We start from the raw sequence: 122,223 nt of genomic DNA on the forward strand, positions 1-122,223 counted from the left end.
TGTCTATAGTTCTTCCTAACAAATCTGCTACTTTGAGAACAAGTTCTTTTTTGTAGGTTTAAAGTATTTAATGTCTGTTTTTTTAAAAATGTTTTTCCCAGACTTTATAAATTCATCTAACCTTTTAGAAAAAAATTCAGTTAAAGACTGCATATTGCTAGCCAGACTTTGTTTTCCCCCTTGGGCAGGGGTGTCCAAACTTGGGAACTTTAAGACTTGTGGACTTCAACTCCCAGAATTCCCCAGCCAGCCATGCTCTTAAAGTTCCCAAGTTTGGACACCCCTGCCCTTGGGTGTTCTATACTCCAATATGTTGTTACTCAAAGCAGGGAGGAAGGAAAGAAGACAGAGAAGATATTTTCTGACTATTTTGATCCAAAAAGATATGCAGGTTAATTAAATACAAATATAAAGTCATGGAAAGAATTTTTTTTGATAAAATCAATAAATTAAATAAATTAAATAAAGAAAACAAAAAAAGAAAACAAAAAAAATCCAGCCGGGGTTGATATAAAATCAGCATTCAGCCAACAAATTTACCTTAAAGATAATAACAAAAACAAAAGTTCAAAAAGTGAACTTAAAAATTATAGGGATGCTTATGGTAACATTCTACTGGTAGGAAGAGATGGAACTGCCCATTGATTTTGCAGCTGCTCCCACAAGGAGCTGCAATCTTCAAGATTCCCCACCCTGGGTGGGTCCACAGCCATCCAAAAGCCATCTTGGGTCATTCCTAAATGCTCCCTTTCAAATCCAGGGAACAAGACTGCCAAAGAACCAGCTCTGGCAGCAATCACAGCAGATCATGAGTAAGAAAGGCCCTTACTCCTCAGCAGCCATCTTGTTTTGCAGTCTCATACAACAATTTACTTTGGTGATAAATGGACCAATTCCCTACATTAAAAAATATGTCCCGTAGGAAAACAATATTGTAGGAACTAAGATAGGAAGGTACCTTCACATTCTGGCTGTGATGCATCCCAGTTTCCAGAAGCATCACATTGGAGTTCACTGGATCCATTCAGTTTAAATCCTTCTTCACAAGCAAACTTGCAGGTTGAATTCCAGGCAGAGTTTCCATAAGGACCAGAGCAGCTCATGGAGCCATTGGCTGGAGACTGTAGTTCATTGCAATGCACGGCTGTAAATGACAGAATTTAAATTTAATTTAATCACTTGGACTGAAAAAATATGGTGTGTTATATTTTCATATGGTATACATATTTTCATATAAAATAACTTTTTATTGTGATTTTTAATTATATTGCAATTATATATAGTATAATGGGCTTGGAGGTTAATATTATTTAAATGGGAAAGGAAGTTAATTAACTTTGATGTAATTATGCCTCAAAGTATTAGAAATTACAAATATAATATTTCCACCTCCTAAAGATGCTCATTTTTTACAATTCTAGTAAAATCCCTGTCACTACAATAAGTATGAAAAATGAATCCTGGCATGCATGTAGCACCTAGTAACCAAAATATATTACTGGATATTCTGATCTCTGTCTCTTACCTTCACAAACAGGAATTGGCTGGCTCCAGTGTCCATCTGATAAGCACTGAATCTGGGGTGATCCTCTTAAAGTGTAACCCTTTGCACAAGCAAAATCACAGGTTGACTTATACTTCAGTTCTGTACCTTGATGGGAACAATTCAGAAGGCTTCCTTCTGATTGACGAACTGCTTGACATTTCACCGCTGAAATAGAGGAAGATCATGTCGTAAGTCATCTCATATACGGTCAAAGAGCAGAACACAGAAAAACAGCAACAGTAAGGTAATAAGATAAGACCTTCACCTTCACATGTAGGCTCCTGTCCATCCCATTCCCCTGATGCACCACACTGGAGCATATCGGGGCCTTTCAAAACGAAACCTTCTTTGCAAGAAAAATTGCAAGATGAATTCCAGGCATAATTTCCAAAAGGGTTGGAGCAGTTGAACAAACCATGTGCAGGCTTCTGTAGTGCATGGCATTCCACAACTAAAGAGAGAATTGTACTCTGTTAGAATAGGCATCTTTCTTAGTCCATCAGATGCCTATTGGCTGAAGACAAACTAAAGCAATGAATTCTTCATCAGAATACTTACAAATTTGTGTTCCGCAATAACTATACAGTCCTCGACTTAAAATCATTTATTCATTGATTGTTCAAAGTTACAGCACTGAAAAAAGTGACTTATGACTGCTTTTCACACTTACAACCTTTGCAGCATCCCCATGGGTATATGATCAAAATTTGGATGCTTGGCAGATGGCATGCATTTATGATGGTTGCAATGTCTTGGGGTCATGTGTCACCTTTTTCCATCTTCTGATAAGCAAAGCCAATAGGTAAGGCAGGTTCACTTAACAGCTGTGTTATTAACTTAATAACTGTAGTTATTCATTTAACAACTGTGGCAACAAATGTTGTAAAATGGGACAAAACGCACTCAACATCTGTCTTTCTCGACAACAGAAATTTTAGGGTCAATTGTAATCACAAGTCTGGGACTGTAATAAGTGACATAATAGGATATAGAGTAGAATGTAATTTATATGACTCGATTCCTGTGACAATTTAATGTGATAATCTTTCCAATCTGACTAAAAGAAATAATTAACTGAAATAACTAACTAAAAAACAAAGTTTCAGTGTAGAATGCTTTTGTATGCATAAAACCTCAGTGTATTGGCAAAATAAAATCCACATTTGGTGACTTAGAGAATTGTTCAGAGTGTCTTGAGACACACTCATGATTTCAACAGAAGGTAGTAAAAAATATTTTGACAACTGAATAAAATGTTTCTAATTCAATAACAACAGACTTAGACAATTTCTCTTTGGTTTTCATTTGGTTTCAGCAAACAAATGTATATACCTTTACAGGATGGAGATGGTGCAGACCATTTTCCAGAATCCGTACATGTTATTGATTCCATCTCAGTCGGTTTGTAACCTTTCTTGCATTGAACATCACAAGAAGAATTAAAGCCAAAATCCTGTATTGGATGTTTGCATGTAAAGATACCATGTTCTGGGTCTTCCAGTTGATTGCAAGTAATTACTACAAGAGAACAGAAGAGTTTGGATAAGGCATTTGTTCCAAAGTGGAACAAATGGACAGAATAGAAAATCCACAATGAGTTTGAACTAACCAAATGACTAATTAATCATACCATGTTCACAGTCACGTCCATAGAACCCTTTATTGCACTGGCAGGTGTAATTGTTAATTGTCTCTATACATTCTCCACAACCACTGCAGGAATTTGGGGTACAAGAGGCTGCAAGACAATTAACCAGATTATATTGTGAAACAGTAATGATATTATGGCTATTATAACACAATAGTAGAATAAGGCATTTCCCTTTAAGAAGGAAAGAGGGGAAATTATTTTTCTATCTTGAAGATTCATTTTCCCCTTTTTGGCTTTTTGGCTTTCTGGTGCTCATTCTTTTTTCTTTTTAAAAGCTGTCTATCATATTGTACAAATTTCTGTGGAAACATTTTCCAAAATTAAAAAAAAATAGGACAGAAACAGCCATTTACATACAGTAAATTACAGAGATTTTTCCAATTTTTTGCTTTCATGCAAAACTGTTTACAGTTTCTTTCATATGACTTCCCCATAGTAACCCCATATCTTTGCAGTTCACAAGATACAACCAATGTTAATTTGATTGGACTTCCATTTATAGCCACCAACAATTATTATATCTGACATTTTAAAAAGAATTAATATAGCTCTTTGGAATATTAGAAATTGAATCTATACAATGAAATTATTCCAAATATATTCTTACAGAACTCACATTGAGACTTATCATTAATTTACAATTTTATATCAAGAATGAATCTAACCCCTTATTTTTCAATATTTACAACAGTCCTAAAAATAGATATGTAGTTTTCCTACTATAAAGCATAAATAGTAATTAGAATGATATCAATCCATACCAGTATAACACAAAGCTCTTTTAGTTTTATAACATGGTTCATCATTCCACTTTCCTGCATCTTTTGTTCGTTTTATATAGATCTCGACACAGTCCTCATTCTTTTTTCCATTGTTTGGTTCACCTTCAGCCCAATTTTGAGCTTCTTCGGTCAGTTGTTTGTTTGTTCCAACCCATCTCCATTCATTCTCAATTTTTCGGATACCAATCCAGTAATAATTTGAATTTCTAGGAAATGTTGCATTTAAGTAGTGAATTTCTTCTTTATTCTGAATAGCAACCAGATTTGTAAAATGGGTTTTACACCATTTCTCTGCTGTGAGGTAATTCATATTTTTCTCTGAGGCATGGTATGTCCAGCCGCTGCTAATCTTAAATAATAAAAGTCCTAAAACGAGAGATAACATCAAATTGTTGTATTAGAATTTAGCTATTTGAGCTAACATAAGCCCTAGAGACCAGAAATGTAGTTCATGCTAAAATAAGACAGAAATAAAAGTAGAGAGGATAGCTATGGGAAGAGGAATGGTTTTGGTTTTAAAAACAGGTGAGAGTAACTATGCTTTCCTATGAATTGGATGGAAAAGGAAACTACCAGCCATATGCCTTGAATGGGCTTCTAATATGGAAAGGAACCTAAAGCATTTTTTTAGTGGAAACAAAGGACTTGGTTATGAAAACAGAATAAAAAGAAAGTGAGTGGAGTATAACAAGTGATCTAGAAAAGATAGAAAGAGGAAACAGATGAGAATGATAATCTGAGTTTTGAGATTATTAAAAAAGTAATAAAAAACAACTCTGGTGATAACTTTCTCCTTCGGACAGTTTGGAAACATTAAACAGATCCTGGTAGATTTTTGCTACCGTTCACCCTCACACAAACATAAAATACACGAAGCATCCTGTACTTCCAACATTAGTTTGCTATCTGTTTTTAGCCAAAATATTTTTTTCTAGTTTGTATTATTAGTGTAATTTTCAAAAAGTATAAAATAAGGTTCCTGCTTCAGTGAAAAGAAACCCACCATCAGAAATATTACTTTACTCAGTCACGAAGGCTCCTAAGATTTGAAATACTCACTTACCATAGCAAAGAGTGGAGAGAAAGTGAAAGGTATTCATCACAGCAGAAACAATCTTAAAAACCGTCTAGTTTTGTTCCTGTTGACAGTGCTGCAGTATCTGGATTTTTTTTAAAAAAAAATTAAAATAGTAGATTGTTGTAAATTGATAACAGAAGTAATGAGTTTTCTCAAGTGTGTGTGTGTGTGTGTGTGTGTGTGTGTGTGCATATATATATATATATATATATATATATATATATATATATATATATATATATATATATATATATATATATATATGAAATCATACAATTCATATGCAGTTATATATTAAACTTGAAATCCAAACAAAAATAGCAGTTAAATCTCATCAGCCTTCTGACATACAAAGTTCTTTTTCCCTCTCATTTTCCTCTCCCAGTTATCAGCAACAGATTGCTCAATGATATTATAGGATTACAGGATCGTTTTCAAGAGAGCTAGACTCAATCTGTTTAAAACATTTGAATGCTGAAAATATAAACTGGAGCTAGAAAGATCTGGAGGAAACATTCTGCATGCATACTTTTTAAAATATAAAGTTAAAATAGTTTATCCTTTCCCCTCCCTTAATCTACCTTCCAAATGCATTGAAATGACAATTCTCAATGACTGGCATTTGGTTATATTGAATGGCAATTAGCCATGCTGACTGGGTATTCTGAGAATTGCAATTCAATCATTTGGAAAAAAATTACTTTCTGGACATGCCTAAGAATATAAAGTATGAACTTCACAAAGTGAGACTTACGAACTGTACATTAGACTTAAATATTTTTAAGAACATTCAGATTGGCATTGGTTCTCTGTTGAATTTATAGTTTAATTTTAAAGAGCAGATTAATGTGAAAAGTAATATATATTTAATAATATAAATAATACTTTTATTCTTTGATTCTGCATTATAAATGTATTTTCTAAAAGAAATTTAGCAAATTGTAGTTTTAAACTGGAATGAATGTTGCAATTACTCGCGTTCTTTTTCTATTCAACTTTCCATTTGTCATTTTTTTAAAAATTTTTTTAAAGTTCTCAAAGTTTTTTTTTTAACTTACCAGTAGCAACTGTGGAATGTGAAATCTTAGTTCTAGTTAGATGAACAGAAAAGCTGTCTTCTGCAAACTCAAGCTTTAAACTGAAAATCTTCAGCTTTCACTTGTTGATTGTCGGCCCATTGCTCACTGCCTTATATAGAAGACTCCAGCCGCTTTGGAAATCCCATGACACATCCAACAGGATATTACCAGGAGAAAGTGAGAATTTCCCTAGGCAGGAAAAAAAATCCTTGGAATATTCACGATGTTAAAGCACTAAGACCACCTCCCTGCCTTTTCCTTATGAATGTCTGATTGCAATTCCTGGATACAAATGTTTGTTTTAATTAATCCTCATTTTAAAAAATGAGGTGCTCAAATTATTTTGTTGATGCAGCTATTCTTGGAATTGGATTCATTTCAAGGATTTATTTTTCTACATTTTTTCCTGTTTAATTATGGAGGTGGAAAAATTCATTTTTATTCAGTCCATCCATCCATCCATCCATCCATCCATCTATCCTTTTATCTAGCAACTCATGGCAGTAAAAATAGCCTTCTTCCCTTTAATTTTAACTTCATAAAACCCTGTAAGATAGGTTAGGTTTGAGAAATAGGGCCTGACCCATAATTGTTCCTTAACTAATACTGTAGCAGTAGCTGTATATAATACTTTATTTACAGTCACAGACCAAACATAAACAGTACAAAAGAGACACAGCAGTCAGTCACCAAAAGCCCAGCTAAAGGAGGTTACAGCTCTCTCCTCTAATGGTCACAGCTCTCAAGAAAAACCTGGAAACCTGAGAGGTGATGTACGAGGAGACATCCCCAAGGCAATGCACAAACAAATCACAGCCATCAGGACCAGGAGGGACGATTTCAGGAAGAGACAGTAACCTAGATATGTCCACGCTATACATAGGGCAAAATAGAAGGACATGCTCCGCTGTCTCGACCTTGGCTCTGTCACAAGGGCACAGCCGCTTATTAATCAGGAGCCTCTTGTAACGACCATCCAGAAGTGTTGAGGGCAAGACATTGAAGGAAGCTAGGGAAAAAGCTCTTCTATACTTGGGAATGGTTAGGGTATAAAAATAGGAGTAGCTGTATATATACCTGAACTTGTTTGTCACTAATCCTAGTTTTTTACCTTGGCTCCTGCTCTCATCAGGATTGTCTTGTGACTCTAGGCCCAGTTGGGATCTATTGCCTCCACATGTGCAGAATCAAGGACTTCCTGTTCTAAGGCTAGCTATGGCTCAACAAAAGAATATTTTAATGATTTGAATGAAAGATTCCATTCTACTTGTCTCCCCATAAATGCATTAAGCTTAATAACTATTGCAAATAATATTGCAACACCTATAGTTGATCACATTTGAAATGAAGTTTGTAAGGATTTTTAGGTTGTTCACAGGAGAATTTTACTGTCATGTCTGCCATCTTCATCTTGGCACTTCACTGGCATCCTGCCATCAAAGGCTAGGAGAGAGGGGGCATGGAGGGAACAAATGGGCAATAAACATGTTTTGGTATGTGATGGGAATTAGGATGGGGGGAATGACAATTTGACAAAGAGCAACTTGGAACCAGTTTGTGCCAGCAGTCAAGGCCGTGCCCCCTAAGAAAAGAATGTGGATTACCCCAAACATCTCAGCATTCTCAAAACATCTACGCGGATCTACATTGGCTGAAGATGGAGTGCTCATGGAGGGGGGAGGGCTGGGATAAGGAGAAATGTTTTGTATTTTTTCGTGCGGGAAGCTTAGTTCTAGTCTGACTTTGCTGCAACCAGTGTCCTTTAGTAAAAAGAACCTATCACTTTATCCAAATGGAGTTGAGGGTCTTCCTTTCCTAAGTGATCAGATTGGATCTGACATTTACAATAATTTGAGGACATGTGTTGTGTGTGTTATTAATAGGCTTTTGGCCTTTTTCTTGGTATGATATGTAACAAAACAGAATCTCCCTAAATCTTCCTCCCTTGCTTCTAGGTTTCACTACTTTTAAGATATACTTTTTTCTTCAAAGGTTGTATTTCAGACTTAACCGTGCCTGGTTTTTTCCAATTTTCTTCTAAAATTTCCCCTTCAGTTAACAAACGTAAATTCTTTATGGAAGACATTCTCATTTGGTACTCAGAAACAGAGGTGGGAAACTGTTAGCCTCTGTTCGCTAATAGTCATGTAACTCACCACTATTTGAAGTCCCACCCCAGACACAGAGAAAACTAGTTTTTGTAATACATTTTGTTGCAATATGTTATTACTTCAAAACTTTTTAAAAATGTCATCTTCATTTCATATGCGGGAAAATATTTCTGCCTTGCTATCCTTTTCAAGTGTAAAGATCTTATAGTACAATAAATATTACTTAATGATTTAATACTGCAAAAACTACCATCTCTGGATAGTTTTGAACGAGTTCTAATTTCTGCTTAAACCATTTGGGGCTATTCCTACAACCATTTTATTGCAGAAGCGGATTGTGTCATTTATATAAATTTATTGCTATTCTGAGGATGTCCTCTTTTAACAAAAATGGATGATCTGAATCATTAAACTGCAGCCCTCACAGATTCAGTTTAAATACTTCAATTGAATTGTCATTAAGATAAGTGGTCCTAAATTTCATAAAAGATAATAGCAATCCATACAGAACAGTAGGAAGAGCTTTTTAGCAAGAGATGCTTCTAGGAATGAGCCAATCAATACAGAAGTTCTGTTCGGACATTGTCACAGAGCCAGTTTGGTCTCGAGCACAAGTGTCAAACTCACGGCGTCACACCATCACATGGCATATTGCAACGTTTTTTCCCTTTGCAGAGCTGGGCATGGCCTGCACATGACACATCCAGCCCATGGGCCAGGAGTTTGATACCCCTGGTCTAGAGGTTAAGGAACCAGTTTGGTCTCAGGTTAGAAACCAGGAGATTGTGTGTTCTAGTCTCACTTTTGGTATGAAAGCCGCTTGGGTGACTTCGGGCCAGTCACTTTCTGTCTAACTCAACCCCCAAGGTTCTTATAAGGAAAATAGAAGAAAAAAAGGAATACTGTGTATGTTCACTGCCTTCAGTTATTTATAAAAATAGCAGAGGCAGAATATATTGTAAATATATAAAAAATAAAATTCACCACACAAACCATGCTAAGAAGCTCCTCCCTTCTGAGCACGGTAGCTAGTGGATGTCCTCTAAGGTCCCTGTCAATTGTATGATTCCATGGTTTATTGTCCCCAAAGAGCCCAAATAAATTTGGTCTGTCTCTTTGTACAAGCATCGATATAGGAATATGGACGTGAGGCCACATGTACCATCTTGTTCAACTTGATTTCCTCTACAGGCACTGCTGCTGCAAGTGATGCACACTTTGAACAGAACAATCGACACAGCTGCAAACTCAGTATGATTTTCTATTATTGTATTCCTCTACTGTACATACCAGACTTTGTCTTGCGTGTGTGTGTGGGGGGGGGGGGTGTTGCTTGAGAAATCTACCCCAATACCCTGGTTTTAGGAAAAAAGAAAATGACTTTTCAGTGGATGAAAAGCACATCAAGGGCATGAATGTCTTTTCAGTTTTTGCCATTTTTCTTCTGGAATTCATTGTAAACTCAATTTTTTAAAAACTGATTTTAGGAGCTTATTTATTATTTACTAGATTTAAACTCCTCTGGGTGTTTAAGGTGGCATACACATAGCATTGCCTCCTCCAATTTTTCCTAACAATGGCAACCCTATGAAGCAGGCTAAAGAGAAAAAGTTGAACTGGCTCAAAATCAGCCCAAGAACTTCTATGGCTTAAGTTTGCCCTGCTCTAACCAAAAACTTTAATCAAACCTCAATATAGGTTTCCAAATGACATTTATGTTGTCTCTAAAGAAAGATGATATATAAATACTAAGCAAGCATTGCCAAGTGTTCTTTAAGTCTTTTAGTACAGATTCACAAGCATAATGTTCATAATTTTTACTAGGATTTTTTTTCTAATTAAGTGCTACATTAAACATCAGAAACCTCACTTGTGCCTTTTATACATTTTAATGGATGTATTAATTTTACTTTAGTGACTTTACATGTTGGGCACTGCTTAGTTTACAACTTTGTTTTGTTAACTGGAATTCTCAGAGTGACTTGCAGTAATTTCACTGGAAGAATTCATCAGTGGAGTTCCAAGAAGGAAGGAAACTCCACCAGACAGTTTGTTGTGGGCTCAGAAATATCTTTCCTGTGCAATGGCCAAGCAAGACTTTGCCTGTTGATAAGCCAGAAAAAATATTACTGTAGTATTTTAAAAACTTCCATTTACTTTTCCTTGCAATCTTATCAAAACTACAGAAATATTTCTTAATGTTAAAAACTATACAAAGGCAAATATGCACATAAATATTTATATCATTTCCAGACTCCTCCTTGTAATTGCCTTTTTCTTCTCTGTACTATATTTATAGCTAGATTTCATTTACATTAAACTCCGTAAATCAGCTTGACTCCAGGTGATGTCATGGATATATCCATGAATTTATCTTGGCAAAATGTAGTGGTTTGCCATTGCCTTCTAGGATTTTTTTTTAACTTCAGTCTAGTCTGCAGCCTTAAGATTTCCTTGTGGTCTTTCATACAAGTAACAACCATGTGCAACCTTGGTTAGCTTTTTGAGATCAGCCAAGATTGGCTAGAACACATTTACAGCAGCAGGAAAACATGAATGCATTCTTTTGATAATATGGTCTAAAAACGTTACTAGAATATCGAATATTTATTTAATCTTGCCAAATTCTAATTCAGTTTTACTTCTTAAAACTTGTCCATTTGGACAAATGGATGTATAGTGACAACTTGAGTAAGCTGCTACCATTTATCTTACTATCTGGATTCCTTTCGGATCTTTCCCAACTAAATTTTAAAGATCTGAGAAGCAAACCAGTATTAGCATCCTATGACTCTTCATAGGTTGTCAAGAGCAGCATTTGTAGAAAAAATACAGATAAGACCTGGCCTATATCTTATTGAGATTGTTTTTGAGTCACACAAGCAGAACTCTCTCCAGGATGAATTAATCCGAGCATGTTTTCCTACCTTGACAGAAGAGATGGAAGTCAAGATCTTTGGGGCCTTAATATAGGAATAAGTTTCTTTACTTTGATGCTACAAAGCGTGAAGTACAATGTAGCTAATTTGCTTCCCAACAGCTTCACAATAATGACTCCAGTACATCCAGGAGAGCAGCTATCACAAGGACTTCATAGATACCCCCACCAGGAGCAACCCATCATTCTCTCAACCAGCATTTATCTTCTTTCTCTTGCCCACCCTGGAGGAAGATCCTTCCATTGTTATTGTTCTTGAGCATTTTGTTGTTAGTTGCGAAGTCGTGTTCGACCCATCACAACCCCATGGACAACGTTCCTCCAGGCCTTCCTGTCCTTTACCATCCCTCAGAGTCCATTTAAGCTCACACCTATTGCTTCAGTGACTTCATCCAGCCACCTCATTCTTTGTCGTCCCCTTCTTCTTTTGCCCCCAATCTTTCCCAGCATTAGGCTCTTCTCCAGTGAGTCCTTCTTTCTCATTAGGTGGCCAAAGTACTTGAGTTTCATCTTCAGGATCTGGCCTTCTAAAGAGCAGTCATGGTTGATCTTCTCTAGGTCTGACTGGCTTGATCGCCTTGTAGTCCAAGGGACTCGCAGGAGTCTTCTCCAGCACCAGAGTTCAAAGGCCTCAATTCTTTGTCGCTCAGCCTTTCTTGTGGTCCAACTTTCACAGCCATACATTGCAACTTGGAAAACCATAGCCTTGACTATACGTACTTTTGTTGGGAGGGTGATATTTCTGCTTTTTAGTATGATGTCTAGATTTGCCATAGCTTTCCTCCCCAGGAATAGGCGTCTTTTAATTTCTTGGCTGCAGTCCCCATTTGCGGTGATCTTTGAGCCCAGGAATTGAGTATTAGGAGAGCTAATTCCCAAATTTTCAAACTTGATAGAAATAGTTACAGGTAATTCTGATGTCAGGGTAGGGACCAATGATGAAGCTCTTTTCCAGCACTACAATCTACTTCCACATTACCAGCTGGGATGAACTCATGGAAAGCCAGAGTCTCATTGGTATTAATGGAGGAGGTTGGAGACTGTTCTTACTCTCATTGAAACTTAGATACTTAATGGCTTTGTCAGATGACTCTGAAGATGAACTGGGGCTGAAGAGGAGCATTTACTCTCAATTACTAGATGATAATAGCTAATACATTGTGATTTTGCGTCTTGTTGCAGATATTTAATGTGACTTTTGGTCTAGAGCAGGGCTGTCAAACTCCCGGCCCATAGTTTAGTAGGCCACGCCCCGCCCAGTTTAGCAAAGGGAAAAAAAACCAATATGTCATGTGACACTGCCGTGATGCCATGTGTTTGACACCCCTGGTCTAGAATGAAAACCTCTATCACTAGAGGGTATTTCAGTTCTTGATACAATAAAGCAAAATTGACATCCCACAAGTTTATATTCCCCCTGCTACTGACAGACCTTAGACCAGTGGTTCTCAACCTTCCCAATGCCATCACCCTTTAATACAGTTCCTCATGTTGTGGTGACCCCCAAACCATAAAATTGGTGTCTTGGTTCTTAAGACCACCGAAAATATGTGTTTTCTGATGGTCTTAGGCGACCCCTGTGAAAGGGCCCTTCTACCCACAAAGGGGCCCTGACCCACAGGTTGAGAACCACTGCCTTAGACTTTTATGGTCTTATAAGTTGTCTACATCTCAATTCAATTCAATTTTTTGATGATTTTTGAGACAGTCTACTCTATAACTGCAACCAATGATGCTCTTGAGACACTATTCATTTTTCAGCAAATCAGCAGCTTTTCCCAAGACCATTTATAATCCAGATGATCTTCTTCTTTATATCTGTCTAACAAACACTTCAAATCTTGATTTAATAGGGAGTACATTTCAGTCACTACACAGGTCATCAAAGCTTACAAGAATGCTGACATAAATAATAACTCCCTTTCGTATGAAATCTTTATTCTGTTTAAAAGGGTATTAAAGGAGAAGAAACAAAGCCATGCACTACAGAACAGGATCAGGTCATACTAGGTTGTTATATTTGAAGGCAGTGTTCTGACACCAATATATTGATTTCTAGCAGAATTCAACTCTATAAATAACTATAACTTAATTCTCTATGGGACAATAAAACTCCAAATAAAAATCTAATCTTATCAGAATTTCTAAAAATAAATCCCACATAATCTTATTTTTCCTAATCCCTTTCAGTATCCCCCAAAATTGGCTTAATTCTATCACCTCCCAATGTACAAAAAAGGTGAGAAGTCTGATCCCACTAATTATTGAGACATACTCTCTCATTTGTAATTAGAAAATTATACACCAGATTCCTATATTATAAACAATTGGATTGGATGCAACCAGAGAAAATTCTGGCCCCTGAAGAGCTGGATTCAGGTCTGAACATTGAACAATTGACTAACGTATCATGATTTGGCTGAGAAATACTCTATCCTAGGGGTCACCAACCCCTGCTCCATGGACCGGCACCAGTCCGCAGCATGCCAGAAACCGGGCCATGCAAACAAGCGAAGCTGCATCCATGGGATGCAGACAGCACACAAAACTACACACCCCTCCAGTCCTTGGAAAAATGTCTCTCCACGGAACTGGTCCCTGGTGCACAAAAGATTGGTAACTGCTGCTCTGTGCCACCAAAAGGTACCTCTGTGTTCCTGTCTATGACTTAAGGCCAGTCTTTGATTCAAAACCACACAGTGGACTTGGGGGGAAATAACTGCCACATTGATTGGTCAATGACCCCTTAAATTGATAATAGCAATGCATCATGGCATCACCGCTCAAAGGGCAATTGCAATAGCAATTTAACCAAACCTGGCCCTATTCAAAAGTGCATTCTTCTCTTACCATTGATTAATTTACAAATTAGCAATGTTGTTGATGTCTTTGCTAATCCAGAACATCATCCTCCATGTCTTGCTCACTGCCTTGTCACTGATTACATATATGCTGATAATGTAACCATTGTATCTGTAATTCACATGGGTATTTATTAAAAAGACAAATTATGATTTTGCATCCTGCAGCTTTTCAGGAATATCCACTCTTGGCCTTTATAAAACTTTGGCCAAAATAAGGCAGAGAATTCCTTGAGATCAAGCTTTCCAGTTCGATACAGCCAGTGTTTCCAATACCTTCCTACCTTCATTATAATGCCATCTTCATCCCCTTTGGATTATCCGTAAATATTTTTTAAACATTTACAAGCCCCATTAAAGAGATTTTTCTCTGTAGCCTGAATTAATGCATTGCATTCTGATGACAATAGGCAGCTATAGCAGCTTCTCTTGTAAAAATTGCAGGTGTGTATGCTGAGATACAGAGGATGAAACTTTATTATTAAAGTGCCCACTTTATACACAATGGGGACAATATCCTTTGCTTTTTATTATTAGAAAACTTGTTTCTTTTGTGACCATACATTTTAATGACTGGTCTAGAAGTGTAAATAAATTTCAAATGAACAATTATCTAAATAGAATCGTAGGAGTTGGAAGGTACCTTATACAGTATATAATTTAGCTTATCCATTGCACAGAACCAAATCAGTATCATGATTAAGGCATCAGGCTAGAAACCAGGAGACTGAGTCTCACCTTAGGCACGAAATCAGCTAAGTGACCTTGGGCCAGTCGCTCTCGCTACACTAGAAAGGAGGCAATGGCAACCTTTGCAAGGAAAACCACAAGGTCTTGTCCAGGCAGTTTCCAAGAATGGAACATAATTGAACAGAAGAAAGAAAAATTCCTTGCTAACTACTAGATCTACTTGAACAACTTTGACAAATGAAATCGCTTAGTCTTTAGTGATCTCTAGTAGCATAACTTTCATTTGGAAAAGTACTGTACTTGAATTAACATCAGTTTGTTTTCTAGAAAAAAAGAGGTACTTCCTTTTTGAAATTAGGAATGACTTTGTAATTTCCTTGGAGACCCAGAAAATTGCTTTTCTTCCTCTGAACAGAATTTAGATATATGGAAAAGTAAACTTCTTTTTATTATTTCCAGAAAGCACAGGATAACAAAAGAAAAGCAAAGAGAAATAGCAATGCTTCCTGTTTTGTGTTTCTTAAACTGTTTTTGGTGTCATATTAAATTACTCTTTGGTGTATAATAAAAAGGAATGTTAATGCACACAGTTATTTGTTTTTCTCAAAATAATTGATTGATGCAAAGATGAGGAGGAAATACTTGCTTTCCTTTTTCTGAGCTTGGGAGACGTTCTTGCCTTGTGTGATATTTAACAGAAAGAAATAATTCAGTGATTCCCATCAGTAAATCCTCTGAGAGTTTTAGTATAGCTGGTGTTGTGTAAAACAGTCTCCACTCTGTCTGGCTCTGCATCATCATAAACTGGAATTCTCTGCTTTAGTCATTCTGTCTGTCTTCAATTCAGGAGGAAGAGTTGGCGACAATGGTTTACAGAAGGCTAAAAGTAATTTGTACCCTTGGTGGGGAATTCCCTTTTTTTCCTGGCCTGTGATCAGTGGGGAAAGTGGCCTAATTCTCGTCCACCTTTCAAATTTTATTCAATTTATTGATTTGATTTCCATATTCCACATATTTCAATTAATTATGGGTATAATTTGTTAACCAGCTATATTATGCTCATATAGATACTGGTAAATAAAATTACAACCTTTAGGCAAAGTTCCTTCATGCAAGTTCACCTACATGAACTGGTTTATGTCTCCCAACATCAGCTATGTTACAATCACCAAATCCTCTTACAGTTTAATTACCTCAGATGGCAATGCACCAATCTCAAAAGTCTCATGCAGAATTTGACATTCTCTTTTCCAAACAGTTGTCACGAGAAACTCGGATAAATGGACAAGCGATAAAGATTACATTGTTTTACTAAATTCTATGTACATTTGAATCACTTTGTCTTTGTGGAAGCTTGTGGTTGTGGCTATTTCTTTGGCCTGAGTTATGTGTGACTTCTTGTTATTAGTAACCTAATAAGTAAACAGAAGATGCAAGCTGACTGGGAGAAAAGTATTGTTCTTAGTATTCTATAAGTGTGAGTAGGTGTATTACCACTGCAATTGCTGCTCAAATCAAGTCTCCCTTTGACCGCATTAGATGGCAGGCTCAGCTCTGCTGGAATAATATTTGTAATGCCATTGAGAAGCAGGTTAGCTAGATCTTGCTTTAAGCTTTATAATCTATGAAGAACAAAATCTTGTTCGTTCTTGAAAATTAAGGCAAAGGAGTTCCTGGCTTCCATTCCTTTGGTCAGAGCAGGAGAGGAAGAGGGGATTAATTAATCCTGGCATAGATTATGTTTTTGTCTTCCTGAGGTCAGCTTCTCTGAAATAGGGGTCAGAGTCTTATCTGTATCTTTTCCACCAGTTCTGCTCTTGGCAATAAGCCCAGAAACAGAAAGTTTAGCATAGGCTTAGTTGTCATGTCTCTTTCTTAAGAGATCTGAAAAGCAATCAGATAGTTTCTTATTATGATTAACCTATAAAGAATTTTAGAAGCATCAAATGCTAGTATAATTCAGCTAGCATCCTTGAAGCTTGGAAGCCACTCTGCTAAATCCACTTGAAAAACTGGGGTACAAGGAAATAACTGCTTTTTCAGAGTCCCATTTATAGATGTTCACTGGCTATTTTGGATAGCAAGCATAAATTGAGCTCATTATTCATAACAGAGATGGATTTATCTCAGGGAAATAAATTGGGCTGATTTCGCTGCCTACTACAACGTCTCTTGGGGAAGGTCTTAAAAGATGTAGGGGACAGTCCAATTTTTTCACTAGTGGAATTTAGATTCAAATTTAGATGGGAGATTCTCTCAGCAATAACGGGACATTGATTTGCGATGAGATTAACCCGAGAAGAACTCAGTGCATTTGGCATTCTGTTAGCAGAGTACCAAATGAACTGTTATAATGTGGGGAGAGGGGGAGAGCTGTTCATCTATTGATTCAGCAGATTTTCTTCCAGAAGGGAGAGGGTCTCATCCACTCATATTTTTTGCTTCTACTTCTATCTTTGCTGACAAACAACCCCATGTATTAATAATTATCAACAAGTTCAGTTGTTTAAAGAGAATGGATCTCCCACACTTAATGGCCTGCAGTCCAGTTCTGGAATCAAGTTATCTACTGTTAATTGTTTCAGGAGTTTTTCCTTGGGGTTATTTGTTCAAATCATCTTCTTTTTGCATATTAGATTTCTGGATATTTAAGATAAAATAAACCAATCAAGCCTAGTAAGAAATCAATCAGCAAGTTTAGTTTATTAAATTTATATGCCATCCATCTCACCAATAAAAGTTCTCTGAGTGACTTATAAAAGTAAAAATGTAAATATAAAAACAATTAAAATTAAAAGATGGTCTATAAAAAACTAGAACCATGGAGCTGGATGGCATGGAGGTAAGTTCTTCTTATTCTTTTCAAAACAAAACAAAATGAAGAACAAAATGAAATAAAAGCGAAATACAAGTTTTAAAACAACATTGAGAGGGAAGGAAATAAAATGGCCCATTATGGTGTCTTGCCAGCATGGGCAAAAAAAGGCACTAAGGTGATGTTAGGTTTCATGTGTTTAGGTGACTTTGTTTAGTGGCATTTTTTGATACATACTATGTCGGGGTTGTTAGTTAAGGTAAGTAGTAAGCTAAAATATTGTATCAGTAACAGAGTGAAGTTACTAATTCATTCTACTGCTAATAATTTTTTTAACCTGAAAAATTACTTGGAAAAGCCACCCATCCCATAATATAAAAGTAAGACTTCAAGGAAGCTAAACTCTAATTTGACAGTAGTCAGTCTTTGGAAGATTCTTTGAACTCAGTGGTAGTCATAGAATCATAGGATTGGAAGGGACCTTGGAGGCCTTCTAGTCCAACCTCTTGCTAAGGCCATCCTGGACAAATGGTTGACCAGTCTACTCTTGAAAATCTTCACTTATGGAGCACCTACAACTCATATCCCTGTTTGATTGTTCTTAATGTCAGGCAATTTCTCCTTTATTCTAGGTTGGATCTCTCTTTAATGATCTTTCACCTGTTGCTTCTTGTCTTGCCCTCCCCAGGTGCTATGGAGAATAAAGCAATCTCATCTCTGTGACAACCCTCAAACACTGGAAGACAGCTATCATGTCTCCCCTAATCCTTCTCTTTGTTAAGTTAGACATACCTAGTTCCCTTAACCATTCCTCATATGATTTACCCTGCAGACTCATTACCATCTTAGAAGCTCTTCTCTGAGCACTTTCTAGGATCTTACCATCATTTTTGTATTGTGGTGACCAGAACTGGATTCAGTATTCTAAGTGTGGCTGACTAGTGTAGTATAAAGCGGTTCTATCACTTTTTGTGATCTTGAGACATCCCTCTGTTGATGTAGCCAAGGACTGCACTGGCTTTGCTGGCAGTGTATGGAATGGATTAAACACTAGAGTAACATTTTGGGATGAAATGCTTATTGAGAATATGATGATGTTAGTGTAGTGGGAGAAGAAAAGGGAATAAGAGGAGGAGGTTTTGGTGGGAATAGGAGAAGAGGAGTGCAAGAGGAGAAAGGAGGGTTTTTTTCTGGGGGGAAAAACAGAGGTTAAGGATAGGAAGGGATGCCTGGGGAAAAGAAGGCCTGAGAGGATAGGAAAAGAGGCTTAAGGGAGAAATGGAGAAAGAGGCTGGGGATAGGGATAGGGAGTGAAGGCAGTAAGGAGGACAGGGGGCAAGCAGAAGAATCTACGAAGGAGCAGAGGCAGTGGAAGGAGAGCCCAGCAGGCAATTCAAGAGAGGGAGAGGAAGAAGAGCCGACCAGCTACATGAATACCATCTCATCACATGACCCACCTGCTGAGATGAAACTGACCACCATGACACTACATGACCCAGGCTAGTAGAGGTGCCTGAATGAGGGACCAGTGTAGACTGGAGGCCCTACCAAGAGGGCCAGGAGAACCCAGACTGCAGCGGACCTTTTGGGGGTAGCACTATATTAGCAATGCCTTCCTACAGCTTGAACTGTTGTCTCATTATCTGAACAGCTGTCTGACATAAAACATGATTTAAGACTTACTGAAAAAAAGATACTAAGCCTTTTGTACAAAGCATGAAGTCAGACATGTCTCTCCTATTAAGGCTTATACACTTCATTCCCAGAATGCATTATAAAAAGGGCAAGTTGTTAAAGGACCAATTGACAATAATGTGCAATGTTAAATCATTATATTAATAAATCTGATAAGTTAAAGAGTGGCAGCCGTACTTACAGTAATGCTCCTCTGGATCCCTAAGAAGTTTCCTACAAGCTAAATTGTTCCCTTCAAACTCAGCAGTCTGCTCTCTCTCTATCTTCCTGAACAGTCTTAATATTGGACACTGGGATTGTAGGATAACACCTGTAACCTTCCTAGAGCAACTTCTTTACCATCAATACAGATAGATTTATGTACCGCTGAATGGCTTCCAACTGTTCAAAACCAAAAACCAAAAATATAGGTTTTGCTATCTTTTAAGCAGTCTATTATTCCACTAATGCTATTTAAGATGAGACCATACCTAGCATCAATTCAAATCATCCCCATTAGAGATTTTTCACAATAATAAATGTAATTCCTTAGTCAGCTTTGCCTCAGTTAAATCTTGTACCCATTCCAAAACTTCAATAGATCTTTTTTTTAAAAAATAATAATTTTATTGAATGTTTTAATCTTTAAAAACAGTACACAAGAAAAAACAAAACAAAACACAGAACATACATAACAATATACATTAATTTTACAGCTTTCTATCGGCTTTCCTGCTTAGCTTTTATAATTCTCCCTTCTGCATTGCCTTCCTATTGCTTTAACCTTGTCCTATAATGTAGCAAACATAGTATTAACACTTATAATAATATTCATTATTTGTATCACCATATATTTATAGTCTCTATTTTCTGTTTTGGCTTCTGATTTCTAGCCACTTATACATTTTATTCCATACTTTATAGAAGTCCGATTCTTCTCTTTCCTTTAGTTCTATTGTCATTTTATCCACTTCTGCGCATTCAAGTATTTTCCTGATTATAGTTTCATCTGAGAGTGTATTGATTTTTTTCCAGCTTTGTGTGAAAGCAATCCTGGCTGCAGTGATATGTGTATGATTATGTATTGAGATTGTTTGTCCATTTTTTGTCTAGTAGCCCTAATAAGAATGCTTCTGATTTGAGTTCTGTTTTTCGCTCAGTAATTTCTTCCAACCATTTCTGAATTTTGCACCAGTACTTCCTTATGATGGGGCACGTCCACCACATATGATAGAATGTTCCAGGCTTGTGGCTGCATCTCCAACATTTGGAGGATAAATTTGGGATAAATTTTTGACCAATCTTGCTGGAGGCAAATGCCACCTATAAAACATTTTATAGAGATTTTCTATGTAAGCTACTGCCGTCATAAATTTATAATTTCTTTCCTATAGTTTATCCCATTTTTCTAACTCTATATTATGGCCAAAATTTCTTCCCCAGCTAATCATTGTCTCCTTTACCGTCTCTTCCTCCATTTTATATTTTAAAAGAAAATTATATTGTTCTGTACTGAGAACTGTGGGTGGTTGCCGAATAACTGAGGCGGAGGCAGGAATAAAGGCTAACAAGTTTATTCCTGAATGTTAACAAGCTAACAGAGAGCAACCGGCTCCGTAACAGGCTCAGCCGGGCTTTCCATCTGACAGCTCCCTTTTATACTAGGAGCTGTCAGACGGCAGCCAATCAGCTGTCGACGTTCTCCCGCTCATACACGAACATGGTGAGCATGCTCAGAACGTAACATATATAATCTAGTGATCATTTTTCCTCCCGTTCCTAATAATATCTTATCTAATTCCATTTGTTTCTCGTGTATTCGTATTGTTCCCATTCTTTTTTAAATCTTATTTTAATTTGTAGATAGGGCCACCATTCCATATTTTTTCCTTGTGTTTTCAGATCTTATACTGATTTTAGTTCTCTAGAGCTCTGCATATCTTACCATTTTACTGAGATCTATAGTATTTGAATATGTCATTAGCTCCATCGTTGATAATCAGATTGGGATTTTCAGGTAGTGTTTTTTTCTTTTCTTTCCCAGACCCTAAATAGGGCATCCCTTGCTATATGTCTCTGGAAGTAGGAATGAGATTTATTCTTTCCCTCCCAGAGAAAGCTGTGCCAGCCTAGTTGGAGATCGTGGCCTTCTAGCATAAGTTTATGCTCTATTTTTTAGTCAAATCCAGTCTTTTAGCCATGTTAGGGCTGCCGCCTGATAATAAAGCTCCCAATCTGGGAGGCCAAAGCCCCCTTTGTTTCTACTATCTTGTAGAAGTTTGTATTTAATACATGTTTTTTTCCCTGACCAGATAAATTTGGATAGCATTTTATTTAGTTCTTCAAAAAAAAATTCTCTAATTTAATCGGTATTGTTTGAAAAAGATAAAGTAGTTTGGGTAGTACATTCATTTTAATTGTTGAGATTCTGCCAATTAGTGATATCTGTAGTTTAATCCAATTATCTAAATCTTTTTGTATTTGTCATAGCAATTTGTTGTAGTTATCTTATTTTATTGTAATACATTTTGCCGTTAGCCATATTCCCAAATATTTAATTTTCTTGGCCCCTGAAATTCCCAATTTCTCCTCCAGTTCTTCATTTTGTCTTTCGGTTAAATTCTTAGTTAATATTTTAGTTTTATCTTTATTTATTTTAAGCCCTGCCACTTTACCGAATTGGTTTACATCTTATAATAGTTTTAGTCCAGTTTCTAGGGGTTCCTCTATGATAAATGCTCAATAGATCAATAAGGTTTCCTCTCCTCCATTTATGGCCTTGAAAGAAAAGGCATCAAGGGTCAGCCCCTTTTACAAAATGAAGATGTGTCAAATCCAGCTGAAGCTCACCTTATCAGTACCTTTGTTGCCCAGGACTAAACAAGATAATATAATACAAAAGCTGGATAATCTTAAATAACCGGTCATTATCGCTGCAGCAGAACCATTTATTTATCTTGCGTCTTCAAATATTGACACCAATGATCACTCTTCAGTGGATAATGGAATGATTGGAAATCGTCCACCCAAAACTATTTGTTCCTGTTCTTATAAGATGAATGGGGAATCTGCTGGAGACTGCCAGGCCTTGTTAACTAGTGATGAGGAAGTACACCCCATACCAGGACAGTTACTAAACAACACACTTTGGATCTTAGACCGGTGCTACATGATGGCCTGGTACCACTTCCCTTGGAGCCTCTTGGATTTGGATATTGCTAATGGAACCTATAAAATCACCCAACTGGAAGCTACTCCTCAAATCCAGGGGATATCACAACAGGCACTTACTAGGTGAAACCTTATCTCTGGTCTCATTCTAGATGTCAGAGTACGATATGTCGAATGCCCTCATACCAACAAAATACTCTGCATATTTAGTTACTCCTATTATACTTATGTTCATATAGACTTATATATAGAAGTATATAATGGGTCTATTATTCAATATCTGGCCTCAGGGTTGTAATACATAAATTTGAATTTGTAAAGGCTGGTCAAAGACTGTAATAAAGATATCTGAAATTTTAACTTTACCCCCTGTAAGGTTAAACTCATATCTCTTCCCTCATCCCATATCCCTTCCCTCATCTATAAACAAATCTATAAAACATTGCAAAAAAAGGGTCTTATTTTAACCTCGAACAAGCACCTTCAACTACAGTATATCAGATTATCTGTGATTGCTGATAAAAGTTTAGTCGTAGATATATGGGAATGTGTTTTAACAGAGCTACAGTGAAATGGCAACCTTTATGATTCTCACAAATAACATTCTCCCATCAAATAATAAGACCAGAATAAGCCTAACCCTTCCCTTTTTACTTCAAAATGCCAGCTATCACTCTCTTACTTGTTAAGGCCTATTTTCAGGTTTCCATTATTCAACCCTTTCTCTAAAATGAGATTTTATAATCTTGACAGGTAATTAAGAGTAAATTTTCACCATTTTTTGTCATAAAATTATCCTATTGCTTTCTATCTCTTGAAATAAAATATAATTATTTCAAAAAGCCCAACAATACTTTGTTTCACCACAATTTTGAAGTGAGATGACTGCATGCATGCATACCCATTGAATCATCACTGGGGAAATTGCAGCTGCAGCAACTTTATCTCCAAGGAGCCCTCAGTGAATAAGCAATCAAGTGAATGGTCTTCCAGCTTATGATCCATTAGTATTTCCTTTCCTTTGAATGAAAGTTCCTTTAGATATCCTGTTGGAACAAAGAACAGATCTCTTGGGTCTAATCAACAAATATAGCAATTCAGAACAGTACATTTAAAAAGACTTATCTATACATGGATGGTTTGCCCAGTCCTTTCTAATACCAGGAATATCAAAAGCCTATTCTCATAAACTTGGGAGTATTAGTGCAATAAAACAGAGACATAAAAGGATTGTCCAAGCTTTTTATACAAACAGGAATTCTGAACTGGTACAAATCCAGCTCCTTGTCCAAAAGCTTCTAGTGGCCACTATTACAATATTATGTGACTAGCTTTTAATACAGAATGTCCAGAAGTAGCTTAATAAAAGGAGCAGTAGTAGTTTGGGCTACTTCAAATCTTATATACTTGGCGCTTGGAGACTTAATTTTTGTTCAAAGTTTCATTTCTGTATATTTTCAAATATCACCTGTCATTGCAAATGTATTGTAATGGTACCTTGGGAAATGGAGAAAAGAGATGAAGCTTAGTGAATGGTCAGATAATAGACAACATCAGTTTTAAGAGCTATCCAAGAGCTACCTCAAATCCTGAGGTTTAGCAAAGTTACAGGAAGCGATATATAAAGTCTGTCTTAGAATAGTGTACACCAGTGCTTCCCAAACGTTTCCTTTCATTATCAAAAACCCCTTATCAGAAAGTCTTTTATACTAATCAGGTATAAAATTAGAAAGTCGTTATTTAAATTTCCCTGTTGTGATTGGGGAATTACTTTGTGTTGGGCTGTTGGGCTGAGCTCTGAGCTTGGCAATTTGGTTGCAAAGGTTTCATCACCATTCAAGGAGACATTTTCAGTGTGCTTTGAATTTTGCTCGTCTGTCAGAGCACTGGCCTTTAAATACCTTTTTATGTGATACAAATTAGTATGGATGTTGTTCGTTCGGCTACTTCTTCTATTTTAAACAATTTTTATTTGTTTTTGAACAAGGACAAACAAACATAAAAATAAAAGTAAAAAAACCCATCTTCCATTACAAATTGTACAAAGTGTGTCAGTTGGTTACAGTATTTCCATGCATCTCTTCCATAGTCACCAACTGCTTTTCATATCAAATCACATATTTTAAATTCACCTATATTCATGTATATCACAATTATTATATCTCAACCTTAATTTGACTATGTTTTTACGTCCTTTTATATATAATATTCAAAATCTAGACTAGGATTATATAACATTCCATTAAATCATCCTAAAATCATCCAATCACAATACATCTTTATAACATATTCTAGATAAAGCTTTTAAACCTCCTCTCATAATCTCCATATATTGTTTATATAAAATTTCATATTATCAAACAAATATATCTATATGTATTGTTATCATTATTAATCATTATTTAACTAGAGCTATTGTCGCTTCATTTTTTACATACTATTAGTAAACTAAATTTAGCTTAATTTTTATTATACATTTTCATTGCATCAACCTCCAGCAATAGTACGGTATTATATCTCTTGTTATTTGTAGCATTGATGTTCTAGTTACTTTCTTAATAAATCTTATATAAACCTCCCTTGGCAACATGCTGTTCCTTTCGTATGTCACAAAAGCTTGAAACCCAACATCTGCTCTTTCCATCAGCTTATCTTTGGTTATCACTAGTGTTTCTATCAAGATTTCTCTCATTATCTCTGTCAATTTTTCTCTCTTTTCTTCTTTTGTGCTTTGAAGTCTGGGGTAGAATTCCAATCCATCTATCTCCCCTTTCCATATTCCGCTCTTGCCATTACCAACCACGCTCACTTTGTTGTCAACTTGATTTAAATCATACTTTTTAAAGGATAACCATCATCTCTGTCCTGCAGCGGCTCCTCTGACCCACTGTTGATTCACCGACCGTCCCATTCACTTTAATGGGATGGCTGGTGATGCAGCAGTGTGTTCTGACCTAGGCTTCCTGAGGCAGTAAAAATCACATGCTTAGTCCCCAAAACCCTTTTTATTTCAACAGCTATGAATTATGTCCATTCATAGCCCATAATGAATCAGTTTGTGAAGAGTCTGACAGAAGTATCTTTCAGGATAAGGCTGATAAGCACCCACTTTTATCTTCCTTGAAACGCTGCCAAGACATTGCCAATTAGTTTTGCAAGGCCAAACGGAGCAGAGTCAAAACAGAGCTTCAGAGTTTAAACCAACCAGAATGAACAAAGTTGCTTCCTGCAAAAGCTCACTCCTTGTTTGCTCCTCTTTTATGACTTATGGGAGGGGCCAGTCATCTCCAAGCTTTACTCCCGAGTCGCCCCTTTTGTCTTAACTGTTCTTGCCTTCTGGCAGCTCTGCGCATGCATGCACTGGGAACAGGCTTCCCCTGTTCCTCTGCCTTGCTGATGCCAGACTCTGGAGGCTCCAGAGGCAGCACATAAGTCTCAGATGGCCCTGGCTCCCTCTCTCCCTCCAACGCAGAGCCCTTGTCTGAGCCTTCCCTAGCCTTCAGTGAAGAAGTGTGGGGAAAGACGAGGCTTGACACACTGAGGAACGTCCAACTCTATTTTATTAGGTTTAACAACAGCAAACAATACAGGAGAGAATCGCCCGTTCCTTAGCCTGACAGCTATTTATACGAAGAGCTGTCAGGCCGAGGAACCAATCAGGAGAGCAGATCAGCCCGCCTTCAGCCATGCCGCGCCTGATTGGCTAAGGCACAGCATGGCTGTTGCTGGCTGACAACAGGGGGAATCCCCGGTCGTAAGTCGGGGAGGAAAGGAATATAACACTCCTTCCCCCCTAGCGAGGACGCATGCGTGACAGAGGAGCATGCGTAGTCGCTAAGATAGGCTGGGCGGCGTCGGACACGCCCAGAACGCCTCAGAACTGGGCAGATTGTCGGAGGAGGAGGTGGTGTCCGTGGGAGCTCCTCCCTGAAGGGAGTGGAGCTCCGGGCGCCATCTTGAAGGCCTATCTCAGTCGGAGGTGGAGGCGGAGACTCAGGAGCAGGTAGACAGGGCCGGGGTGGCGCGGCCGCTGGCGGGCTTGAGTCAGGGAATTTTGAACTGCTACTAGGGAAAGGCTGGCCTGATTGAGGGAAGGCCAATATCGGGTGCAATGGAGGAACTGGTAGCCCAACGGGGGCTGGGACGCTGAAAGGCTGTGGAAGGCGGAAGGCGCCTGGAGCAGTCTCTGTTGGCACTTCTTGCGGCCTGGGCAACGGCCACGGCGGGGGAATCGGTTGCGGCGCCAACCCCAGGGCTTGTGGTGGAATGGCAGAGGCTGACCCTGCAGGGTTGTTGTGTGGATCCGAAGGTTGGCGACGCCTTAGCTGATCCACGTGGCGGCGCCAGTCTGCACCGTCGGCGGTCCGGACCCTGTAAGAGCAGGGGCCGGTTACAGAAGTGACGGTGGCAGGCACCCACTTAAGATCCCCGGAGAAAGCCCTGGCCCAAACTGGATCGCCCTCACGGAAGGAGCGGGGAGGCGGCCCCAGGTTGCTCGGCTGTGCCTCAGAATAGGTTGGGTGCAACCTATCTAAGGTGGTCCGCAGGCGCCGGCCCATCAGCAGCTCAGCGGGGGTTTTCCCTGACAGTGGACACGGGGTGGAATGCTGAACCAGGAGGTAAGCAGCCACCCTCGTGGGCCAGTCGCCCTTGTCCATTCGTCCAAGGGCGTCCTTGGCCGAGCAGACAGCGCGTTCTGCCCGGCCATTGCTGGCCGGATGATAGGGAGCGACTGGGGCGTGCCGGATGCCCTGGGTGGCCAGGAATTCCTGGAACACGGTGGACGCAAACTGAGGCCCATTGTCCGACACAACGACGTCTGGCAAGCCGTGGGTGGCAAACAGGCTCGTTAATGCTCGGACAGTGGCCTCGGCTGTGGTGGAGGTCATGAGGATGAGCTCCACCCAGCGCGAGTAAGCGTCCACCACAACCAGGAAAACCTGGCCTCGGAAGGGCCCAGCGAAATCCAGGTGGAGGCGTGACCATGGGCCGCGAGGAATCTCCCACTCCCGCGGCGGGGCCGCCGGAGGCGCTGGACGGGAGACCTGGCAGGTCGAGCACCTGGCAACCCAGGTAGCTATCTCGTCGTCCAGATGGGGCCACCAAACATAGCTGCGCGCCAGCGCCTTCATGCGCACTATGCCAGGGTGGCCCTCATGGAGGCGAGACAGCACCTGTTCGCGCAGTGTGGGTGGAATGATCACCCTGTCCCCCCACAGGAGGCACCCACTGTGAAGGGACAGCTCTAGCTGCCTGGCCTTGTAGGGGCGGTGGTCGTCGGACACCGGCCCCCCAGGCCACCCCCGGAGAACCCAGGTCATCACCTGGGAGAGGGTGGGGTCGGCCAGAGACGCTGCCGCCACATCGCCCGCAGAGAGCGGCAAGGTGAGGTCTGCAATGGCCAAAACAGACAGGCAAGGCACTGTCTGAGGGTCGGAGATGGGCAAGGGGCAGCGGCTGAGGGCATCAGCGTGCCCAAGCTGCTTGCCAGGGCGGTAGACCAGGGCATACGAGTATGCCGCTAGGAACTCCACCCAGCGTGTCATCCGGGGTGACAGAATGGGGGGAGTCGGACGGTCACCGGCCAGAAGCCCAAGGAGCGGCTTGTGGTCAGTGAAGAGCGTGAAATGCCGTCCGTAGAGGTACTCGTGGAACTTTTTAACCCCGGACACGGCAGCCAGAGCCTCCTTGTCGATCTGGCTGTAATTTCTCTCCGCTGGAGAGAGTGTCCGGGAATAAAAAGCTATGGGGGCTTCCGAGCCGTTGGGGAGGACGTGGCTCAGGACAGCCCCCAAACCCACGGGGGAGGCGTCACACGCTAGAGTCAGGGGCATCCTGTCACTATATTGGACTAGGACTGCCTCTGACGTCAGCATGTCTTTGACAGCCGCGAACGCATGCGCTTCGCGGCTGCCCCAGCGCCAGGCCGCCGATCGGTCGAGCAACCGATGCAGCAGCTCGGCTAGTGACGCCTTGTGCGGCAAAAATGGCGCGTAGAAATTTAAAAGCCCTAAGAACGACTGCAGCTCCGCCTTAGAGGCGGGGGTGGGGGCGTTCTTAATGGCTGCGACTTTCGCAGGGGTGGGGTGGATTCCGTGGGCGTCTATGGAGAAGCCGAGGAAGTCCACTTTAGGCACAGCAAATGAGCATTTGCTGCGCTTCAATTTGAGACCCGCGCCCCTAAAACGGCCGAGGACCTTCCCCAGTACTTCGAGGAGTCCTGAGCGGCTGGATGCAGCGATCAGGACATCGTCGAAATAGGGTACAACGCCAGGGAGCCCATGGAGCAATCGCTCCATGAGGCTCTGGAAGATCCCCGGGGCCACGGAAATGCCGAATTGGAGGCGGCGGCAACGGAAAGCCCCTCGGTGGGTGACGATAGTCTGCGCAGCCGCCGCTTCATCATCCACCGGGAGCTGCTGGTAGGCCTGCGCCATATCGCGAAAATACAGCCCTGCCCCAGGGAGTGGAGCAGGTGCTGTACGACAGGGACTGGATAGGGGTTTGCCTGAAGGGCCAAATTGATGGTGGATTTAAAATCGGCGCAGAGGCGTATGGAGCCGTCGGCCTTCACAGGGACCACTATTGGGGTCTCCCAACGTGAGTAGTCAACAGGCTCCAATACGCCCTGCGCCAGCAAGCGGTCAATCTCCTCATCAACTTTGGCCCTTAAGGCAAAAGGCACCCTGCGGGCCTTCAGCCTAATGGGAGCAACCTGGGGATCTAAGTTAAGAGAGATGGGGGTGCCCTTGTATAGTCCCAGCTGGCCGTCAAAGACGTCCGCGTAGGCGGAGATGACAGCAGCTACGTCAGGGGGCGTGTCTGAGATGGAGTGCACCCCCTGCACTGAGAGCCCAAGGGCGGGGAACCAATCCAGCCCCAGTAATGCGGGGAGGGGCTTCTCAACTACTAGGACTGGCAGGCAACCCGAAAACCCCCCGTATTCAACCCTGACCGTATAGCAGCCTAGGGTTGGGATAAGTGACCCTTGATAGTCCCTTAGGGCCACGGGGCTGGCAGTCAATTGGCGTTTAAGGACGCCGGGGCAAAGTTTGTTAAAGTCAGCCCAGGCAATTATGGAGCGGGACGAGCCGGAGTCCACCTCCATTTCGCAAGGCGCGCCCTCAATGAGGACTGACGCCTTGATTCTGTCCGCACCTGCGGAGGCCTGGTAGATCGCCTCAGCAGGGGCGGCTGCTGGGCCTGGCTCCACGGCGTAGCAGCTGGCTCTCGTGCGCGGCTGGCGGCGGGGTTGCTGCGGTCCTGCTGTCATCTGCTGGCCCGTGGCTCCTTGGGATGGTGGTGGAGGCAGCACAGCCCGGCAAACTTGGGCCAAGTGCCCCTTTTTTGAACACCGGCGGCAGACGGACGCCCGGAATGGGCAGGTTGACCGGTCGTGGCTGCCCCCGCAGCCAAGGCAGGCTGTCGAAGTCTGGCGCGGAGGTCGCGGATTGCGGCGTCTCTGCAGCTCTGCCAGGCGAGCCACGAGCTCTTCCTCTTCTTCAGCCGGGCTCGGCATGGGCACCAGCTGATCAATGAGGCAGGTGCGCGCTGGGAGAGATGAAAACTGGTGGCGGTCCATCTCAGCGGTGGATTGTTCGGACAACTCCATCGCCCGTGCCTCAGCGACCGCCTCGGCCAAGGTGATTTCTGGTCGAGCCAGGAGACGCCTCTTCAGCCGGAGGTCCTTGACTCCGCTGACAAATTGTTCCACCAGGTTGTCCTCCAAGTCCAGGAACTCGCAGGGTATAGCTGTGGTGCGCAAGGACTGGAGGAACTGGCTTACGTCTTCGTGTGGCTTCTGGACGCACTGACGGAATGCGTACCGCTGGGCAATTTTCGATGGGGTCGGGGCGTAATGTCCCTTCAGCTTGGCCATCAGCGTATCCCAGTCGAGATCGTGGACTGGTAAAGGGGCTGCCAACGCCCGGGCGGCGTTGAACATCGGGGTTCCGCAGCTACTGAGGAAGAAGCTGCACTTCTCCTCCATCGGGATACCCCTTTTCCCGTTGGCTCGCAGGAAACACTCGAAGCGCTCCAAAAATCCCGTCCATCCTTCTCCGTCGGTTCCGAAAGGAGCGAACGGGGGAAGCGAAGACATAGCGGCTTGAAGTTGTGCGGCTCGGGGAGCGGAACTCAAGCGGCTGTGTGTAGAGGTCGGGTTCCGTCAGGGTCGTCGCCTCAGGAGGATCCCATCCTCGTCGCCAGTGAAGAAGTGTGGGGAAAGACGAGGCTTGACACACTGAGGAACGTCCAACTCTATTTTATTAGGTTTAACAACAGCAAACAATACAGGAGAGAATCGCCCGTTCCTTAGCCTGACAGCTATTTATACGAAGAGCTGTCAGGCCGAGGAACCAATCAGGAGAGCAGATCAGCCCGCCTTCAGCCATGCCGCGCCTGATTGGCTAAGGCGCAGCATGGCTGTTGCTGGCTGACAACAGGGGGAATCCCCGGTCGTAAGTCGGGGAGGAAAGGAATATAACATTCAGGACTGGCCCATGTTCCTCCCCAATCTCCTCACTGTCCGACTCTACTGCCAGCTCCACAGGCCGCCAGTGGACCACAACACAGTGACACAATAAGGTGAGGGACATGGCAGGCAGTAGGTGAGTGGATGCCCGCTAACAGGTGCTGCCATGATGTATCTGAAATGACAAGTTATCTTTAAATATAAGGACTCATTCTTGCTGGTAGTTAGAATCTTTAATATAATTATTTGCAAACAAAATGAAGGTTTCCTATTTAGAGTGCATGTTATCTCAGCTTGCAGAGTTTGGATTGATTGAATGAGTTTATAAAAAATGTAAATATTGCAGAATAAACAGCCTCATGCTACATAACTAAGCTCCATTTCATGCTGAATAAACTAAATTATTAATGTATCTTAAATAGAAAACTATCTTTAGATAGATTTTACTCCAAAAGTATTTTATGAAAATAAATTTGATTTAAAAAATCTGATTTAAATAAGACAAATCGATTTAAAATTTAAAAATCCGATATTTTTATTTTTTAAAATAATATCCACCCTGGTTAATCCAAAACAATTTAGATTTGGGCTGCAAATTGGATTAATTAATGTTGAGCAAACATGCCATCTTGTTCTGCTCCTTAAGATCAGCCAGAAATCTTGGTCCGAACTCCACGAAGCCGAGCAGAGTTTAAAATAGATGTAGTTCGTATCCATATTAAGCATCTTCTGTACCACTGGTCGAGATGGAAGAATATCCGCTCTCTGCCCTGAAACCGTCGTCTTCGTAGGAGTGGGGCGGGGGGACAGGGGAGGGATGTGCTTGTGCCTGGGTGATTCCAGCAAAGAGGCTCGCCGCAGCTTTCTCCCACTTTTGGAAGAGTCCCGTTCCATTCGCGCATTCCTGCGGCCAATTCGCAGTACGAGCCAATGAGCGCTCGCGGCTGGCGATCCAGGCCCCTTTTTGCATTGGAGAGGCTCGACGCGACGCCGAAAAGTCAATGCTTTCTCTTTCTGCGCTTTGGCGCGCGCTTTGCTCCAGTCCGCGAGGCAGGATAATGGCGGCTGGAGGGCAGCTGAGCTCGGTTTCCGAAGTGGAGATGGACCCCGATGGCACTTTCAAATATATCCTGGTGCGAGTGCAGCGGGGGGCTGATGAGCACCGCGACATCGTGAGGGGCACTGCGGACGCCGAGTTCCACAGTGAGTGGAGCTGGCAGCTGGACCGGACCCAGGCTTAACAATGAAAAAAAAAAAGTGAAGTCAGCACCCTTCAGCGTGAAATTAAGAAGCCGGGATAGCACTAGAGAAAAAAAAATTGAAAACACATGTATAACTAATGAATGATCTCATTAGGGAATAGTAGTTCAGTGGATTTAACCTGGGTTAGATCCGCTGTCAGATTTCGCTGCGACATCCAAGCCTGCTTCCACCATAATGTTCTGTTTGCTTTCCTTTTAAATATGGTTTGTGGGCTCTCCACCCACCCCCATTATGATTTTGTAACAGGTAACAATTGAATAAGCCATTATTGAAACTTGAGTTTGCATACTGTGTGAATCCAGCATGTTGAAATAACTTGTGTCAGCTATGCCATTAAATTTTTGCATTTGAAATCTGGATGAGAAAAGCACATTGTTCTATCTCTTATTTGGATTACAGTATAATAAATTGAAATGATTATGATGCTTTAGACTCACTGTCATGCTTTCCTTTTCCACAAAACTTTTAAATAGAAAGGTTGCTATTTTCATTTTACAAAGAAGCCACTTAGATTCTTAACTATTCTATCATTCTATTTTGTTTGTGGACATAGAAAGCCAAACAAAATAAACTTGTCAGATTGTTTTTTGGTGTTCAGTTTTGGCATTTCTTCATTTGGCATCTAAAAGATGATGAGAATCTATATTTGTTTAATGAATCTTTTCCAGACATAAATATGTTCAAAATGGGTTGAATGATATGAATACTATAGTTCAGACAAGGTTGAGTTTTTATAGTTCCTACAATGTTTACTATTTTAAAGGTCCTTGTGTTTTGTCTTTGTAGTATAAATATTCTGCTTAGCTTGTATTTTTTTTATTACAGATCACATATTTGAAAAAGTAAACCCTGAAATGGAAAAGCTAGGTTTTGTATGCAAGTGTCTTGGAGGAGGAAAAATTGATCATAACAGCAAAGACAAGAAAATCCGTGTATTTGGCCTTTCTACAGTAAGTGCTGCTTACATATGCTGCCCAAATATTGGTGATTTAATTTGCATATTAAGATTAAGGTAGTGTTAATAAATGTATTAATTCATGAGAAGGAACAGTAATAGATTTTGGGGATGAGGTTTCTGTAATTCTCAGCTATCCCTAATATCTATCATATTTCATGTTAAACTATTGCTGTGGAACTTTTATTGTGTTCACGCATTTCTAATTATGCTGATTGCAAGACTTGTTATTTTATCATAATTTGTCTACTTAGAGCAGGTACTGTAGGAAGTCTTTTTGAAATAATCATGCTCAATAGCTGTAGCAGAATGGACTAAAATATTATGAGTGTCTTTTCTCATCCTTTTATTCTATGATTCTATGACACTAGAAATATTTTCTTCTTACAGGGATACGGCAAAGCTGATCATTCTGTGACTGTTGAAATACTGAAGAGGGTTTATAAAGATTATGAAATTAGCTGGTCAGATGACAAGAAATAAATTGTATAATCTAATATAAATATTTTTTTCAAGATAGTATACAGTTAATTCTAAACTCCCATGAGGAAATACAATCAGTGCATTTGGCCTATACTGAATAAAAAATAGGATAATAAATGGCTTGGTTCATGCTTTAAATAACTTGGAGTTTTATCACTTCTTCACATCTTGTTGACAGTATTTGTATTTTTTAAATCCATACTTCCAGTTTACATCGCCATAAAGATAATTTTGGACCCTGCATTAATGCAAGGCCTCTTTAAACATTTTTAAGAAATAAAATTTCATTCAAGTCAAGTTTTATTTTGAGGACTTCCTGAACATTGGTAAATATTTTCATTTTTGTTGATAAACTGCCAAGTCAAAGCCAGAATGAGCACATGATCTTTGATAATTCATCCAGTTTCAATATTAAAACTCATGAAAAATATCTGGAATAATATCATGCCCACTACTTGTATTTCCAGGCTCCAAATTAGGGTTCTGTACATCTTTTCAGGTACTCCTTTCTAAAATAATGCAACTTGAGAGCCTTATTTGGGAAAACCAAAAACATATATGAGAGTTTATTAATATTTTAATTTAGAAGGGGGACTGTGAGCTATTTAGGTGCCATTGACCCACTGGTAACTGCAGATGCTGGATAAAAATTCTCCTGCAGGCAATTACATGACATAATTCTCTTTGTCATCCAATCCCAGAACAATTTAAAAATATTTAAATAGTTAAAAATATTAAGATATAGGTTGTGCTTTGATGACATGTTTAATTACAATTTACTCAATGTAGTTTTGTGGGTTTGTACTTATACCATAAAGATAACCACATGGATTGGATTCAAAATGCATGCTAGACTGAAAAGTCATTAATTTGAGGTTCAGTGCATATCTGTAATCACAGTATAAACTCTGTACAACTAAGGTTTCATAAAACATCACATTTTAATCCCTACGCATGACATGACACATCAACCATTGAAGGATTAGATCTACTTCACAATTTCAATCAGGACCTTGAATTAAATTGTGCTGAAGTACAATTTTTACTGTGATTCTTCATTTGGTATCTGAACCCAAAAAATGGGAATGTATGGTAATATCCAACTTCTACTATGCATAAACCCGCTTGGTTTTACTGCTGTGAATTGTTAGAAAAGTGAAATATAAGCTACTGCTTATGAATTTGGACTAAGAAAAGCAAGAGACAACAATTGAAGATCAGAAGAAAGTATCAGAGAGGAGCTTCAAAAAAATTAAAAGTGGCTAGGGAAAACATCTGGAAAGAAAATATAATGGAAATATGGTTGCAGGTTTCTAGCGGTAAGGGAAAATTTATAAGCAAGAGATCTTATAATTTTATAATTAAAAATAGGGTCACTTGAATTCTAATTCTGAGTTTGGTGTACTGTAGTAGGCAAATGGGTGACTTTGAGCCAGTCAGTCTCTGCTCTTCCTGGGATGAAGCAACAGCAAAGCATGGACATGGACTTATCCAGTTTCCAAAAATCAATCAACAAAAATAATACCAAGGGAGGTCAAGAAAACTGTCCAAGGAAAAAGAGGATAGCATGTAGAGGGAGGCTGCTTATCCCATGGTCCTATAAAGAAAATAAAGTTAAATGTCTCTCAATTTACCCATGGTTAATGAAGCTATGATTTATTGAAGCCAATTTTCTCAGTAATTAAATACAAGGGCTGAAATGACTGGTTTGTAATTCTGATATCTACCAAATTAATTGGAAAATAAACATATTTCACCATAAATATGTTCATCTTGGAGATGGCATGAATGAGTTTAGAATTTTTAAAGTATAAACATTGCTGTTCCTATTTTGCTTTTGAAGCAGCTGCCTTAGTTTCTTAGACTAGATGGATCTTTATGCCGTAAAAATTGAGATAATTTTGATAAGTGATTGATGTATTAGAGGGAAAGATATTGTACATGTAGTATTACTCTTAGATAAATTAGATGAGGAAATAACAATTGAGAAATCAAACTAGGTCCATGAAATAATGCAGTCTTAGACATTCATGAGGAATGACTGCTAGACAAAATCAGGCTAAAATTAAGCTTACGTGGTACATACCCTGCACAAATAATTATAAATAATTCAGACAAGGAGAAAACATAGTAAATGAAAAAGTTTTTATGTAAGTAGTCAAATGTAGTAGTAATTTATTACACCTCTGATAACAGAAAATATGTATTTAATATGTTAGCATTTTAACCGGAATTCTTAAATGTCAGTTCAATAATGAAACGACTGAGCCCCTTCTCAATAACTTTAACCACTTGAGATTTAAATACATTCTTCTTTTCTATGAAACTTGTAAAAAGGTGGACCCCTCCTCCACACCCAAAATAATGTGCTTTGCTAGCTAAAAATATGGTGCCCTTTCTTGCCAATAAACTTGAAAGTACATCATGGAAACCTTCATAGTAATTAGGATTATAAATAGTTTCTGATGTAAGTATGAGATCGTATTTTACTAAAGGTTTGGTGTCATTTAAAATAAATGTACTAAATTCTGACCATTCCCCAGAAAAAAACTTGCATTTAGACAGAAAATCTTGGGTGAAGTCTTTTTTCCTAGATTGATTTAGGTGAAGCTGGGTATCTTCCTCACCATCATCATCTTGAGAATAATTAGCCAGTATGTTCGGTATGGTGATTCCTTCAATTACTGAACTATTATAATCTTGAAAATGAACTTCTTTGGCATTTCCTTTTAGTGCAATAATTCCTAGCAGTCCAGCTCCACACCCAAGGTCCAAAACAGACTTCTGTGCAAACTGAATATCAGTTTCAGATAAATAATCCAGGAGATCAAAAGTGCATTCCCAAATCTTTAAACCTCCTTCATAGACACCTGTAATTAGGTCAGATTGAGAAGACATAATGCTTTCTTTGACAGAGTTTCCTGGGAGTGCAGTCTCCACTACATAAATATTTGCATAGTGAATGCCCGGTAAAGTTCCAATAGTTTTGTTTTCAAGGACTTTACTGACATCTTTAGGAATATCATGCACCTTGGCAGATTTGGGACAGGACTGTTTCCTCAACAAACTTGTATCAGGGCTTGCATTCAAAGTGCTGTGGTTTGATATATTAGCAATGGTTCCAGATAAATAGTAATTTAATTTATTTTCTTCTGAGGTAATATTATTGCTGTTGTCTTGATTATTCAACAGGTCCATTTCCTGCTGTAGCTTTTCATTCTCAGGAGTATCTGTTCTGTTTTCTGCTATTTTGTCCACAGAGAAGTTGAATTGAAATTCCATTGTCTTGAAAAATAAACAGAAAAATAAGTTTATGTATTAATATGCAAACACGTACTGATTTTGTTTGTACTTAAAAAGAAATGTACAAAGCCTACTTTTAAAGTTACATTAACTTCTAGAGAGTTATAGTTTCCACTATTTTTAATACCCTTACAAATGTATACATACATACATATCAACAATACTCATAAATGCTACACCATCCTGTGGTTATTTGATTATACCTTCGAGTGTTGAAAGGAATCCCAGAGAGACAGCAATCTTTGTTTTCCAGGAAAAAAGATATGCCAGTTTTGAGGCAAGATTAATTTGTCCCCAAATCTAATTCAGTTTCAATAATCTTTTTCACAGCGTTTCCAAGAGAAAAAGGAACACAGCATGACTAAATCTGACATACGAAGTACTTCCCTGCCAAGTACTACCTTCATTATGCAATCCTCCCCCACACACACACACACTTTTTTTCCTTCCAGGAGCAGTTCCTTCCCACACAATACAGGATCCTTTCCCCCACAACCTCGTGAATGATGGCGTTAGCAGACTCGGAAGGCTAAACCTCGCACGGGACGAAGCCTGTAGCCCACGGGAGGGAAGCCCATCGATTGAGCGGAGAGGCAGGCCAGCGCCTGAACAAGCGAAAGCCCACGTGGCCAAGGTGGGAATCTCGTTTTCCAAAGGCTTTCCAGAGCGGCTCCGTCGCCGGACTATCCCGCCCTCGAGCTGGCTCTATGATCCCCGCGGTGTTTGATGGGAATCGCGCTGACCGGAGGAGGAGGGCCTTCGCTTCTGGCGGCAGATACAGAATGAGCGACATGTCTCAGGGCGAGCCTGAGGAGATGTCGTTGTTGTCGGAGGTGGAGGGCTGGGATCCAGAGGAGTGCCGTCGCCAGCTCTCCGCCGCCCTGCCGCGCCTTTTCATATCCTTCTCAACTGCAGTAGCCGAGTCGCGGGGGCAATTGGGAATGGGAAAAGGAGAGGTGCCCCCTCCCCTTCCTTTAATTTGTCTGCCGGTGTTTGTGATGGCCAGTTGTTTCCTCGGCCCCTTCCGTATGTTTTCTTGCAAGCCAGTCAGTTGCACGCAACGGGCTAAGGAGATAGCTAGAAAGGAAGCGCTCTAAGAGTGGGAAATGAAAACGGACCATAGGAAACGTAGGTAAAGCCTTGCGCTCAGCAGCTTCTCAAAGGCAGCATCCTGAGCATTAAATATTGATATTTCTTGAGTTTATTTGTTTTTCGTTCCCTTTCCAAAGACAGAGGCTTATAATTACCAACGTAAAATTAAAACATTGGCTAGCAGTAGCATAACCATAATAACAAATCAATGGAAACTCCCTTTCGAGGATCTGATTTTTCTGAGCCCCCCTTTGCTTGAAGAGCCTCCATGGATGGAGGAGGTGCTTGTCATAGCTTGCTTCTACCTGGAGGGAATTAAAAAAGATTGAAACATGCACCGAACACCTCATTGAACAGGAATGAAAGAATGAAGCAGTGCAGTAACTGAAGTGCTACTATACTGTATACATGGAGGAAAACAAGAGGAGCAGGAGACTGGTGTCTGTTTCTCCCCATCTCTCTTGTACTGTTGGCACTAGTTTCTTATCTCCTGCTTCATTCTGATTGGCTTGTTTATTTGCACCTCCTGTTCCTTTGCCCACTTTCAACAATGCATTCTATTAATATATTTTTAGGGAATGCAAGATGTCTCCCTAGTTTATACATACAATGATATAGAAAATATGTTTTTATTTTAGGTACATGCAGTGCAGTAGAAAAACATACAGTTTTATTTACAACATCACTTGAATTTCTTTTTGATTTTACAGTGATCTTGTTTATATTTATTAAATTTATTAATTTATATTTAACTATATTTTACAATCACTATATTAATATAGAAACAAAAGAAATGCAACAATATTATGTTTCATGACGAGTAAATACCATTTATTGTGATCAATTTGTTTAGCCACAGAATAGAATTTAAAAACAATATTTTATTAAGCATAGTTCTTATTTCAGTCCATTAATGTTGGAGTTACTGCTGAAGTCTATTTGTCTGTTTTGGCCATGACATTTTTGTTTGGTTGTTACGATCATTGTTAAATGCAAAGATGTAAAATGTTGCACTTGGGAATGGTTCAGAAACAGCAGCTTACGTAGAAAATATAGCCCCATGCTTATCAATTGAGATCAAATCTCATCCATTTTATATAGTTGTAATCATGCTGATCTCTCACCCGCTTTCAAATGTAATTCACAATGCTGATTTTGATTTGTAAAACCTTAAAACAACTTGGAAAAAGTATTCTAAATATCACCTTCTGATTCAAGGATCTGTGTGGATATCGGGATTAGTTGTTCTCTAAAACGTACAGTGTTCTTATACTTCCTAAGCCCCTTGATAGGAAGTAAAAAAGCTAATGATATATTGCCCTTAAAATAATTATCCAGGGAAGCTTGCCCATCATCATCGTTATCACCCAACATTAAAACGAAAATATAAAACAAGTCAACACAAACAATTGAAAATCAAAAAGAAATCCTACACATTATTTTAAGATGAACTGCCAAAATTCAAATATTCTAGAATATTTTTACAGATAAGAAAATAATCAGAAAAACATTGATAATAGTTATTAAGATAATAAAATTAAGTATTGCCAAATGTATTTAATTATCCATAACTGTAGAGTTAATAGTTTTGTGTTAATTTGGAAGAACCAAATACTTTTACCACTGTTTAAACGACCAACAAAACACCTGGTTTCATTTTTCAGTTGGTTGCAATGACAAATTCTGCCTGATTTTAAATCAAAACCGATTCCTCCTCTCTAGGCCTGGAGGATCCTGGAGTTTCAATTCTTTGTGTTGAGACACATCCTATGCTCTCCAAGCAACAGACATTTTTATTTGGAAGTAGTAATCTCAATTGGTGTAGCCAGTGTAGCTTAAACTATACTGTTGTTTAGTTGAAAGCAGAACCATTAGCATATATTGTGATTTTAAAAGTTCAACTTTATTTTAAGATATGAATATGCTATTTTTCTTAATATTTATACTCTTTATATCAGGCAACTGACAGTGCGATTCAGCATATACGTAAGTTGTTTCTGTACAGAATTTTAAAGTATGTTTAATTCCTTTATTGTTTGTATTTATTAAATTCTGTGAATATGCACAAAACAGATTTATTTTGAATCCGAATCAAATCATTGTGTTCTGGAGATTCTGCAAAGTTGTCTCAGGTCAATTACAATTCATGATAACATTTTGATAGTTCCAAGCTATAGATGACACAAAATCTGGGAAAGGCAAGCAGACCAAAGCTGTTGCTTTTCTATCTTTGTATCTCGCAGGAGGTATATCTCACCTGCCATCTGTGTACATTGTTATTTTTATGTTAGCCAGACCTTTTCTGGAATCACCCTGCTTATAGAAATTCAGAATTTCTCAAATGAACATCTAAATATGAGCACTTAGAGCCACCAACCAAACCAAATTATTCTGTCAACAGTCTCTTGCTTCCTTCAGTCAGTGATAGGGAAGAAACTGTAAATATATTTATCCTAGCTTGTTAGATCTTCATAGTTAAATGTTTCAGAGAAAATGGAGGATTTTTCAGTAAACATGCCATTTGGGAATTCAAAATGAAGGCAGCAAAGTATTCAATTTAGGAGTATTTCTGTAGCTCAGGGTTGAAATGAGTGGTCCTTGGTGTTATCTGAGCTTGATTGTTTTCTTGCAGATGTTTCATTACCCAAACTACGTAACATCATCAGTACTAGTCATGGTTAATGCTGCTTTGTTTGAGTAATGTAGCGTCTGCAGGAAAACAAGCTCAGAGCACCAAGTATTCTCTGCCAATACATTAGTTATATTTCCCCATACAGGAAGGGACAAATTCTAAATATAACTTCAAATTCTAAGCATAAAATGGTTGTCTAGAACTCTGCTTAATACATGAAGAATGTTACTTCTTAGACAATTGCAGCTCCATGTTACAGTTTCTAGTTTCTGAAAAGATATTGCTTTTTTGCAGGATTGGGATGCTTAGAATTGCAGTCTTTTATCATTCTCATTATTCTGGCTTCTTCACCTATAAATTATTTTCTTTTTCTAGAAAATTACCTTAGGCAGCAATAAACTTCACAAAGTTTCTCTCAGAGAGTTGAATTTTCAAATGGAGGAGCTTTTACATCTATACCATGATGTCATACTTTCTGCTGAGCCTGTTGATTTTTCTTCTGGGGGGAATCTATGGAATCACAACTACAGCTTCCATCACTTGGACTAAGAAGGGAACCTCTCTTGCAACATTCATACAAATTCTGATCTGATATAAAGAAGGCTACTGAGCATATTCTGGGTTAGTGTAGGGCAGTGCTTCTCAATTATTTTCTGTCATGCCCCCCCTAGGAAGAAGAAAACATTTCGCGCCCCCCGCGCAACTGTAAATAGTATCATTTGTCTATAAAATTGTTATAAGTACACCTCTGCATAACACTGTATCCTTATTAACGTATAAGAGAATAAAAAAAGAAAGAAATGTGGATCAATTTACAACAAAGAATAGCTTTATTAACTGTAGCAGAAAAGATTTAAAGGAGCACAGGATTTAAAGGAACACAATATTAAAAAAAACTTTAACCTGCAAAACAAAAATATATAAAATAATTTGAGCTGAGCCCCCCTTTACGGAGCCTCGCGCCCCCCCTGGGGGCCCCGCCCCACTATTTGAGAAGCACTGGTGTAGGGGAAGGGCTGGCATGAGAAAACAGGGGAAGAAAATACACCACTATGTAACAGAGATGTAGACAGGCAACAATAGATTTTTGCCCCAAGTATGAAACATACTCCTCCTTTTTGTTAAAGAAAAACACTTTTATTAGGAAAAAAAGAGACCAAGCAGAAACATACTTATAATCAAATATATACAAAACTATACATAAAAAGTGCTTAAAAATGAAAAGAATGCAACAGAAAAAAGAAAGGGTATATCGCTGTAGTGATTAATAATAAAACATAACTTAAAAGATAACAGCAACAATAAAGCAGATCTGTCCTAAAATGCAATAGTTTTTACAGTATTTACAGTAAATAATGATACTGATTTATTAGGAAATATGTAGGTTATTTTCTCTTCCAGCCTGTCGTGCCATCCAACTAAACACAAACTAAAATGGGAAATATTGGTAATAATATCGGTTAAAAATCTGTTTAGTATTTCCGTATTGTGGTTAAAAGCTGTACAATGTCACATTGAAATTGTTCACTGGGATCTAAGCCTTGGATTTATGATATAAAATTTACTTATTTACAGATATCTTAAGAATGCTGACAGAGAGATTTCTACCTCACATAAAACTTTCAGAATTGGAAAAAGTTTTTTTCTCCAAAATATTCCCAAAGGTATGATATTGTATATTATGAGCTGAAAAGTGTGAATTAGTAACTACTGTGTGTATGTGTGTGCAAGCGCACACCTTTCAATCCATCTTGCCTTCCTGGACAAGTTATTGAAGTTTACTTGGCAAGGTTTTTCAGAAGTGGTTTGCCATTGCCTCCTTCCTAGGGCTGAGAGAAAGTGACTAGCTCAAGGTCACCCATCTGGCTTTGTGCTTACTAGCCTTGTGCATTAACTACTACAAACTGGCTCTAATAAGTACTGGCTATGTTGATAGCCACTATCCACTTACAATCTTTCATTTAGATCAAAGTCCTCCCTACTTTTTTTTCTGTTTTCTTTATTGAAGAAATCTAGGTTTCTGTTGTACCGGTAGGGAGGGGGTTAAGCAAGGGAATGGTTATGGAAAGCTCTTGCCTTGTATGCAGGTAGCTGGCTTCTTCAAAACCTAGCAAGATCCAGGAAAGGTTTGCAGTCTTCCCATGGCCAGCTAATCAGGGCAGAGGCCCAGCCCACAAGTGTGGCTTCATCGCCACAGCATGGAAGCTTGTTTAGAAGCCTCTTGGGCATTGGAGTACAGTGCTAGGCATTAATGTAGCTGGGTTCCTTCCCCTGCTGGACTGTTTTTGGCTTTGCAAATTTTTTGTTGCTTGTCTTCCTCCTTTAGGGACCCAGCTGGGTATAGTCCTCCCAGGACTGCCTCCACTCATGAGGTTATCCATGTGTGATTAAAGACCCATGTATTCATTTAACTTCAACATTGGAGAGAGCAAGAGGTGAGGGACGTTAAGTGGGGCTGTCACCACTTGCGACAATAATCAGCAGGCTCCATTAGGGTCATAGATGGATGACTACCAGTATGCTTCTTTAATAAAGAAGACTGTAAATATCTATATACCTAACACAATATAAAAAGTTATTGTGGAATGAACAAAATTTAATTTAGTTAAGTATTGACTGGAATCTAAAAAGACTACAATAATTCATATGCAATTGGAGTTTTGTTTTGTTTTTGTTAGTCCCCTTATGGCCTCTTGACGTCCTTCTCTGCCCAGTTGTGTGTGAAATGTGGAGCTTCTGTTATAGTGCTGTACTATTGCATTGCAAGAAAAGAAAGGATGGGACTCCTGTCCCTTAATAGTCATGCTCTTTAGATCTTAGTTTCTTTCTAGAGACCTCTGGAAGAACTTAAATAGGATATCTTAATTCAGTGCCTGCTAATATGAAGGGGTGTTTTTGTTTTGTTTTGTTTGAGTGTCCTGGCTGATAACCACTGCATACCTTGAATTTCTCTTGTATTTATTAAAGGCTATCAAGGATAGTAAATGTCATCCCATTTTATAACAAATCATAGTGTTTTGTTTGCATTTAATGTATTGCTTTCAGTTAATAGTGTTTCAATTGTGTTTGTTTTTGTTCAACAGACCATAGAATTATTTGACCTTTTATTATATGAAATATCTGCTGAAGCCAAAAGTTTAACAAACAAGAATGTACAGTTAAACATGACATTGAGAAACCATCTTCAGGTAAATCTAGCTCAAAGAATTGTCCATGTCTTGTTTTTCTATACTTTTAAGATTTGGGGAGCTAATTCATACCTAAAAAAAGTAAATCCACTGAAAATACGTGAACAGTTGCTGTTTTTCTCCTGTTCCGTATAATGTGTGTGTGGTTGTTTAAAAGGCATCTGTATTCCAAAGAGTCAATTGAGAATTGTTTTGATTTTTAGCAAAATAAAAACTGAAATGTGCTGAACATTTTCTGCAGATTTTTATTTATATTTATATACTTCTGCCTATTCTCATCCAGGCTGAAAATATAAGGAGAACCTTTAATGCTGTATATTTTGAAATAAAACATAGAATCATAAGGTTGGAAGGAACCTTGTGGGTCTTGTGGTCCAATCCCCTCCCTATGGCAGGAGATCCTATGCCAGTGATGGCGAACTTTTTTTGCCTCGCATGCCAAAAGTGGGGGGAACGCAGGGGGGTCGTCTGCAGGTGTGTCGCACCCATAATGCAATGTGCAACCCCCCAGTGCGCATGCACGCACTACAGGTGCACCCCCCCATTTTTACATGCTTTTTTCACCCTCCCCAGGCTCCAGAGGCTTTATAGGAGCCTGAGGAGGACGAAAACAGCCTCCCCCTCCCCCCCAAACGCCCTCCAGAGGCTTCGGGCACCATCCGGAGGCTTCCCTGACGCCTTCAGAGCACTCAAAACGACCCTCCGAACAAATCGGAAGTCACTTCCGGTTTGCTCGGAGGGTTGTTTTAAGCGTTCCGAAGGCTTCAGGGAAGCCTCTGGACGGTCCCTGAAGCCTTCGGAGCGCTCAAAATGACCCTCCAAACAAACCGGAAGTCCATTCCCAAACTTCCAGTTTACCCGTAGGGCCGGTTTTTTACGCTCCAGAGCCTTACGGAAGCTCATTAAGTCTCCGGAGGGCCTCCGGGGGGGGAGGCTCTTTTCGACCTCCCCAGGCTCCTATAAAGCCTCTGGAGCCTGGGGAGGGCGAAAAATGGTTTTAAAAAAGGGTGAACTCAGCTGGCCAGCGCCTGGCGTGCCCTGACAAATGGCTCCGCGTGCCATAGGTTCGCCATCACTCCTATGCTATTCCTTACAAATGGACACAATTCAGTTCCTAGTGTGATCCCGAACTTCCACAGTCTAGATTTTACTCTCATGTCTGTACAAAGAATAAAGGAAACCCTGGGGGCTCCTGTGTTTAATATCAGAGTAGAAGACTGGTGAGATCCCATCCTTACTGACTGTGGCCTATCTGTCAGAAAATCCTTTATCCACAAACAAATCCTCTGATTTATACCCAAATTGGACATTTTAAGAAACAACCTATTGGGTAGATTGGTGTTAAAGGCAGAGCTATAATCCACAAATAGCAACCTTATATATTTTCCCTGTTGTTCCAAATGATTTGATACAATTTTGCAACATTTATTGATTTTTTTATTAATAGTATTTTTTTTCTTACAGGCCCTGATACATATGTTACAAGTATTAACAGATTGTGTGCAACACATTTGTAGTAGGCAGGAAATGGTACCCTTAGAACATGTCTATAGCCTTCCCTCTTCTGTTCTTCATGTAATCAAGAACACATTTCTACACTGCAAGGTTAGTGAGGCTATGTTTTGAAAATGAACTGACAGATACAAAACTGGAGAAGCAAATTAATATTAAAGTCATCTTTAGTTCTTAGGAACTGAAGTTGCAAAGTTAATAGGAACTTTAATAGTTAATATGATAGAATCAATTTTATTATTGTAATCATACATGGTAAAAAATAAAATAATCCTATCTAAAGCACAAAAGTGAAATTAAGATTACTGCAGACCAGCAACTTCATTTTATTCATTGCATTTTAAGTGTAAATTATCACAAAACTTCAATGCAATATAAATTAAGATATGATACAAGAACATTAGTGTATAGAAGGTACGAACCATTTTAAATTTAAGTGTAAACCATTTTTAATTTGAAACTTTTTCTGGCCTTGCCGAATATATTCTAATCTTAAATTTTTCAATTCAAAGTGTTTTTATATTGCTAAGAAAGTATTTGATTTTACTATAAAATAACATATAATCCACAATATTTGCTTGTGTGCTTTGTAATCAGTACAGCTTTGAGAAATTTGGTTTTAAATTAAATCCATATTGTGCACATTGATACTTAAAAAATTCTCCTAAACACTAATGTTTTAACAGCTATAGATAATATGAAAGATGAAATTATCTGGAATATTAATTATTGAATAGATACTTCCAAGTTTCTTGGACCATATCAACTGCTGATCTAGTAGTCTAATAATTTTATCTTTGAATTTCTGTTTTGCTACAGAGCAGTGAATCTTTATATGCAGAGTGTCTCCACGTGGTTTCTGATTTACTACAGTCTTTGTTTAAGGGGACCTATAGTTTGCAAAAACAGCTTATGATGTTACTGGATATTTTGACTATAAATTCCTGTGCTACTGAAGACAGCATAAGAATTATGGCATCAGGTGTGTATTTTTAAATAGATCTCACTTTATTGATATATGGCACTAAATGTCCAAGTGCTCTTCTCTTTGATGAACATTGATGTTAAAGAAATGTAATTTAATGAAAGTAATATAAAGTCTTCATTGTCTATATATTCAACATATCCATTTATTGTATTCAATACTGATTTTTTGCTTGCATTTAATTTTTATATTTGTTTCCTCTATAGTGATTCACACTATGCTGGAGATCTGTTCTGCTATTTCCAGGATAGATCATGCACTTCACGCGAACACATGGAAGTTTATAATCAGGTAATTTTAAGTTATCAATTTTATTAATTATGCAATCAAAAGTTTAGAAGGGAATTGGATAGGGTTTCCATCCTGCATTCTGTATCTTGCAGTAGCACACCGGGAATGTTGGGCGTATTCAACAGCAGAAGATGCAAACCTATCTTCTCTCTTCATTGTTTCACTGCAACTGGTGTACAGAGGCTTGATTTTCCCAAGCAGGAGGGCTACTAAGTCTTCAAGACTTTGATAGACCTCCATGAATTTATCTAATACCCCTTTAAAACCATCTAAGTTCATGGGTATCTCCATATTCTGGGGTAATTAATTCCACAGATAACTTATGAGTTTACGGGTAGAAATACATTCTTTTGTTTGTTCTAAATCTCTTCCCTACCTAGCAAACTAATTTGACTTCCAGGACCAGCTGACTAATTATAAGGTTCTTCAGTGTTCTTATGATTGATGTAGAACATAGAATAACATGGTTGCAAGGGACCTTGGAGGTCTTCTAATCCAATACTTTGTTTGAGCAGGAGACCTTATACCATATTTGACAAGGAGCAGTACCCATTTTGTAGTAAATATTATGTACAGACACATCGTCTTCCACTTCTGACTTCTGATAAGATCATAGCTTGTTTTTTTAGGGTAATTATTCAGCATTCTCTGAATATCTGATATCTGATTATCTCATTTGATTAATCTTCAGAGCCTATAGGGATGCTTTTTGAAAACAGCAAAATTGTGACAATAAATTCTTGACCTTTAGTCAGCATTTGTTCAGATTTAAAATCCCAAAAGAAAACAATGTGCTACATTCGTTTTGTCAAGCTTGCCCGAAGCAGGTTGTGGTAACTCCATGACTCCAAACATCTCTGAGAGCAGCTGCAATCAACTTTAGGTACAAATCTCACTATGAGCCCTCCCAATTTGTAGAATGTGAGTCCCATTCTGGATGCCATAGTTTCATCTACTCAGGACCATTGTTGCTTCAACATCTGGTAAATCACTCAATATGAATTGATGAACCTGGGTCATTTTGTCACAAATGTAAACCAGAAGTACAGGAAGAAGAAATAGACATCTAAGATCTTTTTTCAACTTCTCTAATATTGTCCGCATCAATAGAGACAGATGCTGATCTTCCCCATAGATACTAGTTGCCATACCCACACTTGTTCATTGTTAGAAAGAATGATGCCAAATCTGATGATCATTTAAGAACTGTTGAATATTTGTCTTTGCCAGGCAGATTCTCAAGCACAAATCCTTAATAAAGGACAGTTTGAAACATTCAGATATCTTTAGTGGACTTTGTGAGGACATCTTGTTTTCCTTCGAATCTTGCTTGCAGCTGGCTGAACACATGAAACTGTCTGGAATGCAGGTGACTAGATTATAACACAACTTCCTTAAACTGATGCTCCCAGATATCTTGGGACAAAAAGTATCAGATTCTAACTAGAGTGGCTCCAAGCCTTAATCTGGTGCTGTAAATCAGTGGTTTAGCAGGAACTTCATGGAAAAAATGATGTAGTTTTCTTAAATCAAGCATGTTATATCCTGGCATACAAATTATAATTTTTTCAGACTAGCCATAAAATGCTTGACATACAATGGAAGCAAAGATCTTGTTAAAAATCAGCCTGTTTTCAAAATTCTTAAGCACTTGTATCAGATTATTAAATTTACACAACTAAAAGGGGCACATTAGCAGCTGAACCACAAATTTTATAATATAACCAAGTGTTTCCCTCCTCACTTGTTCTGATCATGTTAAAATTGTTAATATCATGCACATCAGTGATTAGAAGACCCCTGTTCTATATTGCCGCAGTGCCTATCCAGAATTGACTTGTCCAGAGGAGTGGGAATGAGATAACTTGAATTTAGATAATTTTTCTAGCACGTTGTTACTGCTGTACATTTCAGGTATTCTATTTTTTTTTAATAGGAGATTATTGATTACAAGATATTCCAGAGAACGATAAAACTGTGTAGATTCTTTACCAATTCTCTAATGCACTATATCAAGGTAAGAGTTGTAATTGAATTCAATTTTATTAAATTAATTTAGCATTCTTACTAATGGTGGTGCCATGCACTTTTTACCCAAAGCTACAAATGGACATGGCCAAACTTCATTCTATTCTTTTTCTGTAAATCTTCCATTTGAATACTAATGGTAGTATTCTGTGTAGTACTTCTAAATCAACAAACACTTCTTGATGGAAATATTCTGAACTACATTACAAATTAAGTAACATTAAATTATATTGGCAAATGTATTACCGTATTTTTTCGAGTATAAGATGTACATTTTTCCCTCAGAAAAGAGGCTGAAAATCTGGGTGCGTCTTATACACTGAATACAGCATTTTTTGCCTCCTGAAACCCCGCCCCTTCACCGAAATGGCCGTGCATAGCTTGTAGGAGGCTTTCAGAGTGCTCCTGGGGGCTGGGGAGGGCAGAAATGAATTCCCCCCACCCAGCCACCAGGAGCACTCTATAAGCTTCCTAATGTCCTTTTTTGACAAAAAATGGTCCCGTTTTCGTGAAAAACGGCTGGTTTTTTTGCTCGTCCCCCCCCCCCCCCAGGAATACTCTACAAGCCTCCTAAGGGCTATTCATGCCCCCCCTTTTTTTTAAGAAAAAAAACCAGGCCCGTTTTCGTGAAAAGACAGACCGTTTTTGGGAGGTTTGCAGAGTGCCAAAAAAAGTTTTTTTTTTAATTTGCCTCTAAAAATCTTGGTGCATCTTATATTCTGAAAAATACGGTATTAACCTTATTTCTAAACTTTAAAATGCTTCCAGGAGATCTTGCATATCATTTGGCCCCAACAGTGAATGCAATCCTGTCATTTATCAGTGATGATATCAAACTACAGTGACAGTGACGCACCAACACGCTGCTCAATTACAGAAAAGAAAACTTCATTTGATTTCTGAATCTTTAATTTAATGTGCAAGTCTCTTTGTTGCCTTGCCTGAACTGTGTGTAACCCTCAAGATTGGGCAGGATAACAAAATTTGAAATTCATAGTTTTAAATCAATGTATGTTTATAATTATTCATGTGACTTATATCCTGTCTTCTTCAACAAAAGGAGCTAACTAATTATTAAAATTAAAAATTAAACTAAAAGTACAAAAAATAAAAATTCTTATTAATTCATCAATTAATTAAATAAAGTCCTGGCAAAAGAGAATGGGGGGGGGGGGCAAAATAACTTCTATGGTAATGTAGCCCACAACCTCTGCCCCAGAGAAATGGACTCTGAGAGAAAGAATGGATAGTTCAGTATCCAGTTAGATACATGAGAGAAATGATTCCCTATAAGCCAGTCAGGTTTTTAAAAGTTAACACTAATATTCTAAGCAATACTTGGAAAGCAATGAGTCATCTGGGCAGATATTTAAGTATAGGCACCTTTGACTCTTCTATCTTGTGCTAGTTTATATCTACCTGTACCATGTTTTTAGCCAGCTGAACTTTGCAGTACTTTTCAAGGCTGGCTCTTAGTAGCATACATTACAACAGCTGAGATGGAGTGTGATTGGATTGTGGATAAAATTTGCTTAATTTGAAGTAGCATATTAGTTATAATTGCACCAATAGGTTTCTCATCACAAGTGCCAGCATAGCTAAGGGTTAAAGAGCATTTCCAGTCCATAGATTCTAGAGAGCACAACTCTATCTGGATTCTTGGCCTCTGGTTCTAGTTTACTGTTGCTCAGTATCTCCTCTGATTGGTTTTGGAGTTTTTGGCATTTATATTTAACACTGTTTAATGCTGTTTACTTTACAGGAGTTCACTTCATTCCTAGTAGATTCTTGCTATCAGCTTCACCAGACATATCTTCAAATATACAGGTAAATGAAACATAGCTAATATCTATTTGATTTTACTTGCTATCAGCTTCACCAGACATATCTTCAAATATACAGGTAAATGAAACATAGCTAATATCTATTTGATTTTACTTGCTATCAGCTTCACCAGACATATCTTCAAATATACAGGTAAATGAAACATAGCTAATATCTATTTGATTTTACCGTAGAATGCTCCCTCTATCCCTGTTTTCTGAGCTTAAATATAGAACTAATTTGAAAGCCATTTTCCAGATATGATTTTCAAATTTGGAATTACAAAACTGGAATTTTTGGTATTCAAGAAATGAGCCACAAAAACTAAAGCCTAGTGCTGAGTATGCTGAATGGGTCTGTGATGCTATTGCTATATTATGGATTATAAGCAAAAGCATAATTTCCTGCCTTCCCAAATCATATGCATTACATGTAACAAGATTCCATAGCCACGGAACTTAAAAATATTAAATTGTTTTCCTGTAAGCAAGATACTGTTTCAAGGGATCTCTGGTTCAGATAGCAGCAATAACATCTCCAAACAAAAACCATTATTCAATGGTTAAATGAATGGGGGTATTAACAACCAGGAAAAAAATATTTGAATTTGGAGTCTTTGGGAAGCATAGTATCCTATTAGATAACAGGTAGTTGAAAAACATACAGCAAACACGTTGATCACTTGAAGAGAGAATGCTAGCTATCATGGGCGGGAAAGGGCTGAAATTTTGTATTATTCAGAACTGGAGCAGAAATTAAAGTAGACTGAAGATAGAGAAGCACAAATTTTATTTATTTATTAAATTCATATGCCCAATATTTATTAAATGCATAAACCCAATGTTTATGTAGTGCATGATAATGTCCTCTTGCATATTACTATTTCATATACACAGATACTTTTTATCATATTTTTGTCTACCATCAGTTCTTGCTCAGCCAAGTTTAAGTCAATTTAGGATCTTTGCCCTCTATAGGCAAATACACTGACTGTATTTTACCCCATTGCAAGAAAAATAGGTGGTCAAACATGATGTCCCAGTATTGAAATGAAAGCTGCTGTGAGAAAATCCCAACATGCAACACAAAATAAATCCTTAGTAAGACCACACCTGGAATACTGGATCCAGTTTTGGTCAACAAATTACAAAAAAGATGTTGAGACTTGGGAATTAGTGCAGAAAATAGCAACTAAAAGGATGAGATTAAAACATACAGGTGAAACTCGAAAAATTAGAATATTGTGCAAAAGTTCATTTATTTCAGTAATGCAACTTAAAAGGTGAAACTAATATATGAGATAAGACTCATTACATGCAAAGCAAAATAGTTCAAGCCGTGATTTGTCATAGTTGTGATGATTATGGCGTACAGCTCATGAGAACCCCAAATCCACCATCTCAGAAAATTAGAATATTTCATGCAATCAATAAAACAAGGATTGTACATAAAACAATATCGGACCTCTGAAAAGTATAAGCATGCATATGTACTCAGTACTTGGTTTGGGCCTCTTTTGCAGCAATTACTGCCTCAATGCGGCGTGGCATGGAAGCTATCAGCCTGTGGCACTGCTGAAGTGTTATGGAAGACCAGGATGCTTCAACAGCGGCCTTCAGCTCTTCTGCATTGTTCGGTCTCATGTCTCTCATCTTTCTCTTGGCAATGCCCCATAGATTCTCTATGGGGTTCAGGTCAGGTGAGTTTGCTTGCCAATCAAGCACAGTAATCCCATGGTCATTGAACCAGGTTTTGGTGCTTTTGGCAGTGTGGGCAGCTGGAAAATGAAGTCAGCATCCCCGTAAAGCTCGTCTGTGGAAGGAAGCATGAAGTGCTCCAAAATCTCCTGGTAGACGGCTGCATTGACCCTGGTCTTAATGAAGCACAGTGATCCAAAGTCCTATTGCTCAGTGGTCCAAAGTCCTCTTTTCTGATGAGAGCAACTTTTGCATCTCATTTGGAAACCAAGGACCCAGAGTATGGAGGAAGAATGGAGAGGCCAATCAAGCACAGTAATCCCATGGTCATTGAACCAGTTTTTGGTGCTTCTGGCAAAACTTCCTCTCATCAGAAGAGGACTTTGGACCACTGTGCTAAATTAAGACCAGGGTCAACGCAGCCGTCTATCAGGAGATTTTGGAGCACTTCATGCCTCCTTCCGCAGACAAGCTTTATGGGGAGGCTGACTTCATTTTCCTGCTGCCCACACTGCCAAAAGCACCAAAACCTGGTTCAATGACTGTGGGATTACTGTGCTTGATTGGCCAGCAAACTCACCTGACTTGAACCCCATAGAGAATCTATGGGGCATTGCCAAGAGAAAGAAAGATGAGAGACATGAGACCGAACAATGCAGAAGAGCTGAAGGCCGCTATTAAAGCATCCTGATCTTCCATAACACCTCAGCAGTGCCACAGGCTGATGGCTTCATGCCACGCCACATTGAGGCAGTAATTGCTGCAAAAGGGGCCCAAACCAAGTACTGAGTACATATGCATGCTTATACTTTTCAGAGGTCCTATATTGTTCTATGTACAATCCTTGTTTTATTGATTGCATGTAATATTCTAATTTTCTGAGATTGTGGATTTGGGGTTTTCATGAGCTGTACGTCATAATCATCACAACTATGACAAATCACGGCTTGAACTATCTTGCTTTGCATGTAATGAATCTTATCTCATATATTAGTTTCACCTTTTAAGTTGCATTACTGAAATAAATGAACTTTTGCACGATATTCTAATTTTTTGAGTTTCACCTGTATGAGGAACAGTTGCAGAAATTGGGTATGGCTAGTTTGGAGAAGAGAATGACTAGTGGTGATATGATAGGAGTGTTCCAGTATTTGAGAGGCTGCCACAAAGAAGAAGTCAACTTATTTTCCAAAGCACCAGAAACTGTGTCCAAATCCTGTTCAGAAACGCCAGGACACACTATAGCACCACAGTACTAAGAAAAGCAGAAGAGAAACGGCAGTTTGACCTCTTTCTCCCTAATGGCTATCCCAAAAACTTCATATTCTGACACACAGCACCCAAACCACAACACACCACACAGCCAACCACCATGCAACAACTAACCCTACTATGCACAAAAAAAGTGTCGGAAACGACAGCCAGAATCCACCAAACCATATAATAACAATAGTTTACAAACCCACAGCCACACTCCACTAGGAATTATCCAGAACCAAAGGCAAAATACAGAAGGATGAATGAAACAATGTAATCTACAAAATCAACTGTAACCATTGCAACAAATTCTACGTAGGATAATCATCACATCAATTAAAAACCAGGATCCACGAACTCTAGCTGGCAGTGAAACGCCACGATCCCAAATCCTTAATCTCTACCCCCACCGACACCAAACAGCACCAGTTTGATTGGAGAAGCACAAAAAATCATTGGCCACGTTACCACCAAAAAATGATTTATAATTGTTTTTCACACTTATGACTGTTGTGGCATGCCCATGATCATGTGATTAAAATTCATACACTTGGCAACTGACTCATATTTATGATGGTTGCAGTGTCTCAGGGTCATGTGATCCCCCTTTGCAACCTGAGAAGCAAAGTCAATGGGGAAGCTAGATTCACTTAACTGGGTTACTAACTTAACAATTCTTTAACAACTATGTGGCAAGAAAGATTGTAAAACGGGGCAAAATTCATTTAGGAACATAAATTTTGGGCTCAATTGTGGTTGTAGGTTGAGGACTACCTGTACTTTTTAAGACTAATATTTTTGTAAATAAGATTTTGTAAACTACCTCAGTTTTCCTCCCTGCCTCATCTCAGCATGTTTAAATCTTATATCAATTAGGCCCTCCCATATATGTCGACTAAACTCTAGCTCACAATAACTTATTCCTTATAAGTACATTGGTTATCGTATAAGGTCTTTCTGAAGTGCTAAATGCAAACATTGAACTTCTAATTGGTTGGGAATAAGATATTTGAAAATCTGTAAATGGCTTTGCTTTGTACTGTTTTGAATCCTAAAAGTTCATTTTTAATATTTAATATTATACCTCAATAGTTAAGGGCATGATAAGTACTGTATAAGAAATGAGACTTGCATAATGCATACAGCAATGAGACATTCTGCATTCTTTTTCAACAGTAAATTTCCACCAAGTCTTCATGCTCTGGTGATTTCCGAGGCTCATCAGTATGAAATAGCCAGGGGATTCCTAATGTCACTGGATTCTCTCCTCCCCCCGTTACTTTCCTTTAGGCCTTTCGTAGAAGTCGTGTTAAGTAAAACTTTAGGTAGGTTTATGAATATGCTCCAGTATTTTAACTTGTCACAAAGAAATATTACTGTATATACAAAGGCCCTTTTTCTTATTCATCTCTTTTAAAATATAGACTCACTGCAACAGTATTGCATGCATTTTCAAATCTAATGTTGACATAACCTGCTTAATTCAAGTTTTTTTATTTTCTTATCATAGCTAATGGGATTTTTAGACAGAAACAAAGTAATACGTATGTTAGCTGCATCTGATTTCTTTATTTTTTTAGATACATCATAGCTCAAGCATGAGTAATCATGATTGGTTCTAACTCTTCAAACTGCTAATTAGAACTGAGATTAACTACCAAAGCAGGAAAGAAAGAAAAATACAATTTAAACATTTCGAAAATGAACAGCAAATATTTTAAAAAGATAGTTTTTCTAGTAAAATAGTTTAGGTTGTCATTACAAATTTCAGTTCCATGCACTATCAAGATATAAATTTTAGTATTTCTAGAGTTGCTCATTTTTGTGGATTAGTTAAACTTGTCAAACTTGAGAAGTCAATAAAAATTATGTATTTATTTTGTTATTTATTTAACCAAAATGCATTTGCTGTCTATTTTTCCAAACTTCAGCTCTCTCTCCTGAGCTGCATTTTCCACAGTGTCAGCTTCTTCTTTCTCTAATGGAGATGTTACCATCTCAGCCCCAGGATGTGCAGGCTCTGTGGAACAGTGGAAGTCAGCTCCCAGAAGAGATTCCCAGGTGCTTTCTACTGCCATGAATCTGTGTTGGCATGTGTGGGTGTATTTGAGCCTGATTATTCTCTGCTGATAAACCAAGACCTTGATGAGGCCTGAACTTACTTTATGAAAACAGCTTACACTGTTCTAGTGAAGGAAATGTAGTATTTGTTTTTAATGAAGCAAGTGAAATTCAACATTGAGTTTTAAATTAATTTGTTTACAATACTAATGATGACATACTAACTTATATTTGACTTATATAATTGGTGTCATTCTTCAGTTTGTTTTTTCTAGAAATCTAGTGATTAATAATATGTTTCAGTCTCTATTTGTTTTAGTGCTGTATGAGGACGAGTACCAGGGATCTTTGTAGAGCATGAACTCTTCTCTTCTGTTTCCTCACAGGTTGCCCTTGTTTGCAGCCTTACTGCTTAGTCTTCAGCAGTGCCCTAGTGAGCTCTCCCTTCCTGTCTTCTTGCAAAGAGCCACAGAGACAGAACAAGCTGAGGGCCCTGTCACCTTTTACCACTATGTTTGCATTCACTTGTGCACCTTTATACCATCCCTCTCAGGTTCACATTTCCATTTACTGGTAAGGAATATTGCAACTCTTAACTTGGAACAGTGTTTGAACTTTAAAACCAGGCATTTATTTTGGGAGATTTGGATAGATCATGCTTCACTAATGTGGATTACACTAGCACATCAATAATTGTGATTTAAAAATAAAAGAAATGCACACATATCATTATTAAAATTGAGCTCTTGTTAGCTTCAGCTTTTCATTACATTGTTGCTCTTTCCTCCAACCATTTCCCCATTACTCATTATTTAACTTACTAATACTTTACTCAGAATATATTTTCTCTAAAGCTGTACATTTCATATTGTAGCCTTGTGCTATTTGTTGGTGATAATGTGATATATACGGTCAGAAATGTACACTTTCTCCCAAATAGAATCATGATTTCTTAATGTAACAATTATAATGTATAATTTAAAATACGCTGAAAGCTGCTAGTTAAATCCTAAAGTATTTTTCGGTAGTTCTATTCAACTGGGAGTCTGCCTTTTCTCTTTACTGCCTATGGGATGACAATTAAAAAACCAACTTTTGGTTTCTCTGTTTCTGTTTTTTTATCTATTTAATGTTTAGGAATCTTTCCTGCTGGAAACTGTATTAGGTCCAAATATGATCATGGCTCTCCTAGCTATGGATGTCTGGTGCTTCCTTGCCCGGTAAGATCAAAGGTGTGCTGAAGGATGAGGGGCTACAACAAAGGGTGACACGAGCTGCTTATCTACTTTTGAAAATCAAGAAGGTTATTCCATTTTCTTCCATTCAGGGTAAAAATGAGCTTGCTTAGAACTAAATGAAAATTTGAATTCAGATGTTCCCATTGAAAGATCATTCCAGAGTAATAGTGATTGGCTGGTCATGGATTTATATACTAATCTTGCTGTCTTTCTCATCTTCTAGGTATGGAACAGAAGACCTGTGTGCACACCATGCATTTATAATAGCACATGTGGTAAGCAGCAATTGGTTTTCTTAAAAAAAATTAATTTGAACTAAGCAGAAATAGTAAAGAGTCAAATTGATTACTGCATTGGTGATGATGGGCAGATATCTAAGCTGAGTGCTTTCAGATTACTTAGAGCTGTATTCCTAGCTAAGCCAGTGTTTCTCTTAGGGCTCTTTTCCTGAAATGTCGCTACTTGGGTGAAATTATTTTGGAGTGCTCAGTTGTAATTAATTTTGGTAAGCATTTTTTAGAAATGTGTTTTGTATTTTTACTTAAGTTGTCAGGACTTTTACTAAACCATTTCTTGATTTTTGTGTGCTCTGATATTACATTTCTAAATAAGAAAAATTCTTAAAAATAAGAATAAGTGCATTTGAAGAGATTGATATGAAAGGGATATTGGCCAGTTAGGCTAGATAATATTTATGGGAGAAAATTTGCATTTCTGATGACGAATTTATAAATGTTAAGGAGGATGGCTTAATTGCTGCCTAAATTAGGTTAATGTGTGCATAGGTGCAGATTCTGGGCATTCAGTTGAAGTTGATTAAATATAGTTTCATTTAAAAACCATCTATTTTGTGTTCAAATTTAGGTAAAAGCTTGTCCTACTGAATGTTATCAAGTCTCTTTCCTAGGGGTGCTATTACGACGTTTGCTCTTTCTGATGGCCCCAGATCACCAGGCAAGTCTCACCTGATGTGGGTCAGCTTATAAATATTGAGCTTTCCTTCTTCAATGTGAACTTTAACTCACTAGCTAATATGAATCAGTTTTTTGTTTGTTTGCAATGAATGGTAAAATATACTTGCTCATTATTGCAGGACACTTTATTTCTGATGATTAATTATAACATGGAATGAAAAAGGAAGATTTTCTTTTCCTTTAATCTGATTATCAATTACTTTTCCACCTGGTATGAAATATTTAAGAAGGCTAGTAATACCTTTCAAAGTTCTTCATTGTGGCTCTGTGTTTCTATCATGTGCCTTTTGTGGCTGCTCATGATATCATTTAGAATATTTTAGAGCAGGGTAGATAGCAGCCAGTAGGCTTCTGTGCATTCCCAGAGCTCTGTGGACATTATTTAAATTAGTGTCACAATTCCCATCATTTGGAGACAACCAACATATGTAAATTATTGTATAAGTCCCCAAATAGGTTTTGCATAACTTAAAATCAGAGCTCTTCCCACAAAACAAAACAAAAACATTCTTCTAAAAACTAGGCAGAAGCCCCTTTGGGTTTCTGTATTTGGTAAACAGCTTATAATGATGATAACCTAAAAGTGACCCTCGTGGCTTGTGATGGGGTCTTGCTTGTATTTGTATGAGAAGAGGAATAGTTTAATGCAGGGGTGTCCAAACTTGGGAACTTTAAGACTTGTGGACTTCAATTCCCAGAATTCCCCAGCCAGCCATGCTGGCTGGGGAATTCTGGGAGTTGAAGTCCACAAGTCTTAAAGTTTCCAAGTTTGGACACCCCTGGTTTAATGTGATTCCAGAAAATCACTGTGGAAAGGTTGTGAAAGTTGCATTTCTCAGAGCATCTAACTGACTGAAGCTTTATAGCCTTTTCTTTCTAGTGTTAAAAATATAAATACATTTTAGAGTTATTGCTGTGGGTGGAAAACAGACGTATATCCTAGATAGAAGAGTAAATTGTTGATTTTTTTCCCACTTTCATGCAGCGCTTATCCCATGCTTTTGTTTTTTATTTCTTTGTAGTTAAAATTCACCCAAAAGTTTCTTCCAAAAGATCCTGAGAACTTACTGCTATGGCAACACCTTTCTCTCCAGGCTCTGTTACCATTACATAGACAGCAGGTTGCTCATGAACTTTTTGTGGCAGGACTTGTGCAATGTCAGGAGTGGCTGAATAGTGAAAAGTCTTTGAATGAACTTCCACAAGTGGTAAGAAAAAGTGTGACTCGAACACTTTCATACATTAAAAACTCATGGGGATTATTTTGTCTTCCTTAATTCCCATCTTTTCTAAGAAGTCTGTCCATATAGACAGATAGACCAATATCCTGTAGTTTTTCATAATATGGGGTTTAATGACACCTGGCTTTACAAAGAGGAGTGGCCCGACTGTATCCGGCACCATCTACTGCAGTGAATCTGCATGAAGCATGGAGAGTTCTGAATTACAAAGCTATTACTTGAAAAGAGAGTGTAGTTAGCTGTTTTCCTCCTCCTTATGGTTGCAGAGAAAACCAGAGTATACAGAAATAGCTTCGGCTGCTCTTAGAGAACAGAACATTCCAACAAAAACCCAACATAATTGATTTACCTTAATTTTGGTTTTATAGCCTCTGAACCTCTTTTTAAGTTCTTGTACTAGGCCAATGCTTAGCAACATTAGGAAGCGTGACTTTCAACTCTAGAATTCCCCAGGCAGTTTGAAGGCCAGACATCTTAAAAGTTGCTGAGATTGAAAAGCACTGCAGTAGGCATTTAATCTTGGAAGATAATTTTGTTAGACTGGAGGAGTTGTTCTGTTGCAAGATGACTCTTACATTATTTCTATCTTCTTACAATTCTTCCCTTGGTTCCTAGAACATGGCTCTCTCAGCCTTGCTGTCTATGTGCCAGAGTGCTAGGGAGACCCTGGAGGAGGAAGAGCAAGCAGCACTGATGGGAGCTCTTGGCCAGATTGCAGTCCATCTGTCAGCTACGCAGGTAAGGAATGTTAATTTCAGCTGCATTTGCTTGGCTTCTTTAGATGTAATGAGGGAGATAAAAAATATTTTTGGTAGGGAAATGGAAATTGTATTCCATCTTATTCCTGCTTTTTGTTATAATACCTGGAGTTCTACCTCATTTTAATAGCTTCTCAGACAAATCAAACATTACATCATATAAGATGTGATTGCAATGTCTGTTATGTGCCAGAAGAAAAATGTTCTGTGCAGCCCACATTTGTCAAAGACAAAATGACTGTTTTAAATTTCCCCCCCATTTTCTAAGAAATACTCTTAAATAAGTGTATTAAGCCTCTCTCCTTATATCACTACCACGTTCCCTGAAATCTCAGAAGCCAATGGAGAATATTTTTTAAACTGTAGCCTCTTATTTAGAAGATAGTTTAATTCATAATTCAATATACAAGAAGGGTACCTGCTCTGTAAGTTTTAAAATAAGGATTTTAATAAGCCGAATAGCTGATCAATAATAAAACTGACTACTGCAACAAAGAAATTATATATCTCGTTCTGACATTAATATTAGCAACTGCATGTGTAGTTCCAGAATCTTGTTTAAACAGTGAAATGGGAGCTTGGGATGACACAAAATGTTACTTTTATCAATTAAGATATCCAGTCTAGCATGCTTCCAGCAGACGTTTTGCTTGACACTTCAACTTCTCCAGCTGTTCATTGAAAAATTAGAACCACAGTTGCTAATTCAGGTAAGAAAAGATTTGATGGGTGGTAGGCTTGATTTAGATGCAGAATTGACTGATGTACTGCTTTTCAACGCTAGTTTTAGTTAAATATACATCATGTATAAATAAATAATCTGGGGTTATATCAATTGTGGGGGATACGAAAATGCCATTCTTTATCAAATTATGGAAAGTCTGGCAACAAATAACCCAAACTACTTCATGTTTCCCAAATTTTGTTAATTTCATTTTGTTAATTTCCCTGTTGAGTGAATAACTCCAAATTAAAACATCTGAGACAAATGAGCCCTCTATTTCTGGTAACTGGTTCTGCTATTGAAGCACTCTCACTGCTAGAAAGGTTTTTCTAATTTGCCATCAGAATCTTCTGTCCTCTAATTTTTTTAAAAGGGTTTTTTCTATGACTCACTCTCTAGAATAAGAAAAAACAGATCTTTATTTTCTTCTGTGTGACATATTTTCTGGTATTTGAATTCTGCTACCGTGTTTCCCCGAAAATACGACAGGGGCTTATTTTCTTTTGTCCCACGAAATATGGCCTTGGGCTTATTATCAGGAAGGGCTTATTGTTTTGGGGCTGCCGGGCAGCTGCTCCTTTGTGAACTGGCTCCCGAAGAGCCGGGCACAGCCTCAGGGATGAAGCAGCCATGAGATAACCATGCTCATGAGCAGCTGCCCGGCAAATCCCCTCTCCAGCTGGGCAGAAACTCCAGCTGGGCAGAGCGCCGTTCACTGACCTAGGGGGTATCCCTAAGGTGCCAAGCCATGTGGTGCTCTGCCCGCCCCTCAGCTTGGCACATTCGGGATACCCTCTAGGTCAGTGCATGGAGCTCTGCCCGGCTGGGGAAGGGGGTTGCGCTAGCGCCTGTTCCGCCCGCAGCCTCACCAAGCCCTTGCACAGCTGTCCGAGGCCACCGCCGCTGCCCTGCTGTGAGCATAACTTCCAAACTCCAAAACTCGGGGCCGAGTTTTCCAGCATCGGCCTCTCTAGGAGTGCTCTCTATGGTGGGCTGGCTGCCGGACAGAGAGTCTTCCAGACAGAGAGTCTTCCAGCAGCCGGCCCACCATAGAGAGCACTCCTAGAGCGGCCGATGCTGGAAGACTCGGCCCCGAGTTTTGGAGTTTGGAAGTTATGCTCGGAGCGGGGCGGCCAGCGGCAGTGGCCTCGGAGAGCTGCGCAAGGGCTTGGTGAGGCTGCGGGCGGAACAGGCGCTCGCGCAACCCCCTTCTCCAGCCGGGCAGAGCTCCATGCACTGACCTAGGGGGTATCCCGAATGTGCCAAGCTACGGGAGCTGGGGGATGGGCAGAGCACCACATGGCTTGGCACCTTAGGGATACCCCCTAGGTCAGTGAATGGCGCTCTGCCCGGCTGGAGAGGGGATTTGCCGGACGGCTGCTCGTGAGCATGGTTAGCTCATGGCTGCTTCACCCCTGAGGCTGTGCCCGGCTCTTCGGGAGCCAGTTCACAAGGAAGCAGCTGCCCGGCAACTCTCCCCTCTGGCCAGGCAGAACGCCACTCCCCAACCTAGCGGTATCCCGAAGGCGGCAAGCAACTTGAGCGCTCTCCCCCCCCCGGCTCCTGCGACTTGGCGCTTTCGGGATAACACTAGGTCAGTGAGCGGTGCTCTGCCTGGCCGGAGGGGGGGGGTGTCCAGTGGGTTTATTTTCGGGGGTGGGCTTATAGTTTTGCCCACGTGAAAAATGTGGCAAGGCTTTAGTTTCGGGACAGGTTGTATTTTCAGGGAAACACGGTATCTTCCTCCATGTTTTCTTAAGGCTAAAAATACAATTACAATTTCACAATTACCATCACCATGAATAGTACTCACCATCCTATTTCTATGATTTGTTTATTATATCTTAATTTTTCATGTGTCACAAATGTGGCCATGAGCTTTTCTTGCTTAATGAGAGTGCAGGATTTGCTTAATGATGGCAATGAGAAGTGCCAGAATTGCTGTTAGTAACTGGTGTAGCTCTACGACATTGTACTTTAGATTGGTGCCATTAATGATGGAAATTCAATAATGAAATTGCTGTCATTAAGAGAGGACCACCTGTAATTTTGTTCCACTTTAATTTAGGCTCACATTTTGGATGGTTATAGTATTATTGATGTTATATTGTTATATTATATTATATTATATTATATTATATTATTATATGTTATATTGATGACATTGAATTCCTTTTCTGTGTTAGCATAAAATCAGGACAAATTAAACAATAATATATGTGTGAGAGTATGATTTCACAAAACAAGATAGGACTATTGCAGTTCTGACAGAAAGTATAAACTCAGTTCAAAATGACCTGCTACTTAGATAAATGAGTTTTTCAGAATGCTTCAACACTCATTTTTTATTTTACTGAATATTATATGCAAATAGTGTCTTCATGAGCTAAAAGTAGGCACTTTATCTTATAAAAAGGAAGAAAAGATGAATGAGCAAATTAAATCTTGATCATAGAAAGCAGCATCAAAGATTATTCAGTATAATTTATTTTCTGCAATTTTTTTTTGTTTGATACTTATTTTCTCCATAGATACTTTCACTACAAACTTCCCTTTTGCAATTGAATTCCCCTGATCATGTTGTGATTGCAGTGTTAGATTTTCTTTCTTCAGTGGGAAAACCTATTATTCCTTCAGATTTCCAGGTAAATAAAGCAAACTATCGTTCTGTTCTCTCTTCTCTCTATATATATTCTTTCTTGTAATTTTTGGAACAGTTAAATTAAAAATAAGGAATAGCAGTTGAGATGTTACTTTTCAGCACTGGCTGCTGAATACTGTATTAATACAAAGAGGAATAATGATTGTAGTCTAAATTCTATGTAGTCTAAACCTGCAGACCTACGTTTAGATAAAATGTCCTAAAGCTGAGAAATGTTGTTAACAGGAGGCAGAATTCTCTCCCATCTTCAATAACCAATGTAGAGGCCAGTGGAGAGGAAAAATGTGCTATTATTTACAGATAACCAGTCTGTCCTCTGCATCATATTCATGTATTAAGATATGAGCTATTATAATTATAGAAGTTACAGAACTGTAGGTGACATTTAAATTAACTCTCCTTTCTAGTTGGTAATAATAAGGTAATTGTTTCAAGTCAAGCCAAAGTTTGGGTAGATCTATACATAGAAAGCCATGGACAAACCAGTTGTTCTGATAGACTATGAAGATGAAGGGGTCAATTTAGTTTACTGGTAATACTTAACTAACAAGAAGTTTGAATGAAATGAGAGTGCTTGCCTTAGTCCATAATAGCAAAGACAAATCTTAGGAGTGTGAAAAGGAAGCAATTTACTTGATGTTAATAGAAAATATTTCTGCAGATACCTATATCCCGGAACTATAGAGAACTCTATAATCTTAAATATCTTATCTCAGATCAATATATCAAAATTCATATCTGCTCAACATCAAAAGCATATGGCAGAGTGATCATGCAAGACATTTGTGATGAGGTGACATTATGGAGAGCAAAAAATAAATTGAGTCAAAATCAGGAATTCTTTCTCAGATAAATGTTTTGTTTCATTACGTACAGGGATTATTGCCTGCTTTTTTACAAGATATCTATTTTTTCCTATAGATGTCTGAAACTACCTTTGACACAATAATGAAAATCATAGTTTAAATTGATATATTCTGAGTTGTTGACACTCTTTAGAATAAGAGCTACAGGTTCATAGTAACCTATCTCCCTATTTCCCCCAACCCCCTTCCCCAAATTGCAATCAATCTTATAATTAAAGGTACATTTATTTTTGCAAAGCAGAAAATATAGACAAGTTCTTTCAATCTTTCAGAAGTTACAACCATTTTTCCCACCAAAAGATTTAATATATCCATTTGATGCAATTTGGGATTAGAATAAAAATCTGATTAGTAATTACTTAGCAACTTGAAGTAAGTAACTTTCAGTTTCTTACAAATGTATCAAAATAACAAGATTGGCTAAATCTCAGGTACAGATTTGGCAGTGAGGAATATGTTGGTTTGGTTTTTCTCTCTTCAATTACTGGAAAATTAAAAGTATAGCAGCTGAGATCAATTTGACAGTGAGTGTTAGGACACAAAAAACATACTATAATTTAGAGTGTTTCATTTATTTATTTATTTATTTATTTATTTATTTATTTATTTATTTAAAAATAAATATACCGCCCCCTCTCCCGAAAGGGACTCGGGGCGGTGTACAGTCCGTATTACAATACAACAGATTAAAACATAGAAATAACTACATAAATACATGTATAAGAGGAGGATAAAATATGCCAAACTGTACAGCTAATAAATAAATCAATACAAAAGTTTAAAATATCAGGTTAAATTTAAAACACTATCCCTCTAAAAACCAGTAAGAATGTGTATGCCAGGAGGTAGACGTTAAAATTATGCCAAACCAGCCAGTCGGAACAGGTGTGTCTTCAGTTTCTGTCGGAAGGAGCGGAGGTCAGTAGTGGTTCTAATGTCGGGGGGGAGGTTTACTGGGATGGAAATTAATTTTTACATTTTTTTTCAGTGTGGGGTTCTAAAATACATGTTTTTACACCAAGATTTCAAATCTATTATTTTTGCAATTGCATAATGTTTAATTTGGTATGGTAAATCCATGCCTGATCATATACCTCACAAAAGACTCTTGTAACTCAAATAGTGTTAACTTTCATCTTCTCAAAATTACACCTTGTGCTAAGTTTTTTTTCTGCATGAATCTTATTTAGCTAAGTAAAAAATAATACATGCAATCATATACATAAGTAATTCTCTGAGTTACAAAAATGTTTAAGCGAGTTTCATCAAGCCTTGTTTTGATTTTTTCTTTGACATCCGCCGCTGACTTGATTCTTGCCCTCTGATATAACTCTCTGATATAACTCTCATGTTTCTCATGTGTATACACTCTGCTTGCTGCCTGTGGGACCTGTTTCACACATCTCTCTGTTGATTGGGCATGACAGGGCCACTGTGGTACTTGCATTGGTTCATCAATGAACTTCTTTATTTCTGCTGCAGTCAGTTTGCACATCAAAGGTGACTCATATACACCTTTAGACCAGTCAATCAGCTCCATCAAAATGGATGCTCTGGCGTTGATTAATTCTTGCACATACAGAAAAATTTCCCAGCCTATCATTATCTGCATTAAAAGCCCAGTCTAGCACAATACCAATAAAGAAGAAAAATAACAACTCTCAAAAGAAACTAGCATGCCTGCAAAAAGAACTCTCTGACAAATTGAAAAACAAAGAGGCCATGTATAAAAAGTAGAAAGGGGCAGAATACACAGGTCTGCAAAAAAAATTTTTAGAGAGCTGTTTTGGTTATTCCACGTAATTTTTATGTTTTTTGGTGTACTGAATCTGAAAATGACCTCCATTTTGTCATAGGACATCACGTTTCCTGACAATTTAGGTAACTATGTTAAATAAGGCAATGCCTCAAAATAAATGGAAATAGACATAAAATTAAAGTTTTATTACAATATTTTCATGAAAATCCTTTTTTGAACTGAAATGAACTCACCTACACACACTAAACTTAATTTTTCTTCCTCGTGAGGCTCCTCTTGGTGCATTTACGCTTGTGACTAGCATCTGGAATGTCTCTCTGAAGCATCCAACAGTAGTCTGCCATCATTGTAATGCTCCATTTTCCCTGGTATCTCCTTTCCATCTCTTTAATGTCTTGGTGGAATCGTTCACCTTGTTCCTCACTCACAGCTCCCAAATTTTCAGGAAAGTAGTCAAAGTGAGACTGGAGTGTCGGGGGAAGATTTCACCCTGAAGAAAATGAGGTCTAGGATCGGGCTGTTTTCCAACAGCATATACTTTAAGATGCGAAGAAAAAGAAAATAAAGATTCTGTGGAAGCATATTCTAATTAATAAACAAACTTTAATACAAAAATAATAAATGGAAATAAAACAGAAACTAACTAATTGTTACATTTTGAAAAAAGAAAGTTCCGTCTGCCAGTTTTCCTGGCAGCCGGACAAAAGATCAGAAGTAGCTCTCTGGAATGTGTGAAGTCATGCGCAATACATCACTGTCAGATAAGAACTTATGACCTGCGCAATAACTCTTTTTCAGTTTAACTATTTAGTGTCAATTCAGTCAGTTCATGTCTAGCAAACATTTTAACGTAGTGACATGGAGGAAATGCACTTTCAAACTCATCAGGCAACCCAAAGCTTAAAATGCTTTCAGCATTCTTCCAATGAACTTTTTGTAGTGAGGATCTTTGTTATTGCCTAAAAATTTCTGTACGACTTCTTTAAATGCAATCCACCCTTCTTTTTGAGGATCCGTCATGGTATTGACAAACTCTTGATCAACTATAAGCCTTCTAATGTCTGGTCCGACGAACACACCTTCCTTCAATTTTGCCTCCAACAGGCATGGAAACTTGGTGACCTAGTATTTGAAGCATTCTCCATCTTTTGGAAGTGATTTTACGAATTGCTTCATCAATCCCAATTTTATGTGGAGAGGTGGTAGAAGAACTTTATGGGAAGGTACCAAAGTTTCTCAGAGGACATTTTTTTCATCGACTATTAGCACCCTCGGCTGCCAACTCTTCTTGCTCCAGTGATTTTGACAGTCTCGACTATCCCATAGACACAGAAAACAAGGGTATTTGGTATACCCAGTTTGTTGCCCAAGCAGCATGCATAAGACCTTCAAGTCCCCACACACTTGCCAACATGGTTTTCATGTTTAAGTTTACAAAGAACCAATTCAAAGTTCTCATAGGTTTCCTTCAAGTATACGGAATGACCTACAGGTATGGAAGCGTAAAAACCGTTGTGGAGTAAAACTGCTTTGAGACTTCTTTTTAAAGAATCTATAAAAAGACGCCATTGCTCTGAATCATATTGGATTTTAAATTGACCCATCAGATCTTCGACATCGATGCAATAAACCAACTTGTCTTCCTGGGCAAAGTAAGGAACGAACTCCTTTTCACGATGTCTGAACCATGAAGATGACACTCCTGGCAATTCCTGCTTTTCAGCCTTGGTCCGAGTAACTCAGCGGCATCTTTGGGAAGATTCAAGTCTCTTACCAAATCATTCATCTCCTCCTGAGAAAACAATTTTGGTCTTGTATCATCTTCAAAGTCAGAACTTGATTCGTCATCTGGTTCAGATATGACTTCACCTTCATCGGAGCTAGGTATCTCTTCCAAGGTAGCAGGGGGCTTGGGTACTGGTATATCTGTGCCATGGGGATGGGGCGAATTGCTGAGTGAAGATTGGGGTATGAAATGGAATGCTTCCATTTGGAATTAAACCCTTTCACATTGCATGAACAAAAGTAACAGTCATCACTATGGTTCTTTTGCTCTCGCCATACCATAGGAATCCCATAACGGAAAGATTTTTTCTTATCCTTGAACCAGTTTCGGAGGTCCTCAACACACCGTTTACACTTTATGAGGCACCCAAACTTTATCTTGATTTCCAATTTTTAGTCCAAAGTATGCCAAGTATACTTTTTTCACAAAGTCTGTAATATTCTGCTGTTGCTTCAACACTGTATATTCACCACAGATGAAACAGAAACTGTCTGGTGAATTAATACACTTTCACGGAGCTATAACATAACGGTTGAATAATGATGGAGCTAACATGAATTGCAATGAAAAAGTGTCTTAAATGCACTTATGTGAATTAATTAATAGTAATTTGGACTTTAAATTTGGTTAAAAACCCATAATATTAAAAAAAAATTTTTTTTTAAATGATACATTTGAAGACAATTTTGCATGTTGTGGCAAATCATGACGTCTAGGAATTTTTTCAATATTTTATTTGTTTTCAGCACACCAAAATACATGGAAATTAGATGAAAATAATCAAACAGCTTTTTAGTTGCAGACCTGTGATATCAGCAAATAGCCTGAGCCTGCAAACATGAAGTGAAGAAAGCTAAGGCTCACAATGAACAAATGCTTGTGACAAAAGTAAAAAATAACCAAAAAAGCTTCTTCCAACATGTTAAAAACAAGAAAAAGTCAAGGAAACAATTGATCCATTGTTGGGAAAAAGTGGCAAGAAGGTGACAACAGGGAGAGAGCAGAACTACTTAACTCATTTTTTGCATTTGTCTTTACACAAGGGAAAAAACAGTCCAACCTATCAAAAACAGCACCACAAAAAACAGGTTAGGAGCACAAGTTAAAATAGGGAAGAAAATGGTAAGTGAACACCTGTCTATCCTAGACAAGTTCAAATCAGCTCTTCAACATATTCATCAATGATTTGGACGAGGGGATAGATGTGGAACTCATCAAATTTGCAGATGACACCAAGCTAGCAGGAATAGGCAACACTCCAGAAAATAACCTTAAGATACAGAAGGATCTTGACAGACTTGAACATTGGGCGCTATCTAACAAAATGAAATTCAATGGTGAAAAAGTAAGGTTCTACATTTAAGCAAGAAAAACAAAATACACAGGTACAGCATATGTGGTACCTTGCTCAATAGTAGTAACTGTGAGAGGGATCTTGGAGTCCTAGTGGACAACCATTTAAATATGAGTCGGCAGTGTGCAGCAACTGCCAAAAAAGCCAACACAGTTCTAGGCTGCATAAACAGAGGGATAGAATCAAGATCACATGAAGTGTGAATACCACTTTATAATGCCTTGGTAAAGCCACACTTGGAATACTGCATCTAGTTTTGGTCGCCACGATGTAAGAAGGATGTTGAGACTCTACAAAGAGTGCAGAGAAGAGCAATAAAGATGATTAGGAGACTGGAGGCTAAAACATATAAAGAACAGTTCCTGGAACTGGGTATGTCTAGTCTGATCAAAAGAAGGAGTAGGGAAGACATGATAGCATTGTTCCAATATCTCAGGTGTTGCCAGAAAGAAGAGGGAGTCAAGCTATTTTCCAAAGCACCTGAGGGTAGAACAAGAAGCAATGGGTGGAAACTAATGAAGGAGAGAAGCAACTTAGAACTAAGGAGACATTTCCTGACAGTTAGAACAATTAATCAGTGGAATAACTTGCGTTCAGAAGTTGTAAATGCTCCAACACTGCAAGTTTTAAAGAAGAGATTGGATAACCATTTGTCTGAAGTGGTATAGGATTTCCTATCTAAGTGGGGTTGGACTAGAGGACCTCCAAGATCTCTCAATAACTCTTGTTATTCTATTCTATACCTTCAAGTCAATTATCATTTGCACACCAGCTCTCCTCTCTTGAATGGCATCTGAACACTAGAATATGTGGATTATCATTTCACTGAAAAATTACCATGCTGAGTGTTGCATGGTTGGTAAAACAACATCTACTACAGCCTTCTTTTGCTGCAGCTGGAACAACACATGGCGTGGGCCTTCAAGCCAGGAATGTTTACTTTGATGTTGAATCAGCAAGGGTAATGCACACCAACGATATATTCCATTATCATTCTTAACTTTTGGAGAGTTTGGCCTTTAAAGCCATGTTTTGAAAGCCATATTCGACAAAGCCTATTTGCAGTTGTCAAACAGCGTGAATGGCTTATGGGGCCAATTTCCAGAAGAGCCAGATCTGTGGGAAGTTCTCCTGTCCTTATTGCCTGTGTGATTCTATATTCATACACTTGATCAATAGAGAGATCCTTTACAACACTGTCGCTTAATGAAATGAGAGGCTCACCAATTGAAACTCTGGTGAATGAAGGAACAATATTAGGTTCTGTTGCATTGTCTAGCATATTGTCAATTTTTGTTTGACAAGGTCTTCCCATTCAATTTTGTGATTAAGTGTCAGGGATATGCACACACCTACCAGGTAACTCCCGGTCAAGGTTGACTTCTATCCAATGCATAACGTTACCTTCACAACCAGTATTAACATATCCTCCAATGGCCTTCAAACTTTTGTCAATGCTTTTCTTCTTCAGGAAATATACCAGGTTTTCCCGTTTTGAGCCTTTTTCTGGAGTGAAATAACAAAGATATCTTCCACCCGGCTCACTGCACACAGAATAATGTTCTTCTTGGATGGTACTGGGGAATTGCTGGTCTGAATTGTTTGCTTTCAACATAATTTTTGTTGCATCAGTACGGCTGTCGAAGATGTATTTTATTTTGCTCTTCATACAGATAATCAAATTCTTGATCTAGGGACTTCATAATTTTTTCTTGGGCTCTCTTGACTGTATTGTGGTCAACTACAAGTCTCTTGTCTTCTTCGATGATCAAGCAAGCATCTACGAAGGCAACAGTGGCACGTAGACCAACACCATATCTTAATGCTCTGCATAGCGTCATTTGTTATTTCTAATCTATTGTATTTATCTTCTCTTTTGAAGTAGAGGGCACATGTGTTTAGTCTAAGGCTTCATAACTTCCATCACATTCATCTTCTTCATCATGCATCTGTCGGTCCTTTATTTTCACCTTAAGAGATAATTATTTCATTTGTTAGTATCGAAATGTCTGGAATACTTCTCTGCTTATATTTAGTGAGCCTCTGTCTCATCATCTTGCTGCTTTTGCCTTTTGCCTAGTTGTTCTGCTCGGGCACCTCTGGCAAACTAATCTGGTGCAATCCAAAAGAATCAAACTTGCTTCTCTGACCTTTAAGAAAAGCAAGTTCCTTCAATGGTAACTTCATCTCCTTACGGCAGGTACAGTTAATGTGAGCTTCTTTTTTGCAGCCAGCAGGGCAGCCGAATTTGGCACACAGAACGATTTGACATTTACACTTGAGAATGTTAAACAGTTTTTCAAGTTTCACAGTGAAAATCTCTGATATCTAGCTTTCCTCTGCCAAGAGATATGTTTTTGGTTTGATCCCAGCTCTCTTGGATCTTGTTCAAGATTGTCACTCATGGATTTACAATAGGGGTCACAAAAGAATTGTCCACTTGTTCCCTCTTTTCAAGCACTTTTGGATATAGAATATGTCTCTTGCAAGACTGACTGCTGGGTAGTTTGTAGCATCATCACTACTTTGTTCTCTTAATAGCAGGCCATATCTGAGAATGTCTCACAGTGTTGGGAGTTCAGACGGCAACAAGTCTGTCCGTCCGAATTAGGTTGCTTATATGAGTGAATGTTTCTAGTCTTGTTCTTTTTTTAAAAGCCATTACAGATCAGTTATCACACTCAAGGGAAACGAGGCCAGAAGTATTAACATTCTAAGACAGAATAAATCTAACAAAAAGAGAAATACAGTTAAACCTGGAAAATGAAACCAACAAATGTTAAAAAGTTATATTTATGTAGTTATTTACCAAGCACATCTAAATTACTGTATATTAAAGTAACCTAAAATCTTTACAATCCTCAAGGGATGTCATAACTTTTGAGCATCCCTAATGTTTGGAAATTGAAAGTTGAAAAATTTGACATGCCCTAAATATGACCATCGTTTTTTCATTTGGTGAAGACACTCCATCTGGGCTTGATTCTAAATTTATTTTAAACTAGCGTATTTTTCGGAGTATAACACACACCTTTTCCCCACCTAAAAGAGGGTGAAAATTTGGGTGCGTCTTATACACCAAATGTAGCCCCACCCACCCACCGGCCCCCACCCATTGGCCTCTGCCAACAAGCAATTTACCTCTTTGCAGCAAACGGGGCTTGCGGAGGCTTCAATAAGCTATATCAATCCCTGCAGTCTCTAACAGCTGATGATCGAAAGTGAAACTAGCTGTTTGCTTCACATGGCAAACTGCTGGGAGGCAGATTTTTTTTCTTGTGCTAATCAGGTTGTTTGCTGCAAGGAGGTAAGTCAACAACTATAAATGCCTATAGAATGTTCAAATTGTTAGACTTATTTTTTAAAGACTGCTTTATTATTGTTCTAGACAACTTAACAAAATGAAGAGGCTTTTTAAAATAAATGCTTGATCTGAAGAGGCCCAGTGCTATTGTTTTAAAAAGTGCTATTCTTTTAAATAGCAGAGAATAACTATACTTCCAGAAAGCACATTTTAACAGCGCCTGTACACGTATAGTCTGAAATATAACACTACAAACAGTATATATTGTCTGTACTGTTTGTTGCATGGAGGCAAATTGCTGGGAGGCAGAGGCCGATATTTTTCCCTTGTTTTCCTCCCCAAAATCTAGGTGCATCTTATACTTCGGAGTGTCTTATACTCCGAAAAATACGGTAACAGTCACTAATATGTAAGATATTTCCATTTCTTTACTGTCCTGATGAATATAATTTGTTGGTATACATCAGTGATGTCAAACTCAAGGCCCAGGTGCCGGATCCGGCCCGTGGGGTGCTTAGATCTGGCCTGCAGGGCTTCCCTGGAAACAATGAAGGACCGGCCCCTGGTGCCTCTGCCAGCAAAAACAGAGCTTCATGTGGCTCTCCTAAGCTCCGTTTTCACTGGTAGAGGGTTGCAGAAGGCCATCACAGCCGAAAAATCAGGAGCCCATTTTTGCTGGCAGAGCGCTTAGGTTAGGTTTAGGTTTATTAAATTTATAGACCGCCACCCTCTCCCCGTAGGGACTCGGGGCGGTGTACAGACCGTTCGTGTATAAAACAACAAAACATAACATAAAACATCAGACAAAACAACGCAAACATACCGTCTGTATATACAACCCAAACTAATTAAATAATTAAAAACAATTCTAAAACCAATTTAAAACCCCAAAATTTAAAATTTAAAAAGCCATCCAGGAAGGTCAGTCGTGGATGTTCCCTGTAAATACAATTACAGTTACAATTAGGCCAGGCCGGCTAATCGAAACAGGTGGGTCTTGAGTTTCTTGCGGAAGGAGCGGAGGTCCAAGGTGGTTCTAATATCGGGGGGAGGTCGTTCCAGAGGGTTGGGCCCATCACAGAGAAGGCCCTATTCCTAGGCACCGCCCGCCCGCACTGCTTAGCGGAAGGTATCCGGAGGAGTCCCTCTCTGTGAGAGCGGATTGGTCGCTAAGAAGGGAAGGTTGGAGACAGGATGATAATTGGCTAACTCTACTGGGTCCAGGGAAGGCCTCTTAAGTAGGGGCCTCACCACCGCCTCTCCCGACAAGTGACATCAAGCTGGCCATGCCCATCCTGGTCACACACACCTACCACCCCCCCCCCCCCAGGTCAAACTTTTGCGGCCCTCAATGAAATTGAGTTTGAAACCCCTGGTATACATAAATACATTTTAACAGCTGCATTATGTTATTGCAAGTTAGTTGGTTTGTTCTGGAGGGAGTGAAATGCCATTTGTTATTAGCAATCATTGTTGATTTAATTTTAGAGCTGTAGATGAATTATATAAGTCTATCTCTGTTGTTACTACTTTAATGTAGAGCTTAAACCAAACTTATTGTATTATTCACTTGTTAGGTTCAATTTCTGTCCAGCTTGTCCAGTTTGTTTGGTTCTTTACTGGCTAACAATAGCTGGCTAAAACAACAGCATGCCATAGAGTCATTCACTCAATTTGCAGAGGTAAGTCCAATTGTGTTTTTCAAGTTTTAGATTGTCTAAGTTAAGTTGTTTCAGATTGTTGCAAGTAACTAACTCATAATGAAATCAATTTCTGAAGCAGAACCTGTCCTTTAGAGCAGTGTTTCCCAACCTTGGCGACTTTAAGTCCACAGGACTTGCCCAAAGTACAAATTCAAAATCTCTGCATCTACCACAGTTTTGGGGAAAGGTAGAATTATATTTCAGAACCAGAAGTTTGGAGAAAGTGAGGAAACCCTAGAGGAAAGCTTGATTTTTGTCTTTGCCATGCAAATTTTACTTAAAAAAACAAGTATTCTTCTTTTTTCTGCAATCCTTTTTTGCATGACAGAATATAGGGATGGGAACAGCAGGCTGATTATTAGCAATATAATTGTTAGGAAGATTTAACTTTAGCTAGACCAACATCCTTGAATTGCTTCTCATACTCATGACTGAGTTTTATCTTAGCAGATCATATTTGCTTAGTAACAAGTCATGTTTCTGGAGAAATGGAAATCTTAAAGTCTTGTCCTGTTGAGGACAAGAAAATATATGAAGAAGTTGTATAGTGTTTCTATTTTGAAGTGTATTTTGGTTTATTTTTTACCTAAGACAATTAGTTTCAGTATGGAAAAAATAAGGGAAAATTAGCAGAGCAGAATCAGGAGTACTTTCCATACTTTTAGTATTAAATTTACTGCAATCTAAGTTTCTCTAGTGCTGAATACATTCAATACTTAGTAGATATTCTTTGATACTGCTTGATTGTTACACCTAATAAACCAACTAGGTATTGGTCTAAACTTTCCTTACTTTCCTGTTTTGTTTTTCTATCAAGGGAACAAGCCATGAACAAATACTTCAGAAATGTTTGAACTCTGTTGAAATCAAAAGCAAAGTTGTTGACTTTCTCTCCAAGGTATACAAGAAAATATAAAAGTGACAATGCAATCCTAATGTCAAACCTACTTTTAAACTCATGTTTCATTAATAAGTGTGTATACTTATTATACCTATCATTTAAAAAACTTATTTGCTTTATTTATATGCAAACTTCACATCTTTGCAACACATTACACTTCTTTGACATATCTGTCATGATTCTTTTATCTGTACATATAAGTCTTGTATAGCTATAACTTTATATATATGCGCATTTCTATTATTTTATACATTTTTTTCTTCATTCTATATATAACGTTCTATATATTCTATGTATAACAACCATTTGAATCATTTTGCATCCATTTCCTATTTTGTATTTCTATCTTTTAATCATTTCTGGTTTTGTAGTTGTTTTTTAATTTGTTGATCTTTATCATTTTAAAGCACATTGATCTTGCAGAACAGATAAGAATCTTTATGGACCTTGGAACATAAACTAGAATACGGGCGTCAAACTCAATCATGTCACATGACGTCAGTTGACGTATTGTGACTTTTTTGCCTTTGCAGAGCTGAGGTGGACGTGGCCTGTGCATGATGCATCCAGCCCATGGGCCACCAGTTTGACACCCCTGATGTAGAATCTTGGCTAGACAAGTCACAATGCCCAATGCATTGCAGAATTCTGCTGAGATCACAAGATTTCTGACTTGTTTTCCTGTATAGTACACATTTCAGTAGCCAAAGCAATGCTTCCTCTTTATAGCCTGTGTATAGCTATCCACATTTATTTTAAATATTTATATTGTACAAATAATCATTATTAATGCCCACAATTGGCACCTGTTGTTAAGTGATGTAGTTGTTAAGTGGAAACTCTTGTGAGTGTAATTGTGCTTTCAAATTTACTTTGGCTTTCCTTTTTCCCTACTCCTCTGCTCTTTGGAATACTCACTCTGCTGGGATAATTATCAAGAATATTTTTTTTATTTACATTCATTGGAAAGGGAAGGATTACAAGAGAGTAAGCAGGCACACAGTGGGGGCTACACATTGAAAGCAGTGCCCTGGTTGTTTGCCTAATGCACTCATGGCTCTGAGTCCTGAGCTGCTTGGGAGGCAAACAAAAGCTGAAAGGGGGGAAATGATCAAAGTCCTGATCATTTACAGGCTGCAGGCTGCTAATTAAGATCAGAGAAATAAACATGTTATCTTGCCATTAGTACCTTTTGGGGAAGCGCTGCAGAGAAAGCTCAGTAATGTATTACTTGTTTAACTAATCTCACTGTGGGGAGGGGGAGTAAAAAGTCATGCATACTAACTGGCTGTAATGGTGAACATGTGACTGACAGATACTGCAATGGACATGAATATAGGCATTGATTATGTAATTAGTTTTTCATCTCTCTTGTAACTTTGAATGGTCACTGCCTGAGGCAGTCACTGAGGTCTATCTGTATTTTTCTAACTGAAGACAACTTGGAAAAAATAACAGATATGGAGAGTCAGTCATCCAGGTCATGGTTGTCCCAAAAGTGTATTTTTTTCAAGAGCAACTGGACTTTCTGGTTTTTCTTTGAAGACATTTTGCTTCTCATCCAAGAAGCTTCTTCAGAGTTTTAAGTTCTTACCATATTTTTCAGAGTATAAGACACACCTTTCCCCCCAAAAAGGAGGGTGAAAATCTGGGTGCATCTTATACTCCGAATGTAGCCGCCTGGGTCGTCTGGAAAAGGGGCAGGTGAAGCGGGCACTGCAGAGATCGCGGTGGCTGGAAAGGAGAGACGTTTTGCTTTTGGGGCTCCCGCTCGGCTCCCAGGAGATCGTAGGCAGTGGCTTCTCACATTGCTGGGGAGTGAAGTCATTGTGGTCATTGTCTCCCCTGAGCTGCCTGCCGAGTCTCTGAGGCACCTTTCACTTGCAGCAGGAGGCTTATACCAAAGCCTCTGAGTAACGGGGAAGGAAAGCCACACTTGTAACCTGCTGCCCGAAAAGCACAGCTTTCTTTCCCAGTTACTCAGAGGCTTTGGTTTAAGGAAGCGCTGCTTTATGCTGCCCTCCTTCTCCTCCTGCAAACAAAAGGTGCCTCAGAGATGCTAGATTTCTCATAACGCTAGATTGGGAAGTTAAAAACCTGGAATGGGATACAATCAAGCTTGATTCAAAGGCTTTGGCTCCTGAGAAAAGCCTTCGTGGAGAGGAGATTGAACGTTGGTCCTTACCTGAACGTTGATTTTCAGTGTGATGCGGGAGGGGCTACACGTGGGTATCATGACAGCCTGATTGGTCCAGAGACTGAGGGAAGTTCTTTGCCACACCTCTTCCTTCCCCTGGATCCTCAGTTTCCTTGAGGTCACAAAAAGCAGTCAACCTGAAAGGTACAAGGAGACAACCAGGCCACACACACACCCAGCGCTCCACCTGACTATCTACGTCTATGTCAGGTAAGGACCAACGTTCGTTTTCCAGTGTGTGATGCGGGAGGGGCTATGCATGGGACGTACCCAAGCTAGTGTCCCTAGGGAGGGAAAGGAGCTAAGACGTAGGATCTGGGGTGGCCATCACCTGTTGAAGGACCTTGCGTCCAAAGGACGCCTCAGCTGATGCAAAGGCATCCAGACGATAGTGGCGAATGAATGGCGATGGGGTAGATCACGTGGCTGCCCTGCAAATATCCTTGAACGGAGCCCTGGTCGACCATGCTGCTGGGTCGCTGCGCTCCACGTGGAGTGCACTGTAATCCCCTGGGGAGGGCCCTGACCCGTAATCTCATAGGCAGTGGTAATGGCTTGCCGGATCCACCTCTCAATGGTCGTCAAGGTAACCCTAGCCCCCAAGGTGGCAGGTAGGAAGGATACAAACAAAACCTCAAACCGGCCTGATATAAATGCGAAGGGCCCGCCGGACATCCAATCTGTGCCAGAGGCGTTCCCTATCATGGGAAGGCGCCAGGCAAAAGTTCAGGAGAACAATCTCCTGAGCACTATGTAAAGGTGTGTTCACCTTAGGGAATTAAGACTGGGTCTAACCTAAGAGCCACCCGGTCCTGGTGAAACACACAGAGATCCCCCGGGATGACAGAGCCCCCAGCTTCGATATGCACCTGGCCAATGTCATTGTTATCAGGAACGCAACCTTCAAGGTTATGAGCCGGTGATGGACTGTTCTCAAGGGTTTGAAGGGAGACCCTGTCAGGGCTCTAAGTACCAATGGGAGATCCCAGGTGGGGAACCTGTGGATTGCGGGGGTTCAAATGTTCACCACCCCCTGAAGAAATTGTTTGACAGTTGGAAGCTGTGAGAGGGGAACGATGCCCTCCCCAGCGAGCACCGTAGAAAGTGCCGCCACCTGACAACGGAGAGTGCTATAGGACAAGCCTTTGTCCAACCTGTCCTGTAAGAAATCAAGGACCTCAGGGGCCGCTGCAATGTTAGAGGAGGAACACCATTTAACAAACGCCGCTCACATGGAATCATAGATTCTAGTAGTCGACAGACGCTCGACGCCTCGATGGTTGCAATGACCTTCGCAGAGAGGTTTGCATTCCTAAGGAGGCTCTGCTCAAGTGCCAGGTGGTTAAGTGCAGCCACGGGGGTCCAGGTGGACCAGGACCCCCTGACACGAGATCTCCTCCTGAGGAATCCTCCATGGAGGCGAGACTGACATTTGCACCAGGTCCACGAACCATGGCTGTCTGGGCCAGTGCAGAGCTAGAAGGATTATGTCCTCCTACTCTGCCTCTACCTTTCTCAGGGTCCCTGGAATCAAAGTGAGGGGTGGAAATGCGTAAAGTAGTCCGCTCGGCCATTTGCTTCGCAGGGCATCCATCCCCTCTGCACCCCGTGTCAGAAACCACGAGAGTAAGTGTGGGAATTGTGCGTTGACTGGGGTTGCAAAGAAGTCCACCAGAGGGGTGCCGAATCGCTGACAAATCCTTTGGAATAAATCCGGATGGAGCTGCCACTCCCTGTGGTCCACGGTTGCACGGCTGAGACAATCATCCTGGTGGTTGGCCGTCCTCAAGATGTGTTCTGCCACTATTGAGGACAAGTGTGTTTCCGCCCATTACCCGAGCTTCAGAGCCTTGAGCCATAGGCTCCTGGAGTGCGTGTCCCCCTGGCGGTTCACGTGAGCCTTTGTGGCGATGTCCAACAACAGAAGCACATGTTGGTCGGTTAGGTGGTCCTGAAAGTGATGGAGCACCAGGTGAGCTGCTTTCAGTTCCAGCCAGTTTATATTGTGACATAGGTCCGACACAGACCATCAACCCTGCGCCAGCTGGGAGCCCATCAGCGCCCCCCAGCCAAAAAGGCTCGCATTTGTTGTGACCGTGAGGCAAGCTGGTTCCCTGAACTCCAACCCCTGGTTCAGAGCCAGGGAAAGCCACCACTTTAGGGAGAGCCGAACGTCTACTGGCAACTTGATGAGAATCATGGAGTTGCTGAGGAGACGGCGTTGATATGGAATGAGTACCCACTGAAGGGCCCTAGTGTGTAGGCATGCCCACAGCACAATCCTGATACAAGGGACCATCTTGCCCAGGAGACGAGACAGGTCCAAGATGGAAATGGACCGACTTGCTCAGACCTGTTGGACCTGTAGGCTGGATCGGCGGTCCGGAGATAGCAGCACCAGTCCTGTCACAGAATCTATAATTGCTCCTAGATGAAGTATCTTTGGCGAGGGTGACAGGTGACATTTTGCGAAGTTCACAGAGAACCCCAGTGTCTGCAGCATTAGGATCGTGAGGCATAGGTCGTGTAGCGCCAGAGGACTTGAACTAAGATGTCATCAAGGTAGCATTGGAGCTTCATCGGGATAGACCGTAGGTGAGCCGCCAATGCCGCCAGGAGTTTCGTGAAATCCACGGGGCAGAAGCCAACCCGAAAGGAAGGGCCCTGTATTGATAATGGGACCCCGACTGCGAGGACCTGAGATACCTGCAGTGTCGTGGAAGGATTTGGATGTGTAAGTAGGCCTCTGTCAGGTTCACAGACGCCAAGTGATCCCCCTGCCTGATCCTTTGCAAGATGACCTCAGGGAGGCCACCTTGAATCGTCTGTAAACCAGGTAGGCATTCAATTGCTTGAGGTCAAGGATCGCCCTCCACTCTTCGAAACAACAAAGAGGTTGAAGTAGAACCCCAACCCCTATTCCACTAATGGAACCGGTTCTATCACCTGGATCTCCAATAGATTATGAATGGCCAGATCCATCAGATGACGCTTTTCTGTGTTCCTCGATGGAGGAAACGTCCTGTAGAAGTTCCGGGGAGAGGAGAGGAATTCCAGCCTCAGACCGTCCCTCACTGTGGACGGAACCCAGGCATCTGTAGTGATCTTGGCCTAATGACTCGCAAAGAGCACCAGGCGGCCACCTATGGGAAGACTCGGATTTGAGTCATTTCCCTTTGCGGAAGGGATGCGCCCCCCAGTGAAAGGGCCATTTGGTCTGACTCTGGAACCTGTTCCTGTCCTGATAATAAGGGCAAGGCTTTTGCCTGTCTGACCTGGTTGGAAAATACCTCTTGCTTTGATAGTCTAGCTTGGGTGCTCTGTAGGAGGGCCTGCGATAATACGGAGCCGGGTGCGTCTCTGCTTGCTTGGTGTTGGTTATAAGACCTTTTTCTTGTCCTTATTCCCTATCAAGATTGGGTCCAGAGCTTCTCCAAACAAGGAGGCGCCCGAGTAAAGCGCAGCTGCCAGATTCCACTTGGACTTGTTGTCCACCTGCCAATTGCGCAGCCAGAGGAGGTGCCTGGATGTTACTGAGGTGGACAGAGTCTGGGACGCATACTTGGTGGAGTCAAGTGTAGCGTCTGTGGAAAACTGAGTTGTGGTTATGATCCTTGTGATATCCTTTAAGAGTCGTTCATCAGACGCTGGGATACGGTATTGCAGTTGGCGTAACCACAGGACCGTGGTGCGGTTAAAGTAAGAGGCTGCAGCCGCCGACTTGATGGCCCACACAGAGGCTTGGAAATTCTTACATAAGTTAAACTCTGCTCTCCTATCCTCTGGTTTTAAGTTTATCGGCTGCATCGCCTGACACTAGGATCGAGGAGGTCGCCAACGGTGCCACAGGTGCATCCACAGAGGGAACCTGAAGAGTCTGAGAAAAGGACTGTTCCACATTATAGAAACGACGGTCATTACCCCTTGGATTGGGGGAACGCCGAGGGCCTTTCCCACTGTTTCTTCACAACTTCCAGAAACTGGGGTGGGGGGAGAGGATGCCAGGACCTCATCCTTATCAGAAGAAGTGTTAGAAAACATGGCCTGATTGGGATCCCGCGGCTTGGGAGCCCCCAGGGACCCCCCATTTAGTTGTGGCCCTAGCCTTATGCAGTAGCGTTTTGAAATGCGAAGGGGTAAACAGACCCACAAAGGCTGGGTAGTCAGGAGGCAGGGCCTACTCATCCTCAGAAAACTCCACTTCACGTTGAGGTTACTCCCTCATGACAGACCCCTCGCTGACCAGTGAAGGGGATCGTGGCCTGGGCAGGTCCTGAGGAAAAGCCTGAGCACTGAGCCTCCTGGTTAAGATCTCTCACGAGATTCTCTGCGTCCCTGGGGAGGGGCTCATTGTTTCAACTTTGAGGCTATGCCCTTGGTAATGGCAGAGGCAATGAGCCTCCTGATGCTATCAGGCAAAAGCTCCAGATCCTCTTCAATGTGCCCATGGGGCCCTGCCCCCTTAGGAGCTAGGTCAGGAGGAGGAAGATAATCACAGGAGGTGCCTTTACGCGGATCACCCATAATATCCCTGATTGCCCTGAGAGAAGGGGAAATCTCCTGTCTGGAGCACCTAGATAGCCTTGCTGGAGACCCTGCAGGAGTCGGAGAAGGGCTGAAGCCTCTGGCTGGTGATCTGGATCTATGCAAAGGGCTAGGCCTGCTTGCACAGGTCTCACAAGCTGGTGCTCTGGAAGGGCACTGAGTAGCCAAGAGCCTGGAAGCTACAGCTCTAGTCTGGGGCCTGGGGTCGCTTTCCTCCACCCCCGAGGCCTGGTGGTTCCCTGGTGAGCCTGGCCCTGCCTCAGCCTCACGGCTGCCATCCTACTCATGATCTGGTGGTCACACTGAAATTTGGCCACTTTAAACGCCCTGAGGCATAGCAGCTGTGGGAGGATGGCTTTGGCTGCTTCCGGCGCTCCAGAAAGTCCCCGTCGGCCTCGAGTAATGCTGCGATGCCAGGAACCACTCAGGTCACTGACGCCACACTCAAAATGGCCACTGCCTCATAGCGTGCCTCGTAGCCACCCAAGATGACCGCTGTTGCCAACAATTTCGCTCTGGAGCCGCATGGAGCTCTTCCAAGCCACCGTGCCACCTGCTGGAGCAGCTGATCCCACAGAGCTGCAATCCAGAGGCTGCCACCTCCAAATTAACAGGGACCGGGCAGGGCTCCCTGTGGCAATCGGGGTGGAGTCAGTTGCCAAGCCGTCTCTCCACTCCCCTCAGGGACAATGGGCAACAACCCCTATTACAGCCAGCAGCTCAAATTTGGTGAAATTTAGAACTAGCCAATTAATTGAAATTATAAAGGAAAATTTCCTCAGACAGGAGACAAATAACAGCCTGCTTGGACCAAAGACTGAAGGAAACTGGGAAGCCAGGGGAAGGAAGAGGCATGGCAAAGAACTTCTCTCAGTCTCTGGACCAATCAGGCTGTCATGATACCCACATGTAGCCCCTCCCGCATCACATACTGGAAAATATTTCTCTTCCCTTCCTCCACTCCTCCCGCCCCCCAATCCGCCCAGATTTGTCATGCAGCAAAGAGATACAGTAACTGGATGCAATAGCAACAATAGCAATAAGCAGATCCGGAGAGATTGGGAAGGGGAGGTAGGTGGAGGAAGGGAAGGGAAGGGGAACCATCTCCTCTCTATGAAGGCTTTTCTCAGGATGCTAGATTGGGAAGTTAAAAACCTGGAAGGGGGTACAATCAAGCTTGATTCAAAGGGTTTGGCTCCTGAGATCACTGCGCTGCCACCTAAAACGCTGGTACCGCAATCTCTGCGGCGCCCGTTTTACCTGCCCCTTCTCAGGCAGTTTAGCAGTGTAATTTTATTTCTCTTTGCCCCTTCTAGGAGCAAACTAAGGTAACTTCTATGATAGGAACTATTAACAGTCATTAATTATAAATGCTGGTTATTTTTGTTATTCTCTCACAGAGCAATCATATTGAGGAGACACCAAAAGCAAAAGCAGATCGAATGAAAGAAGAAAATGCTCTTTTTATGCACTTCTTCCTGGAGGCCAGAGCTGATGGGCAAAGAGCTCTTATTGGAGAGGTATTTTGTTGTCTTTTTAATGAGAAAGTCTAACTTTAGAATGACAAGGGGTATCACAGTGTTATTTTTATGTTGGAAAATTTAGGGTTAATCGAGAGTACTCACAGATGCTGTAACATTAACAACCATTTATATGATCTTAGTTTTTTCATTCATGGAAATTAACTCCAATTAAAATTTATATATCTAAGATGTATATACAGAGGGAATCACATTTACTAAAGTGATTGCTAGCAAAATGAAATCTTACTTGCAAGAAACAAGAAAATGCACCTTCCACTCCTCTATTTAACATTGTTCTTATTCAACTGTTGATGTTTAGTCTTGTATTAGGTGATCAGTGCCTTGAAATGTATTTTTACATTCCAGAAAATCTTCCGAAACTGCAAGTTACTTTAGATCATTTAAAGGTGGAAGTCTGTTAATCTCTTCCTAATATTCTCTGTGTAATGGAGGTAGTCCTTGATTTAGGACTACAATTGAGTCCAAAATTTATGTTGCTAAGCAAGTCAATTAAGTGAGTTTTGCCACATTTTATGACCTTGCCACAGTTATTAAGTGAATCACTGCAGTTGTTAAATTAGTAAGACAATTGTTAAATGTCTTTCCCATTGACGTTGCTTATCAGAAAGTTGCAAAAAGTGATCACATGAGCTTCGCACTCTGTAGCTATCATAAATATGAGTCAGTTGCCAAATATCTGGATTTTGATTACATGATTGTGAGGATGCTGTGACTGTCATAAGTTTGAAAAATGATGTCATTTTCTCAATAACTTCGAACAGTCACCAAATGAGCTGTTGTAAGTCAAGGAATACCTGTGGAAAGGACTACAGAATTTTCATCATACTGCTTTAGTGCTTGTATTTAGAGGAGTCATTTTAAGTAGGGAAGGTAAGTCTGAAGTCCATTGTATATTGTTTTATAAATATAAAACTTTCTATATTTATACAACAATCTTACCTCCAAAACTGAGTTTGTGACAATTGGACTATAACTGCTTCTATAGACCTCTACAATTATATGGTTTTACTATTTTTTGTGTCCAAACTGCTGCATAAATAGCCAATAATATCAGAACAGCTTAAGTATGTAACTGAAAAAATGCTATATATTTGCATATGGAGAAGTTTCCCTCAGCATTACAATATATTCTTTTTGGTTGTCAAGGAGGATTAATTTCAGGCATAAATACGCATACCGTATTTTTCGCCTTATAAGACGCACTTTTTTACTCCAAAAAAGAGGGTAAAAATCTGAGTGCGTCTTGTAAGCCGAATGTAGCCACTGGGTCATCTGAAAATGGGGCAGGCAAAGAGGGGGCTGCAGAGATCGTGATGGCTGGAAAGGAGAGAGGTTTCGCTTTCAGAGCTCCCGCTCGGCTGGGCTCCCGAGAGGGCTTAGGCGGTGGTGGCGGTGGCAGCGGCTCCTCACATTGCTGGGGCGCTGCTTTAAGCTGCCCTCCTCCTGCAAACGAAAGGTGCCTCAAGGCTTTGGCTCCTGAGACCGGTGCGCTGCCATCCAAAATGCTGGTACCACGATCGCTGCAGCGCCCGCTTTACCTGCCGCTTCTCAGGCAGTTCCAGGCGGCAGAGATCGTAGTAATAGCATTTTGGATGGCAGCGCACCGATTTCAGGAGCCAAAGCCCTTGAATCAAGTTTGATTGTGTCCCATCTAGCGCTCTCCACCCCCAACCCCAAATCTCTCCGGATCTGCTTATTGCTATTGCTGCTATTGCGCCCAGCTACTGTATCTCTTTGCTGCATGACAGATCCGGGCGGATTGGGGGTGGGTGGGTGGAGAACGCTAGATTGGGAAGTTAAAAGTTTTAGATGAGCCACCGGCTGGAGGGCTGGGGCCATGCAAGAAGCCCGCTCAGGCAGGGAAGGAGGGGAGGAGGGAGTGAGGATAGACAAGTAAGAGGGAAAGAGGAAAGAAAGCAGGAGGGCAGAAGGGAGGTGGAAGGAAGGAAAGAAAAGCAGACACGCTGGAGGGAAAGAGGAAAGAAGGCAAGCAGGCAGGAAGGAGGCAGAAGGAAGGAGGGAAGGATGGAACTGGAAGGAAGGCAGGGAAGGAGGGAGGGAGAAAGGAAGGATGGGAGGATAGGGAAAGAGGAAAGAAGGCAGGCAGGCAGAAGGGAGGGAGGTGCAAGGAAGGAAGGAAGCATAGATAAGCAGGAGGGAAAGAAGGCAGGCAGGCAGGAGGAAAGAGGAAGGAGGGAACTGGAAGGGAGGCAGGAAGGAAGGGAAGGAGGAAGGGAGGGTGGAAGGAAGGATAGACAAGTAAGAGGGAAAGAGGAAAGAAAGCATCTGAATGTACTAAACACGAGTCTTCAGGGAAAAGATGGATACATTGTGAAAACTCAGCTGTCAGTTGATCTTAATGTTATGAAATGAAAAGTATGCCATTTGCAATTAACTTGGCATAAAATAATTCATTTGCATTTAATTGTTATTGTTCAAAGAATGTTCGGCCCTCCAGCATGTTCACTTCATCCAATCTGGCCCTCTTTGAAAAAAGTTTGGACACCCCTGTGTTACATGGTTGACATAAAATTGTTCTTAAACTGCTGTTAACTTTATACAGTTGATATAAAATATTTTACTATAGTATTTGGTTCAGAATCTTTTTTTTTCTAGATTTTCCTCCTTTAAAATTGGGTGCGTCTTATATTCCGGAGCATCTTATAGGGCGGAAAATACGGTATATTTAAAACAGAGCCACTTTGAACCTTCTAATAAGAAACAAAAGGAATATAGGGCTTGAAAATCAAAGAGTATCATGGGAAATTGTTGGGATTTTATTGCATTGACTCGGTTCATTATATTCCCCTGCTTAAAATCCTTGTGTTACAGAACTGCTCTTCTGTTTTTTAATTGTAGCCCTCCCCCAAGAGAATTTGCTATTCACCCACTGAGGTGCAGTACAAATCAGCGGTTGACAATGCGGAAAGAGCGCTGGAGACCATGAAGCAATTGTTACAGAAAGGCCCACCTCCCACTTGGCTTGCAAAGAAACTGGAAACATTACAGGCGACGTTGCACAGCTTAAAAAATAGTATACATTGATATAACTAAGGTGTCCTTTCTGGATGATTTTAGTATTGTACTGTAAACTGAAATTCCACATTTAGGGTTTGAACACAAAACAGACAGAACTAGTAGAAATTCTGGATCTAGAAAGCTGCATGTTAATTTTGTGTTTATAATTTGTTATGGCTTTCTGGTTGAAAAGTATTGCAACTGAGTGAAAATAATGATTTTAAAAGTTGCATTTGCCTTAATCTATGCTCTTTCTTTAGTTTGTTTATATTATCTTTACTACCAAAACATAAGAATTACAAATATATTCAACAATCCACTTTAGGACATTTTTATCTGGGAAATAAACTGTCTAGTATAAGAATTTAAGATTTGCTGCTATCCTGTGGTTTTTCCCTCCTGTCCTAATTTAATCTCATTTATTCTACAATTACGCTTGTAAAACAATTGCAGGATTCTCTTGTAGGATCAACAGTACTGTTTTGAAGCCAGTTTACTCATAAAAATAAGTTGCACAAAAAGCTAGTGATTTATCCATTTATTTTTCCTAGAATTCTTCACAAATAAAACAGTTGTGGAAATATAAAGCCACATATCTGTAACATCCCACTTTGTCCAATTGTTAGCAACCAAGGCAGGGAAATCCCTGCTGTAGTTTTGGCCTAAAGGTTTAATTCAGAAAGGCAAGCACTGATATGCCAATACGAAGTTCTCATTTCTTGTGAAAATGGAGAATAAGGAGAGGATTTAGAATATCCAGGGTACTGTGAAAGAAGCTAATGAACTGTAACCAACAGAAGGTCTTCATCATCACCAGTTAGTATCTTCTTCCCAATTCAGGTCTTCTTCTTCCCAGCCAACACCATCCACCTGAAATAATGATCAAATCATGAAGATGGCCAGTGACATTATTGAACTCTGTGAACCACTGCTATTTAATAGCAGTTAGCAAGAAAGTGCATTTTTTTCCCACAGGGGTTATTTTTGTTTCCCAGGAATAGCCGTAAGTGTATCAATCACAACTATCTTGGGGGTCCTGATTTTCCTGAATCTAAGACAAACTTATACTGATCAAAACAATTTCTTCTTCAACACTGCTAAGAACCTGTGTGGCCTTGCTATATTATGAAATGAAACATGGATGCCACATCCAACTCTGCCACAGACACCTTCATGTTGAAGTTAGTTCACAAAATAATTACATGATATAATAATATCATGTCTTCTCTCTAACACTATTATAGAACTATTTTAAATTTGAAATATTTTTCTGCCTTTTGAGACGGTAGCTAAGACATGTTTTCTTTAAGCAATCACCTGTTCAAAAAAGACATGTAGTACTCTCTTTGCCAGTGCAACTACTGAAAACTGAACCCAAGAATTAATATTGTACAAAACAGCAAGTTCTGATGATGGGCCTCCTGACAATGTACAGATGTGGAACACAAATGTTTGGGTGCAGTGGGTGGTAAAGGAAATGATCGTTGGCATAGCAATTAAAGGAATATACAGAGAAGGAAGGTACACTACAGTACCCGGAAGGTGGTCCTATAGATGTGCTGCACTTGAATTAAAATATGTGGTTAAGGCAAGGAAAGTGCCTGAGAGAGGAGGGTCGGTGGCTTGGCACAAAAGCCACACAGGAGAAGATGGGAGGAAGGAAAAGAGCACCAGACTTTCCCTATTTGTCCACCAAGCCCCCTCAGAAATAGTCTCATCTGAAAATGAAATCAAGTTATTCCAAGTTTCAATTCAATCAGACCGTGAACTGTCTTAACAGTTCAGTTGAATCAGTGTTATGTGAGCACATCTACTAAGAATGTAGCTGACAAAATGTCTGCCATATCACTCATGTAATCAACCTGATATAATAACCTTAGTCGCCAACTAATACACAGCAGGAGTTTTATAAAGTACTGTACTAGAGCTTCTGTTCTTCAAATTCTTACCTCTGCAATTTCTGATGCTGCAAATTTAGAAGAAAACTGCATTTCTTGTCCATCGCTCATAGAGCTCAAAACTGTCTCTGAGTTACTCTGAATAAATGACTGGGTCTCTAGTTCTGGTAGAACTAAGAGCGAAGATTTTATATCTGGGACCATGTCTGCAAACCAGTCCAGCTCTGTGTCATGCAATTCTTTCCTCTTCACCTGGATCACAAACTCTTCTCCTAAACCACTTTTCAACTTCGGAGATTTCTCTAGAAATGATGTTTTGGTCAAATAAGACTTTTGATCTTGGTCTCTTGCATCACAGCCATCATTGTTGCTGATAGACTCTGGCAAAGGATTATTTCGGAGAGTTCTGAGTTCTTTTTTGGGCGCAAATGTATTTGTAGGCAGCTGCAGCTCTGTGATGTCATTTATCCCTCTATCATAGTGGGTGTTTCCTGGAGAGAGCTTAAAAGGAGATTTCTCTTCTCCATCATGATTGGCAAGACATGGATGGCTGTTAACACAAAAGTCTTTCAGTTTGGTGTCAGCAATTCTATTTTTTTCTGGCTTGAGCTCTTCGCACTCATTCCAGTCTGGCCATTCCTCTGTCTTCTCAGTCACATGATGGCAGTTTTTGCCATTATTTATGTTACTTATTCCACTAGGAATATTATATAAGTTCAAAGAGTCTTGCGTCCCTAGAGAACATACATAAGCTTTGATCAGTGATTTAGTGAAACTAAAAGAAGTCATACACACACACACACGTACACCTTTGTACTTAAACATACAGGCATATTACTTCCATTTACAGACTTATATATATGTATTATATAACTATAGTACAAGGTAAGAAAATATTTTCTAAAGCTGAGTAACAGCTCCCTAGCCTAGAATTCTCTCAATTGCTATATTTCACTTTACATGCAAAAGAAACAGAGTATCTATAGCTTTCCCAATATATTACCCAAATGTATAGATCTGGATTTTGTCTTAGATTGGCAGATATAACACTTTTTAGAAAGAAAGGCAAAAAAAAGCAAGACAAAGGCTACCTTTTCTTAGGGCAATGTGAAAACCTTCCCCTGGTACATTGTTCTTGTTGCTGAAGGACAAACTTCCAGAACTGTGGCACTTGAGAAACATACTTGAATTATGCTGTAGTGGCAGATAGATTAGTTTACCCTCACAGCTCACTACATCATCAGAAGAGTCTGTTAAGATATATTAAGACATATAAGGATATACTAGAAAAAAAGCAGCAACCCAGAAATATCAAAACATTTAAAACATATTTAATACTTTTCAGAATACTGTTTATTTAGCTTCATTAATAAAAGCATGAATTATTTGCTCTTATCATAAGATGGATAAAGGGTTATAAAAACTGAAAGAAAAGCAATAAATCAGAGATGGGGAATCTGATCTGTATGCCCAACAGGAATCCTCACCCCCAGCCACATCAGCCTTTGCTTTCCCCTCATCACCCTACACCAGGGGTCAGCAACTTGCGGAGCTCCATGTGGTTCTTTCATCCCTGTGCTGCAGCTCCCTGTTGCTGGTCTGCTCCACAATTGATAGGGTTTTCGGTTAGGACAGGTAGAAGAAAAAGGATGCCACGCTAGGAGGAGTCTCTATGGTGGCAGAACTGGACTTCCAGTCGGCTCCAGAATTGAACAGGGAGCTTCCAGTTTGGACCTTTGTGGCTCTTTGAGTGTTTAAGGTTGCTGACCCCTTCCCTACACAGATAAACTGATAAAAAAGGGAGCCTTAAGCCCCACTGCTGACATTGCTCTTCCTGCAAATGAGTCTTAGTTCCACAAGTCCACTGGCACAGTAGACAGATTTAAAAGTAGGAATTCTTTCTCTTGCAGAAGTTCAACCTGCCTTAACAGATCTAACATGTAGTGATGAATGAAATGTGTTGATTTGATATTTTTAGAGCTTTTGGGACATGTGATCTGACACTCCATTTAGTAGATGATGATGAGTCCCTTATCTCTTATGCTACTTTATATCTTCTGAAATTACACTGTGAGTGAGAGGAAAAATAATAAGAAGCTATGCAAATTGAGTTGCACAGACAATGGTTTCCTAGGAAGTCTTTAATTAAAAAAATATTTTCTCTGTCCAGAAGCTATTTACCCACATATTTCCCATTAAAAAGCCAATTCAGTGAAATCCAGAAGCATGTCTGAGATCAGAAGATGGTAATGCCAATTTTTTGATGATCCAGCATGTTCACCAAACACCCAGAATAAGATAAAATCGTACTGCACCTTTATGAAAAAGAATTTGCTATATCGATTAATGATTCCTATCTACTAGCTACACAATTATTCCAAATATAACATTGTTACACTTTAGCTTTGTTTAGAACTTATTATGTAAACAGCCTTCCATATCAAGGAGAAAATTACTGCAATTTAATGGTTCAGTAACTATCCCCAAATGAATCCTAAGCATGTAACTTTGTCCCTGGTGCTTTCCTTTTTAAAGTATAGCACAGATTGTGATTAAGTATGTTGCTCCAATTACACTGTTCTAGTTTCATCAACAGAGCTTTTGTTTGTAGGAGAGCTAAAATTGACTATATTTATTTACCTTCAGAGGAAAGATCCATAATTTTAGTGAAACTTGGGGCTGAACGCTTGAAGATCTTTGTTCTGTCACCCCCCACAACTACATCAGGTCCAAGGAATGAGACTAGCACTCCTAAGCTTTGCAGTGTCACAGCCACTAGAGAATCACTAGTATCTCGCAAGCCAAGTAAAACCTAGAATAAAGATATTCTGTTAAATGGAGTTGGCTTCCTAACCATCTTCAGTTAAAAAACAACAATGTAGGTATGAAAAATTCCTTTCTTAATCATTGCAATACTTGGGATGGGCAGGGGGCAGCAGACATTTAAAAATGTAGTTTATTGGAAGCATTTTCTACCACAATGATACTTTTAAGGTGGTTTGGCTATAACTCATCCAGATTTATATGCTTTGTGTAGATTTAGAATTTATACAAAAGAGTTTTGAAATGCCAAATACTTGTTCCCACTTGTAACTGTCCAGCACAGATAAAATTAATGGATGTAACTATGTAAACCAGAAAAGATGGATTAAGGAAAAAATCAATCCAGATGGAGAGGATGGCTAGAACTTTAGAATCATATTCCTGAAGAGAAATGAAAAAGACTAGTTGACTTTATTTTTGTAAATAATCTCACTGCAGAAATCAACAATCCTTAATATTTGTTATTTACTATAAAGAAAATCCCCTCCCCGCCACATATATATATATATATAATTACTCATGCCTTGAGATGGTCACCTTACATTACCCAGCACAGGCATCCACAGCTAGCCACAGTGATAACATAACAAAACATGCATTGTGATATCATGGCACAAACTCTATACTTTCATACTTGTATTATACTAGCATACTTGTTGCATGTAAGTACTTCAGAGATAAGAGTCTGAGTTGTGAGGTTGCAATGTACGTTTTGTCAGTTGACCTGCTATGGTCAATATGATGAACTGTTTTACTTGGTAATAATGGTAATCAAATGAATTGGTAGATACTATAAATCAGGGGTGTCCAAACTTGGCAACTTTAAGACTTGTGGACCTCAACTCCCAGAATTCCCCATCTGCTGGCTGGGGAATTCTGGGAATTGAAGTCCACAAGTCTTAAAGTTGCCAAGTTTGGACACCCCTGCTATAAATAGAACAAGTGCCTGAAATGGAGGGGAAGAAACAGCTGCTTTCACTTAAGAGGTGAATAGCAACCTTGTCTTGTTGTCCTCCATGTGTAAAGGATGCAATGTAGAGTCTCCTCTGTCCATGAAGGCTCTCTGTGGGAATGAGAATGCTCAGATTCCCTAATCCCTTGAAAGTTTCCATGGCAAAGTTTTCTTTACTCACTGTCTATATAACAGCCACTGAACTACAACATATTACAAAGTAATGCATAAGATTGCTTGTACCTGCAGCCTAGCACAAAAGTCAATAATGCATAAACCAATCATGTAATTTTGGAGTTTCTTTTTTGCAAACAAAGAAAAAGCTGCTTAAATATCATCCTAATTTAAGTAGTATCAGTTCACTGAGATTTATTACAGAGTAAGTACACAGAGGTTTATGCTTCCAGAACATCACTTCATTTTCCCTATGTGTTTAGATGTATGGATGATGTATTCTATCCCTGCCCTTTTTGAGTATATGGCCTCTAGCCAATTTGCATATCCAGACACACAAATGTTGAGGGTGAAGGTTTGTTCTCCGAGCTTGTGGATTGGTTTCCAAACGTTTCATTACGAGGCTAGGTAACATCTTCACTGGAGTTTAGGTGAAAACTCCCCTAAACTCAACTGAAGATATTACCTAGCCTGATAACAAAACATTTGGAAACCAACCCACAAGCTCGGAGAACAAACCTTCACTTTCATCCTATACCTGCGCTACAGATATTCACCACTATTGTAACACAAACATCTGTCTGTCTATCTGTATCATCTATCTCATATGCATAGATGGGATGGGGAAAAAGCCTCCAGAATTGATCTCGGTCAGCCCTATCTGATAAAGCAAGGAAGCAGGGCAGTATGTACAATGTTTTTCACCTGCGGCAATATGATGTTTTTTAGCTCTTTCTGTGTAAACAGTTCTGCATAGGCATCCAGGTGAGAGAGCAATACCATCCGAACATGTTCTTCGTGCACCTCGAAGAGTTTCAGCAGCACTGGGCTGACATGTGCTTGGAACATAGCCGGAGACAGCAGGCCATTGATCTGGCTTTCACTCAATTTATCTGGCATAAAGAAATTGGAAAGTTAACATGATGTCAGTTAAAACTGGCAATTCAAAGTTTTTGTCACAACTGTTACCACAAATATTTCATTTTACATTTAATTATTTAAAATTTAAAACTAAAAGTCTTTAAAGAGAACTGTTAACTTTTTCTAACATTTGAGGCACTATGTGAAAAAACAGAAAGCTTCAGTACTTGCTTACTGCAGCCAATGGGAAGGACGAAAGGAGTCAATATGGCAACTTTCATTAATCTCTAAGAACAAAAACTCCAGTAGTACATTTAGACCAACCATTATCTTGGTTAAAGAATTAGAAAATCAAGATAGAAAACATGGCAGAAGAGGTGAAACAGCCATGACAACTTTTGTCCCCTAACCCCATCCTGTGGCACTTCCAGGACACTCCCAACTCTCAGATTGAACTCATACTGGAGAGATAGTAGTCAGTGTTTACCCTTCTTGGGCCCCAAAAGATGAGGAAGAAAACTCTTCACAGCTACTGGTTCAGCAAACACAAGCTGATTGAGCAAGAGAGGTACCAAGCGCAAAGCAATCAACTTCTCTGACAAGCCAGCCACTCTATCTAGCAGGAATCTATTAAAAAAGAGATTGGTCAGTACCTCACAGTTTCTACATTTATATACATTTACCACTTCTCCCCTCAAACTTAAAAAAAAAACAGGTCAAACCCTTTGCATATAAGAATAAGCTCCATAATTTCTTCTACTGTTCTCTATCTTCAAATGTAGGAATATAGCTTTGCAGATATTAAGCTATTATACCTTGGAAATTGAATCTATGAAGCTTACACTTTTTAAAAATAACAGCATTTATAATAGTCCATTAAATCATACCAAAAAGACAATCAAATGTCATATAATTACCATATTTTTCGGAGTATAAGACGCACCTTAGTTTTGGGGGAGGAAAATCAGAAAAAAAAATTCTGCCTCTGCCTACCAACATCCATGGTATTCATCTGGCTAATTAATGTCCTGTCAGTGTGTGAGAGAATTGAGGACTGTTTGGAAACAAACAGTATTTGCTGTGTGAGCAACAAGGAAGGAGACAGCAAGGAGCCAGGGCATGGCTTGTTCTGTACTGAAGCTCCATGCTTTGCTGAAACAAACTGAAAGTGTAACCTCTTTGCTGAACTACCACGTTGAAAAACCTGCTTTTGGTATTGTATATTTACTTAATGTGTTATATTATATATAAAGAGAAGTTATTGAATCCTGCTGAATCAGTTACTTGTGTATGCTTTCTGAATATGATTGCTGCGGAAAATTCTGATACATCTTTGCAGCAAATACCGAACAGCCAAGTCATCTTCAGTACATTATTGCAGCCTGATTCAGCATGAACAGCTGATTGGTGGGTGGATTGGCCTTCCAGAATACCCCCAATCAGCTGTTCCAGGCCACAGGGATTGCCACAGACCATCATCTCCTCCATGCCTCACGTTTTTGGTTACATTCAATGTATAAGATGCATCCAAATTTTCACCCTCTTAGGGGGGGGAGTGTTTTATACTGCGAAAAATAAGGTAAATATTTAAGTTCCTTATATCCCCTCCACCCCCTCAATAACAAGATCCACTTTTTCTCCATATGAAGACACAACTATGGATTTGAAAGCTCTAATTCATGATATCTGACCAGTAGGAAGTTCATATAGGCAACTCCATTGAGGGTGTTAATTTGGTCTAGAATATTTGTAGATTACAACTCCTTATCAATAATCAGGTCATCCTCCTGAATATCTGAAGCAATTCCAGATATACTTTGAGTGAACAAACTTTGGTGAACAAATTGGGCATATTAGGTTTTAATAGTTCTTTATGTAATTGGATACTGGCTTTCCTTATTGATAGACCACAGTTTGTGCTCCTACAGGTTCCTCACAGGGCTTTGTCTTGAGTCTGCTACTGTTCATCTTGATGACCCACGACTGCTGGGCCAAATCTGCTACAAATCATATCGTGAAGTATGCAGATGACACAGCAGTGGTGGGTCTTATATGGGTTGACAACAAAGATGCATAAAGGGAAGAGGGGAAGATTCTGGTGAACTGATGCAATAAAAGTAACCCGGTTCTAAATGTTAATAAAACAAAGGAGATCACTGTAGATTTTAGAAATACTATTTTACATTATTTCCAAATAAACCTCAATGAATAATGGTGTCCCAAAATGATTTCTACTACAGATGTACTAAACCACTAAACCATAGCAATCATAAAAAGCAACATCCCATGCTATTTATTAATACGTTGAAAGGTTGAAACTAAGGACCTTGGAATTTGCAGATCTTTAATACTGGGCCAGTATGATTTTGAAAGAGCAATTTGGAGAAGTGATTAAGGCATCAGGCTAGAAACTGGGCGACCCAGAGTTGTAGTCCCACAATAGGCATGAAGCCAGCTGGGTGACCTTAGACCAGTCACTCTTAGCCCTGAGAAGTAAACAATGGCAAACCACTTCTGAAATTTTGCCAAGAAGACTGATTCAAAGGCACAAGAAAAATAAATCTTGAAGCCAAGAATTGTTTAGCAGCCTAATTTAGTATACGCATATAATGTTCTGGACACTCTTTATAATAAACAAAACAGTTTTTATATCATTCTTTTGCAAATTATTTTTATGTTTTGAAAAATGTCACTGCTTTCAAATAACTTTAATGAAATTTTAAACATATTTTCATTCATGCAAATCTTTATGAAAATGCCAATAAATAAATAATAATTATTTTAACTATATCAAGCAATATCATAGGTTAATAGGAAAATACATAATTCTAATATAAAAGGTTTCAAATTATTCTTTTTCACTGGAAAGGTAAAGTATTATAGAAAAGAATGACATATTAATTCAGTTCCTGATAAATTTATCAGAATATAGTAATGAATTACCGTCATAACATGCTTTAGAACTGCCACTTTGAACATTTATTTTATTTTTCCCCCTAGATTTTAGAGGATGACTTAACCACTTGCACAAATGAAAAAAAAAAAGAATTAGCTTCTTGCAATTTGATGGTGCTATCCAATTTCAGGAGGTTGTCTGAACTATACCTGGTAGCATCTTTCCCAGTTATTTTTATTTTCAATTTATCAAGTTACTGTAGTCAAACAAACAAACAACCAAAAAACGTCATAAAACTCCATGGAAAGTAATATACAAAAGTAAATGAAACAGTCAACATTTATTCTTACTTAAAAAATTCTGTTTTTTCCTCCTCAGATTTCAGTGTTAAACTATTCAGAAAGTTTACCACTTCTAAGAAATCATTTCTGAAAAAAGATAAACGGCCATTATTGAGCAAAGACATACAAACAGAATAGAATACTTCAACATCCACAAATAAAAATGATTCATTTGCAATTAGAAAGATGCAATCATACTTCACAGTGAAATGATATCAAAACAAAAAACTTAAAAGAGATTTCTCCCAAGAACAATTCATGTTAAATTTTCAGCCTCAGGCTCTGCACGAACTACATCACATCAGAAACTATGCTATAAGAACTGGTTGAGTGCAGTAGAACAACATGTAGACAACAGTATTGATCATTCTTTTAAAACCAAAGCTTATTTTTTTCAATTAGTGTTGCTTATGCATTGATTCCATATTATGAAAAATACTGGAACTATTCAAATCATTGCTCATATCTTACATATCACCAAGATTGATGTAATTGAACTGCAATTGCATTGCAGTATTATTTAGTTCCTAATGCAAAGAACAATAGAAATTAGCTAACAATATATAGCTCCTTTTACCAATGTAAATTAGAAAACAAAACATTAAAGCTTTGACAAGTTAGTTTATATTTCAGTAACATAGTTACCTAAAAAAATCATGAAACAGTAGATTGGACAACGGGGAGCGGCATGTTAGATCTGGATTTAGCAAAGTGGAGCGTAATGTATGCTGAAAGCTGGAAAATACATCCTCTGAAACTAGAACACAAAATTTAATCAATTCTCTTTGAAACAAAGACAAAACAGTTCTGTCAAATCAAGAGAGCATAGTGAAAAATGAAAATGATTTATTCTTTTGCACCTTAAGCAAACATTAACTGTTTAAAACAGCTTCTTTTTTCGTTATAGTGGCTACGGAAGAAAATAAAATGAGCTAAATGGAGATACAAGTACTGAAATGGCAACTAAATATAACAGAAAATTATTTCAAAGGAATGGAAGTGAAGAACAGATTTTTCTACTTAAAAATTCTGAGAAAACAAACTTCCATAGCAGAGTTTATAAGTTTATTTGCTCCACATGTCAAAAGCACAGAATAATTCTGTTTGGAATCAAGATTCCAAAATTTAAAGTTAAAGACAAAAAATAATTACACTAAAAATTGTCAACTTTTAAATCAATTCTTGATCCAATCTATACAGCAGGATATTCAAACCACTGCTGCCTTGATATATAACACTGTGTTTTGAAAACCCCCTTCTAAGGATTCTAATACACAATCCCTGAAGTTATTAACAGCTGGCTTTAAAAGGCAGTATTTTACAACATTATGTGAAGTATGTACCGGACCTTGTAAAGAAACCTACTCTGTTTAATTACCTGCTGAAAAAAATATCATGGCACAAATAATGGACATTTCAGTTTCTTTGGAGAGAAAATTGTTCTATCATTTTACATTTTTAATTACTAAAACCAGAACTTTCTTATTTTGTATTCTTTAAAGCAGAACGGGATGACTCACAGTGGCCAGCTCAATGTGGATTGTGGGCATGGCCGGGGGGAGTGGACAAGGCTCATGTCAGGTCTGCACAGATGACTCGTTATGGCCAGGTGGGCTCAGACCAGTGGGTGTGGCTGGGTGGATGCAGCTGGGTCAGTGCTGAACAGTTCACATTGGCCAACTGGGCGCATACAAGTGGGCGCAATCAGGTTGGCACAGATGACTCGGTGCGGATGATTCAAAGCGTCCAACTGGGCACAGCTGGGTGGGCATGGCTGGGTGGGTGCACTGGGTAGGTGTGGAACAAGTTGCACCTGCCAACAGCTCCTCGCCTCTCCTGACAACAGCCTGGAGTTGGGTGCCATTTCATCCCACTCCAGTGCTGCAACCTCAAAGGGAAAGAAACTCATGAAGTCTCCCAGAGCCTGCACTGGAGCCCAGCGGTGGTTGATCCACTATCCCGAAAACATGTTCCTCATTGCCCACCTCCTCCTCAATCCTAACAAAAGGAAGGTTTCGGCTCACCTGGATCTCAAGAGCTATCATGTTTTATATATTCCCCCAAGGGAGACAAAGCCTCATCTTCTCCAGATCTTGCTGTATATAATTGTGGGAGTGAAGAACTGAGCTTTCTCCATCATCCCACAGTGAAGGGGCACAGTTCTCCAAGGCCGGAAAAACTCATTCTTCCTCTGCCTCAGAGCTGTTGGGCTGAGGCCAAGTAGCTCCCAGACACCCTTACCCCCAAGATGGATCCTCTGTGTATTTGGAAGTTGCAGGGGGATAGGCACTGTATATAAAGTATTTTCTTTTATCTACTCTGAATTGTGAGTATATTTACATTTAAGGCAATACATTCTATTTCCAAGAATTCTTACCTTCTTCATTTAAAAAACTAAGCAGTTTTTCAACCATTACACCAAATGAGTAGGCATCTCGGGAATGCCCATGGCCTTCAGGAAGAAGCTGGAAATCTACAGACTGTGGAATAAAAATATTATATGGAAGACACTAACCATTTCTGAAACATTACTTTTAAATATACCATATTTCCTTAAGTATTTAAAAATATACAGTATATACGTCTTTCTACTGAAATACAAAGAGTACCATGTCAGAGATAAGTTACCAAAAGGAGGTGACTAAAATTTAAATAAAAAAGAAATGCATAGAGTATAGAAGAAACAGCATATAATCTAGGAAGAACTGTTTGACATACAATAAGGCTACGGCCAGAGTCACAGCATTTGGTAAGAGATACATTAAAGAACTTTTTTGGTCGTGAAATCAAGGACATAATCAGGGAAGGAACTCTTGCAATGGGTGAATTGCATTAAGTAGGACAAGATAAAAAGCAAGAAAAGGCTCTACAAGAAAGGTTTAGAGAAAACGGAGCTATTTTTTTAAAGAACAGGCTTTCGGAACCACAAGAGTTACTTCCAGGATGGTAAAAGAACCTACAGACATTATTTCACGAATAATGGACAGAAATGATACAAAATACTCATAACAAGTAATTTCTATCATGTTCAATTAGGGGAATAAACTGAAATTACAGATGAGAGTCTGATAATAAAACAAAATTTCAGGAAAATAATTAAGTGATCAAATTTGTGAACATATAGAAAATATTGCATTATTTTCTAGGAGTAACATATTTTTGTCAATATTCTTGAATTCACCATTTCTACTACCACAGATAGATGAATTAGTTGATATTTGATGCTTGTTCAATTAGCTGCTTATCCACCTGGCTGTAGCAGTAGAAATTTTGAAGTATAATACTGAATACTTGATGTATTCATTAATGGTTCATCATTAATTTAAAATGACATCTTAAATAGTGTTTCACAGAGGATTTTTGTCTTATATATGCTACCTAAAATATTTAGAAATTATCTAGATGTGTGTTAAAGGGATTTCTTATCAAACTGAGAAATGACATAAAAAGTAAAAAGCAAAATCAAGCAAGAAGAATCAGCTAAAAGTAACAACATGAAATTTTACAGAAACAAATATATATATCGTATAACTGCAAATTGTTTTAATGTTTCATAAAAATTCATGCTTCTAGCCCAACATATTGTCTTCAATTTGATAAGAGCTGTTTTTTTAATGTTATAATATAATACAAAAGAAAATAGTAGGAAAGATAGGAGAGGGAGAAAGGGAGGGAAAAGTATAGGAAAAAAGAAAAAGAAAGAAAAGGCATTGACTTCCGACTCCCTTTAGTGCAGTAGAATAAGATAATAACATCAAACCTCAACATTTTACTTTTACATAATACTATAAACCAGCCATTTCTATAGCAACAAACCTATCCACTTAGTAAAATTTCCCCAAAATCAAAGTTTATTTTTTTCCACTTCGAGCACAAAGGCCAGTTGTGGTTTCCAAGTAGAAACAAAATTGTGGGGTTTTTTTTTTCTTTAATCAAAGCAGTCAGTTTAGCCAGCTCTGCTAATTCCATCAATTTTTGCTGCCATTCGTCCATTGTGGAAATCAAAGTGTCCTTAACCCCAAAGAAAAGTTTTTGGTTTTATCTTCATATTGACTTTTAAAATCTTCTGTATTAGGATGTGAATCCTACTCCAATATTTCTTTGGTGTATCACAGGTCCACTATAAGTGATAAAAGGTCCCGTCTACTTTTGCATTTCCAACGTTTATTTGAAATACTTTTAAACATTCTGGACAACTTATATGGTGTTAAATACATCGTCTTATAGAAGTTTTCTTTTAAATTATAATTTAGTGTAAATTTTAAATCTTTCATCCACATATTCTCCCATTGTTCAAGCATTACATTATATCCAAAGTTCCTTACCCACTGAATCATGCAGTGCTTTACATATTCATTTTCCAAATTCAAATTCAATAACAATTTATAGACCTTAGCAATAATATATTCATCACTATCACGCAGTAGGATTTCTAATTCATTTTTCACAAAATCAAAACCATAACTCTTTTGGTCAGATTTAAATCTTTCTTTCAATTGTAAATATGTAAACCAATGGCAGACACGTCGTTCTGATTCTAATTCCTCCCTAGACTTAAGGATAGGATCACCAAAATTAAAAGATATTAATTGACCATAAGTCCACCAGTCTGGCTTCACCACCATTTTTTTCCTTAAAAAAAGCTTCCTTGGGTGACACCCAGAGAGGCATCTTCATAGAAAACTTGCTTTATATGTATTCCAAACTCTTAGGATGGCACATCTAACAAAACGATTATTACAATCAACATTTACTTTAAACTTGTCATACCATAGAGATAACCATGCCATCCAAATCTTAATTCATGACCCTCTAAATCAAGTAGCCTTTTATTTTAGAGGTTCACCCACTTTTAGTCAGACCAAACAAACAGCATCAAAATACAATTTCAAATCTGATAAATGCAAACCCCCTCTTTCCTTAGCATCTTACACAAGTTTATATCTAATTCTTGTTTTTTTCCCCTTGGCATATAAACTTAGAAATATCCATCTGCCTTTGTTTAAATGGAGTATCAGTTGCAAGTATTGGTAACGTTTGAAACAAAAAACCATCTTTGGTAAAACATTCATTTTAATTACAGATATTCTACCCAATAATGATAAATGCAGTCAATATATCACAGTCCTGAGATGTCATATTCCTGATAAGCATTGTTGTTTTCTGTTTGTTTATTTTAAAACCTGCTAAAACCCCAAACTCATTTAATTTCCTCATCAAATATTCTGTTATTTTTCGGATCTTGCAAAAATATAACTGTCAACAGCAAATGCCCTCAATTTATAAACTTCCTTGTTGATATTTATACCTGCTATTTTCTCATCTTGCCTAATATCTCTATTCAATATGTCCAACACCAATATAAGCAACAAAAGAGATAAGGGGCATCCTTGTCTCATACCCTTTTGAATTTCACATGAATTGGTTAGATCTCCATTAATAATAATCTTTGCTTGCTCCTGATGTATAAAGTGCTTTAACTCCTTGAATACAATTCTCCACAAAGTCCATATCTTCCGAAACTCTGAACATAAAAGCCCAATTTAAATTGTCAAAGGCCTTCTCTGCATCTAAGAATATTAAAGCTGTTTCTCATTATGATATTGTAAATATTCAATAATATTCAAAACAGTCCTTACATTATCCCTTAACTGTCTTTTTTGGAGAAAGCCAGATTGATCTTCATGAATATATTCGTGTAAACCTTCTTTAATCTTTCCGCCAAAATTGCAGCAAAAAGTTTATAATAATTGTTTAGTAATAAAATTGGTCTATAATTCTTTATGCTTGTGACGTCTTGGCCTTCCTTCAGTAATAGCAATAGGAATAACAATAGCACTTAGACTTATATACCACTTCCCAGCGCTTTACAGCCCTCTCTAAGCGGTTTACAGAGTCAGCATATAATGCAATACAGGCAATCCTTGAGGTACGACAGATCATTTAGTGACCATTCAAAGTTACAACAGACCTCCCAAAAGCCATGTATGACCATGATTCAAAGATAAGAATTTTACAAAAGTTATTCAGTCATTCGCACATCATAACTTTGCAGAAACACTAAAGCAGGCACACCTTTCTCTTTCCCCTTCATCCTTGTCCCCAAAGGCACTGGGCCTGCTTTGCCTGCCTGTTCCACCCCTCACAGTCCTTGTTTACTTTCCGAAGATCTGCAGAATTCAGTATTGTGTGCCATTCTTATTGGACCATGTAGAGCAACGGTTGCAAACTGACCTCAGCAAAGCCTTCTGCCTTTCTGTATGGTCCCTTTAACTCAAAATAGGATAATGAGCCACAGTTTGTACTTTGCAATTTTTGTATTTCCTGTTTTTGAAAAGTTTTAAAAGGAAGGGGGAGAAACAGGAGCTGGTGCAGTGATTCCGAGAACAGACAATGAAGGGTTAAGTGTTAAAATGATGATGCAGAGGGCGGGGAGGGGGGGGGGAGAACAGCTTTGCCTTCCAAGTCAGATTTCAAACAAGAAAAAGCATCTCCCTCTTCATTGCCCTTTTAAACGGCTGCTCCACGTGGCCCAGTAAAAACAGCCCACAATGAGTTCTGCAGATCTCTGGAATGTAAGCAAGGATTGAGAGGGGTGGAGATGGCTGCAGGGACCCCAAGGAAAGGAAGCAGAGCACCGAGGTATCTCAGGGGGTGGGGGATGCCTTGAGAGGCCCAAGGCAGGCATCCCTGAGGCACCCCATATGCATTTAATGACCCCTTCATTCACCCTTATTTCATTTAATGTATGCATTGGGGTGATCCAGAATGAGGGCTCTTTTGCTTAATAAGTTTCAATTAAACTCCTCCCATCTTATGGCCGAAATGGGCAGGATCTATTACTGTCATGAGTTGAGGATTACTTGTATTAGCTTCTTTTCACATTTGAGGTATCTTTCCCCCCTGTAATATGTCATTCATTATAACCTTTAGTGCAAGACTTTCAAACTCGTGGCCCATAGGCCAGATGCGTCAATGATGGCCATGCCTATGCCCGATTTAGTGAGGGGGCAAAAAGTCTCAATATGTCATGTGATGCTGCCTTGTTGATGTGAGTTTGAGACCCCTGCTTTAGTGTCTGAAGAAGTTCATTTTTAACACATTTATAATATTGCTTTGTTAAACCATCTGGACCTAGAGGTTTGCCTAATTTCATTTTTTAATGGCTTCTGATATTTCAAAAGTAGTTATTGAATCATTCATAAGTTGTCTGAATTTGTGAGAATTTAGGTAACTATTGTCTTAATAAATATTCATCTATTTTAGAAACATCTAGCTCCTGCTTGTTGCAAAAGTTATAATAAAAATTATGGACTTTTTGATAAGATCAAAAATTATTATTATTATTATTATTATTACATTATTACCTTCACACATTTTCTCAACCATTCTCTTTTCACTTTCCTTCTTAGTTTATATCCCAACTATCCTCCTGGTTTATTTGCAAATTCAAAATGTCTTTGCTTCACAGAATTCAATTTTGTTTCTATTTCTTAAACTATTAACATAGACAGTTGTTGACATAGCAATTTAATTTGATGTAGAGTCTAATTTAATTTAGAATCCGCAGGTGTCTTTTGCAATTCAATTTTCTTCTGTTTAGTTTCATCCAATACCTTTTGTATCTTTTCCTGGGATTTTTTTTCTTCTCTAGGCCAGCAGCCCCATACCTTTTGGGCATCAAGGACTAGTTCTGCGGACTGGAGGGTGTGTGGTTTCAAGTGCTGCCTGCATCCCGCAGATAGGGCTTTGCTTGTTGGCACGCCGGGAACTGGTGACTGTCCATGGACAGGGGTTGGAGACCCTGCTCTAAGCAATTCAGAAGTGGTATTCAGCAGGTTCTGATCAGTTCTGGAGAACCAGTAGTGGAAATTTTGAGTAGTTTGGAGCACCGGTAAATACCACCACTGACTGGCCCCGCCCCAATCTATTCTCCGCCTCCCAAGTCTCTACTGATAGGGAGGAAATGGGGATTTTACAGTAACCTTCCCCTGGAGTGGGGAAGGAATGAATATTTTACAATATCCTTCCTCTGCCCCGCCCACCAAGCCATTCCATGCCCACCAAGCCACACCCACAGAACCGGTAGTAAAAAAAATTGTGAATCCCACCACTGAAGCAATTGTATTCTATAAAATGACCCCTTATAAGTGCTTTGCTAGCATTATATTTGGCCCTTTGCCCAGATTATTATCAAAGTATTCATTCACTTTCTTTTTATAGTCCTTTACCATACAACCATCTCCTTTTGTAAAACAGGTTAATTTAATCTCCATCTATAACTCAAACTCTTTTTTCTAAGTACCAGAAGAACTGGATTATGATCAGAAAAAGATGTATGTAAAATATCAGCTTCTAGAATTTTATTTGCAAGATTTCTGGACGTCTATATCATATCTCTCCTTGAAAAAGATTTATGTTGTTCTGAAAAGAAAGTATATTCTCTAGCAAAGCTATTTCTTTGCCTCCATGTTATCTATTAGTGCTAAATTATCCATCATTGCAAAAAAAAAAGTCTTTGGTAGTTTACCCTGAGAGGATTTAATCCCTTTAGTAGATGTTTTAAAAGGTTTAAAAGTTAGCCATCACTGTACTAGGTTCTCCATATTTTCTCAAAGATTATACTTAACAGTTTGACAATAATATCAGCTATTTTTAGTACTGTATGATGCAATTCCTCTGTCTCTGGAAATCTAAACTCTGAATAAACTCATTACATTCAGAAAGGGATGTTTTCTAACAATGATCTGTTGTAATACTCTCTGACATGATCAGTAGATTATATTTTTAAAGTATATTACAATTTATGATAAATGGCTTGTGTTTGTTCTATCTTAAATTTATCCACATTCCCCTTCTTATATGGTCTTAACTCTGGTTCAGTAGGTTAGCTGCATTAGTGCAATACTTGCTTAATGCTAACCTTTGTTTCTATTGAGCAGACTACAGATTATCTCATTAAATAATGACATAATAAAAATAGGAGGATGAAGGTGGGTATCCAGTGGGGCAAAAAAGTATTTAGTCAACCACCAATTGTGCAAGTTCTCCCACTTAAAAAGATGAGAGAGGCCTGTAATTGGCATCATAGGTAGACCTCAACTATGAGAGACAAAATGTAAAAAAAAAAACAATCACACTGGCTGATTTGGAAAGAATTTATTTGCAAATTATAGTGGAAAATAAGTATTTGGTCACCTACAAACAAGCAAGATTTCTGGCTCTCACAGACCTGTACCTTCTTCTTTAAGAGGATCCTCTGTTCTGCACTCATTACCTGTATCAATGGCACCTGTTTGAACTTGTTATCAGTATAAAAGACAACTATCCACAACCTCAAACAGTCACACTCCAAACTCCACTATGGTGAAGACCAAAGAGCTGTCAAAGGACACCAGAAACAAAATTGTAGACCTGCACCAGGCTGGGAAGACTGAATCTGCAATAGGCAAGCAGCTTGATGTGAACAAATCAACTGTGGGAGCAATTAGAAAATGGAAGACATACAAGATCACTGATAATCTCCCTCGATCTGGCACTCCACGCAAGATCTCACCCCGTGGGGTCAAAATGATCACAAGAACGGTGAGCAAAAATCCCAGGACCACACGGGGGGGCCTAGTGAATGACCTGCAGAGAGCTGGGACCAACGTAACAAAGGCTACCAGCAGTAACACACTATGCCGACAGGGACTCAGATCCTGCAGTGGCCAGACGTGTCCCCCGGCTTAAGCCAGTACATGTCCGGGCCCGTCTGAAGTTTGCTAGAGAGCATTTGGATGATCCAGAAGAGAATTGGGAGAATGTCATATGGTCAGATGAAACCAAAATAGAACTGTTTGGTAGAAACACAACTCGTCGTGTTTGGAGGAGAGAGAATGCTGAGTTACATCCAAAGAACACCATACCTACTGTGAAGCATGGGGGTGGCACCATCATGCTTTGAGGCTGTTTCTCTGCAAAGGGACCAGGACGACTGATCCGTGTACAGACAGAATGAATGGGGCCATGTATCGTGAGATTTTGAGTGCAAACCTCCTTCCATCAGCAAGGGCATTGAAGATGAAACGTGGCTGGGTCTTTCAACATGATAATGATCCCAAACATTCTGCCCGGGCAACGAAGGAGTGGCTTCATAAGAAGCATTTCAAGGTCCTGGAGTGGCCTAGCCAGTCTCCAGATCTCAACCCCATAGAAAACCTTTGGAGCAAGTTGAAAGTACGCGTTGTCCAGCAACAGCCTCAAAACATCACTACTCTAAAGGAGATCTGCCTGGAGGAATGGGCCAACTTACCAGGAACAGTGTGTGCCAACCTTGTGAAGACTTACAGGAAATGTTTGACCTCTGTCATTGCCAACAAAGGATATATAACGAAGTATTGAGATGAACTTTTGCTATTGACCAAATACTTATTTTCCACCATAATTTGCAAATAAATTCTTTCCAAATCAGCCAATGTGATTGTTTGGGTTTTTTTTTTGTTTTTTTTACATTTTGTCTCTCATAGTTGAGGTCTACCTATGATGCCAATTACAGGCCTCTCTCATCTTTTTAAGTGGGAGAACTTGCACTATTGGTGGCTGACTAAATACTTTTTTGCCCCACTGTATTTGCCACACTGAGTTATTTGTAGAAATAATAAAGTCGGGGTACAAATAAATAGAAGATAGATGACAGGTAGATAGGTAGGGAGGCAGGCAAGCAGACACACACGCAGAAAGAGAAAGGGGAGGGGGGGAAGAGACTGACTTAAAATAGTGGGACTTTTGCCTTTTTGTTTGTTTTTCAATTTGTTAGCATTTTGCTATTTTTATTAACCAACTGGCATTCTTTTCACTACTTTTTTAGACATTCCAGAAGTTTTTTGTGTTGTTCTTAGCATCTTTCATCAGCCTATTTTAGCTTATTTATTATGACAGCAATTCTCTGATTTCAAGCTACCGTATTTTTCAGAGTATAAGATGCACCTTTTTTCCTCTAAAAAGAAGCTGAAAATCTGGGTGCGTCTTATACATAGAATACAGCATTTTTTGCCTCCTGAAGCCCCTTCACCGAAATGGCCGTGCAGAGCCTTATGGAGGCTTTCAGAGATATCCTAGGGGCTGGGGAGGACAGAAATGAGTGGAAAATAGGCCAATTTTTGCCCCCCCACCAGCCCCCAGCAGCACTCTATAAGCCTCCATAAGGCTATGCATGCAAATTTTTTTGACAAAAAAGGCACGTTTTCATGAAAAACGGGCCATTTATTGCTCTTTTTGCTCCCACCAGCACTCTGCAAGCCCCCCCCCCCAAGTTATTCATGTCTTTTATTTGAAAAAAATGGGCCCATTTCCGTGAAAAACGGGCCGTTTTGGGGAGGTTTGCAGAGCGCAAAACCTTTCCCCCCCCCCCTTTCGGAAAGCTGTTTAGTTAGAGTGGTTGATGAGTTTTAGGTGCTACAGGTTGTCAGCAATATACCCACCTACCTACACTCTCTCTCTCCCCCTACCTATCTACTGTATTTCTCTCTATTTTCTCTCTCTATCCCTCTACCTACCAACCTACCTACTCTCTCTCTCTCTACCTATCTAGTGTATTTCTCTCTATCTCTCTCTATCTCTCTCTATTTCTCTCTCTCTATCCCTCTACCTACCTATCTACACTCTCTCTCCCTCCCTACTTACTGTATTTCTCTCTCTCTATTTCTCTCTATCTATCCCTCTACCTATCTACACCCTCCCTACCTACTGTATTTCTCTCTATATATATATATTTCTCTCTCTCTCCCTATCCCTTTATCTCCCTCCCTCCCTACTCTCTCTCTCTCCCTACCTACCTACTGTATTTCTCTCTCTCTCTCCCTCTCTCTACATTTATACCCAGCTACCTACACACTCTCCCCCCCACCTATCTACTGTATTTCTCTCTCTCTATTTTTCACTCTCTATCCCTCTACCTACCAACCTACCTACTCTCTCTCTCTCTACCTATCTAGTTTATTTCTCTCTATCTCTCTCTATTTCTCTCTCTCTATCCCTCTACCTACCTATCTACACTTTCTCTCCCTCCCTACTTACTGTATTTCTCTCTCTCTCTATTCCTCTCTCTCTATCCCTCTACCTATCTACACTCTCCCTCCCTACCTACTGTATTTCTCTCTCTCTCTATTTCTCTCTCTCTCTCCCTATCCCTTTATCTACTCTAATAAAAGTAAAGCAAAAGTAAAGTACCTACCAACCTACCTACTCTCTCTCTCTCCCTAGCTATCTACTATATTTCTCTCTCTCTCTCTCTCTATTTCTCTATCCCTCTACCTACCTACCTACCTACCTACCTACCTACCTATACTCTCTCTCCCCCTCCCTCCCTCCCTACTGTATTTCTCTCTCTCTCTCTCTCTCTCTTTCTCCCTTTATCTACCTACCTACCTAATTACTCTCTCTCCCTACCTAACTATTCTATTTTCTCTCTTTCTCCCCCTCTCTATCCCTCTATCTACCTACCTACTTTTTTAAAAAATTGCCTCTTCAAAACCTGGGTGCGTCTTATATTCCGGTGCATCTTATACTCTGAAAAATACAGTACTTCTGTCCTTCCATTCACCCATTTGTTTGTTTTTAATCTTCATTGACTTTTTTATATAGATACACCGGGATGTTGTATTCTTCCTTGTTTTCCCAAACCAGAATTGCATTTAAGTACAATAAATCAAAAGCACATGAATGCTGCTTGGAGCAGTACACATGAAAAATGTCTAAATGTCATAATAAATTAAGTCAACATTCGGAGTTAGCAAGGTATCTTAAAAAGTAATTAAATCTTAGGGTATATTGCAGAACCATAATGTCACTTGCAAGATTGCCACTTCTGGGCACATTTTATGAAAGACGTTGGTAAAGTGACTGCATTCAAAGAACAGAAGCCAGGAAACTCGAGGGGATTGGAAATTAAGTACTATGAGGTTCTACAGAAAGAGCTGGATATATTTATCATGGAGAAGAAAACTTAAAAGGGGTAAGAAAACAAATATGACATAACTAAAACTCAGGGCAGAATTGATTTTTTTCAAAGACTAAAAGTAGACCCTTTGCTATAGATATGCAAATAAATATCAGGAAAAAACTTCCAAACAATTGATGATCTAGAAATCATAGTAAATAATGAGGTTTGGGGAAATTTTCACCTAATATTTACATGTTTTTTGTACTCAATTTGACAGACTTCAACAATACAACAAAAATCCTTCTTGAACTTATGAAATCTAATATCATTTATATAATGATTATAACTGATGTAAAATGACACAAATTATATATTTTGTATCATGCTTAAATGATGTAACATTTTATAAATACATTATATAATTTGCATAATGACATTCCTATGATGATGTATTTTACGATTTAATAGGTAATAGGAAGTAAATGACAAAGACATCTACTCCTGAACTCACTATTAAATCAAAGTTTCAGTGTACCTGCATAATTCAGAAAAGCAAAGATTTTGAATAAAAAATTATTCTGATTCACACAAATTTTAAGAATGTAACTCTTAGGTACATTTTATCAATTTTCCTTACAGATGGGTCCAACACTGAATGATGCTATACTATCTTGATATCTTTAAAAGATATAAAACATCTTTTATAATATGCATGCAATAGATGCTGTAGAGTTACCTTTTGGTTACTACACATGTACAATTAAACGCACATTAACAGAAACTATTTTCTGAAGTTATCTTTTAGACTGGTCTCAGCAGAAGTGTTAACAATAACACCTACCTGTTCTTCAGGTGGAATCCCTGTCTTCTCTCGTATTGACTGGATACTATGCAGAAACTACAATGGGTGAAACAATGGAAAACTATATTAATGCAGAGAAACAAGAAGCTACAGAAATCTATATTTGTTATCTTTGTCCTTTCTTTACCACACTTCTGTATATTTATTCAAATACCAACAGCATTTCTCTACCCCTCTACTCTTGATGCATTACCTGACATTCCAAAATCCCAATGAATCATTTCAAACTATGTTGCATATAGACCAAAACTTCTGTAATAAGATTTTGAAATATTTTTTTTTAATGGCTTTATTACAAAGCAAAATCACTGTCTCTAAAAGACGGTGTGTAATTTGTCTGAAAGGAACAGGAAGTGCAATTGCTGTATACTGGACAATATGAAATATTGATAACTACTGAAAGTTAATAGTAGCTTCAGTCCCATCTCAGTTGATCGTACACTTCGCAAATACAAAAGTCGGATTATCATTCTTACAACCTTAGTAATAATTTCACTTTTCTCATATGGTCAAAGCTGGGAAACCAAATCCTCACATGCCACAGCAATTAGAACACAGCAATGAATCCTAATTTAAAATTATTTTATATCAAATAAAGGAGATCATATTCTTTCATCTTTAGCAAAGTCTAAATATATATGAATGTCATTGCAAGATTGCAACAATATCCCTAAGTAAATGTTCACTGAACCTTATCAATTAGCTTTGTGTCTTCTTGTTCAGCACTTTAAGTTTGGAGACTGCCTACAGCTTTGATAAAAGAAATAAGGCAATATGACTGAGTTATAATCTCATACATGCTGGAATCTAAAAATATCCAAATTATTCAAGAGTGGAATGCAATGGTGAAGACCATTCAAGGAACAGGAAGTAGTCCCCTTATGTGTGACAACAGAATAGGGTGCTTGATTTTACCTCTGCTGTTGCTTCATTCTGCTTGCAGACAGTTTCCATGCCTCCTAATTTCCAGTGTCCATCCTCACTTACAAATACAGATGATAAGCAGATATTGTTGTGGGTTAGATTTCCCTAATAGGTGTTTTTAAAAAGATAAAAAATACACAGTAAGACTGGGAATAGTTAAATAGAAAACTCTTGTTAGTACTAATTAGATATCCTGAGACAACAAACCACAGAGGAACTTTATATCCCACTGGAGAACTAGAAAGGTGTGTTATGTCAGGCCAAGTTTACACTAATCAGTTTATTACTGACAGACATCTGGACAAAAAAACAAAGGGCAACCTCCTTGGTGTCTTCAATTTAACTAAACTAGAAAGAGAATGCAACCACTTCCATCAGCAAGCCGTTAGGTTAATTTCATCATCCCTATTTAAAATACTGGTACCCTAAATTCTTGTTCAGCTGTCTCCCAACCTCTAGCTTAGGTGAACATTATCCTGCCCAGCCATGCAACCTGTAACCATTGTCAAAGCAATAGAGAAAATGTTTGATTGTAATAAAGCTGACTTCCAGCAACCCAATTAAAAATGGGTTTTTAATTGAAATAAAATACTTGACAATAAGATGGTTCCCTCTCCTGCAATACTATAACTGCTTATTCTTTCAAAGATCAAATGTAATGAAAATTTGATAGTGGCAATTAAATTCTATTATTTAGATAAGATTGAAAATTTTTCTTAGTCTGGAAATTATGACATCTTAGGGAATAGAATGGTATTTTGAGTATCATTTTTGAACTCTCCTATTGGTTACTTGGGAGATAAATGATTGGCTCATGAGTTTTCTCAGCATTCCGAGGCTAACAAAAATGATGATCAAAGGATGGATCTAGAACAGAGACTGGAAACAAAATGATAACTCTGCTTCGGGCACATGCCCTAAATCAGGCCTATGAAAAATGCACATATATAAAAAGATGGCACAATGTGATTTATTTTTCATTAGGTGACACAAAATTATGTTAAAAAACAAGAAAACTAAAGCAGTAAAAAGAAACATGTGACATTTGATATAGTAAATAGAGTGTAATTAAAGTAAAAAACTAATAAAGCCTATCTCCATATGTCTCTCTCTTTATTTTGATTGGAAAGTGCTTAACTGCCACACTCACCCTATCATGAAGAAATACAAGAGCCTGTAAAACATCATAGATTCCAGCACATATCTCTGAAGTAGAGAGAGCCTCCATGACCATTTCCAGTGGTTGCACATGCTCTGTAACCAGGTGAATTCCATCTAATTCCACAGTACATGAAAGGAAGCGCAGAAGGCATGGGTGGCGTAAAGTTTTCAGGTGCTTTCAAAATGCAAACAAAACAATCACTCAGCATGACATACATATATGCACACGCTTCATATCCAATAGTGAAAAGGGAAAGATGACAAATATTATACACTTCCTTGTCTATAGCATGATTTCCATATTGTTATTAAGCAAATTGAGTATTTCATTAGAATATTTGGACAAAATTAATTCTAGCTTGCTCTCCAGTAGTCAGAATTTCCAGCTATATATTTGTTTCAAATTCTAGCCCCATACATAAAATGAGACAGAAAATCCCGGCACTCCAAAAGCCTAATTTTAAATAACATCAAATAGGTGATGTACATGCAGGCAATAAGTCTGTAATGTTTTTGAAGGACAACTCACAAACAATTCTATGGAAGTTTCAGTCTCGAGTGGCAAATACTCTATACAATATGGAAAATGTCTGTGATGATCCAAATAATATAAATGCAGACACAAAATCAAAACCTTTAGGATTCCCCAAAGAACAGTTTTCACATTTACTTTTTGCAATTTGTCATAGCCTCTATTTGATATGTATAATAATTTTAGCTCACTTTTCTTAAAATAAATTCATATGCTTATTCCATATACTTAAAAAATCTAAGAATACTTAAAACGTTCCCAACTATATTAAAGAACATATTACAAGAACTAACACCCTGTGATCAGATCATGCATTCCTTTTTTTAAAAAGACCATAAAGTAAAGTAGAACAGACACTAATAAAATTGCAATTGACAGAGCTTCTTTGAGCTCACCTGACCAGAAGGTATTTAAAACAATTTTGGAGACCACAGACAATGCAAATTGAAGAACAATATCACCTTCCTTTACTATAGATATGTAAAATTGATGATGTCACCTAGTCATGAGGTAACAAGTTACCTAATAAAACATATTTAAGCAAACAACCAAGTTACAATACAATACAATACAATAGCAGAGTTGGAAGGGACCTTGAAGGTCTTCTAGTCCAACCCCCTGCCTAGGCAGGAAGCCCTATACCGTTTCGGACAAATGGCTATAAGAGAGTTCAGAAAGCCCCAAGGACTGCACAATGCAAAATATTTTGAGTCTGAAATGTCCAAATACTGAAACATCCCATTCAAATCCATTTTATCCCATGGACATATTTTTGCTGGAAACTGAAAGTAAATGCCAGAAACTGGCAAAAAAATCAACAATTGCAGTAACATCACTGTAGAATGATGCAAGTAGCCATAAATGTGAGCCATTAGCAAAATGCCCAAAATGTAATCCCCTGACCTGAGTGGGGTATGTGTGTTAAAATTTTAACATCGAGTGATGGGTAACTGATGGGGGGGGGGGTCTGTTGTAACTTTGAACAGTCGCTAAGTTGCTAATCATTAAGCAAGTACTACCTGCATGTAAGGAAGTATATAATTTATTCTGCAATTTTATTTATTTATCAATTTACTAAATAATAGCCAACCAATCTAGAATAGTTATGAATCAGCAATATTTTATCAGCCATAGTGATACATAAACAAAGGTCAAATCCTCAGATACCACCTCTGCCTCTATTTTAAGCACTAATATATGGCATAACAACAGCACAACATAATGAACTTGCCTCTCACTGTAGCGTAAGCTTTCATCTCAGACAATGTTTTATTGTGCAAATAACAAACCAATCAATCTTGGTGCAAAATATATGGATAATTATCTGATACAGAAAATGGCAGTAGCAAAAAAGCAGCCCATAGAAACACTTCAGCTCTTAAGGATATGGTATTAGTGATTTCAACAAAGCAATTCTGAGCCAAATAATTAGAAATAGCTTTTTTTGTAAAACAACTAGCCTGAATGTATTCACAAATTCCTCATGCAGTTATAAAACTTTCTAATTATACCTCACACAATTAAGTCATCAGTGCAAGAACTGGGTCAGACAGCAACTATTATGTAAAATGGTCAGTTTCTACAAATATTTATTAGTGTCTGAGGCACTTATATTTATATGTCTAACCATTATCAATATTTTGTTCTTCTATGACTTGGCTTGAATGCAAACGGAATTTAAAATACTAAGCATAATACAATTGCTAATTTCTTGTGAAAATACAGTCAGTTTTTTGTAAAACATTGTTTATATTTTAATGTTAATACAAACACAACAAATATATTCAATAAATTATAACAGAGCAAACAATGATCAAGTAAGTTATGTGAATCCAACCATAATACTGTCAGAATAATACTCTATGGGGCTATACATTCCATGGTATATCAGTAATCACTAAGAATTAAGCTCAATTTTATCTTTTGTACTGCCATTTCAAAGGCCATGTTTCTTCTCTCCATAAATTGCCCTTGAAATTTCTACAAAAAAGAAATTTCAGAAATTTCTATGCAAATAGTGATAATATAATAAATATTTAAATACCTTGGCAGCTCTGTTAACATTGTCTTCATTCTCTCTGTTGTAAACAAACACTGAAGCAAGTTTGTCATGGTGCAATGTTGCTGAATAAATATTAACTCCAGAAGGTAGTGTAAATGAAGGTTCATCCACTGCATCCCGCTTTAAAGCACTGTTCTCTGATCCCATTACCTAACTCAAGGTGTCTTGGAATATATTTTATAGTAGAAGCTTTAAAGAGAAATGATTTCAGACAAATTGGTCCAAATTAGTGAAAAATTCCTTACATTCATCAGCATTTATAACAAATTGTGATTATGCCATAATACAAATCTTACAATTACACAGTATGAATCATTTGTACAATCCAGAAACCTATGTGTTGGTATTTACATGGTGCCCTCCCCATTCTCCACCCTTTCCTTCTTTGTACAAAGCAGGGGGAATGTAAGAAAAAAGAACTTTTCACAAACTCCTTTATGACAGATGTGAGATTAAAACTGAAAATGTAAACCAATTAGCTACAGAGTAACTCATATTAATTAGAGTAGGTCTTCCAGGTTGATATACCTATGACTATACTGAAGTAATCTTAAGAAAAATGTTTAAATGTCTACCAATGCCTTGAACATAAACATTTCAAGTTTTTAAGTATATGTGCATATCTTAAAGTAAACATAACACTGTTACTGAGAACAATTTAACCAAAACACTGATCTTCTACAGAATATGAAAAATGTTAAGTCAGTTTGTATGCACTACTGAATCTCTAAATTAACTATGAAGTATAGAAGAAAGAAAAATCAAGGTTTGGAAATGGTCTTCACAGAAACCAGATTTGAATATTGTTGAAAATCTATGGGGAAAATCTATGGGGAACTTATATATACAGGTAGTCCTCGACTTACAACCACAATTGAGCCCAGAATTTATGTTGCTAAGTGAGAAATTTGAGTTTTGCCCTATTTTGTGACCTTGCTTGCCACATTTGATGTTGATGAATTAGTCACACAGCTGTTGTGAATCTGGCTTCCCCATTGACTTTGCTGAGCCCAGGACACTGTGACCATCATAAACATGAACCAGTTGTCAAACATCTAAATGTAAATCATGTGACCATGGGGATGCTGCAATTGTCATGTGAAAAATGGTCATATGTCACTTTTTTCATGCCATTGTAACTTTGAACAGTTACTAAATGAACTTTGGAAGCTGAGGGCTACTGTACAGTATATGCAAAACGACCAAAGAAAATTTTTAGGTCTGCAAAGAAGGCAGAGGCAAACATAAACACTTTTAAGTCTCTTTAAGAAATGTGCAAAAACCAGAGGAAGTTTACAAAATAGTATTGAGTTTCCAAGATTTTGCATCTGTCCTATAAATTATTTTCTTATTTTGAATTGGTAAGCAACTGCACATAAATAGTAGGTAATATTCAAAGTTGCAAAAAGAACTATTTAAATTTGTACCATGAAGGGGTAGAAACAGTGGAAAATAAAAAGCAGACAAAAAACTTCATTGGGTCTGACAGTGGTATAGAGAAAATTGAAAAGGGTGGATGTGTCCCAACAAAAGGAAATAAAAAGCAGACAAAAGATCTCATTGAGTTTGACAGTGGCATAAGGAAAACTGAAGAGGGGGGTTACGCCCCAACAAAGGGAAATACAAAAGATTTCACTGGGTTTGACAGTGGTTTGGGGAAAATTGAAGAGGGTGGACATGTCAAAACAAAGAAAAGGGAGAAGACAGGAATAGAGAAGTGAAGACAGGAATAGAGAATACAAAAGATTTACTAGGAAAAAATCAGACAATTAGAAATTGTTATATGGGAAATATAAAGTTGAGAAATGTGGTTTACTCCTATATATGATAATTAAACTGAGTTGCTAAAGTGATTGAATTTGATAAAGGAAAGATAATTAAATAAAGTTTAAAATATATGGTATATGGACAAATATGAAACCGTTATGTGGAGAATGAAAAGTAGAGGTAGGTGATTCACTTTTATACATGATAATTAAACTGAGTTGCTAATTGATTGAATATGACAATGGAAGGATAATTAAGTATAGGTTAAAATATATGAAATATGGACACATATAGAACTCTTAAGATAATGAACAAAGTGAGGTGTGTACCACTTGTTATTCTACATAATAGATTAATGGAAATGTAATGAACACTGAACAGTAAGGATTGTTATTTGAAGACAATTAAGAGTAAGCTAAGTCAAGATATGGAAAAATGGAGGGGGAACATGAAATATACTTATAATGGAAAATAATTGAGATTGTAAAGACAAAACTACAAATTTGGGGTGTATAAGGATGCATAACTATCTAAATATAATGATGAGAATAGCTGGGAATCGTAACGAGGTCTACATCTCGGCCAAAAATAGGCTGGGTTTTTAAAATCTATATATATAATTACTATATACGTATACTTTTTTTCCTTTTTAAAAAAGGAGGAGGAAGATATATGTTAAAATCAAATATGTATATTGAAATGGAATTTTAAATACCATCAACATAAAATGGAGCTTACTCAGAGGCTGAAATACACCAAGTAAATGAGATGAAGAGTGTGAAGTAGAGGAGAGAGATAAGGGAAGAAGAGAAGGATAGGGGTGGAAAGAAGAGAGAGGAGAAGGAGAGAGGAGGGGGAAGTAGAGAAGAGAAGGACGGCAGGGAAGAAGGAGGTAGGGAAGAGGAGGAGAGAGGGAAAAGAAAGTGATGGACAGGGTACAAATATGGTGTATGGAGAGCAGAAGAATCAATAATCGTTTTTGGGAGTTGATGGTAAGACGAATTGATGTAAATATTTAACAATATAATATAATGTTGGTTATGTAATACTATACATGTGGTTTTTGTTATGAAAATGAAAAAATAAAAAACTTTATAAACAAATTGTAGCATGTAAAGACTATCAGTTTCTTTTCACCCAAGGAATCATGAAATATATCATTTGCCTTAATTGATTAAAGTGAAGGCAGAAAATCAGCAGAAACAGAAGCTTTTAATTATTCATTTTTCCCCATACATACAATTTGGAGCAGAATCCCTTCAATGCAAATGGAAGGGAAGGAATGGAAAATTAATTGTAGAGGCAAGTAAACATATATTGAATAAGTTTATATATATAAACTGAAATAATCCATGTTACCACTACTGGATTTGCCTTTCAATTTAACATCAAAATCTCTATTCTACAGGCTTCCCAAATTTCTCTTTGACTGAAAAGAATGCAAAAGTGTTCCACTAGTAACTGAAGTTCATTTCAACATCAGTGACTGACCATATGAACTAAGGCCCTCTGGTGGTTGCTTTTTTTTGTATTTACATTTTGGCAAAATTGTTTGGCTTTCTTTCCTCCCTAGTCATAGGCTTATACAATAAAAAAGGCACATTCATGGTATTCCAGAAATTGTTAAAGAACATTTTCTGTACTTTAATTAGTCAATAAGAATTTGTTGCCAAAAACTACAAGTTTCCCTCGCACTTAAATTCCTCTTTGGCCATGGGTTTTTATTTTATTTTTAATTTATATCTCTTATTATGTTTAGAAATAACTCAAGGCGGTGAACATATCCAACACACCATCCTTCTGCTATTGTCCCCGCAACAACCACCCAGTGAAGTGGGTTGGGCTGATAGAGTGACTGGCCCAAAGCTACCCAGCAGGCTTTTCATAGCTAAAGTGTCACTTGAACATCTCCGGCTGTTTTGGCTGATGCCTTAACCATTAAATCAAACTGGGTCTCAATTTTAATTGGATTTGTTGACTATTTGTTTAACTGTGTTTCTGTATCCATTTAGAGATAATGGTGGAAAACACAAAGCACAAATCGAAGTGATAAATAGTAAATGCAATGCACATAAATCACAGAAAATTTAAAGTTTGGAGACTCATAGAACAAATTTAGTTTGACCACCACTGACTCCTTTTTTTAAAAGTGAAGCAACACATTTACCAGAAATACCAAAACAGATGCATCATTCTTATTTTTTAATGTACGTTCCCCTCATTTCCATTGTGTGGCTCTAGATGGCTTACAACATGCTATTCCTGTGTTCCCTGTTAACTCTCAGTATTTCATTCTGCTTCCTGGCTCAGCTATGTCACTCAGCTATTCACTGGATCATTCACTCACAGGGAAATATACAAGCTCTGGTCACCTATCTAAAAAGTTGTACAATGTGGGATGCCCCACTGTGAGAAGTAAGGAACAGATGTCTAGGCAGAAAAAAAATGTTTCAAACACAAACACACAGAAGCGGGCCAAAAGATCATGAAATAAAGCAATATTAAGTCTGTAACTCAATGTCAGATCATGAGACCTACTCTTACATTTCAGAGCAGAAAGAGAAACTGACTGACTTGTCCAATTGAACTCTACAGTCTGTAAATGTGCCGCTTAATATTTAAAATGTCACAGGACTCTCCACCTTTCTGGAATAAAATTCTGTGACGATAAAACAAGGCACTAATAATGCTCCGACGTTGGGCTGCTCTCTTCCTTTCCTGAACTGCGCCTCAGCGCTGATGGCAGGCAGTCTGCTTACTGCATGGTAAGCAAAATCGCTGGGACCGGGACCAGAGCTCTCCTGAAAAGACACCGAGTCCCAATAGTTAATCCTTTCTCGGCAGCGTCGAGCTGAGCAATTACTCCCGGTACCGGGAAATCAAGCGCCCTTCCCCCGCCCCAGAATTGCCTGGGCTGTCACCGCCGGTTGCCTGGCGCCCTCTCACCTGCCACCCCGCCGAGGGGGAAGGAAAGAACCGAGCTGCCCTCACCGTCCCGCTTCCTCAACAGCCACTTCCACAACAAGCGCTGAGGGAAGGGGAAGGTAAATTTCCGGCTTACGCAGACCATAGAATCACACCGGAGGATCCATTGACGCCCACAAGATCGTCCTTCGCTCCGCGCAGTGGTCTGTGGCGCCATATTGAATGAGGGCAGAAGAGACTGGCAAGGAGGGCTTAGTCGACGGAGCGGGACCGCGGTAGCTTGTTAACCGCAGGGACGTGAAAATGTTGATTAATAAAGAATTAATCAAAAATGCCGATTAGGAAGCTATTGAAAACGCTGGTACTCTTGCCACACGTAATTTCTAATAATATTTTGCCTTTGCATGGTGTGCATGGTCGTCTTATGATGGAAGAAGCTTCCTGGGATGAAATGGCGTTGTCCCCGAGGGCACTTTTCACGCGGCTGCACTAGAGCACTGTTCTTCGGTGTAAAAGCAGAAAAGTGCGCCAGCGGGAAGAACTGTGCGTGTGTGTGGGGGGGTGTGCCCTTAACATTGCAGATCTTCAAACTAGAAGAGTAGCTCTGCCTGGCGGTAGGGAGTGCCTCCTTTGAACCCCTAGCCCTTGGGACTGCTGCTGTTGGTCATGTGATCATGGGTTGCAGCAAATGAGGCCTTCCCTCTGCTTCTCCTGTCATCCATGGCAACAGAATAAGCAGGGAAAGCAGGAATACAGCCCCTCCTTTTTCCCCATTCTGCTTTGCTTGCAAAGAGTGGCAAGTGAAGGAGGGCGAAAGAATGAGGGAGGTATGCTGTAGATAATGATGTAATTTCAGGGAAGCTTTTCTCCCCCATCTTTGCCACAAGGGGAAGAAAGTGTGGAAGGATACCAGATATGTATTGTGACACCTTTGGTTCTACCGGTCAAAGGCGTTTGGCAGGGGTGGGATGGGAGTAGTGCACCCATCCAAACTCTACTTCACCAGTCAGCTATCTTGTTTGCTCTTCTTCAGTAACTTAAGAGGGTTGCAAGTGAAGAACATTGGTTTGCAGTGGTTCTCCTTCTTCCAGGGCCAGTTCCAGTTGTATTTGTGGGCAGGATAATGGGCACTTTAAGTATAAGTCTTAGAAATTAGTTTGGAGCAACTCAGGGAAATTATTTCTGCCATAAAAAAAACCACTTGGACATTGTGCAATTGTTGGGCTAAGGTTTTACTTCAAAACAATTTCAAAACAGCCCATATTAATTTACCTCCTTTAATAAATAGAACCCACCTGCAATGTGTTAGAGATTGATTTTTAGGAAGAAAATATGTTTTTTTTTAAAAAAATAGCATGGTTTTTAGTTCATGATTTAAGATTTTTACTTTGGGAACTACCTGGAAAACTTCAGCTATGTCATATACATATGAAGTATCTGTAATTTATAATTTTGGGATTACATTAACATCATTTTTTGTTTTTACTATTTAAATATTAAAGTAATCCAACATTTAAAATTTAAGCCTGGACTTTCTTTTTTTCAAGAGAGCACTTCCCCAAATGGATGTTATTGCTATTTGAACTGTGTCAAGAGCTGCAGCACAGATCCTATGTAATAGTTGCATTGAAATAAGTTTCCGTTGGGAATGTCTACTCCGGATGTCAGCAACCCGCGGCTCCAGAGCCGCATAGGGATCTTTGGGCCCTCTGCTATGGCTCCATAAGGTGATCCCACTACTGGCTGGCCCCGCCCCTCATCCTCCCCTCTCAGTCACTCTTTGTGTTGCCTGATAAAGTAAGGATGACGGTGGAGAACGGACAAGTGGCCGAAGCCGATTCTCCAGTGCCTTACTCTTGCTGGAGCTTCTTTCAGCCCCTGTTGGTGCTGGGCGTGCCTCAGTCACTTGGGGAGAAACACAACTTGCTCTCCTCCCTGAGACATTGGCCCAACTTGGCTGTGACCAACGCTGGCCTTGCTAACACGAGGGCTGGCAGGGTGGGAATGGCATTCCAGAGGATGGGACAACGGAAAGGGGGATGGCCCTTCAGTGCCCAGCTGCAGCTTTAAAACTTGCACAGGGGACTTTTGCTGCCTAGAATGGCCAGGCTCAGCCAAAGCGCAGCAGAGGCGCACATGGGGTAGGTGGCCGCTTACTTGAGGTTTTTCCTGCTCGTGCGCACTCTCCTGGCCCAGCCACATCCAGCCAGGAGGGGGACGAAGAGGGTCACCCAAAGGGAAGCCTCTGCTGCGGCTCATGCTCATTCATCAGCCAGCCTGGATTTCCAAAAAGTTCCCAAGAAGAAAGAAAAGGAATAGTGAAAAGCCCAAGGGGAAATCGCCAGGTTGGCCTAGCCTCGGCTTTCTGAGGGGAGACAGAGACAGAGAGAGAAATACACATACATGCACGGGGGGGGGGGGGATAGGGAGGGGAGAGACATAGAGAGGAGGGAGAGAGACAGAGTGGGGGAAAGGGGAAGATAGGGAGAGGGGGATAGAGGGAGAGGGAGTAGATACAGAGGGGAGGAATGAGAGGGGAAGATAAGGAGAGGGGGAAAGAGATACAGAGAGGGAGAGAGATAGTGAGATACAGAGAAGGAGAGGGGGGGTGTCAAAAGGGTTTTATGGTTCCTGGTGTTTTTTAACAACCAGTTCTCTGCCCTAATGACTGGCTGGGTAGGCATGGCTAGGGAATCATGTGACTGGGGTGGGAGTGAGGGACGTCGAGTTGGCCACGCCAACCAAGGTTTTGTGGCTCCCGATGTTTTCCATGGGAAACGGGTCCAAATGGCTTTTGAGAAGATTGCAGACCCCTGGTCTACTCTGTAACAATGCATTTATCTACAGTTCAGGCAGGCATAATGTCCTTGAAATCAAGTCCAAAAACTGTAATACAACATATGCTACCGCCAATGTTCTTTTCAGGTTGAAAAATAAAGAGTTATCAAGACATTAGCAGTCCCTTAGAAAATGACTATTAAATGAAGATATATTTTTTAAAGTAGCTGCAGATTTTGAAGACAAAAAGGGACAGTGTATTATATGGCATTTCTGTCAGCACCTTTTTCCCCCAATGAAATTTAACTATGTATCCTACACCTCAGGAAAA

The 122,223-nt window shown here is 39.1% G+C and overlaps 5 protein-coding genes across 11 annotated transcripts in view; 2 read left to right on the plus strand and 3 right to left on the minus strand.

Moving 5' to 3' along the window:
- The window catches only part of SELE (selectin E), a 14,866-nt gene extending 8,626 nt beyond the window's left edge, over window positions 1–6,240 (minus strand). The window contains exons 1-8 of one of the 2 annotated variants that reach the window (XM_081947670.1): window positions 6,116–6,240; window positions 5,043–5,139; window positions 3,959–4,345; window positions 3,177–3,284; window positions 2,879–3,064; window positions 1,812–1,997; window positions 1,526–1,711; window positions 959–1,144 (exon numbers count right to left, since the gene is read on the minus strand). In XM_081947670.1, the coding sequence (XP_081803796.1) occupies window positions 959–1,144; window positions 1,526–1,711; window positions 1,812–1,997; window positions 2,879–3,064; window positions 3,177–3,284; window positions 3,959–4,345; window positions 5,043–5,079 (1,276 nt within the window). In that variant the 5' untranslated portion in view covers window positions 5,080–5,139; window positions 6,116–6,240. The remainder of the gene's footprint in view (window positions 1–958; window positions 1,145–1,525; window positions 1,712–1,811; window positions 1,998–2,878; window positions 3,065–3,176; window positions 3,285–3,958; window positions 4,346–5,042; window positions 5,140–6,115) is intronic. The other variant, XM_081947671.1, reaches the window with a different exon arrangement.
- A 25,220-nt stretch (window positions 6,241–31,460) lies between these two features.
- On the plus strand, window positions 31,461–33,711 carry LOC309389883 (14 kDa phosphohistidine phosphatase-like). Its single transcript, XM_081948788.1, has 3 exons — window positions 31,461–32,072; window positions 32,958–33,082; window positions 33,478–33,711. Exons 1-3 carry the CDS (start codon window positions 31,871–31,873, stop codon window positions 33,568–33,570), a joined length of 420 nt encoding a protein of 139 aa, XP_081804914.1. The 5' UTR covers window positions 31,461–31,870; the 3' UTR covers window positions 33,571–33,711.
- A 1,989-nt stretch (window positions 33,712–35,700) lies between these two features.
- On the minus strand, window positions 35,701–37,506 carry METTL18 (methyltransferase 18, RPL3 N3(tau)-histidine). Of its 4 annotated transcripts, none has more exons than XM_081948785.1 (2): window positions 37,370–37,506; window positions 35,701–36,855 (listed from the first exon to the last, which is right to left on the minus strand). In XM_081948785.1, the coding sequence occupies exon 2, from the start codon at window positions 36,850–36,852 to the stop codon at window positions 35,794–35,796; it is 1,059 nt and encodes a 352-aa protein (XP_081804911.1). In that variant the 5' UTR covers window positions 36,853–36,855; window positions 37,370–37,506; the 3' UTR covers window positions 35,701–35,793. The 4 variants fall into 4 exon arrangements, with proteins under 4 accessions (XP_081804911.1, XP_081804910.1, XP_081804913.1 ...); XM_081948784.1 differs by having other exon boundaries at window positions 37,307–37,423; XM_081948787.1 differs by lacking the exon at window positions 37,370–37,506 and adding an exon at window positions 37,077–37,268.
- Window positions 37,507–37,580: 74 nt separating this feature from the next.
- Window positions 37,581–86,396, plus strand: FIRRM (FIGNL1 interacting regulator of recombination and mitosis; the record flags this gene model as incomplete). 2 transcript variants are annotated; one of them, XM_081948780.1, is made up of 24 exons in its annotated part: window positions 37,581–37,768; window positions 39,911–39,951; window positions 42,173–42,261; window positions 43,681–43,785; window positions 45,250–45,390; window positions 46,117–46,279; window positions 46,489–46,573; window positions 47,804–47,942; window positions 48,510–48,590; window positions 50,364–50,428; window positions 54,556–54,704; window positions 55,311–55,440; window positions 55,827–56,013; window positions 56,578–56,660; window positions 56,902–56,953; window positions 57,543–57,632; window positions 58,675–58,860; window positions 59,509–59,631; window positions 60,266–60,361; window positions 62,907–63,020; window positions 73,684–73,788; window positions 74,627–74,707; window positions 82,853–82,972; window positions 85,856–86,396. In XM_081948780.1, 24 exons carry the CDS (start codon window positions 37,581–37,583, stop codon window positions 86,039–86,041), a joined length of 2,799 nt encoding a protein of 932 aa, XP_081804906.1. In that variant the 3' UTR covers window positions 86,042–86,396. The 2 variants fall into 2 exon arrangements, with proteins under 2 accessions (XP_081804906.1, XP_081804907.1); XM_081948781.1 differs by lacking the exon at window positions 37,581–37,768 and adding an exon at window positions 37,792–38,005 and having other exon boundaries at window positions 39,924–39,951.
- Window positions 86,397–86,537: 141 nt separating this feature from the next.
- Window positions 86,538–119,468, minus strand: SCYL3 (SCY1 like pseudokinase 3). 2 transcript variants are annotated; one of them, XM_081948782.1, is made up of 14 exons: window positions 119,136–119,468; window positions 114,405–114,611; window positions 111,818–112,003; window positions 110,659–110,772; window positions 109,723–109,779; window positions 98,337–98,439; window positions 96,605–96,716; window positions 95,969–96,046; window positions 93,210–93,349; window positions 92,567–92,754; window positions 90,553–90,724; window positions 89,004–89,162; window positions 87,964–88,646; window positions 86,538–86,884 (listed from the first exon to the last, which is right to left on the minus strand). In XM_081948782.1, the coding sequence occupies exons 2-14, from the start codon at window positions 114,567–114,569 to the stop codon at window positions 86,825–86,827; spliced, it is 2,217 nt and encodes a 738-aa protein (XP_081804908.1). In that variant the 5' UTR covers window positions 114,570–114,611; window positions 119,136–119,468; the 3' UTR covers window positions 86,538–86,824. The 2 variants fall into 2 exon arrangements, with proteins under 2 accessions (XP_081804908.1, XP_081804909.1); XM_081948783.1 differs by lacking the exon at window positions 119,136–119,468 and adding an exon at window positions 118,734–118,754.
- Between the last annotated feature and the right edge of the window lie 2,755 nt (window positions 119,469–122,223).

The sequence above is a fragment of the Natrix helvetica genome (genome assembly GCF_964273705.1).
Source record: "Natrix helvetica genome assembly, chromosome: 3".
Classification (NCBI taxonomy): Eukaryota; Metazoa; Chordata; class Lepidosauria; order Squamata; family Natricidae; genus Natrix; species Natrix helvetica.

Excerpts from the sequence above, each read along its gene's own strand:
- LOC309389883 (XM_081948788.1), top strand. The coding sequence starts at position 31,871 with ATGCTTTCTCTTTCTGCGCTTTGGCGCGCGCTTTGCTCCAGTCCGCGA. Across the intron at positions 32,073-32,957 it reads TGCGGACGCCGAGTTCCACA|ATCACATATTTGAAAAAGTA; the intron begins GTGAGTGGAGCT and ends TTTTTATTACAG. Across the intron at positions 33,083-33,477 it reads GTGTATTTGGCCTTTCTACA|GGATACGGCAAAGCTGATCA; the intron begins GTAAGTGCTGCT and ends TTCTTCTTACAG.
- METTL18 (XM_081948785.1), bottom strand. The coding sequence starts at position 36,852 with ATGGAATTTCAATTCAACTTCTCTGTGGACAAAATAGCAGAAAACAGA.
- SCYL3 (XM_081948782.1), bottom strand. The coding sequence starts at position 114,569 with ATGGGATCAGAGAACAGTGCTTTAAAGCGGGATGCAGTGGATGAACCT. Across the intron at positions 96,047-96,604 it reads CTGTTTCATGATTTTTTTAG|AAATGATTTCTTAGAAGTGG; the intron begins GTAACTATGTTA and ends ATCTTTTTTCAG. Across the intron at positions 88,647-89,003 it reads TCACATTGCCCTAAGAAAAG|GGACGCAAGACTCTTTGAAC; the intron begins GTAGCCTTTGTC and ends TATGTTCTCTAG.